Source organism: Solanum dulcamara, chromosome 11 (genome assembly GCF_947179165.1).
Source record: "Solanum dulcamara chromosome 11, daSolDulc1.2, whole genome shotgun sequence".
NCBI lineage: Eukaryota > Viridiplantae > Streptophyta > Magnoliopsida > Solanales > Solanaceae > Solanum > Solanum dulcamara.
Window position 1 is genome coordinate 48,638,969 of NC_077247.1, and position 142,514 is coordinate 48,781,482.

Sequence of the window (142,514 nt, forward strand, 5' to 3'; positions counted from 1 at the left end):
CCAAGACTCAAGTGAATGAAGAACTTTCAATAAGTTCTACCGGTGATGAGATAAATTTAGATCGATCAAAAATTACGATAGATAATATTTTTGCATATAATGTTGCACTTAACCTCATACAAGATAGTGAAAGTCTTGAGCCTAAATGCGTCGAAGAGTGTCGATGTAGATGTGATTGGCCAGAATGACAAAAGGCAATTCAATTAGAATTAGACTCACTTGCTAAACGTGAGATTTTTGAACCTGTAGTCCAAACCCCTGAAGGTGTAAAATCAGTTGGCTATAGATGGGTTTTTTTGCAAAAACGAAATGAGAGAAATGAAATTGTAAGATACAAGGCACGCCTTGTTGCACAAGAATTCTCTCAAAGACCCGGGGTCAACATGAAGAATGATATTCACCTGTCATGGATGTAGTTACAACTTACCTTTATGGTTCACTTGATAATGAAATTTACATGAAAATCCCAGAAGAATTAAAATTGCTTGAAACATGTATTAAGTCTCAGGAGATATACTCAATCAAATTGTAATTATCATTATATGGTCAGAAACAATCAGTGCATATGTGGTATAATCGCCTTAGTGAGTACTTGATAAATGAATGTTATATAAACGATGTCATTTGTTCATGTGTTTTTATTAAGAAAATAGAATCATAGTTTGTTATACTCGTTATTTATGTTAATGACATAAATCTTATTGGAACCCCTGAAGAGGTCCAAAAGGCGATTGAATATCTAAAGAAAGAATTTGAGATGAAAGATCTTGGAAAGACAAAATTTTATCTAGGTCTGCAAATTGAACATTTAGCAGACGGGGTCTTTGTCCACCAATCTGCATATACTGAAAAATCTTAAAATGATTTTATATGGACAAAGTACATCCATTAAGTACTCCAATGGTTGTCGATCACTTGAAGTGGAAAAAGATCAATTTCGACCTCCAGAAGAAAATGAAGAACTTATTGGTCCTGAATTACTATATCTCAGTGCTATTGGTGCACTTATATATCTTGCTAACGCAACCAGATCTGATATAACATTTTCTGTTAATTTGCTAGCAAGGTATAGTTCATTCCAATGCAAAGACATTGGAACAGTATCAAACATATTTTGCGATATTTAAAGGGTACCATTGATATGAGTTTGTTTTATACTAACAAAGGCTGTGCAAACCTTATTGGTTATGCAGATGCAAGTTATTTATCAAACCCACATAAAGCTTGATCTCAAACAGGCTATTTATTTACATACGGAGGAACTGCTATATCATGACGATCTACAAAATAGTCTATTGTTGCTACTTCTTCAAATCATGTTGAAATAATAGCAATTCATGAAGCAAGTAGAGAATGTGTGTGATTTAGATCGATGATACAGTTCATCAAAGAAAAATGCGGCTTGAAAAATGATGTCAAAGTACCATAGTTATATTCGAAGACAATGCCGCGTACATAGCTCAATTGAAATGTGGCTTCATAAAAGGAGACAGAACGAAACATATTTCACCAAAATTATTCTTCACACGTGATCTGCAGAAGAATAGTGATATTAATGTACAACAAGTTCACTCGAGTGACAATCTTGCAGATTTATTCACAAAGGCATTACCAACATCAACTTTTGAGAAACTAAGGTATAAGATTGGAATGTGTCGTCTCCAAAATATCAAATGATGTCAAAGTACCATAGTTATATTCGAAGACAATGCCGCGTACATAGCTCAATTGAAATGTGGCTTCATAAAAGGAGACAGAACGAAACATATTTCACCAAAATTATTCTTCACACGTGATCTGCAGAAGAATAGTGATATTAATGTACAACAAGTTCACTCGAGTGACAATCTTGCAGATTTATTCACAAAGGCATTACCAACATCAACTTTTGAGAAACTAAGGTATAAGATTGGAATGTGTCGTCTCCAAAATATCAAATGAAGTTTACATCAGGGGGAGTAAAATATGCGCTGTACTTTTTTTTCCTTAACCAAGATTTTGTCCCACTAGGTTTTTCTGGTAAGGTTTTTAATGTAGCAGCACTCAAGGCGTATTATCAGATGTGTGTACTCTTTTTTCTTCATTAGGCTTTTTTTCACTGATTTTTTTCTAATAAGGTTTTAACGAGGCACAACATCTATGGGTGTTCAGAATATTTGTTCTTTTACTAGAATTTTTCTTTTACATGGACATTCAAGTGGGAGTATTATAAAGTATTATCAGTGGATGTTCCATTAATTAAATGGACCACTTAAATGGCCAAGTTTCCCACCTTTTGTCTTTGTCAATTGGCTATAAATATAACCATATTTTCAACAATGAAGAACACACTAAGAAATCTCTCAACTACCTCTCTTTCTCTTACTGTAATTCTTTCTTGTTAATTTGCTAAGTTAATTTGTTTTATAACATAAAATATACAATTAGGTACACTAACCTAAGATTAAGAAAAAAGAATACCATATCATATATAATTCATCTCATGAATATAAAATTGTTTAAACAGAACATTATATAGTCTCTTGCCGTGAATAACTTTTTACTCCCCTTATAATCCATTAAGTAGTACTATTTAATTAACATACTTTGTTGTACTAATCTTTACTAAGTCTACAAAAGGTAAAAAATATTCTTCATTAGACTCAAAACTCAACTAATACGAAACATTAAAATAAAATAATCTTGTTGAAACATGTGAAAAGTGTGTTCAGAGAATTAAGGAACTAAGAAAAGCATTTGTTCACGAAAGCTAATCAAGTTGCTGATAAGTTAGTTAATTTGAGTCTAAACAAAGCAAACTAGATTTAACATAGATAAACAAGGCAAATTCATGAGAACAAACAATGCTGACATGTGATTAGTAAGACCAAAAGATCATTTCTTGCACACAATTCCATTTCCACCAGTGTAATCAAGAGAGCCAAAGTCCATTGGTGAAGTTCTCTCAGCAACAATATTTCCAGGAGTGAAAACAGTACAAGAGTTGCAGTCAGCTGATAGAAGTGAACTAGTCTTGTACTTGTCATCACCACCAACAACCGCCATATCGACCCCTGACTTAGCTGGATTCTTGAAATTTGGCTGGTAAGTCCTGCCAAGGATGCCTTCAACTTTTGGAGACAAATCAAAGAACCTGAATTGCACTTCTAAGTGAGCAAAACTATCATTTTTAGGTATTCCATAACTATGTATCGCGTTCTCTTCTTTTGTCACAGGAACAACATTGGCTGAGATTTCCACAATTTCTTGAACTGTAACTCTTACACTGTTTGTTGCTGAGGTCCTTTCCAGTTCAAGATAGTGGTCAGGGGAATTCCATACCGATGAGTGGCCTGTTGGAACATTAAAACTCATTCCATCATAAGTGAATCTCAAGTGATCAGCTTCTTGATCCCAATTTGCTGCCTTGGTGGCTTCAAGTGTGAAGTTATGTGAGCCAAACATGAGGCCTAAAGCTTGGATCCATGTAAAATCTCACGTTCTGCTAGCAGGATGGAGACCAATGAAACGAGCATTTATTTGAACATTAACATCTGAAATTAGGCTGAAATGCTCGTCTTTTTTGCCATGGAAGTAGAAAACAATCCCATCTCCTCCTATGAAACGAGGATAGTAACAAGCTGCACCAGGACCATCACAATTTGGTTTTCGTTCTGTACATACAGATGTAAATTAAATTTAGTAGCATATTGTATTAATAGATATTAGTGCTTCTTCAGCTAAAAAAGATCAAAAAGTATATGTGTTGAAAAAAAGTTACTTCTGCATACTGCTTCACATTTGGGAGAGTAACAGTCAAGAAAACACTCTTTAGCATATGGATCTTTCGGGTGAATTTCAGGGCACTCAGAAGGGCAAGTTATGTACTTGAGATAACATTTGCTATAACGTTTATAGCACGTGACGCGCTGAGGTTTAACATAAGCTCCTTGTGTTTCTAACACCATAGTAGTATTAACCAACAACAGAAGGATAGCTGCAAATTGAAAGCCAATTAATGGATTCATTTTTTGATAATTTTGGATGATGAAAGAAGTAGTGAGTGATGTAGGAAATTATCTCTCATCTATTGCTTCTTATATAATGTATAACATTTAGATACAGAGATGAAGCTACTTTTGGAGACTTGTTATCTTCTTCTCTAGGTGCAATTTGCACACAAATGGAGAATGAACAAACTTTGGTTATTAGAAGACTTTTTCTGCTGCCTAACACTAGTGTTAAATGGCCAAAACCAAAATGCATTGCATGGAAAATATCACTTGGTGTTTGGTATGCATCCTTTATATGACTTTTCTTGTTTGGGGGTGGAGGGGATTGTGAGGGGGAGGAGCATATTTTGACCAGATTATATATATATATATAGGCGTAAAGATGATTTATAAAAAAAAAAAAAGTGTCAAAAACACACTTTGAGTTTCATAGCTAAATTATTGAGAGTGTAAGTTTCATATCTAAAATAACATTAATTAGTTTGAGAAACACACACCTCTTTTTTATTCCACTCTCGTCATGGTGTGTGCACTATACCCTCTCTTTCATTTAAAAAAAATTATCACTTCACACTCTGCATGGACAAAATATTTCACATTAGCAAAAATTAAATAAATTATTAGAATTAGTTAAAATTAAAAATTGAAGTATTACTATTCCCGGCCAAAAAAAATATAACATATTTTTTTCTTACCCCACTCCACCACTTTCTTTCACCATATCCCCACCCTACCCCATCCCACCCCAATTTTTTAGTTTTATTTTTATTTATTAAATTTCTTTTATAAAATTTCTTACTTCATCTCCCCTCCCCCCACTCCCTCCCCTTCAAATAACAATTTAGATATTTTTATTTTTAATTTTTTTACCCTGCCCCACCTAATCCTCCGCTTTTAATTTTTTTTCTTGTTTTGTGTTAGATATATATATATATATATATATATATATATATATGATTTTAGGAAAATATATGTGCATATCTAACACAAAATCAAAAAATCAAAAATAAATATAAATTAAAAGCAGAGGGTTCGATGGAGTGGGTATAATTTTATTTTTTTTTAAAAATAAAATAATAACATTTTTTTAGAAAGGAGTGAGGGAGGGTGTGAAGTATGAATTTTTAAAAAAAATTTAAAAAATAAAAGGATGAGGATTGTTGTGTGTGTGTGTGTGGAGGGGGGAGGGGAGAGGTGGTGGAGTGCGTGAACGAAATATTTTAGATTTTTTTTTAAAAATAATTTCTTTTAAAAATAATTTCTTTTTCGGATAGAAATACTTTAGTCTTTCACTTTTAATTAATATTAATAATTTATTTAATTTTTGTCAAGGTGAAATATTTTATCCATGTGACAATTATTTTTATAAAAAACTAGAGAGAGTAGAGAGAGTGTATTTATTACACACACCTTTGAAGTGTATTTATCAAACTAATAAGTGATAGTTTATGTATGAAACTCACACTTCCAATAGTTTAGGTATAAAACTCAAAAAAGGGTATAGTTTAGGTGTGTTTTTGACACTTATTTTTGAAAAAAATTGTATATGATTTTTATAGCAAACTTATGACATTTTTGCATGAAGTTTGACTTGTCAACCTCAAACTTTTGATGACAGTGGATGAAGTTTCAGACGTATATATTCGAAATTGAAAGTAGTTTTGCTGAATTTTAAACTGCCAATCGTTTTTTTTGCAATTTTATCACGAGCTTCACATGGTAAATCAGAAATTTTATAGCTAATTTGAGATAAATATAAAAATTAACACACATGAAATTTCTACATTATTTTATGGTTAATAGCTATTATTTTTTTAATCTATTTTTATAGTGTAATTTTATTTTTTAAAGTTTCATTTGAATTGGAGTAGATAAAGGAGAAATAAGAGAGGGTAACAAGGCGAGAGAAATTCATATTTCACCAAGAAAATGAAAATTCACGTACTTATTGAGATTCCCCTTTATAATTTAATGGCTCATTTAATATGAATGATAAGTAATAACTAATTTTAAAATTAATTTGAAGATAAATTTATTTTATATTTAATTAAAATAAAATGAGGAGATATATAACTTTATCCTAAGAGTCATGTTGAGATTGTACTGTTACCTTTATCCAACCTTGAAGGTGGAACAACAATCGTACTATTAAAAACTATAGGGGTTGACGTTGCCACTAGACCAAAAATAGAGGTTTCAAGAACAAGAATCGACACAAAATACTCCACTTTACTATTCCGGAGTATTCCGATATGTATGCAAGAAAGTCGTGTAAACCTCTCCAACTCTTCACAAAACCTGAGTGAGTAAAATTGATTGTGATTAACGAACGATGAAGGCTGTGGCAATCACAAGCCCCGGTGGTCCAGAGGTGTTGAAGGTACAACAAGTGGAAGACCCACAAATCAAAGATGATGAAGTCTTGATTAAAATATCAGCTACTGCCCTTAATAGAGCTGACACCCTTCAACGCCAAGGTAAATACCCACCCCCTAAAGGCGACAGTGAATACCCAGGTCTTGAATGTTCTGGAACTGTTGAAGCAGTCGGCAAGGACGTTACTCGATGGAAAATTGGTGACCAGGTTTGTCTGATTGCACTTCCATTTCAAAAAGACGTCAACTTTATTCTTGAAATTGAGGCATAATTGTTGTTTGGTATTGTAGAATTGTTATTTTTCCTCTTAATATATGACATGGAGGAAGTTATATGTAAATGCCTAAATGATTTCGAATCTATGAGGACTTGGCTAAGAAAAGAACACAAAGGAATGAAAAGATCCATAATACCAACAAAATGTTTTCTTGAAAAATGTTCTCCACGAAAATAAGTGGATTGCTTACTTTATCTTCTTGTGTTCGGTGGTTAAGCAAAAAATATTATTTTAAAACTATTTATATATAATGTAGACAAATATTATGGAAGATGGTGGTGGGGAGGAAGAGGGGTGTGGGATGAGGTGTGTTGGAGGGTGGGGAGTCACTAGTGGAATTTTTTTTCCCTATTTTATTTTCGTCATTTTTAAGGAACTTGTTTTCATAGAGAAAATGTTCTCCAAAATATTTGACCAATCGGACATGGGAAAAATGGAAAACATTTTCTAGAAGATGTTTTTCTTCATACCGAGCACACCCTAAGCTTAGACATTGTTGGTGCTCTTATATTTGCTTAGAATAGGTAAGATTTAGAGAACATTATTGAGTATAGGAATAAAATGAGCCCCAATAAAGCAGAAGGGATATAATGACTCATATATCTTGATTCCACCTTGTTTGAGATTGTGGGGTAGTTATTGCTATTGTTGTTGTATGGGGTAAAATATTTCCATTTCATTTGTGGTGCTTGGTTTGACATAAATTTGGTAGAATATAATAGTGGTGGAAGTGGGGATAATTAAATACAACGAGAGGAAATAATGTCTATATCTTGATAAGTAAGATTAAGGGCTTTGCAGTAGGAGTAGAGTGCAAAACGACCTCCACCAGTCAGGGACAAAAAGCTTCTTGTTTCAAGATGAAAGAATTTCCTTGAACAGTAACCTGAATAATTTTGGACTAGTCCTTGTTAGTTAGGGTAGCAGTTAATCCATTAACTTCTTGAAGTGAAACTAGTACAATTTTGAGTTCCTGTTAAGCCTTAGCAGGAGACATTACAGTGATGTTTTTATGAGCTTATATTCTTTTTCTTTGTGGGTTTGGAGAGTACATTTCTATGTATTGTTTGAAAGGGAGTTTTGCTTAGTGCACTGATGATGTAAAAGCTTCACTTAACAGGTATGTGCTCTCATTGGTGGAGGAGGTTATGCGGAGAAAGTAGCTGTTCCTACTGGACAAGTTCTTCCTATTCCATCAGGTGTTTCTTTACAAGATGCAGCTAGCTTTCCTGAAGTGGCTTGCACTGTTTGGTCAACCATTTTCATGACGAGCAAGCTTACCTCGGGTGAAACGTTTCTGGTGATTAGATAGACCATAGCTATTCTTTAATATAATTTGTTGTTTAGCAGTAGTTCTTTTTTCTTTCACCAATGCAGATTATCAGACATTTAGTCAATTGGCACAATCGTTTGGGTAGTATCTTCACAATTGAATCTTTATATCCCTGATTTCCGTGGACTAAGATCAAGTATGTGAAATGACTAATAGCTACATGTGTTACTTTCAGATACATGGGGGCTCTAGTGGAATTGGTACCTTTGCCATTCAAATGGCTAAGTGCCTTGGGGTCAAAGTTTTCATCACAGCAGGTTCATGATGATATCTTATCTCATTATGGAACTGAAATCATTCAGCTAACCATGTCAAATCTCGTTAATCAGGAAGTGAGGAAAAACTTGCTGCATGCAAAGAACTCGGGGCTGATGTTTGCATCAATTACAAGACTGAAGACTTTGTTACACGCATCAAGGAAGAAACAGGAGGGAAAGGTAATCATTCTCCTAGGCATCATTTGTTATATTAGAAACTAGGTCTTCTTGATAAACAAACAACAACTACGCCTCAGTTCCAAACAAGTTGGGAACTAAGTCTTTGTGATATCAATTAAAATTCGAATATGCATTTTTCTGGAGAAAATTACGATGGTTATCATATATCTCATGGGGCCAGCAGGAACCACTCAATTTCTTCTCATGTCTTACATTAATGATATTCTAATTTCAATGTTCAACACAGGTGTTGATGTCATTCTAGATAATATAGGAGGTCCATACTTCCAACGAAACCTTGACAGCCTCAATGTTGATGGTAGGCTCTTCATTATTGGTTTTATGGGAGGAACAGTGACACAAGTAAATCTTGGCTGTTTGTTAGCAAGACGCCTGACTGTGCAGGGTAAGTGCAGATGTGCTCTGATATATTTGGAATTAGAACTTCTATGTGAAATATATTATTAAGCTTGATATGGCGAACTTGTCTGCGTAATACTCCAACAAGAATGCCCTTATTCAACTGGAAGAGAGAAATCTCAAGACACTCTACTGTAATTCCAGTTTCTTTTTATTCCCCCCTCCCTCCCGACTAGCTCAATGAGTGGGCGGAGAATGTATTCATATAGTTGCACATGCCAATAGCTGACTTTCTAAGGTTTAGTGTTCACTTGACATAGAGTGTAGATTCAGTTGGTTAATTCTGTGGGGAAGCAATAGTTCTCAATTCAGCTGCAATTCTAAGAATAGGTACAAGAAACAAAGCAATCTAATTTACCCTGATATCTTAATATTATCTAACTTCTCTTTCTGCCGCACTATTTTGGTTACGTAAATTGCTTCTACTTCAATGAAGTTTATATAAAGCATGTTGCCCTCTCTCTCTCTCTCTCAATGTGTGTGTGTGTGTGTATCCAGATCCTAGTGTCTTCCAATTTGCAAATGAACTGTCTTGAAGTCTCAGTGTTCATTGCCTTGTTGATATCCCTTATTTTGACCGAGTGGGATCAGAGATGCTTACTTTTGTGATCCCATGGAAACCATGTTTTTGTATCTTTCTGCCATTTTATAAGGTTCTATCACATATCTTACCGTGCTCCTTCATTTTCTTCCTCTCACTTCACTTCTACTGCTGTTCTTCCTGTAACTTTTGTTCCTTACAGTAATCAGCCTCACTCATCTGACATCTCATTATCAGTCCTGGCTTTCAACCACCAGCCGTGGTTTATAATATTCTGGTGACCTTCTTTGGACTCAAAGAGTCAACTGACATGCACTGACCTACTTTTATTTATTTCAGTAAGGGAAATATGAGATAGTGTAGCAGAAAGCAACACAAGCTCTTCTATTATTGGCTTTTATTAGATGGTATAGTTCTCAAATTAATGTCAAGAGAACTCAAATATTGTGATTCATTTTTCATATATTTACCTTATAAAAAAAAAGAAGGCGGTTTATCTTTCATGTGAAGTTGAGCTATATCTCTTCTTTGCAATCCTCATTTAGTAATTCTTCATCAACTTGGTCGAATTTCGACCTCTTTCTACCGGCTATCTTGTTATGGTTTGTTTGCATTCTGAAATATGAAAATTATTAGTCCAGCTCTCTCATTCTCGCATAATCCTATCCAACGTGTCCATTCCCTCCATGTACTAGCTAATCCTTCTCTTAGTTGAAGACTCCTTAATTGATATCTTTGAGGGAGTTCTCTTTTCATAGTAAAGTGCATAAACAATTGGAGAGAAACAAATTCTTTTGGAGTGTTGAAATCTAGTCTCGTAGATTTTTCTCTCTGAATGAATGACATGGACCTCTTTTTGGATTGTGTTTCAGTAAATTTTATGTCGATTTTTGACTTTTCTACAGCTGCTGGCTTGCGTAGTAGAAGCGCAAAAAACAAAGCTCAAATTGTGAGAGAAGTGGAAAAGAATGTTTGGCCTGCAATTGCAGTAGGCAAGGTGAAACCGGTGGTGTACAAGTACTTCCCCTTAGCAGAAGCTGCCGAGGCTCACCAGTTGATGGAAAGCAGCAAGCACATTGGAAAGATTCTGCTTACTGTTTAAATGTTGTAAAAGAGTGATTTTCTTGTTCTTAGTGTTAAAATAGCCTGTAAGCATGTACTCCCCCCCCCCCCCCCCCCAAACCAAACCAAACATCTGCTGCATGTATTATACTTGCAAAGTTCCAATAAAACAAACCTTTTTATGATTTCCCACTTTCCATTATTTTTTTGCGTGAAATAGATTTTCTTTTATTACTGGTCCCTGAGAAGATGAGTCTCTGCTTAATCTGGAGATCTCAAAGTAGAGTCCCTGCGACAACATTTAGTTTGATACCCTACACGTTTAGTTGTAGTTACCAATTTCTTGTCTATTTCCAAGTACAGTACAGAATACAGACTGGAGAATGAATTTGCATGTCATTCCAGTAATAGAGCAAAAGTCATGAACACAGAGCTGAAAAAAGAGCAAAGGTTTCCTTATAATGCTCTTTGAATCATCAAGACTATTGCTGTACTGATGTACTATAGATTCCAAGTTGCACATTGAAGCTGGCTGTGGTTGAAATAAAGACTATTACCTTTGATTGCTAGAAGCAGAAAATTTGACAAAGAAGGTTACCATGCTAATCCAATGACTACACCTCCTACCAGAACCATAGAATTTGATGACTAAACACTGCAAAAAGCTTCAACAGCGAGACTTTTTAATACTCCAGGACATGGGTCACCAAACTTAGCCATTGTAATAGGAATGGAACATCCTGACTTACCAACACACCCCTGCATAGTCATTCAAGATTTTCAGATCCAAACATACGAGAAAAGACTTTAGGCTTAACTCAAATCCAAAAACTAGCTCATGAAGGAAATAGGAATTGATGGGTCTGGTTGTGATACCATGCGAAGAAAATTTCAAACACAAAGTTTAACTCAATCCCCAAAACTAGCTCATAGCTCATGAGACGAAACTTTCTCCAAAGGGAAAATAAGGAGATCAAAACCCATTCCCACAACCAATGTGGGATCTATAAGTGATAATTCTTTGATAAGGTGTACACAACATAGTCTTTGTTCAAGCTCTGATGACAACATTTTTAGTAGTATATGGGGATTTTCTGAAGTCATCACCAATATATGCAGAAACGAATGAAGAAATGCTAGTAATATTACCTGATGAACTATTGATAACACATCCAAGTGACAACTCCCTGGAATGAATGCTCCACAATCTCCTGTAGGAGTTCCAAAGCTAGCAAAATTAACTGCAGTGATAGTCCAGCCTTGTTCACAATTCAATCGCAATGAAGGTTCTTGAGACGTAAGATCTTTATTTGGGTTCCACGTATCAACTGGTGGAGGATCTGACTCAGATACATGAGCACAAATTTTTTGCCCAGATCGCGTTGAAAAAGATATTTTTGAAGGGTCACCACCAAGTTCTTCATGCAGCACAAGCAGGTTCTTTCCAGGCTTTAACCAACTGCGTGGTACATGATACCTAATATGAAGGTTTAATGGTTAGTACTCAGTGAAATCAATTTGCAAGAAGGATCATGTCAATGCAAGCATCATGAGTAAAATGCATTAGCCACTTCTATCAACTCACAGCACTTGAGCAGGTTGACCACATTTCTTCAGACATTTCCATGAATCATAAGCTCCTCTGTAGTCACAATTATTGGAACAGCCTGTTGAGGGTGAACGATAAGAAGACCAGTATCTCCCTACATGCTGCCCATTTACCCATGCTTGACCTTTACCCATACTGGATAGATTTATCGATACAGGACCTCTTCCTTCTGGAGGAGAAAAGCTAGTCTGGAAATAAGATATCCAGAATCAAGACAAGAATACAACAGAAGAAACAAATTTCTTTATGCTCATCAGATGCTAATTCCAAATAAAGGGACTACATGCAAGAAGCAACTAATTAGCTCTCTTGCCTTCTCTTTTCTTCAGTTATTGTTCATCCATTGGACTATGGGAATGGAGAGAGAGAACCAGCATAGGCATTAACTATCATTCTATTCCTAGAAAGGTACCCAAATGATAAACAGTTGACATAAAACAAGTGAACCAGAAATACAAGCAATTCTACATACCTTGTACCACATCAAACTCTGATTTATTGGGGCAGAATTCCCCTGAATCCACAGCGAACTATTTGCAAGACTAACTTTATCAAGTCCAAGGTACTCACCTTCAAGTCCTACCTGAAAATAAGACAAGTCTCATATTATCCTTGTGATCTTACAATAACAAAGTCATAACCTTCTAACATTACAGAGAAGAAAATACCACCCCCAAGCGAATCTGGAAAAAGAAAAGAAAGTCTGCCGCCAAAATCTTTTCTGTCCTTAGCAAGCTTGTTTTTGTAAATATCAGAGGATCATGAAATTGGAGGACACATTTCCTCAATCAATTGACAGCATATAATCCAACTATTGCCCTTTTATATCTTTTGGTTGCATCAGAGTGCTGACCTCAACTAGTATGCTAGAAGAAAGTTAGAAGCTAAATTTATAGAGCTTCTTCCTGTAAAGTACGACTGTCTGTACTGAACTTCAAAGTGTTCTAACTTCCAAGTGGTAATCACGTTGAGTGTACTTTTGACATGAATTTGGTGAAATTTTATACCAATAGTTATTCTACTTCATTATGCCTTTACACAAAGTTCTTTAATGTTCTTTTTACAAGACACATCTGAGCCAGTGTCCCACATCTTTATTAGATTTTCACTGACTTGTTACTTCCTTTGTCCCTTTCATAGAGATCCTTTTTTGGCATTTGAATTACTTAATACTCTAATTTTATAGTTAGGAAGGTGAAATCATACTTAAACGAGAAAAATAAAATCTGCATAACATGGACATAATAAAAAGGATTTGTTTGTCACATCAAGAACCTGGTAGATCCATTCTGTAGAAGAAAAATTCTTGGAATTATTCAAATCACTGAAGATAACAGAAAATACCCCTGCTCCAGAGATGTCAAACCATGGTCCATAGTTCTGGAGAATCACATGATAAATGAGAAAGAAACAATGTAATCGAAGTAGAAGCAATAACATTCATGATTGAAAATAACTTCAACAATATGTGCTTCAACATGCAAAGCATTGGAAAAACCTATTTACTGAGATGGACTTACCTGTAAACCAACCATCATGCTCAATATGTCCACTGTATTGTTTCCTTGCTTAAGATGGATTTTTTTTCTTAGCACAAAGCCTGCATCATCGTGATTACCGTAGCCAAATCCTAAAAAAAGGTACCAAATCAGCTATGTTAGCACTTCTCTGTAATGTTGAAGGTAAAAACTAGAGCATATCAGTCTTCTTCTTGGCTCCGTTGTGTTGTGTGAACCGCCTCATTTAGAGCTTAAACTATCATATAGGGGACATTGAATTTTTGCTTTTCATGGGCCGAGCACATGATAAGTTCCTTATAAAGGGTAGTAGTGAGAATGAACTAGGACCTGTACTTGCTCTAATACCATGTTGAGTTGTATGAATTGCTTCATCAAAATACTTAAATCTATCAGAAAAGTACACTTTTACGTTGCTGTTAAGATCACTGTATTCTATCTAAGTTATTTAACACGGTTATAGGAGTAGAGATTAGGTGAGATAGTTACCTACTGATTTCTTGTTTACAAAAACAAGAGCTGCATGTCCTAAACTTCCAATAATTAACTGCAATTCTCTTGCTTTTCTCTTGTTAATGTTCTCCTCCACTTTTATACTGGCAAGAGAAAGAAAAAGCAACTTAGATATATTACATCAATGAAGTAAAGAGCTTATCATATTGAACAGATGATTAAACCAGAGAACCAAGGTGGGGTTCTTTAAAAAGCAAAATAAGATAAATCACTTTACTAAGATAACCAATTTAATTTTACAGATGAAGAATATTGGTATGCCCTTTAGTTTCTCATGGAAGCCAAATATTATCATCTTCAGATCAGCTTCTTCAGTTAAGAAATGTAACATAACAATGACAAGTGAAGGAAAAATAATTTACCTTGTTGTATACCAAAGGAAATCACTGGCATCCTTTGTTGTATTTATCTGCTCTAGTAAGCGGGGTGATGCAAAGGAATGATTATTCGCGATACCAACTTTTTCTTTGTACCAGCCCCAAAGATCTGACTCCAGCAAATTTTCAACCTTAACTGTGTTGTGAGTAAATGATGTACTTCCTGTTGTTTTCTGTGAAACAACCTTTTTTCATTATGAGTAAAGGCAAAATGAATTGTTAGATAGCAGTAGCGAAAATTGAGGCAAAATAGACTTCAGTAAAGCTTCTTAAGAATGAGTTATTCGTTCACAGTTTCATGTTATAAGCAAGGTGATCAGGATATTCTATGCATTTCTAGTGGTTGAGTAAGAAAAATTGATGTACGTATGTGACTGCAGTACCTTCGCCGTGTTGAATATGACATTCTTACAGTCTGGAAGAATGCTAACAGACCAAGCAGGAAGAAAATATGACTTCCCATTAAATGTAACATTTGCATCTGAACTGTTACCATAGTTAGCAAGGAAGGCTGCACAGTCATTGGAGGTTTTGTAATATACATGTGCCTGTTATACATTTCTGATGTGTCAAAATTAAAAGAACAATTCACATTGATCCAACATTAAAGAATATAGTTATTCATAGACTGACAAAAAAGCCAATTCAGATAACTCTGAAGATGAAAAATCAGATATCTAGCGTGCAAGAGGTGTTAGAATCCTACATCGGTCAACTGTATGAGCTGAAGTTTTCTTATATGGTATTTGGACCATCTCCAATCCAGCACCAAATTTTCCACCAAAATATTATATTTGACATAAAATTTGGTGTTTTGATGATCCAACTTGGTGTGTTTGTGTAACACTATTCATCATACCAATTTTACTTTTTGAATATTTTAATATTATTTCATTATACAATATTTTTAATTAAGTATTATATAAATTGTATGTTTTAATTAAACATTTCATTATTTTTATGTAATATGTTTATAATATTAATTTTAGATTAAAAAGTTAATTTGTTTATAAATTAATTTTTCTATACATGACTTTTTTAAAATTAAATTTATGCTAATTGTACTATAAATAATTACAATTAACCTTTACAAAAATTAAATATGCAAAGATATAAATTGGTGGACAAATAATACAATGTATTTTAGAATTATCGAAAATAATAAACATTCAACAAACTGGTAATTGACATTCATCAAAATTGAAATATAAAATATATAATAATTTTAAAGAGTACAACAAAACATAATAATTTGTGTTATCCATTATTATGTATAATATGCTAGTAATTTATATTATTTAAAAAATTATGATATAAAATTATTTCATGTTAAACAACTACAAAAGAAAATAATATAAAAATTATATATAGTGAATGTTTTAAAAAAAAATTATTTTATAAAATAAGAAAATATAAATAAAATATGAAATAATAATAATATAATAATAAAGAGAGAGAAAAAGATTTCTTTTTGGTGTAAAATTTGGTGCAGGGTTTAGTTGAAACACTCAATTTAGTGTTTGGATTGGAGATGCCATTAGACAATTTTCACCTTTTAGGTAACTTTTAGAGTTGAGTTAAACGTGTGTCGTTTACCTCAAGTTTCAGACCAAGGGACAAATGAGTTGGATCTGCATTGACCAAATACTCTTCACAATGTTTTATCGCCTTGTGTAAGTCGCGTAGGTGACCCCATTTTGGCTGACTTATGAAACCTGTATCAAGTACGTTCGATTAGATTTAGATTAGATTGAGAACCTTAAAAAAGTAGCTTTAGGAGATGCTTATATAGGTCAAATGTTTCCTCTTATATTTAAGATATTATACCATACTCATCTATGGGGGCATCATAGTCGTAACTTGTTGCTACTAGAGGACCACCTGCTGTTCGACCAAAATTGGTGCCACCAAAATACTAAATAAAAAAGATGTCAGAATTAATCCCAGAAGACAAGATCAAGAACAACATATGTGAATATTAACATACATATTTACCATGTAATAATTTTGAAATGTTCCACCAGTTTCAAAAAAGCGTGCAACAGCAAAAGCTAAGTCTTCAACAGGTCGATAAGGAGCAGGATAACCAAATGCAAGGAACCTGCAAAACAAAACAACACCTTGCAAGTGATGAAGGAAAAAACCATGTCACAAGTCAGAGTTCCGGAGGATGATTTACCATCCAACGTAGTTTTCTGTCCACATCTTTGGCTTGGATGGGGAATTTGGAGTGAAGCGATCACAATAGAATCCATTACATGTGTTTATCTGCATAATCAGCGTGTTTGCGGTTATCACTTCACATTATAATTGTCCTTTTCACTGTTGGTTTAAGAAGCAAAATTATCAATGGTAACATCAGCAGGAAGTTACAGTCAGCTCTTTTCTGCAGAACTAACATCAACAGGAAGTTTAACGAAAATGTTTATGATATACTGCAAATGGTACAGATTATCGAGGAATAGACAGTAAGGTAGTTGGTGGAATATGCCATCATGAACATCATAAACACTTACAACTGAATCAGGTGCATCTGCTTGTGCACACATCACCCAAGGGACAGTCGTATTTAGACTAACAGCAGTTTCTGCAGCCCATTTTACATATAGCTCTCCGCTCACTCCATATGCCCACTCAACATTTCCGTACTCATTTTCTACCTGTTAAGTGGATAGATCACTGATTAATACAAAAGAGGGACGAATAGAATTGGAAAAGAGGAAGGTAAACTATCAAGTAATAAGAGTGGACAATCCAGGAAGAAGATCTAAAATACCACAAAGATATCCATTATCGCATAATTGGAAAAGAGTATGATACATTGAAAGTAACAAGAAGAGGTTACATGGTGAACTATGAAAAAAAGAGAGGGCGGATTAAACAACCTGAGCAAGAATAATTGGACCTCCTTGTGTAGCAAAGAGGTTCTCATCCTTCATAAGATTGACAATCTTGGCGAGAAAGAGCTTCATTTCATACTGCATTGAGAACAATACACAGGTTTCTTGGACTATTGAACATTTAATAGGACCAAATAATTGAAAAGAAACACAGAAAATTGAAAAGAGGACAGGGTAGTCCTTAGATAACTATTCTCCAAAGCAAAACAAGATTATTGGTCAACACTTTCCTTAAAAAGTTCATTTGTTGTTCGAAACTGTATTCCAGGGATAAAATGTAGCCACATAGGGAAGCCCCTGTTCAAAGAACAGATGGAGTTATTAAAACAAAATATTGAGACCCTGTTAGGATGTACATGATAAAAATAAGAAAATGAGTTTGCTGTGATGAACTAACCCATAGTTCCATTCAGCACAGGCATATGGACCAATTCGGAGATGCATGTATAGGCCAGCTTCTTGTACTGTCTTCACAAACCGTACAAGGTCAAACCTTCCTTCAAAGTAGTACTGCAAGTGTCGGAAGTTGTAATTACTTATAGAGATAATGAAATATGAATTTGTTAGCTATGATACTATTCAACTTGTCACGAGATCACAATTGACAGATATTCTGCATTAAGAGATGAGAAAGTAAATGTATGAATTACGAAGAAACACCAGAAAATGATTCTTCTGGACCAGAATCACATTTTGTAAGAAAGCTAGCTCAAGGAGCAAAGAGTATCATACTAAACGTAAGACCATACACATCACGTCAATTTCTGCAGTAATGAGGAAAAAGCAAACGTCAAACCAACAAATTATATGAACTCAATGACAGTTTATTCCCCAGAAAAGCTTTTCTAGCTATTTAAAGAGTTCCTTTTGAGGTGAAACTTTGAAATAGTCATCTATGAATCCCAATTCGTCTATATGGCTCCATTTAAGCTCATCTCTGTCCAATATAATATGAAACTTTGAAGCAAAACTGAAGTATACTAAATACCAATTAGTCATAAGCATCGTAAGGAAAAGCAATCAAACTCGCGGTTAACACTTAAAAACACAAAATAAAAAAGACTCCATACCTCTCCTTTGACAGGTTCATGATAATTCCAGAAAACATAACTCTCTATCACGTCCAATCCTCCTTCCTTAGCCTTTCTAATGATCTCTGGCCATATCTACATTCAACCAGAAAACCCCTTTTTAATCCATGTTACATATTGTCAAACTGAAAATCAAGAAGAAAAGAAAACACCCCACATTGCCATACAAGAAGAAAACACTCACTTCAGGTGTAGTTCTTGGATAATGTATTGACCCTGATTGCAAAATTCTCCTCTTTCCATCGATAACTAATGCCTTGTGATCATAAGTTACTGTAGTTGAAGCCCCTCTTTCAAAAACTAAAACCATAGACAAAATTAGTACCACCAATTTCTTTCTTTCCATAATTCAGATGGATGGTCAGAAACAAGAATAGAGCAGTGACTTTATAATATCCAATGATATTTTTGGACCAATAATTGTTGTAAGGATGATTTTGTCCTTAGTAGGTGTTGTTACTGAAAAAAGGTGAATCTTTATTAGTTTTCTCCCCATAATTTTGGACTATAACTTTGGAGTCATTGAGGTGGTGATGATTATGTATTACCAAGATTGTATTCAAGTGATGTCTTTAGTGTTGATTAGAATTTCAACAGCTAGGCCACAAAATATGAAACAAAGAGAAATGTCAAAATTCAAGAAGCTACATATAAGGTAGATTGAATCAGACAAAATGGGGGTCCAAATATGTAAACGTTAAAGGTGTATATATTCACAATTTTACATATTGTGATTGTCATTCTAACAATGCATCAATTATGTATGTAAATATGTGTATTTAAGTTTCATTTTCTCTCTTATTTTACGGTAAATAATTAAAAGATTATCTGTGCATATCTAAAATGAATTCTAAAGTTTGTTTGCTTACAGAAATCAATTTCAATTTACAATAAAAAAATACTTCATCTTTTTTTTAAAAAAAAAAAATAATTATTTATTTGGTGTATAGATTAACCCATAATATAAATTAAAAATAAGTATCATAATATTGAAGAAATAAGAAAAACAAGTTTGATAACTAAATGTTAAAATAAATATTTAAAAAAGTCAATTAAAATAAAACATGGTGAATGCCTATTTGTTTAAGAAGTTTTTTATTTAATAAATACAATCAAAGTAAAAGGTAAAAACATCAATAGAAATACCGCGTGTTTGAGCGCGTATTTATACTCCAATCTTGAAATCAATACTATATAGTATATTTGATGGCAAGTGGTCTCACTAAGTTGAAATTAGAAAACAGATAATTAGTAGATTCACAATACTCCTTGGTCTTACGGCTTAATTTGTTGTCATTAATCTTGATTGATTCACTGTAAGTAGTGCAAAAATTTGCAGAAACACTCAAATTCTTTGATTATTATAACTAGTATCATGTTTGCTTGATTCCTTCTTTGTTTTGGTGCTTATTTAGTTTATGCGGATATTTATTTTTCTATCACTTCCTTGTTAAATTTCTGGTGCCCTAGAAGTCAAAAGGATATGGGTATGTTTTGTATTTATTCAATTTGCTATGTATTGGTTTGGGTTGTTCTTTGTTTTTCAAGAAAACATTTTATTTTTAATTTTGATTTTTGATAATATGTCCCTGGATATTTAAATTAAATTGGTGGATAGATATCACGATCAATTTTTCTCAAATTTGATATTATGCTAAAGATTTGTATGTTGATAAATTTGTTTGTGGTTCTCCTCCTAGAATGGCCTTGAACTAGCAATATTGAGAGTAGCTCTAGTTGAAAAATGCTCTAACAGTGCATGTTTCTAGCACCAGACACTATAAACATCTTTGGAATTTGATTTGCAGGAGGAGCTCTGTGTTCTTGCTTAAAATATGGATTTTGCTAGTATGGACCGTGCACAACTCACAATGGTGGGATCAGGATTTTCTGCTTTGCTTTCAATGCATTTCACGATACAGCTCTTGTCACAACACCTCTTCTTCTGGAAAAATCCAAAGGAGCAAAAGGCAATAATCATGATTATAATTATGGCTCCCCTTTATGCCATTGACTCATTTGTGGGTTTGTTAGATATTCGTGGAAGCAAAACAGTTTTCATGTTTCTAGACTCAGTTAAAGAATGCTACGAGGCTGTGGTAAGTTGCTATCATGTGATCGACATACCTCTGTTAATGATGCATATACTATCTGCTAGTATGCTTTATAGTTAATAAAAAAAGAAAAGTTTCCAGCTTGTTCTCTAGCATCTGATGTTGTTTTATTTGCAGGCAATTGCCAAATTTTTGGCTTTGATGTATAGTTATTTGAATATATCCATCAGCAAAAACATTGTGCCTGATGAAATCAAAGGAAGGGAAATTCATCATTCCTTTCCAATGACTCTATTTCAGGTGTGATTATACTTTGTTTTAGCTTTCCTCTTAATATGTGCCAGATGACAATGTATTCAATGTATTTATAAATGATATCCATTGTGCTCGTACCTGGCCACTATTGCACTTTCCTCCTTTTGTGTTTACTGTGTAATAATATCATTTTGAAGAATTTTAGGGGCAAGGGAAACTCCACCCCCTAGTATCCCTTTTTTGTTCTGAAGCATGGGGTTTCTAGTCATCTAAGATAGACGACCAAGTTATTTGAGTTATTAGCCTAATATAACCAATTAATAATTATGACTGCATATCCTCTAAGTTGCTCGGACTCTTCACTTTTGGTGCTGCACCCGTGTCGACACGACGTGGGTGTGGGATCCGTAACCGATCGGTCAACCGGTTTTGGGTACTTTGACCAAATTCGAGGGAGAAATTTTGGACTGATTCAATGAATTCAGTGGGCAAAACAAAAACTAAGGTGAAATTGAAGAAAACGGAATACCTTGTATATATAAATTCTATTGTCACTCCCTTTCCTTTTATCTCTTTCCAGGATTCTCCTCTTGATCAAGATTTCTCCTCAAGTTTTCCACATAATATCTCATAATTTTGGTTTTATAACTCTATTTTTAGTTATTTAAATTATTTTTAGCCGAATCCCCGCACCTTTATCCATACATGGATCCGTATCCCCAAATCTTAAAATTTAGATCATAGATGATCCGACCTCTAGATCTGCACCCATATCGGACACCCGCACCCGAGTCCAAGCAACTTAGCATATCCTAAAGAAATTATATTTATCAGATTCAGTTTAAGTGCTGATATGACTGTCTAAGCTATGAGTTTAAGTGCTTGTTCTTTCATATTTGGATGACTTCGAGGCTTGGCTTGCTAATGCTTATGTAAATTTTCTTATAATCTGGTTGATGTGAGAAATTAGGTTGAAGTTTGTCTTCCTAATTTTTTTAGTTGTTTAATTGAGCTTATGCCTTTCTTACTCTATTTCACTAGAATGATTGATAAATTAGTATTGGTATGGTGGATTTTCACATGCATCTAATGTTCTTTCTGCCAATTGCAGCCACGTACTGCTCGCTTAGATCACCGGACGCTGATACTTCTCAAGCATTGGACATGGCAGTTCGTCATCATCCGTCCAGCATGCTCTATCTTGATGATCACGTTACAGATTCTTGGGTTATATCCGAGTTGGCTCAGCTGGATGTTTACCATCATTCTCAATATTTCATTCTCAGTGGCCATGTACTCCTTGGTTGTTTTCTACCATGTATTTTCAAAGGAACTGCAGCCACACAAACCACTTTCAAAGTTCATCTGCATCAAAGGGATTGTTTTCTTCAGCTTTTGGCAGGTAGAGGCTCCAACTCATCTCCCCCCCCCCCCCCCACACACACACCAAACCCAGAAATAAAATTAATCCTTGCTCGTCTCTTGAAATTTTGGTCAAAGTAAGTGAGTGCAACCGTTTATTTTACATAAATGTATGTTTTGCCAACTCTCTTGATTCATTCAATTTGATCAAAAAGGATGAGAAAAAGGTGAAAGCAGAGGGAAAAAATTAAGGTCACTTGGTATTTGACTACTAAGGTTTTTCTTCTCCTATGCTTCATCAATTCTATTTTACTACTAACATTTCCTTTGCTCATACTTCATCAATTCATTGTTGTCTTCTTTTCTTCTTGAATCTGTAAAGCTTCCTCTTCTACAACTTCTTTTTCTATTTTTCTTTTTAGTTTACATTTTTTTTCTAAGTATGTGATAATGTGAGTCATTTGGTTCTGCTATGAAACGAGGGATTGTTGGCTCGTGGGTCAAATGATGCACTTTGCAAACTCCCTTGATTGATTGAATTTGAGCAGTAAAAAGGAGAAAAAGAGAAAACAGAGGGAAAAATAGGATCATTTGGTATTTATACTAAAATTATCTTTCGTCTATGCTTCATCAATTCATTTTCGTTGTCTCTTCTATTTCTATTTTTCTTCTTCTTTCTATTCCAAGTGTGTAAGTAATTTTCTTCTACTATGAAACTAGGGGTTCTTGGCTCATGGTGAAGCAATGCACTTTTGCAAACATGTGCACTTTCCAAACTCTCTTGATTTGTTGTTTTATCAAAAAGGATGAAAAAAAGAGAAAACAAAGGGGAAAATAGGATCATTTGATATTCGACTACTAAGATTATTCTCATCAATTTTTCATTATCGTTGTTGTCTTCTTTTCTTGAACTTGTAACACTTTCTCTTCTTTAACTTCGATTTCTATTCTTCTTAATTTACATTTTATTCCAAGTATGTGAGTCATTTACTTTTACTATGAAGCGATGAGTTGTTGGCTCGTGAGTGCAAAGATGCACTTTGCAGAAATGTGCGGTTTACGAACTCTCTTGATTTATTGAATTTGATTAAAAAGCATGAGAAAAAAGAGAAAATGGAGGGGTAGGGTCATTTGGTATTTGACTACTACGATTATTCTTCGCCCATGCTTCATCAATTCATTGTCGTTGTTGTCTTCTCTTCTTCTTGAGTGTGTAACACTTCCTTTTCTACAACATCTCTTTCTATTTTTATTTTTTAATTTACTTTTTTTTCTTCCCCCCCCCCCGGTCCCTAAAGTATGTGATTCATTTGCTTCTACTATGAAGTGGGGTTGTTGGTTCATGGGTGAAGCTATGCACTTTGCAGAATGTTCACTTTGGACTTGTCTTTCTGCCTTGTTACTACAGTAGCTGAAGCAATCGAAAATCGATTACTATAGATTCATTCCTTTTTTACGGTTAATCAACTAACCATTGAACATTAATTTGATTATCATAGTCATCTTTTTGTGGCATTATAGAATTTTGATGATATTTATTTTGGGTTAAGTTCTAAGGCCCTGTCAGGCTGTCAGCTATCGCTTTCTTTGCTTTTCACTTTTAAAAGCATTATTTGAAAGAAAGGATGAAAATATTTGTAATCTAAATGGGCAGCATAAGGATATAATAGCCCTACTCCCAAGGGCATGATTGACTGGTTGAGGTGTAAGAGTAACAGAGTTTGAATACCCAGTAGAGAGTGTAAAACTTATCTGCTTTCTCAGTTCGACCGGTACATGTGTTTATGCACTGTAGCAGACAGACTGCCCATTGGATTAATCAAGATGCGGGCAAGCTTATTGAGCTACACGTCATTAAAAAATATACACATGATCAGCAGCCCTCTAGGCCGCGATGATCTTCCAAGGGACATGATTAGGATATGCCTGGAAAGAGTTTTATTGATTTAATTGTCTCAAAATATGGTAGCTGTAGACAAAGATGCTTTCTCAGAGATGAGAAAAGTTCAAATAAGGAGAAGGTTATTTTCTTTGTTGTTTAATTTGTTAGGCTTGAGGAAACTTCAGTGTTTACTGCAATTCTAGATGGTATAAATGATATGGATTTGCCTACAGGAAGTTTATGCTAGATGTTTATGAACAACCAATACTTTTCAAACTTCTTTAGTTCTATTATTTTCATTGCATGTTTGTCGTGTGGGGTAGATTAGGGGACACACATTTGCTTTATTGGCTGATAACAACATTTCACAAGCCTTCTATTACTTATTCTGGTTACCTGTATTGAAATCATATGCAATAGAGCCAAACACATCAGGGACTTCTATTATCAGCTATGTATCGAAAGACTTGATTATTTTAGATTTAGCTTTACCTACGTGTAAGTTTCTGCTAATTTTGACCAACAAGCAATACTTATAGAGTTCCTCTGATGCTGTTTCCTCACTGCGTCTTTGTGGGAATGGGATGGGCAGAGGGCATAGATTTTGCTTATTAGCTGGGCTGGGAACACCTTCATTTGGTTTTGCCTCATACCAAACCTTCAACTGCTATCCTCTACATATGTGTGCAAACCTGTAATGGAACCAAAACACAGCAAGGGACACCGTATTATTTATGTACTTTTTGGTTTATCTGTAGCTTGTGAAAATGATTTCTTTATAGAGGACTCATTTTCATTATTTTGACAACAAGATATCAAAATTTTTGTTGCCCGGACTCTTCTAAAATGTCGTGTGTGTCGGATTCTCCAAAAGTAGTGTATTTTTGGAGAATCCGACATGGATGAGTCATCAACATTGAAGAGTCCACAACTTAGGTCAAAATAATTGAGACGTAGAAGCACACAGATGGGTTCTGCGCTTGGGCTGTCACATTTTATCTGTTCAAACAAGTGAAAATTAAAGGTTTTTAACATATCTGTCTCCAACCCCCTCTAAAAGGTTAAGTCATTAGGAGTAGATAACTGTTTCTCTTTTACCAGTCATCTCCTCTGAAGTTTGATTGCTGGGTGGATACCCGTTGTGTGAGTTTGAGGCATGGAATCACTGTAATGAACTGATTTTAGGATAATATAAATGAATCCTGTTAGTTGCCGCAGGGCAACATGATGTAAAGGTTAAGCTCACGTCACAAGTTCAAACCTTGCCGCAAACAAACAACTAGGTATTTAAGTGGGGAAGGGTAGAGGGCAGATCCATGATCCACTGAGTTTCAGGTTATGAGCCACTGACTCTCGAGATTTCTAGGTTATCAAAAACAAAGTGTCTTGCTAGCCAGCAAGTCATCAAACAATGGATACAAAAACACCACCATTAACAAATTGAATTCTGTTAACATTCTCTTGACTTGCATGCCATTACTATTGAATTTCTTTCAACTTCTCAAAAAGGAGGTATTGGTTTCTTCGTTGTGTTGTTTCTGTAAGGAAGCCTCTCTCCGTTCGATGCTTTGCTTGACTGAAATATGATTTTACCACCATTGATGCAATAAACTATTCATCTCTGACTTTTGCAGGGGTTGCTGGTCAAAATTCTAGTCTCGTCGGGAGTTATCAAATCTCACCATTTTTGGTTGGATGTGGAACACCTTCAGGAAGCCATTCAGAATGTTTTAATTTGTGTGGAGATGGTTTTCTTTTCAGTTATGCAGCAATATGCATACCACGTGGCTCCTTACAGCGGCGATGTCGATGCAAGATTGAAACTGAAAAAGGATGACTAAGTAGTTGCACAGAACTTTGGTGTGAATAGACACTTTTCCTCTGTGATCTTGCATTTGCCACCAGTAACAGTGGGGTAATGAAAGTTTTTGTTGTTATGTAACCTGTTGATACGGATCAGAGATGTGTTAAGATAACTAATTTTCGTGTGTCAGTTAAGGGAAGAAGATAAAAATTTCTTTCATTCTCTGACAAACATTTTTTACTCTTTTGTGGTTGGACTTCTTGTAGCTGCATCAGTAATTTTTCTTCATGAGAGGCTAGTGTCACTGCCGACACCTGCAAAAAAGCTTCTTGTTACGTTCTAAGTATGCATTTTCTAAATTTTCTTGAAAATATCATGACTATGAGAATGCTGATCTAGCAGTGATTTCTATCCTAGCCACAATGAATGAATCTCAATACTTTTGACACTTGTCAAGTTTAAATATTTGATACTTCTCTATGGTGAACAAGCTAGGGTCAAGGTCATGCCTTTTCTATCATGGCACACCGCTGTGAAGTTCCAGGAAAAGGCACGACCTTGAGCCTCACATGTTAAAGAATGAATCTCAATATTTGATACTTCTTTCCTGTCAAGTTTAAGATTTGTTCATGGGTTAAAATAAATTCAGGACCATCCATTATCAAGGTCATTGAATGTCATTTCCTGCTTTAAAATTAACCATATCTTGCTCCTTCTGTAAAATGGGTTGGCCCATTGCTAATTTAAAAATCTCGAGGGTGCTTAGCACAGAGATTATTTTTTGAACCTAGATGTCTAATGAGGAGCCCGCATGCATAGACTTAGTGGCGGATGTAGAAATGAGTTGTGGGTCATCAAACGAATAACTTTGGCTCATATGAAGTTGAGCAGTTATCATTAACCAAAGAAATGAGAAAGGAGATCCCAGTTACGAGTTCAAGAAATTGCAGTTAAAAGCTCCCAGGCGTAATTTCAATTGTAGAACAAAAAAGAAAAGAAAATGCACAGCTAAAGCACGTTGCAAAATCTGAGAGTATAAGGACCAGGTCAAAGAAAAAATAAGTGAAATATAGAACACTTGAGTGTCTGTTTACCGTTTCACCGAAAAAAGGTGAAAGAAGAACTGCAACTATATATCCTCGAAAACAATCCATATTGGAAGGCCAGGGCAGAAAAAGAGGTTAAAGTAAAGAAAACAATATACAACATAAAGGAAAATGAAAGAACTGATCTTCCAACCAACTTGTCTTATGGAAAATCATAACCTGACTGAAAGTTATATGTCCTCTGTTAGTAACTACTGGTACAACCTCACAACCTCAACCAACGAAAACCATCTGACAAGAAAACCTGTTTTACAGAGGTAAAGACTAGCATTGACCAACAAATGCATTCATAGCTTGGTCCCTCTAGCCAACATGTCCCAGACGAGTTGACCACCCACTGCATATAAGAGTCTTGATTCCTCTAGCCAACCGATATTGAAAAAGTTGCCCTCACAATAATTGCAGAGACAGAATGGCTGCTCAAAAACTAGTCCCTGCAAACACCACAGATGAGGTTAGAATGTCTGTTAAACACCAGTAATAAGAAAGGTGAATCTTCCTCAAAATATAAGCAAACATGTACAAACAAGAGGCAACACAATTAAGAGAAGCGAACGGAAAATACGGTTATCCTCCAGAACAAGAGAACGATAGATCTAATTGATATTCTGGATGAGAGATCCATCCACTGATTCCGGACTCCCTCCCCCCAAATAGACTTTTTTTTTTTAATTCAGCAAATAGACATCATTCATCCCAATAACAGATACATATTAATGACAGAAAACAGGAGGGGAGTGGAAGTGCTTTAACCCTCTCTTGTTTATAGTAAGTTGCAATGTACCATCTCTCAAGGGATTGACAAGAGGATACATTTAAGGAAACTGACAGTCTCAAAAACATTTGAGCTGCATTACCTCCCAAGGAATTGGCAAAAGGAGACACACAGAAACTGACAGACGATCTCACAAACAAACTTAAGAAGGGAGCTTTCACTTCAAATTGCTGTGGAAGTTGAAAAAAATCTGTGATAAGTAGGTGGAGATGCTTCCTTGAAATTTGGTTCTTTTTGTTTTTCAGAAGTCATGAATTTACCACTGATTCTTTGAAGGTATCACGCCTTTTTTGGCTTAAGTTGCAGTTGTGATTTGAGGTCTTGAAAATCCTAATTCTAAGTCTGTTATGTTTTAATTACAATGGCAGAGCAATCAAGCGATGAGGCAGATTGTCACTTCCTGGACGTTGTGCTACTAGTTTCTTCCCCTACCATCCCCTCCATTCCCCTTCCATCACAGCGAGCTTTGGAAAAAAAAGAAGAAAAAATCCATAAACTTCATTTTTTCCAGTCAGTGAAAAAATTCACAGAATTCATCTTTTCCTTTTTCCTTTCTATCCTCAACACATTCACATCTCTGCTCTTAATTCAAGAACAAGCTCATCAAGTCACAAAACAAAGTGCAAATGCTGTCAAAAAATGCAGAAAAGCACCAAGATTGCTCAGGGCCTCAAGAGCACATCTTTGTGAAGATAGACGTAAATGAAGAGAGCAAATAAAAAATACTACATACAACGTGAAAAAACTAATTAACAAATAAAATATATATGTAATGCAAGAAACGTAAAAAAAATGTGTAATGGGAAGAAGAATCACTTTGGAGGCAGATAATTAAGGTAAACATGGAGAGCTAAATCACTGGCACACCAAGGTTCCTTGCACTTCATCGCAACAAACACACAAGCAAGTTGTGGGAAGTCTTCAGTAAACAAACTCATTTTATGGTTGAGAATAATGAATTTATAAAATTTTGGAACGATAAATGGCTGGGAAACAGCATTTTGCAGAAAGATTTTCCAGGACTCTACCAATTAACCGAACATCCCCAAGCGTCAATCATAAACTGTTGGCAAGGAAACTCTTGGAGATTAGCATTTAGAAGGAACATCCTAGACCAGGAGGTAAATGAGCTAAGTTCCTTATTGGACAGTTAACATGGATTCTCCATTTTTTTTCTGAAGACATAATGGCATGGAGTCGCCGTAAAAATGGTATTTATTCTGTCAAAACATGCTATACTAAATCTTTGCAGCAGTAATAGTATCGCTGAAGTGTGGTCTTTTGGAAACAGTCTGGAAGGTGAAAAAATCCACCAAACATAGACTGTTTCAGCTAGTTAGCTTTTATAGAAGCCTGTCTAACCCAAGAAAACTTCACCAAAAGAGGATTGTGCTCTGCAGCAGGTGTTATGTCATACCCAAGAATCTGAAAACATCAACCACCTTCTACTTCACTATCAAATTGCCAAAGACATCTGGAGTATGTTTTTGAATCTTTTTGGGGTTAGTTGAGTAATGCCCTACACTGTTGAGGAAGCCTGTTTTAGCTGGGGATCTGGAGATATAGTTCCACCCTGCATCTTTTGGTGTATTTGGAAGGAGAGAAATTTTAGATGCTTTGAGTGAGTCACTACACTCCCATATACGTGCTAAAGGCTAGATGTCTAAAGAGTCTTTTTTGTTGTTGTTTACTTGAAAATGTAAATAGTATTTGATCATTTCATGGATTTTGTTAGCTCCTTGAATTACACCTAGTGATTGCAGGAGCTATTTTTTTGCTAAGCTGCTGCAACTTTTAGCATCTATCGCATGCAATTTAATGAAGGTTCTCTCATTTTACTTGACCATAATATTATAAAAAAAAACACAACGCAACTATAAATGCAAACTACTATATGGACAACAGAACCAAAAAGAATTGACATAAAGTTTATGAAGCACAGACCTCGATAATCAATTTTAAATATTAAATTTCTAAAAATGCAAAGATGCAGTTTCAAGATTTTAAAATCAGAATTATCTTATACTAAAATTTCTAATCTATTGTTCTTAAATCACAAACCTATCCATCCATAACATTTTCTATATGTAATAGTTTACTTTAAAGTTCTATTTATTGTTCAGTGCCATGCACTCTCTTCCACATGGATTCCATTGACATTGAGGCGCCTTGCCTAAAGACTGCCAAAAGCGATGTGAAGTGCACCTAGTTTCAAAGATTAAGCACCTTTAACAACATTGCACATCGTCATTTTAATATGGTCACTTGGCAATTTGAGATGGCTTCATTTATGAGGGTGATGAGAGTACTTTATCCATGGATCAAGGTAGGAGTGACAGAGTCAGTGACAATCCTAATCAAAAAACAAGTTTCATATCGCACTAAAGCTAATCAAATCCTAGGATTAAATCCTAAATATGGTATCAGATATGTGGATATATAAGGAGAGCATTTTTCACCATCCATGTCATAAATACTTTTACAACTAAAATTCTACGACTGGACACAATAAAAGATCAACCTACATAAACATAATTATAAAAGCAAGGATCAGAAAACTTACCAGTACTTGATCAAACCATCCCAACCACAAGTAGCAACTTTACTTTGTTCCAGAGGATGCCACTCTACACCAATACAGACCCCTTCATGACACTTGAGAGTTCTGAAGACCTTACACGACTTCCAATCCCAAAACCAGCATCTGCCTTCACCATCTCCTGACAAGACAAACCGTCCATCAGGTGAGAAATTGACCTGGCAGGCATAACCAGCGACGATGTGTCCAGCAAATCTTTTCTTTTTATTCAGCTGAAATCTCTCTCGCGTGCTATAAATAAGAATCTGGTTATCCAAACTTTGTGCTGCAATCCAATTCCCATTTGGATGGGGAGAAATAGATGGCATGGAATGCATATGGGGTTCACTTATATACTTAATAACAACTGGAATACCATATTCCCAAACACGTAATGATTTATCATCACTAGAGGTCACAAACCTCCTATTATTATCCACAAAGGTAATTGTATTAACTGCCCCCAGATGTTGATCGTATTCTTGTGTGATCTGTCCACTATTTATATCCCACTGCACAATCTTCTTATCACTCATACCAGCCAAAAGTACATTCTGCTTATCCTCATCAGGATTAAGCCTCACCACATAGGGTATCTTACCCGTTGTGAATGTCTGAATTACTTGTCCTGTTTCTGTATCCCAATACTTGATGTACTTATCATACCCAGCTGTTAAAAACTTTGACCCGTCATTGCTAAACCAAATATCCCTAACTGCCTTCGAATGCCCCATGTAAGTCCTCATACATTTACCGGAATTGTAAACATCCCAAATCTTCACCTTTGTATCCATGCCAGCTGACAAAATCAAATGACCATGCTTAGGGAAAAACCTAATAGCTGAAACCCCTTTCGTGTGTCCACTCCAAGTATGAACCAATCTCTTTGGTATATAACAATGATCATTAGCAGCCTTTGCATCCTTCGGTGGAGCAATCCAAGACCTGCCCTGATAATCCTTTTCCTCTTTACCATGAAATGTGCTCTTTTCAACCATCGGCTCTGCCTTATCTCTATCACCACCTCTTTCTTCACCCTTCTTCTTAGCATACTCTTCAGCATACTTTTTCTGCTCCTCAGATAATTCCACTTGCAACCCTTCTTTCTTGCCAGCCCATGGACTCTTCCTGTTCCTCATCAACCACATGTCTGTGGACGGATTTTCAACTTCCGTCATATCCACGTCCTGCTCATCACCGTCCTCCTCCTCCATTTTTTCCTTCTTTTTCTCTAATTTCCTCTTCTTCTGTTCATGCTGTGGTATGTTATACACAGAAATTGCATCACATTCCTTCATTTTATCCAAATCACCGATGTAGCTATTTTCAGAGGGATCAAAAGCGTACCCATACTTCTGAAAAGTATTGTACTGCTCGTCGAATACAAAGGGTTCAATGGACGCGTCCTCGACGAACCCTAGCTTGTGATTTCTGAGTCCTTGAGCTAACCCGTCCTTTGCGTACGGGTGAGCTGGGCCGTAAATTGGTGCCCATAGTTGTTCGTACGTTGGGTTGAATCCAACGAGGTGCTGGGTCGGGTCAAGGGGTTTGGATTGAGCTCTGGCAGCGCCGCCGGCAACTGTTAGGGCTAGCATGGTGTCGTCGACATTGGGGGCGGCGGATTTAGATGGAAGCATGCGGATTGGGGACGAATCCGGCGAAGGATTTTGGTCGGAAGATTGGGAATTAGGGTTTTGTGGCGGCGATTCAGCGATTTCATCGTCGGCGTAGGATTGTAAGAGATCCATATTGGGAATTTGCAAATATTGTGAAAATCAGCGATATGTTTATACTTACTTGAGTAAAAACCAAAGCTTTGTAGCTACCAGTGTTTTTTGCCCCCAAAATCTAGACGATGATGATGATGGAATTCTCCCTTATAAAATGCATAGGGCTTTTTCTTATATTGATTGTAAATTTTTAAAATTTCCAAAAAATATACTCTATTAAAATCTCCTTTATAACTAATTATTTATTTTGTAAGTGAAAATAAAGACTTAAAATGTGAATTACTTTAATTTACTTGCTATATAGAAGCAGCTAGAAACTGGCAATCGTCCATATGTCTGCTTCTAACTGAGGATATTGCAAAAGATTCAACACTCTGTATTTCAATTTTAATACCACTATATGCACCATTCCATATAATAAAGTAATTTTGGTTAGTGTTATGAACAAACTTACAATAATAAAAATAATAATTTCACCTTAATTCTAAACAAGTTAGAGATGATTGTATGAATTCTCAGCGTAACTAAATCTAGACCAACATTATGAACAAAATTACTATGCTAAAAAGAAATCCCAATTTGAGGCAAGAGCTTGATATTTTGAACATAAAAGAGAGAATATTTGCGCAAGTGTCAAATTGGGAAAAAAGATAATGTTCACCTACACACTAATAATGACATAAATTGATCATCTTTATTTGCCAGATTAACATTGTTTCTTTCCTTATTAGTAGCAGATACACATTCACAATGATTTATACAGCCAAAAACTTTGATACAATAGTTGAACATAAAAGAGATAATATTTGCGCAAGTGTCAAATTATGAAAAGGGCTGCCCTGCTTATTGACATGATTTTCAGTTCCCACTTCATGCCTGTTACAGAAGATCGAGGACATATGGTTAGAAAAAATGTACTATGAACCAATGAAACATTCGGAATGAATTATAATTGAGTCATAATACATAGGAACTTATTGAAGTATAACCATCACAAATCAAAAGTGAAGCATTTCTTCTTAGAAACCAATGGTGTCATGTTATGTCACATCATTTTAAGACCGATACTATACGGACCGCCTTGCACACACTTCGACTAATTACACAGGGTACCTGCTGCCACCCACCAACAAAGGTACCCCAGTAGCACTGTCCACCAAGGCAAAATCATCTGGAGTGACATGAGACCGATACCTAGAAAGGGAATGCAGGGGATGTAGCAGTGTCAAGTGCATGTCACAGACAAGTTATTTTTACCTCTTGGTGTAGCTTTGAACCTTCATAAGAAAAGAGCCGACAAGCATTTGCAAAGCTTATCTCAGCAAGTTCTTCTTTTGTCAGCTCAAGTAATGATGCAACATAGGAGAGTACATGGTGAAGGTTTGCAGGATGGTTATGGATTTCTGCTTGGTGTTCATTGCCTTTGTCCTCCTTGTGTAATTTCTCAGACGGATTTCCATCATTAATTCCTCCACTTGATGTTCCATCAGCTGATGAAGTTTCCTTCTCGATCAAATACAGAGAATCTGGATTGCTCAATTTCGGCAAAGCATCTGGTGCATCTGTCTCCAACAAGATCCTGTCCTTAGGAATTGACTTTAACATTTTCTTCGCCTTGCTTTCCTTCATGGACATAAGGAACCCAGAAAAGGAGAAGTACGCACCAAGCTTAGCAAATTCAGGAACCATTTCGGCAGAGCCAAGGTAAGAGTGCAGGATGAAACCAGCAGGAACTGGCCCTGCAGATTTTAATAATTCAAGAAGATCTCCGAAAGCACGAACACAGTGTATGGATGCTGGTCTTTCCAACTCTTTGGCAAGTTGAAGCTGCTGCCGACAGACATCCACCTGATCAGCGAAATCGATCTTCCTTCCGAATGAACCTTTATCTAAACCAATCTCTCCAACTGCAGCAGCAGGAGTAGACTCCAAAAATACTCTCAAGGTTTTCAGCCAATTAGGAGTCCTCTCAGTTATAAACCAGGGATGGAGCCCAAAGTTTGGAACAATACAAGGGTAGCGTTCACTCATTTCCTTGACCAAATGCCAATCTTTCTCTGACACACCATTGACAGCAAAATGGACAACTCCTGTTTCAGTTGTGGTCTTAATGACTTTTGGGAACATATTAATGATCCTTGGATCTTGGAGGTGACAATGAGAATCAAAGAGTTTTATCATGGGTCTTAAAACTACCAGTCTCTTCTCTTATCTTCTCTTGATACACTGCAAGTTGGTATTATACTGCTTATTCCTTGAACGAACCCCCAATGACAGCTCATACGCTGGAGAAAGATAATGGTAACCGGAAGATACCAGTGCAGCACTATCTTGCAACTGTATGATAGATTAAGGTGTAGCTAGCTTGTGTATGTATGACAAACAAATGACTAAAGGGAATGTGCACAAATCAAAAGCTGAAAATAAAATGAAGTGCCAGTGGGCACTCAGAAGTCCAACAATTTCATAATACAACTCAAAAATCCAAATCCGTAAACCTATAAGAACACCACATTCAAGTTGATCTTCCCTATTAAACCTGACCACATGCGAACAGCAAAATGAGAGTAAGGTTTAGAGTTGAAGAAAAGTGACTTTCAAACTGGGGATAAGTATTTCTTGGGAATTTCTAACGTCCTCCAAAGACCACTCTCTTGGCTATTAGAGTCTTGATAACAACCTAAAGTTGAACTAAAACAAATATGATTATGCCAGAAATGAGAGTTTATACACAAGGCTACATTCAACGTATATCACTACAACCATCTTTTTTATTCTTGAACCTCAAATAAAGAGTGTAGTGTCACGGACTTAGACTTCCACTAAGACTTCCGTGCGGCACTTGACAACTTACTCACGAATCTTTCACGATCTTGTAAGCTCAAGTAAGCCTTTAAGACTAGATCGCTAAGGGAATGCTAGATTGTAAGAAAGACAAGAGAGCTTTTATGAAGAAGGCTTTTGTATTACTTGGAAGAATACTTGTTTGCTTGATGGTTAGGAATGCTAGATTGTAAGAAAGACAAGAGAGCTTTTATGAAGAAGGCTTTTGTATTACTTGGAAGAATACTTGTTTGCTTGATGGTTTGCTACAAATGAATGCCCCCTCTATTTATACTACTCCTAAGGGGCTTAAGTGTAAATAAAAATTGCTATACAAGTCCCTCCATATTTACAAAGAAGTCCCTCTCTAGAATTCTCTACACACTCTAGAGAATTCTAAGTCTTTCAAGACTTCTCTACAAGCTTCTATAAGGATCTAGAGTCTTCCACTAACATCTCCAAGACTCTAGATTCTTCTACCTTCCTCAAGATCAAGTGGCGGGTCATAACAGTAGACTATAAAACCAGACACCGCAGTATGGTGAACCTACTGTCCAACAACTCAGGCGCTCAGACTGTTAGACATGGGGTATCAGCTTGAAGTAAATTATCTGAATGTTACCACTAGATGGGCCGAATCAAAATGAAAAACATGATGAGAAACTATTTCATTTTCCAATTCTGGTCGTAAATTCGTTATCGATAAGTTGGGTTTGATTCTGAAACGACTCTTCCTCTTTCTTTTAACCGAAGTAGCCATTCTTCCTATTTCTAATTCCAGATAAAGCAAAAGTATTTCTTATTGATCTAAACACCATAAATAAGAAAACAAACGAATGAAAACAAGCAGAGAGAAGTAAGTAAGTTACAAACTGGATAGATAAACAGATGATAAAAGTAGGAAAACAAAATAAAGAGGACCAACAGCCAAAACCTATATACATATAAGCAATTTTCGCTAAGAGTTTACACAAACACAATAAAAATGTCACGAAAATGCAGCTCCTAACACATTTTTGGTTTATTTTTATTTTATTTATGTTAGTAACACACACAATTGTGGCAGAAGAGTTTCATGGAGATCTAAGGATTACTAAACAGACAACAAGAGTCATACATTCACTCTATGTCGAGTGTAGAAACAACATCTCTACCCTACAAAGCTAAGGTCTACATACACCCTAACGTCTCCAGACCCCACTTGTGGTCACTGAGTATGTTATTGTACTCTTGTTCTTGAAAACTACATCAAGCAAATCAGCTACAGTATTAATTTCCCTCTTATTTAGGGTAAAAAAGAACTTAGTGGAAGGTAAAGATGTGTTTACAACTTTTCAAACACCAAAGGCATAATAAATTCAGTTTTTGCAAGAAGATACACAACAAATCTGTTACATATGTTCCGAGCGAGAAAGATTGAATTTTTAAAATCCCCTATTAACTCCAATTACAAGAAACTTGAAGCTTCTTTAAGCAATATTAGCCTCAATAAATTTTCTTGAAATGAATAATTAAATACCTCGAATATGAGCTCTGAAATTTGACAAAACAGAAGCTTCTCAATCCCCTGCTGTGCTTCAAATCAAAATTCCCAGCGACTGCTCGAACCGTCCAATTCCTATTGGTTTTTTTTTTTTTGTTAACCATGGTTAGATATTAGGGATATTTTTCTTTGCAAGCTCGTTTACCTGATAAAATTGTTTTTGAAATATCACAATCACATTCACCTTCCAAAATTTGATATTTTTTGTAATGAAATATGTTTTAAATAATTTTTCGAGTAAATTTTTAAAGCGCTCAACTAACGATTTTTATTTTAAAAAGTCACTCAATTTTGTTTTGTAACATAAAAGTCAATCAAGTAATGATAATTATCTCAAAAAATGTAACGACCCCTTCCGATCATTATGGGAGAACCAATAGAAGAATATTTTATGTAAGTTAGAAATTCTAATGTATAATTCTTAATTTATTTTTATTATTTAATTTAAAATAAGTATTTTAAAACATCTTTTTGCTTTGTTCAAATATTACAAAAATTATTTTCAAATTATTTTAACTTTAAAATATTTAAAATAAGTTAATCCAAATAGATTCCAGAAACATAGCTAGAGTTAAATCCAAGTTCAAATCTTTTCATTGGCCTTCGCATTCATCAGCCAAAACTTAAGACAAATCGAGTGTTGTGGTGACACATAATAAAATTAGCATATGAATCATAATTCATCTTGTTCGTTTTAGTTTGAGTTCATTATTAGTGTTGGAAAAAATATACAATAATGATATTGGATAAGAGTTAGAAAATAGAAAATACCGTATCTTGGTAAGTCACTGCTTTGAAGTCAATTTCAACTTGACTCCGATGCAAATCGTTAAGGTCGATCACTCCCAAAAGTTTCATAACACTTTCAAACACATACACTCATGGCTGGAAATTTGAAGTTGCACAAATATAATTATCCAGAAATTTACAATAAGAATGATGACAATTTGAGATAATAAAAGAATTGGTGAAAGAGGGAGTAAATGAAAGAGAGGCTTTTGTTTCTCTCATGTATATTTAGCTCACAAATTAAATGATACTCCTTAAATAGACATAACACTTACGTTTTCATCAATCAGAAGAATATAAGAAGTTAAAGTAAAATTAATGAAATAAAACATTACTCTTGCTTTAGTGACAAAGTTAGCATAATGCAAAGTAACTTCAATTCTTCTAAATAATTCATATCTTTTCTTACGAAGTTAAGAAACTGTCACTTGAATAAATGTGAACCATTTATGAAGAAGTAGCTCTCCTATTTCACATATACTTACGACTTTGAAATGTTACGGAGAGTTATAAGTTGTTATTTATCTTTTGCATTAAATAAAAATAAATAATATCCACAATTAACTCATCTATTTATTAGATCAGTCCGTTATAAAGTTGGACTAATATCTAGCCCAAATTGCTTCTTGAAATATCAAGAAAATTTCAATTTTTTAATTTCTTTTTGATATTTTCTATATAATTATAATTAAAAAAAATAATTTTCTTAGGTACTAACAATTATAAAAGAACCAAATAAAGCATTTAAAACTTAATAATAATTGAGTGGATTGGATTTGACCTGTTTTTTAAAAAAACTTATTTCAGTCCAAGTAATTTTCGTGCAAGTCAATGATCCGTCCATTTATTGACTCAAATTCAGTCTAACCGATCCGACACATATATAATTATGGCATAACGTGAATTTATTATTATTATTATTATTATTGTTGTTGTTGTTCTTCTTCTTCTTCTTCTTCCTCTTCCTCTTCCTCTTCCTCTTCTTCTTCTTCCTCTTCTTCTTCTTCCTCTTCTTCCTCCTCTTCTTCTTCTTCCTCTTCCTCTCCTTCCTCCTCTCCTTCCTCCTCTCCTTCCTCTTCTTCCTCCTCTTCTTCCTCTTCCTCTTCCTCTTCCTCTTCCTCTTCCTCTTCCTCTTCCTCTTCCTCTTCTTCCTCTTCCTCTTCTTCTTCTTCTTCTTCTTACTCTTCTTCTTCTTCTTACTCTTCCTCTTCCTCTTCTTCTTCTTCTTCCTCCTCCAAACGTTTCATTCTTTTAATTATTCCAATTCACTATGACTCGCAAGAACATACTCCCTCGCGTCTTGAGTTCGAGTATTGCGTATGGATAAAATTTTGTTGGGAGCGTCAATCTTAAATGGGTCCTGCAATGCGCGATTCGAATTTAGTTGAGATTTCAATGCAGACTCCGAATATCGGGTGGGAAACCAAAAAAAAAATACTCACTCTGTCCTGATTTACTTGTCAAATGTTTTCTAATTTGATTTTTATTTTTACTTGTCATTTTTTACAGTTCAAGGAAGCACATTTTTTTTTCCTATTATACCCTCATCAATTTATTAACATTAAGTTAATGTCTTTGAAAAATGTAATGAGTAGATATATTTGGGACCCTATCAATTAATAGGGGTAAAATGATAAATTCATTATATCAATCATTATTTTTTTAATAGATGTGCCAAGTCATAATTTAACAAATAAATTATAAAGAGGGAGTACAATTTAAATTACAACATAAAATATTAAAATTTGAATCGCAATACAATTTTTTTGTCGAAAGATAATAGTATATTACTTTTAAGTTTCACCTCTAAATTATGAGATTTAGAATAGTCTCTCCACTTAGATCATTCACGTTGTGAGGACAATTAACATACACATAAAATAATATGACGAACAATATTAGTTGTTCACTTCTCTTTTTATGTGCTCTTTACGTAGATTTTGCAAAGCATACTTACTTAACTTTCAAAAAGAAGAAAAATAATAACTTTTGGTCTATGTAATAATTTGCTTTCCTACTACAACTTTGGAAAGTAACTAAAACCTAATGCACTATAATTAAAAGACTAAGCTAGCCCTCAAGTATTGAAATCATTCATAATTCTCCCAACTTTCTTCATCATGTCTTCACAAAAGCTCATAACTCTCAAGATTAACGATGGGGAGGAATTCAAACTCGATGAGGCCATAGCTATGAGGTCACAAGTCATCAAGCACATAGTACAATTCCCCTGTCTCATGTCGATAGCAAAACAATGACCAAAGTGATCAAAACACTCAGAGGAAGGTGTTTCAGTAGACCAGTTAAAGAAATTTGACAAAGATTTCTTAAAGATGCACCACTCGGTTATATAATCATTACCATTTATACTACGATCAATACCATAAGTTATAGCTATTCTACAAGTATTATAATTAAATATACAATGAAGATAATGAAAATGTTGGCCTTGATAATCAAAAATGACCTTTTTAATAGTGTTTCTTGAAAAATCATTAAACGAAGGATTATACGCTAATCTAATACAATGAATAAGACCAGGATTTTCACCAAAACTAAAAGGCAATTCAGCAATAACAAACTTTTTAGCCAATTCTTCTAAATCTCTTTCTCTACTATATGAACGTTGTGTACTAGGGCCAGAAAAATTAGAAGGGTTTAATGTCGATTGAACCATGTTAGAGCTCCCTACTCCCACAGATGCATCAGGAAGGGGCGTACCATTTTTTATTGCATCCGTTATCGCGTTAGCTTTCAAAAATTCTCTTTTACAACAACCCATCAAATGATTTCGTAAATGCCCTAAAATACCGGTTCGGTCCGTCTCGGTGTGTATCGGACCGAAACTGAAATTACGGTAATTACCGATCCGTATCGGTACTGATATGGTCCGGTTCCGGACGGAACCATCATTTTCATGGCTGATTCCGATCCTGTTTCGATAGATATCAGTCTGATTGTCCCAGTTTCGATACTACTGCCATCCTTATTGTTAAGTGAAACGTTATTTATGGTCTTTTTTAAATAACAACAAAGATATATTTGATCTCAAAAATAATTAAAATATATATTTGAGCTATTTTGAACCGTTGAAAGCCTTTTACATGGAAAAAAAAAGAAGAGAACAATAGCGCTTAAACCCTAGCTTTGATACCACATCCACATCCACACCATTGCTGAAGAAAAACGAAGGAAACACAGTAACCAATGGTGAAGGCCTATCTCCGGTATGAGCCGGCGGCTTCTTTTGGGGTTATAGTATCCGGGGAATCAAACATTGCCTATGACAGCTCCGGCAAACACTTGCTAGCGGCGGCGTTAGAGAAAATCGGTATATGGCATGTAAGGCAGGGTCTTTGCACTAAAACCCTAGCCCCTTTACCTTCATCAAACTCAAAAGGCCCCTCTCTTGCCGTTACATCAATTGCTTCCTCTTCTTCATCCCACGTAAATCTTCTTTTCCTTTCTCTGCCTGTGTATTCACAGTGTTAGAGACAATTGCTAAAATTCAGTTGTATTTGTCATTGTTATAGTGCTTTGTTTAGTACAGCTAGACCTCTCTATAACAACTTGTTACTGTTTCACTTAGATTAGGTAGTGTGTTTCTGAATTTATTATGTAGTGGAATGGAATGGGTCCAAATAGGCAGAATGAACATGGAAGGTTTCATATAGCCAATCCCAACTAGTTTGGGATTCAGGTGTATTTGATTGATTGATTTGGTTTTTGGATAAGTTCTGATACAGGTATGGTAAATCGGGAAAAACTATTTCAAGTATGATTTTATCCAGATAAGTATTTTTTCCTATATGCTCCTAGGGCTTTGGTTCTACAGTAAAGGTAGTGTAGAGTGCATGACGTGTGGTATGGGCACATCACGTGTTCGCGTCAACATTGGTAAATCAAATCTGGCATTTGTGGTAAGAAGCATAGAGGGGCGATTACATTATCATTGAGTTTCAAAACTGAAATCAATGGATTTTTCAATTATTAAAAAGTATTTTTCCTAAATGATTTATTTGTAGTGATACAGGTTCTGCATTTATGCTACTCTTCCATCTAAGATGTAGTTGTATCTTAAAATGTAAGGCGTTATAGAAAATAATTTGAGCGTAGGAAAGCAGGAAAGCTAAAATGTCAAGATGTGTTCTGAGGTCTATATTTTGGTGCGCTCTGTTTGTTAGGTCAGACTCATTATAGTTGTTTATTGTAGTGGTTTGTTTCATAGGAAAAGATTGTGAAACTTACGATTTGTTTTAAAGGTTTTAGTAGTGATAAATTGGACTTAATTGCAGATAGCAAGTGGTTATGCTGAAGGAAGCATTAGAATCTGGGATTCCGAGAAAGGGATATGTGAAACCACGCTGAATGGGCATAAAGGTGCTGTGACAGCCCTTCGATATAATAAGCTTGGATCATTACTAGCATCAGGAAGCAAAGATAATGATGTTATTTTATGGGATGTGGTGGGTGAGACTGGCTTGTTCCGCCTTCGAGGACATCGTGATCAGGTTCATACTATCTTTAAACTAGGCATAGCGTACTTCCATTTCTGACTTCATATATTACCAGTGAATTTCTAATTTTGTTTCATTGTCATCTGTGTTGCAGGTTACAGATCTTGTTTTTTTAGATTCTGGCAAAAAACTGGTCACGGCTTCTAAGGACAAGTTTTTGAGGGTGTGGGATCTTGATACTCAACATTGCATGCAGATAATAAGTGGTCATCATAGTGAAATATGGTCCATAGATATTGACCCTGAGGAAAGATATCTGGTCACCGGTTCTGCTGACCCTGAACTTCGTTTTTACACGATAAAGCATGAGTTAAGTGATGGACAATTGATTGCTAACAAAAGCGAAACAGATGCAAACAAGGAATTGCCTACTGAAAACAAATGGGAAGTACTGATTTCATTTGGTGAAATTCAGCGCCAAAGCAAGGATAGAGTTGCAACAGTGAGGTTTAACAAGTCTGGAAACCTGCTGGCTTGTCAAGTTGCAGGGAAGACAGTGGAAATATTCCGTGTGCTGGATGAGTCTGAATCTAAACGCAAAGCGAAAAGAAGAATCAGTAGAAAGAAGGAGAAGAAAGCTGCCAAAGAAGGCCTTGAGGCAATGGAAAAAGGAGAGGCAGATGTTGGAGCTGAAGGAGGCAGCAATCCTGTTGTTACAGTCCTGGATATCTTCAAGCTTCATCAGACCCTATGGGCTGGAAAGAAGATCTCCTCAATTTCTTTCTCCCCAGTTACTTCAAAGAATTCACTGGCTACCTTAGCTTTGTCTTTGAATAATAATTTATTGGAATTTCATGCTATAGAAAGCAATTCAACTAGTAAATTGAGTGTTATTGAGCTTCAGGGGCATCGCGCTGATGTCAGAAGTGTTACTCTCAGCTCAGATAACACTCTTTTGATGTCAACTAGTCACAGTGCAATTAAAATATGGAACCCTACTTCTGGTTCTTGCCTCCGCACAATTGATTCAGGATATGGTCTCTGTGGACTCTTTGTTCCAGGTAACAAGTATGCGGTTGTTGGTACAAAGGGTGGGACCCTGGAATTTATTGACGTTAGAAGTGGTACTTGTGTGGAAGTAGTGGAAGCCCATGGTGGTGCTGTTCAGTCTATTGCTTTAACTCCAGATGGGACAGGTTTTCTCACTGGCAGTGCCGATCACGACATTAAATTCTGGGAATTTCAAATGGTGCAAAAGGCTGGTGAAGTGCGTAATTCGACTTTGCTATCTAAATTACTCTGCACCTCCATCTTTCTTGACAGTGTAGTGCTGTTAACTGCACTTTGCTTCCAAATGTTGGGATTTCATGTTGTTGGATGGTTTAGGAGAGGGATCCTTGGATTCCTATGAAAAAGATATTTAGTGAAAAAGATTATTTACACTTAACCACATGTACTAATATAATTGCTAACAGCTATAATGGTGCTGTTATACTTATTTAAAAAGAGGCCTATAATAGTGCTTTTAAACAAAAGAAATAGTAGCATAGAATAGCTGATTCCTGTACTTCAGTAATTCTATGGAAGTGATCAGCATACTGAGGATCTCACCTGAATAGGAATTTATCTAATATAAAATATGTCAAATCCTTGATATGAAATTGGATTGAATTCTCATTTTCAAAATAAAAAATAAAAAATCGGATTGAATTCTTACGACCTCGCTTTTGGCTTTTGACATGCACTAGTTTCTGCTGGGATAAAAGAACCTCTATTCCTGCTGGTGAATAATGATGGGCTCTCTTTATCTACATACAGGGGTCTAAGCATTTAACTGCATCTCCTGCAAGGAGCTTAAAAATGAATGATGATGTTCTAGTTGTTGCTGCGAGCCCTGATGGTAGATTTATTGCTGTTGCCTTGTTGGATAATACAGTAAAGGTAACAGTCTAACTTGTTTGAATTGTCTATGTTTTGATTTCTGAAGAACGACTTTAAAGTTAGACATTCTCATCTCTTGGGACTTGAAGTATTCATTATGAAAGTATTTGTGAAATTATCTGATCAAATCTCTTGGCTCCTTTTTTTGGAGTTTGTAATTACTCTTCACTCCTGGTGTTGATTTTTGCTATATATACAAGTTGTTACCTTTTCAAAAATGAAGAAGATGGTGGGTGGAAATATTATTTGGTACTTATGTTTTGAGAAACAAATGCTGCTTGTCGTATCAGTTTTTTAAGGCCTTGCAATTGTGCTGTTCACCATCTATCTTTCCATTCAATTTTGAGTTTAATTTTGATCATTTGCTTGCTCATTGCTTCCTATTTACCATATGTTTATTTGTGATGCTTTACGAGCTACCTCTAAGCTTATGAATAGAAAAAAAACATTTTTCATTGGTTACACTTAGTAATTGACTAATTTCCCATGTGACCTATAGGTCAGGGGTTTAAGCTATGGAAGTAGCCACTTATGCTTGCATTAGGGTAGATTGTCTACATCACATCCCTTGGGGTGCATCCCTTCCCTATACCATTCTAACGCAGAATGCGTTGTGCATCGGGTCCCCCCCCCCTTTTCCCCTCAACATTTAGTAATTTCCCAATGCTTTTTTGTTATGATCCCCTTATATGGATCTAGTTATGGGACACTGCAAGATGAAATCAGATGTTTTTTTATACAACCTATGGTGCTGGTTCGCTAAGAGAGAACCTACAATTTCTTGAGTTAAAGTACTCAAAGATGGAATAATTTTCTGCTAAGATTTCACGGAATAAACATAGTTTAGATACAATACTGATAAGATAGCAGCCCCCATAAACTAGGACATGGTTTCCTAACATTACTGGAATGAGAAACTGCAAATAACTACTACTGTAAACAGTTGGGAGACCAAGGAGTGCTAAAATTTAGCCTTTCATCTTGATGAAGGATATATTTGATCTTTTATCGTAGAGCTCATTGTTGGTGTGAGCTACGTTTGTTGGTGATGCTGAAAGCAGGAAACTGTTACACATTGAAGTAGGATCTGAAAGTAATAGAAGAAGATCAGAACTTCTCAAGCAAAATCAAACAATGATTTTTCTGGTTATAGTGTTACACTAGTAAGCTGAACAGAAAAAACTGAGGTTTAGCCCTTAGGGTCCTTAGAAAAATCAACCTACTTCCTAATACATCTTGTTCTCAAACTTAGACCCATTTGAACAGCCTGGAAAAGGTTTGAGACTGAGACAAGATCCTAAAATCAGCTACCGAATTTTCTGTCTTGCTTGAATTCTAGGTTGTTTTCATTACACTGTTGAAACTTTTAAATCAGATTGTTTTTCTGTTGCATCATTGTTTTTTGTAGTCTGCTGAATGCTTTTATGTTTTATTTCATGTCAAGACTCTTTTTTCTGTCTGTTCTTATTTAGACCTAATACTTATGATGTCCATATGTTTTCAGGTCTTCTATATGGATTCACTCAAGTTCTTTCTATCACTCTATGGGCATAATCTGCCTGTATTGTGTATGGATATTTCTTCAGATGGGGATCTGCTTGTCACTGGCTCTGCGGACAAAAATGTGAAGATTTGGGGTCTAGTTTTCGGGGATTGTCATAAGTCACTTTTTGCGCATGCTGATAGGTGCTTTGGTTACAACATTAAGTAATCTAGTATTCAACTATGTAACATTTAGCAATTAACAAATGCTGATACTCTCTTTTCATGGCAGTATTATGGGAGTTAAGTTTGTGCGCAACACCCATTACTTTTTTACTGTGGGGAAAGATCGCCTGGTGAAGTATTGGGATGCTGACAAGTCTGAGTTGCTTTTAACCCTTGAAGGTCACCACGCGGAAGTTTGGTGTCTTGCTATGAGCAACCATGGTGATTTTATTGTTACAGGATCTCATGATCGGTCAATACGCCGTTGGGATCGTACTGAAGAACCATTTTTTATTGAGGTATTCTGTATTAATGTCTTTAAATACTGCATCAATTATAGACAGTTCAATTAAGTAATTAGAAGTTTGCTATTTGGATTTGCAGGAAGAGAAAGAAAAGAGATTGGAAGAGATGTTTGAATCAGACATTGACAATGCATTTGAGAATAAGTATGGACCAAAGGAAGAACTTCCAGAGGAGGGAGCTGTGGCATTAGCAGGGAAAAAGACTCAAGAAACTCTTACTGCCACAGATTCCATCATTGAAGCACTGGACATGGCAAATGCGGAACTGAAGCGAATTGCTGAACATGAGGTTTCCTTTCTTCTTACCCCTGGAAGCATCTTCTTACTGTTCTTCCTTCATTGGAATAAGAATTAGAAGAATGAAATTAAATTGTAGTGGTTTTAGGTTTGATGTTTTCTTTTTGTATAGACTTAGCCTACTTAATACAACAATCATAAAATGATTTTGGATTATCCAAAATATTTTCAGTGTAACTTATGAACAAGATTTTGATAAAGAAAGTGACTAAATAAAGGTTGTCAAAGAGGTGGTTATCTTATCTAAATATATGTATCTTTTCCTTGCTTTGTCTTCTTCTTTGGAGCTGGGTAACTGGATGTGGTGGGTAATAAGTAGCTAGTTAATTATTATATTTATTAAAAAAGAAATTATTATAAAAAATTTTGACTTGGTAATTTCTTGAATGGCGAATACTATATTTACATGTAGGAGGACAAATCAAAGGGCAGAGTTTCAGAATTCAGGTCGAATATTCTCATGCTTGGGCTTTCTCCTTCTGATTATGTTCTTCGTGCATTGTCTAGTGTTCATACTAATGATCTGGAGCAAACGTTGATGGTAAGTGATTATTTTGAAGATTTCTTTTAATTAGGAAAGTTTTTTTTTTTTAGTAATTACTTCCTGACCTGAAAATGTTATTTAACTGTTTCAATTCAAATGTCATCATTACAATTCCATACACTCGAGTTTAAATCTTTGACCATGCATATTTTATTGTACTTAAGTTGGCAAATTGCTACCAGGGATTGTGGCCCCCAGTTAGGTTTATTTTTGATAATGGGAAGCTTATTGGTACGTCCCATTTAACTTCTGATGGTACACAATTAATGATAAACCGTCCTTTTGAGGGTGGTGAAATTAATCTGAAACTAGCCCAAATGGAAATCATAACTTCAATCTCAGAGGGTTTTAAGGATTGTTATCAGCACTTCAACTAAACGTCCGCCTTAACTGTCAAATGACTTAAAAACAGATCGGACCCTTCTTTCTGGTGGTGTAGATTAGACCATTAGATGATGGATATGCATGATAGTTGTTACTAGATATAACAACACACCTAGTGAAATTCCACTAAGTGGGGTCCTGGGAGGGTAGAGTGTACGCAGACCTTACCACTACCTCGTGGAGGTAGAGAGGCTGTTCCCGAAAAACCCTCGGCTCAGTTGTTACTAGATATAATCAAGTAATAATCGAACTTCCTGCTTTGAGTATGGACACTAGTATGTTTTTGTTCCTGGAGCCTATCTGTGGTTGAAATGGAGTCAATTGGATGCGTAAGGTTGTGTGGCATCTTTGGCACAAAACTTAACTGAGTTTACATGGTTGTGTGGTTTGCTCAAAATTCATATCGTGTCTTGAATCCATCTGCTTGGAAGGCATCCAAAAATTACCTTATGTGGCCATTCTTACATCATGTGTTACCCAGGGAAAAAAACTACCCCCAATATTTTCCTATCTTATATTATCTAGTGTCTTGTTGAATGACATCTTTGAAAAACACAACTTTACTTTATTCTTGCTCAAATGCTTGAGATGAGGGTCACTCCAATAATGTGTTACCTACTCAATTCCAGAAAATTCATAATTCAATTTACCAAGCTTTACACATTAACATTTGGTTATCTCTTTGGATTTGTCTGTTCAATTGAGTTTAAATGGTCTGTATCCTGTCAATTTTGATTTTGTCTTATATATATGATTATATTTTAAATAATCCTTGCAGGCCTTACCCTTTTCTGATGCTTTGGACCTCTTGTCGTACCTTGAGAGTTGGACCTCTGCAAAAGATAAGGTTAATATTTTTTTTCAAGGAGATGTAAAGTTTGTTGCATCTATTTATATTATAAAGCACAAATACTGTGTTTGAGCTTTTGAAAACAAAGAAATTGAATAGAATCTCTCACTTTAAGGTCAATCTCTAGAAGAGTGGAGAATCCGAAATTTCAGTAGCAATCAACAATTTTCTTTTTCTGTTTTTTTCCCCCGTAAAGTAAGGCAATCAGCAATCAGCAAATTTTTGCATGTCAACCTCAACTAGGTAGTATTATGTCTCTGGACTTGTAATCGTACAAAGTATGCTTTGCTTGAATGAAGTTCTTGTCTTGTGTTGTTTACAAGCTATGTTCAATCTTGAATTTTACAGTAGTTATCCTTCTACTGTTCTTGCAGTTGGAGCTTGTTTGTAGGGTAGCAGTAGTGCTAGTGCAACTTCATCATCACCAATTGGTTTCAACTGTCTCCGCCAGACCCCTCATTACCCGTCTAGGTGACATTCTTCCTGCAAAAGCCAAAGTAAGTTTGATGAACACATTTGCTATGACTTTTTGAGAGATTTTAGTAAAGTTGAAGATGTTCCTTGTTTTTTTCTTTTACGAAATTTGAAACTATTCAACCATGTCTCCATGACTTTCACTACCTGCACACCTCACCCCATTCTATTATCGCTGTATAAATTAAGCTTGTAAATGCAGAACCACTGACATAGGGGATTCCATTTTTTGACATGAATTCTATCACAGGAATGCAAAGATACTATCGGCTTCAACCTTGCTGGAATGGATCATTCCGAGGTAGGTCCTTTGCTATTTTGATTTTTGTCAGCCTCATTTCGAAGTTCAGAAAGATGTGAATAGACTATTTCTGTTTTCCTCAGCAATTGAAGTCTTTGCGGTCGGATGCTGTATTTCGAGATGAAAAGACTAAATTATTGGAGATACGCTCACACAATGCGAAACGTACTGAAGAAAGGGAGGATACAAAACAAGAAAAGAAGAGAAAGAAGAAACAAAAGAAGTCGGATGGAGGACATGTTTGGTCATGACTAATAACCTCAACTACACTTGTACCTTTCTATATGCCTTCACTTCTTAGTGTTCCATCTGGAGGGGAGGGGTGGGGGTAAAAATTTTGGTCATACAACTTCAGCAAGTATGGTTAAAACTTTGATATAAAATTTGTATATAATTTTGTTATTGAGTTGTAAAGACACTTGTACTTGGGTTTGACACACTAGAGTCGATGGTTTTTCGAAAACCTCTCTACCTTCACGATGTAGTGGTAAGGTCTGCGTAGGCTCTACCCTCCCAAGATCCTACATAGTGGGATTTCACTGGGTATTTTTGTAGCCCTAACTAGCATGTGCTTCATTATTACCAATCATATTGAATTGCAACATGATGAGTTTTAATTTCTTAAATGACAACAGCTTTGTACTGATAACTCTTTCTCCTTGCTGCCTGAAAATAGAGCATTCAAATGGTCAAATTTAGAAGATAAATTTGGATTTTAAGTATTAACCTGTGATTTTTGAAAGTACATTGCATGTATTTTTAGTAATTGTGGAAAACTTCTTCTCATATATTTTATGATTTCCAATTAGGTTACTTGTACCGTTGTCTTAGATATTTTACTATTACTCGAGCATATTGGTTCGCTACCAAGTTTTAGAATGTATAAATAGGGCTAAGTACACCTCGTAAAGTATCACCAACGAATGTAGTATTAGAAGCATCGTCTAAAGTGACATTCATTATTTTATTAGATATTTCAAAAAAAAATTGTAACTCCTATAATAGTTTGAGCAATATAAGCATCGATTTTTGAAACTTCACAACTTTTGTAACCCAAAATACGTTTTTGTAAATTTAAATTTTCATCAATTCAATGACCGATAATTGTAAAATAATCATTACCAATGTTGGCTTGATAATCAAAAACGACCTTTTTAATAGTGTTTCTTGAAAAATCATTAAACGAAGGATTATATACTAATCTAATACAATGAACAAGATCAGGATTTTCACCAAAACTAAAAGGTAATTCAGTAATAGCAATCATTTTAGCCAATTCTTCTAAATCTCTTTCTTTACTATATGAACGTTGTGTACTAGGGCCAGAAAAATTAGAAGGGTTTAATGTCGATTGAACCATGTTAGAGCTCCCTACTCCCACAGATGCATCAGGAAGGGGCGTACCATTATTTATTGCATCCGCTATCGCGTTAGCTTTCAAAAATTCTCTTTTACAACAACCCATCAAATGATTTCGTAAATGCCCTAAAATACCGGTCCGGTCCGTCCCGGTGTGTATCGGACCAAAACTGAAATTACGGTAATTATCGATCCATACCGGTACTGATATGGTCCGGTTCCGGACGGAACCATCATTTTCATGGCTGATTCCGATCCTGTTTCAATAGATATCAGTCCGATTGTCCCAGTTTCGATACTACTCCCATCCTTATCGTTAAGTGAAACGTTATTTATGGTCTTTTTTAAATAACAACAAAGATATATTTGATCTCAAAAATAATTAAAAGATATATTTGAGCTATTTTGAACCGTTGAAAGCCTTTTACATGGAAAAAAAAAGAAGAGAACAGTAGCGCTTAAACCCTAGCTTTGATACCACATCCACATCCACACCATTGCTGAAGAAAAACGAAGGAAACACAGTAACCAATGGTGAAGGCCTATCTCCGGTATGAGCCGGCGGCTTCTTTTGGGGTTATAGTATCCGGGGAATCAAACATTGCCTATGACAGCTCCGGCAAACACTTGCTAGCGGCGGCGTTAGAGAAAATCGGTATATGGCATGTGAGGCAGGGTCTTTGCACTAAAACCCTAGCCCCTTTACCTTCATCAAACTCAAAAGGCCCCTCTCTTGCCGTTACATCAATTGCTTCCTCTTCTTCATCCCACGTAAATCTTCTTTTTCTTTCTCTGCCTGTGTATTCACAGTGTTAGAGACAATTGCTAAAATTCAGTTGTATTTGTCATTGTTATAGTGCTTTGTTTAGTACAGCTAGACCTCTCTATAACAGCGGCATCCTTTGTTCTGAAATTGATATTTTTTGGCTGCTAGAATATATTAGAGACTATGAGCCCGTTTGGATGGACTTAGAAAAAGTAACTTTTGTGTATAAAGTGCTTTTAGAACTTTGAAGTGCTGAAAGTTATTTTTATAAATAAGCAGTTGAGTGTTTGGATAAAAGTGCTTATGATGTGAATTTTAGGGTTAAAAGAATAAAAAAAGGTAGTTTGAGAATTTAGTTAAAATATAAAGGATATAAAAGTAATTTCCATGGTCAAAGAAAATGACTTTAAGCACTTTGGAAAAAAAAGTTAGGAATCCTAACTTTTCATTTCTGACTGACTTTAAGAAATTTATGGCTTAAAGTCAGCATTAGGCAAACACGTCCAAAAGCTAAAAAGGGGCTTTAAGTTGGTTTTATCCAAACGGGCTCTATATAATATCAAATAACATGAAAAATTGTTTCCAAAACAATTTGGCCTTTATTGTGTAATGTTATTACAGGTTGTACTTGTTTTTTTTTCGTCTTTGGTGTTGTTGCAGTGGAAATGGGTGCTGATAATAGGTGCTAAAAAAAGGTCGTAAATTTATTGCAAAGATCATAACAAAATTAAAACAAACGCTCCACCATCAACCTACTAGAAGTGGGGAAGAAAACATAGCATGTCTTATAGAAAAAGCTTGGTTGAAGGGGTTTACGTGGAAGACGATATCAATTTAGATATCATAAACTCCGATCAATATTTTAATTCTTTAGATATATTATTCACTCTAAATATTTCACATTTACAGCAATGTTAAATATTATAATTTCAATATTTCCAAGAAAATCAATAAGCTCAAGATTACCCAAGTGGAGAAGATCTGTGTAGACATAGACATGATTAGTTAATGGTCAAATGTTCATTGGTTTGATTACTTAATGACCAAATGGAGATTCTCGATAATTAACTAATAATTGGGCTATTTTCGATTTGAACATTTGACCAAACGGTTCATTCTTTTAATTATTCCAATTCACTATGACTCGCAAGAACATACTCCCTCGCATCTTGGGTTCGAGTATTGCGTATGAATAAAATTTTGTTGGAAGCGTCATTCTTAAATGGGTCCTGCAATGCGCGATTCGAATTTAGTTGGAATTTCAATGCAGACTCCAAATATCGGATGGGAAACCAAAAAAAAAACATACTCCCTCTGTCCCGATTTACTTGTCAAATATTGTCTAATTTGATTTCTATTTTTACTTGTCATTTTTGACAGTTCAAGAAAGGACAATTTTTCCTCCTATTTTACCCTCATCAATTTATTAACATTAAGTTAAGGCCAAACCCATCGGTGGCCCCTTAAAGTTGGCACCAACTTTCACTTATACACCTAAACCAGGAGATGTTCATTTTAGACACCTAATGTAAGGGTCTGATGTGTCATTTTGACACTTTTTTGACAATCACCAAAATATATTAAGTGTGTGTACTACACTCGCCTGACGTGTCAAAAACAATAAATTAAATAAAGACACGTGGCATAAAAAATAATTATCAAATAATATCTTTTGAATAGAAAAAAATGACCAATAATTTAATGACACGTGGTATTTTTTTTATCCAAAAAATAAAAATTAACAATTATTAACCCCCCCACCCACCCCGCTGTCATCTTCCCAACCCCACCCACCCCACCCCCACCCCTCCCCCACCCAACGCGATACATACATCCAAGTTAATAAAAAAAACAAGCAGCTACATAGAGAAAAAGAAAGGGAAAAAAAAGAAAAAAGAAAAAAAAAGAATGGTTTTTTTAGGTGCACTTGCTAGTCTTCTTCTACTGCTAATAATGGAGGTGAAAGGGGAGTGTTAAAATGAAGAAGAAGAAGAACAAAAAAAAAAAAAAATTTTAAAAAGAAAAACAGCTTCTACGCGCCTCAAAGAGGTGGAAAACACACGAGTTGCCAAATGTCAAAAAAGTGTCTAGATGACACATTCGACCCTTACTTGAGGTGTCTAAAATGAACATCTCCTGGTTTAGGTGTCTAAGTGAAAGTTGGTGCCAACTTTAGGGGGCCACCGATGGGTTTGGCCTTAAGTTAATGTCTTTGAAAAATGTAATGAGTAGATATATTTGGGACCCTATCAATTAATAGGGGTAAAATGATAAATTCATTATATCAATCATTATTTTCTTATTAGATGTGTCAAGTCATAATTTAACAAATAAATCGTGACAGAGGGAGTATAATTTAAATTACAACACAAAATATTAAAATTTGAGTCGCAATACAATTTTTTTGTTGAAAGATAATAGTCTATTACTTTTAAGTTTCACCTCTAAATTATAAGATCTAGAATAGTCTCTCCACTTAGATTATTCACGTTGGGAGGACAATTAACATACACATAAAATAATATGACGAACAATATTAGTTGTTCACTTCTCTTTCTATGTGCTCTTTACGTAGATTTTGCAAAGCAGACTTACTAAACTTTCAAAAAGAAGAAAAATAATAACTTTTGGTCTATGTAATATTTTGCTTTCCTACTACAACTTTGGAAAGTAACTAAAACCTAATGCACTATAATTAAAAGACTAAGCTAGCCCTCAAGTATTGAAATCATTCATAATTCTCCCAACTTTCTTCATCATGTCTTCACAAAAGCTCATAACTCTCAAGACTAACGATGGGGAGGAATTCAAACTCGATGAAGCCATAGCTATGAGGTCACAAGTCATCAAGCACATAGTACAATTCCCCTGTCTCATGTCGATAAATGACCAAAGTGATCGAAACACTCCGAGGAAGGTGTTTCAGTAGACCAGTTAAAGAAATTTGACAAAGATTTCTTGAAGGTGCACCACTCGGTTATATATGATGTTCTCTTAGCTGCTAATTATCTTGATGATAAGGAGTTGGTAGATGTAATGATCCAAGAAGTTGCTGATAGGATCAAAGGGAGAACCCCAGAGGAAATACGTGAAGAATTTGATATCAAGAATGATTTTACTCCAGAGGAAAGAGGAGAAGATTCGTGAAGATCAGATTCTTGGCTGCACCCTTAATTGATTTTGTCACCTATGTTTACTATCTATTTAGTTTTGGAAATAAAGTTGTCTAGCTATCAATCTCCTATGTTTGTGTTCTTTAAATTGAATTGTTCTTGGTGATTTTGTCACAATGTTTCCCGTTTTTGTTTCTAATTGGAGTTTATATATAACTTTTGAGTTTTCTGATTGATGATCATTAAGTTATTCCAATTTATTATAAAGGTGGTTTGCACATTTAATTTTTATCTACAAAGAATCCAAACCTCTAGCAGGCACTCAATTTGGACTGAATGAACTTTTCTTCATTTATAAATTAAAATTTGTAAACATGTCTATTTTGACAAGTGTAGTACGTACAGATTTTACACATTTGATGTTCCCTGAGAATAACCTTTTTTGTACAGGTTAAGACTGTTTTGATCAATCTCTTTTTGTGAGTTTAAACATACTGCAAAATGTAAAAATTAGCAATTAAAATCGAATAATTGAATGAACATAAGTTGGCAAGCTTAGGTTGAAATTAGAGCTATATTTATTAATAATAGCAGTGACATTTTCTTGTTTATCAAACATAGCAAGATTCCTTTTGCAAAACCTACACAAACACGATACAAAACCTAATCTTATACGGTCATCACATACGGTTTATGTAGAGATTTCAGATTAACTTGTAAGTTTTCATTGTATGATACAATTTGTATAAAAAATAAAACACTTAACTCCTAGCTGCTAATTTTCTTAACGATAAGGAGATGTTGCAGGAAGTAATGTGTCAAGAAGTTGTTGATAGGATTAAAGGAAAAACACTAGAAAAAATATATGAAAAATTTGATATAAAGAATAATTTTATTCCAGAGGAAAAGGAGCAGGTCCGCAAAGAATGATTGAGCTTTTGTATGATTTTATAACACTACTGTTATTTCAAATTTTTGTTCTTTTTTTTTTTAATTTTAGAATTAAAACTGTCTAGTTAGCTATATCCTATTTTATTTATTTATTTTGTTTTTTTAGTTCTATCTTGTGTTGTTCCTATTTGTAGAATTGTTGGTTCGTTTTGATTGATTTATAAATTATGTTGGAAAGAAATTAAAGTTAGTTATATTTTTTTTTTAAATGATGGTGAAAAGATAAATTTGGTATCTAAAAAAAAAGTATCTAAATTTATTTTTTAAATATATATCAGTTAAATTGACCTTCGAACCTTAATTAATCTTTTAATTAATGATTGATTCTTGATTTCTACAATTATTATTATGACATTCGTGACGATGAAATCGTCTATGGCTATGAGATTAATACATGACTTGGCTAATCAAATTAGCCAACAAATTTCGATGGATCTTCACCTAGTAGTTCTTTTCTTTGGGTGACTATACAGGGTATATAGATCGATTTGATTTGTTTTTTATATTAAAGAATAACTAAATTAATTATATTGATTTATTGAATTTAAAAATCAAGTCAAACCAATCTATAGTCTTTTTTTCAATTTTAATTTTAGTTGGTTCTTTCAATTATTAAACAATTGGTTTAGTTTTTCGATTACTTTTGTTGGTTATGTAATGACTTCTTGAACTTTCCTTTGAATTGACTTGCCATAATATTCCTTTATCTTAATAATCTGAGATGGTTTATGTAGATTTTGTAAGGCAGATTTATTAGACATTCAATAAGAAGAAAAATAATAACTTTTGGTCTATGTAGTATTTTGCTTTCCATGTTCCTACTACAAATTTGGAAAGTAATTAAAACCTAATACACTATAAAAGACCAAGCTAGGCCTCATGTATTGAAATCATTCATTCATAGCTCTCTCCATTTTTCACAAAAGCTCATAACTAGCAAGACTAACGATGGAGAAGAATTCAAATTCGATGAGGCCTTAGCTATGAGGTCACAAGTCATCAAGCACATCGTACAAGATGCGGGCTTGTGCTTCTAACGCCATTCCCCTGAATAATGTTGATGGAAAAACAATGGCCAAAGTGATCGAATACCGGAAGAAACACTCGGAGGAAAGGTGTTTCGGCAGATCAGTCGAAGAATTTTGATAAGGATTTCGTGAAGGTGCACCAGTCGCCAGTCGGTTATATATGATCTTCTCTTAGCTGCTACTTATCTTGACGATAAGGACCTGACGGATGTAATGATCCAAGCATTTAATTGATATCGAAAATAATTTTACTCCAGAGGAAGAGGAGAAGATTCGTAAAGAGAATATTTATTTATTTTAGAAATAAAGCTGTCTAGCTATCGATCACCTATCTTTGTGTTCTGTGAATTGAGTTGTTCTTCATGATTTTATAAAAAATGTTTCCTGATTTTGTTTTTAATTAGAGTTTATAAGTTTGTGTTTTTCAATTGATGATCGTTAAGTTATTCCATTATATAAGCTGGTTTTCACATTTTTGATGGCTTATAAAATCTTAATCCAACATCTCTCAACTCTATCTCTAGAAAATCTGATTGATTACAAGAGAAAAAGTCTTTGGGTAAACGCAAAATCTTTATACATATATTTTTGGGTCATCGCACTTTTCCTCCTATTTTGTGTTGGTTTTTTAATTTTTATCTCCGAGATAAATAACTTTTTTGTGGAATATAAATTTATATTTCTGTATCATAATATCCACAACTTATGCCTTGCTTGGTGTAAGTCCAATTTCTAAGGGAAAAAATGAAAGACCGGTGTATTTGAAAAGAAAAATTAAAGATCAATCCATTAAAAAGACAAAAATTAAGAATCAGCCCATTTAAAGGAGAAATAGTGCAATTAAGTGTATATTTCTAGCTTAGTCATACCACAAATGGGCCGGCCCAAATGCTTTACAAGTTTTAACTCAAGCCCAAAGCTACACCAAGCCCATTATAACGGTCCAATTGCATCATAGCCCACAAGCATCATTTAATTACTTCACCTAGTAGTAGAGATCAATGACATGACTAATATTAATCAGCTTAGTCTACAGTTTGAAGATAATGACATATGAATAAAAGTGAAATTAATTAATTAATATTCACACCTGGAGAGAACTAGAAGCTTTCACGTAAGTTCTCTTTCATTTATGAAATTTCTTCAAATCCCATAAAATCACCCTAAACTTAGAGCTACCTGGACTGAATTGTTATTCTCAGCAATTAATGTGAAACTGACGGGTTTGGAGTTTTTGATGTACGTTACATGCATGGAGAAGAAACTAGAAACTGATAATATTTTAGTACGCGGGATAGGATAAACAAGAATATTTCAGGTGTTGGAATATTCTAAGATCATTTTATCCTGAGATAAAATAATTTCGACATTAATTAATAGCTCCAATCAAACATGAGATAAAATTGATCTCAAATTTTAATCGCAGAATAATTATCCTTATTTCATGTACCAATTGACTCCTAATTAAATTAGTCGTACTCGATTGGATCTGGCATAAATTTAGCTTTTTTCTACTTAATTCAATATTATTATTTTTTTGAATTGTGAAATTGAAGTGGGAACAGGGAGAAATAGTAAAATTTCATAAAGACGGTGGTCGTTATGTTAGTTGGCAGTATAACTAACTATCCATATTTTCTATCATAACATTATCTCCCTTTTTGTTTTTTTATTATGTAAACGCAAATAAAGTCCACAAGTGTGCCCCCCAACTGTAAAACAAGTCCACAAATCTTAACTCTTTCTAGACCCCTCTATTAAAAAAAATATTACATAAAATAATCTCATAAATATAAAACTAACTATTATCAATAGACATATAAAAAAAACAAATATAAAATATCTTGTATTTATATAGAGTATTCGATAAAGGATCCTTAGTCAAGAATATAATGCAGACAATCTAAATATTTGAACAAACGTCAATAATTAATTTCATAGATAGAATCAAGGACGAAGGTCTAAGTAAAAAATTATATTTTGAAAATAGAATTAACATAATTTAATATATATATTATATTTACATAACTTACAGATTAGACGTTACAAGTTGGAATAGTCAATATGAGATACGTGCACCACTATTTATTTTACCTTTTTTTTTTGGCTAGTTATGTGTGGACTATATATTGACTCTAACGGAAAAGATCCAATAGCTGTGTGAATTGAGATTTTTGGTTCACTCCACCGTCCACAAACTCACTCGAATTATCAAAAAGATTTAATTGCATCATAAAGAGTGAATTTTCATTATTATTTTTTGGTAACTGATTAACTAGATTCTTGTCTTAGTTTAGTACGTAAAATATACTACTTAATCCATGTTAAGAAAAAGAATTAAGAATATAAGAGATTCAAAGTCAAAATCATATATGGATTTGTTAGACGTTAACTTCCTGCATTATCGGGTCAATTGTAAAATAATGTATTTACAAATTACAACTTACTATTCTAATAAGTAATATAAATCTGACCCTATCTATTTAATTTGTTATTTCAGAAAAGGAACAAAAGCACTTGTACGCGTATAGCTTTTTTAGTTATTTTTTAGTTAACTATAAATCAATAAAGCATATGTCACCTTTTAATTAAACAACTCCTAACGGTCATTAATCGAGCCAAATACTTATTCTTCATAACTTTAAATTCAAGAAAGTACGTATATAAACTTTTTATTTATAAGATCTTCAAAATCCTTTTCTTAATATCTTAATAAAATGACCATTAAATCAGTGACACAAATAATTAATAGTCACAAATCATGTTCAATTGTGGGAAGTTCTCTTTTCCGTTTTAATTCTTATACAAGTATACCTATAACCTATATGTCATGGCACAGATTAATTAATTTGTGCAATTAATAAGGCATAAATCACGGCAATATAGTTTCACCATCAGCTCAGTCTGTAGTATAGAGATAAGTTATTGTTGGAACTTTATGACATGAAATTAAATAAATAGTCACAGCTGGAGAAAAGATACGTATATCTTCGAGCTTGAAGTGAACGAACGGAATACTTAAAGTGAGTCTAACTAGTATAACGAATCATGATAAAGAAGGTTCGGTGGTTGTATAATTTCCAAGTGAAAAGTCGTATACTTTAAAAGTAGATGGAGTGATCTAGCTTTCCTGTATGTGCATGGTACATTTTTCATTTATGATGGTTCTTCTTTTAGCAGGAGGACTTATGATATTTAATCAATCCAACCTTAGTAATTTTGGATTAAACTTATATATATATATATATATATATATATATATATATATATTAAGAAAATCAATTAAAGTAGTAGTGGTAAAAGAATTTGAACTAGATAAATCAAATAGTCCAATGTGAACAAGATTATAGAATAATATTAAATGTTTATATATATATATATATATATATATATTCTTTTTTTATGTTTCTCTTGGGACAATGACTTTATTATATAATTATGCCTTCTCTATTTAGATTAATTAAGATTGGACTCTACCATCCCAATTTAATAATCTAACTAATACTAAGTTAAGCTAATATCTAAATACTAGTCCTAAATGAATTAGGCTTTACTACACGTTTTGTCTATCAACGGTGAAAAATCTTAGTCTAATCTTAGTTAATAGATACAGTTACTGATTGACAAATGGGCAAATGCAAAAGGTGGTGGTCGACTGGTCGTTATGTTAGTTGTGACTTGGGAGTAATAAGTATATGTATAGTATATTCATTATCCATTTAACACGTAAAAGTTTCCAATAAATTTGATGCTTCTCCACTGTAAAACAAAATGTACAATTAGACTCCTACTTTATCTCCTTCCTTTACTTCCATCATCAACACTTTGCTCTCTCCCTCCTTTTGTTTTGAAAATAAATAATTAAACAATTTGTAGCCGAAATAGTTATAGAGATTTTGAGTTCAAATCTAACCGTCATTCTTAATAATAATAATAAAGAAAATATTTTTTTACGTGCTTGGCCAAGGGCAGAGGTAAGGTAGTATCAAAATGTCTAGTTGAACACCCTTCATCTAGAATTACACTATATATATATATATATATATCAAATCTTATTTTATATTGATATATATAATATTTTGAACACCCTCGAAACCAATGAGTCCCATAACGCAGTGACAAGGGAATGCACGAAACTTACAGTGCCCCAGGTTTGATTCCTTGAGTCCGCATTTTATTTTATTGTGGCCTACTTTAAATCTGTCATATGTTAGAAAACACATAACTTTGACGTGAAGTGGGTAGTAGCTCAGTGGCAATTAGGTGCAGAAGTATGTTGAGCATGCAAAATTGAATTCCTAGAGAGTTATTTTTATTTTTGAATTTACTATTAAAATTTATACATCCTACATGAATTTTCTGACTACGAGCCTACGTCATTATGCTTGGTTAGTAAAAACAAGTAAGGGCTTACATGTTGAATAGAAAAAAGAAATACATGTTGAATAGAAATGAATAAAGTATATCATTTCTAAGAAATTTAAATAATCAAACCGACAAGTAGTTTAAAGCGAATTCAATTTTTAAGAAAGTTTTAAAATCACGTAAGCATACTAATTTAATTATTTGACGATGGATGTCCCATACTTCTCATATTGTTAGAGGAATTCAATAAATAAGCTCTTGCAAAATAAGTATAAGAAGATATTATACATAATGTCAACATATGTCCCACCTAAATTTAAGATGCTTTGTATTTATTAGAACTTGGCACAATCTTCGGGACCCAACATTAATTAAATTTATGTATCAAAAATATTAAAATAATTATTAAAATTAATAGAAAAGACAATCCAGAGCACTTTTCTTGCATCACTTGCAGGAAAAAATGACGGAAAAAAGGGAAAAGAAAAAGTAGGATAAAAGATTTTATTTAATTATTTATAACCACTTTTTGTAGTTTTCTGTAATTAATAAATATCACTCTTCTAATAAGTTACGAATATATATTTCCTTCCTCTCGAAGAATTGCGAAATATTCACTTAATTTCACCAAAAATAAATAAATTGTTGTCTTCGTTGGCCGGCAGGTCATAATTTTATCGTTAGTTTATCAAAATTCTTTTTATCTGCATTCTACAAAAAAATGTTGAACAAAATTGTACATTAGTTACAGGGGAAATTATTTGAATTATTATGTTAATCAACTTCAACTATAGGTTCATGCATTTATTAATTTCTCCATTACTATAATTGCATTCGAAACTTGTGGGACATTAGTGAAATTCTAATTGAGTCTATCATGAAATATACTTCTATCTCCTGAAGTCATATATAATTACTAACATAGCTCCCTTTTTTCGGTAGAATTACAAAATTATAGTATTGAACAACTATAGGAACACCAGAATTATATCTTCTTATTTCCTTTTTTCGGCACATATATTTAAGTGACGAGGTGTGAAGAATCTCAGTAATACAATTTATTGACTATCTAAATTTTTATCTTATCAGTGACTATTTCCACAAATATTTTGAACGAATCAGGAAGGAAAAAAAGTAGTAGATTTTCACACAGAAAAACTAGGAAGTTTCCTAATATTTCAGCGTAAATTTATTTCCCACAATACATTTTCCTATGGGAAAATCAGGTTTAATAACACAAACTTCTATTTCTAGCGGTGAATTCGATTCTCATCTTATATTTTCCTCCCCATTTTTTCTTCCTTTTACCTCCAATTTATTATATTTTTTGAAAAATAAATAATTTAAGTGACGAGGTGGCAGTTCCTGATTAAATGGACGGTGCTAATTAATAAGGTGTGCTTGCTTCCTCAGCCAAATATTAAAATGAAACTTCCTACTTCACTTCTTTCATATTTCCTCTATCGTGAATTCGTCAACAACCGTGTACTCGTAACTTGACCAAAACTAAAAGGGAGCGGGATGAGTGAAACATTTGACGAGGTCGGTAAAGAACGCAAACAAAGCTGAAATTTAAAATTATTAATATAATAAATGTTTTCCTAGTATATATTTACCTTTTCAAAAAATACTTACACTTAATATTTATGCCAAATAAAGCAATACATAACAATTGCAAATTAAAGTAAAACTACATAGTATTAGGAAAGTATCATAAACGATTATAGTTTGCGTCTTGTATATTACTGTAATATTGTTGAGTGCTAGAAGTTTTAAAAGACATGCATTAAGTATATATTTATTTGCTTCTTGCAAATATTGGACGCTCAGGAATTTTTTTTCTAATATTTCATGTGTTGAATTCAAAAGAACCTGACTCATTCATGATCTATAATAAAAGAAGGCAACATATTAACTTAAACTATAGTTAAATGTACATCATATAATTGTGTCGTTAATGAATGGGCAATTTTAAGTTTGAAAATAATGTTAGAGACAAATTTAATTCAATAGCTAAAATGAGGACAATTTTGAGTTATTTTTATCACGTTATAAACACTTTTGATTTAATAGGTGAAAGAACAGACAAATTTAACCCAATAAATAAAAAAAATAATTACTTTTAGTGTATTACGGACATTTTTAGGTTTAACAATTAATTAGGTGAAGTGGATCTGGCCTCTTCTCTATTTTAACCTTTATCATGGAGTCATAGACAAAGAGTTCGTAATCAGTACCAGCAAAGGGGTAATCATCAAAAGGAAAATAATTAATGCATAAGACTAATTAATGCAACATGCGTACATGGAATAAGCATATATTTGGTAAACTATATCTTGATCAGAGACTCTAGAACTACTAATAATTTATAAAATCAAACACATATAATAATTAATAAGATTCCTTGAGGTATTCATTATATTATTGACTGGTTGATAGTCTAAATCAACACCTAATTCCCATTAAGTTATAACATCTGTGCACTTGAATTTTCTATCTTGTCGCTATATATTTTTTATGTGATGTGAGATAATCATAAAATAGCATCATAGGAGAGAGTTTCTTATTTATAAAAACAAAAATTATGAGAATATAAAATGATTGTCTTACTAATATCAAGTGATTCGAATCACTTTTTTTTCACACTTTCAAAAATCCAAGAACTCAATTATATGAATATGTAACACAAACTTTTAAAAATAGCAAAGACTTGAAACATAATAAGGCTCATTAGCTACAGTTTTTGCCTAATTACGTTTCATAGTTATAGTTCCAGTTGCAATGTCAATTTTAGTATGTATATCTCCTGCATTATACAAATTGAGTTTTGTCGTTTGTATATTTCACTGCATTATATAAATAGTGCTTTCAAAAAAATTGTATATACAAATACAAATTTGCTTTAGTGAATTGTATATGAGCCCCGAGATATACAAATACAAAAGAAAATACAAATTTGCTTTAGAGATTTGTATATATAAACTCCTAAATTCGCTTTCAAATTTGTATATAAGCTCCATATTTGTATAATAGTAAATTTCATTAAACTGTAATCGCAATTTATAAAATTATGTGAAATTTTAATTATATTAAATAATATACTAATAATGCTTGCCAATTCGAATAATTTTTCCATTTCAAGATTAGCCGGGAAAGGAAGGGAAAGAGATACTCCATTCAAAGTGATCTTTATTTAAACAAAAACATGAAATCCCTAATTAAACAAAAGGAAAAAAAAATTGGGGGGGAGGGGGCGGAGGGAAAGAAAGAGAATATATAGAACTATCTTCATCCTGTAATCAGGAGTAATTGTTACTTCTTTCATGTGATTTTGTTTGTGAAATTTTGGACTTGACACGAAATTTAACAAATATATGTTTGTAATTTTTAATTTTAAATATATATAATATATATTTGTGACTATAAAATTTTGAAAACTTGTAATTATAAATATCTTTTAACATAATATTGTGTGGCTATAAAAATATATTTCTCATTAAGAAAAGATAAAAATTATTATTTTCTTTGAAATGGACTAATAATAAATAAAAAAAACAGTGTTAAATTAAGAAACAAAATACTTGTTAATCAATTCTCAACTGGACCCGAAGAAAATTCTTGCCACCTTAAAAACAGTATAAAGAACAAAGTAAGCACTATCTTTGTAGGACCAAAAAAGGTCACTTTCACTCTTTAGAGGGCTAAGTTGTATATTTTATGTTATTTCCCTTCCCTTTTGACAATCGTACACTTGGTGTAACTTGTAAGGCACATGAACTATCATTCAAAAATTAATTAAGGGATAATTTAGCAATTCAATTTTAATTTAACTATAGGTAAATTAATTAAAGGCTCACAAGCCACCTCATGAAATTTATGACCCACGAACCACAATTAATTACATTCCGCAGGTAACCTAAATTAACAATTAACCTGCTTTTATAGGGTAAAAACTCATCTTATTATACTATTTTATCATAATTAAATGATATATTAAAATAAGAACGTGTATTAATTAACTATAATTTAGTAATAATTATATCTTTAAAGATATATGTTATGTATTTATTCAATTTATATGGCCCATATTTATCATTTTATAGTCACAAAAATGTTATGACGCATTTTTATGACTACAAATTTTCAATTTTTTTTTGGTTCTCCCTTAAATTTTGTGTCGAATCAAACTCGTAAAATTAAATCAAGAGAGTATATCTATGTGTGTGTGTATATTCAAGCAGAGAGATTCTAAGCTTTTACCTATTCCCATAAAAATACATGCTTTGAGGCATCGCGCCAATTTGAACACACTCTTGCCGGAGAACATAAATTTGTGTGTATAATTTGGTATGATTATAATAAATAGAAGGCTTCAATCAATTTTAAAAATACAATAAGTTTAACGCAAAAAAATTTAGCTAATAGTTGAATTTATAATAAAGTTTAATCTAGAATCCACCTTTCTGTAAAAAAATAATATATTGAGATAATTAATGATACTGCCTATTCACTTAAAATTCAAAATATGAATCTGCTTCCGACTAAACCCTCCATTGAAGTTTAGGATAAGGCAATCGTCACTCTATTCCAAGCCCAAATTGAGAAGATTTGGTGATCAAAGAAAAGTAGCAATCAAAGAAAAAGGCAAATTGGTCGGCTAAGAGGGCGTACCCCATTTGTCGGGTCCACAATCTAGTTGTGTTTGTGGATAGAGGAGCGACCGAGCTAGAAGTTCAGATACGAATTCTGACTTAATTCAATAATTTTTGTTCAAATAATATATATTAGAATTTATTTATTAGCACTTGAAGTAATTATTTTTAAAGTTACAAAGTTAAAATTATGATTTCGTGTATTTGTCTATTGGTGCTCAATAAAGGGTTCCAAACCTCTGAAAGTTGAGACAGATTTAATGCTACGCCCTTTTCTTAGTGCCTCTGTCTAGGCGGGGCTCACAACCAAAAGATGCACGGGCGGAGCTAGCAAGGGCCTGAGGGGTTCGAAGAGGGAAAAATTACACTATTTATATATTGTTAACATTATATTTTGTATATAAATAGTAGATGTTGAATCTCTTTTTGCCTCCTTGTATGTTTATTTTTATATTTCAAACCCGCTTAGAGAAATTCTGGCTCCGCCAATGGTGTGCCATATTAGTTCAATTGAAGCTTATTGTTTTGATTCAAACTTTGTATTTATCTTAAAATATCAATTAAATATGTATAGATTATGAATATAAAACCTAATAATTTAGTTAAATTAAAACTTCGAACCAATTAATCTCAAATCCTGACTTCATCTCTGACAAAATATAATTGCCACCACGAGGATTGGAATGGTGGGTAGATAGTGGATACATTGAGAGAATGGAGCCAACAGCGCAACCATAGGGCCGGGCTTAGAAATTACACTACAAAAGTTCCGCTACTAACGGTCCTTAAATAGACCGTTATAAAGTTTGTGTGGCTGTCACTATTTTTTCCTAATTATTCAAAAGTTGTTGACATGTCAAAGAATAATACCCTCAAGTAAATTTACCTGACTTTTGCAGCAACTTTATATTTCTAGAAAGATTTTCTGTCAGATCTGAGTTACACTTGCATTCAATTCACTGCTACACCACACGACATTCAATTTATTTGTAAATTAAGGAATAGACTTTCCTTTTTATTTTCTCAACTATCAAACTAATTTAAAGTCGCATTGTTTAACAAAATTGGAAAAACTCTGATAGAAATTGTTCCAAGTTCAACAAATCAAAACTCAAATAGCTGGAGTCCATGTATAATAGCTTAGTGACGATTGGTGAATTAAACTTTTCTATTCTTTGTTATTAATTTAATTATATTTTTTGAGGAAAAAAAATCTAATACATGCGACTTGTAGCCTTATGAACTTTATTTGAACTTGACGAAAGGAAATCATCTAGGAGAAACATAATTGAAAAGAAAGATGAATAAAATTAGTCCATCATTTGGGGTGCAATTTGCTTCCTTTAAAAATCCATTTGTCTTGGAGTGTTTTGGAAATATAGCTAGCTTATTTATTGTTTTCACATGAAACAATTCTAAAGTTGGATTTTGACTTTGACAAGACTCAACTACAATTTATTCTATTTTTCTTTAATTTCTCAATAAAAATAATACTTAATTCGATAATAAAAGGGAAAGTATGGTGCATAAAATATCTCACGTTCATATACAGTTCAAGAAAAGATATACTCAAGAGATGTGATATAGACAATCTATTCTAATACAAACATCAGTAGCTGATTCATAAATCAAATTTATGACCTAAATTAGACGAAAATAAATTTACGTTTCTCCAAATCACTCATTCTTTTAATTAATTAGTACACCTAGTATTTGGGAAGGGAAAGTGATAATGCAATTTTCAAACATCATTATCACTTTGAGCTCAACCCAAAGATATCTAAAAGCTCATTATCTGACTGCTTTGTTTACTAAAAAGATTTTAAAAATAATTTTCTGGAACATAAATATCATTAAGTTAGAGAACAATTAATAAATACCTTAAATCAGTAAACACGTGGGCCAGCCCACATCCTTCACAAGTGGCAGCTCTTGTTCCAGCTCAGCTCAGAATCAACGGCCCAGATTGCATCATAGCCTATAAACCGCGTCCCTTACCCTCCAACATTATTTATACTCCTCAATCCCCAAAGCACTTTACCATAACCAATCCACTTCATCTGCTCTTCCTTTACAGAATCACTCACCCAAAAAAAATAAAAAAATAAAAACTCATCGGAAAAGCAAAGGTTATCGGAGAAAATGGCGAACAGTTTAATTCTATCGCTTAAGGTTGTGCTAATATCAATCGGTGCAATTTCCTTAGCGATGGTAGCAAAAGCGTCGATTCCATTATTTTTTCATGAGCTCCCAACAATTTGGAGTGCAGTTATAGTTTGGCTTAAGCCTCCGTATCTCTACTTCGTTATCAATGTCATAATCCTCATCATCGTCGTCACTTCTCGCTCGTCGAATCATAAGGAGTCCAGCTCCGGCGATCAATTCCAGCCGTTGATTACTGCTAGAACACCTCCGCAGTCAGATTTGACAGAGATTACACTATCGGAGCTTCATTCAGTCCCAAGTGAAGTGAAGGTGTTTGAGGCCGCGTCTGTACCGGTAGACGAACCGCAGGTGTTTGAGGTTAAACCAGTGCTGGTGAACGGCTCTGTCGTTGTTGTGAATCACGAAGATGAAGATGTGATCGATGAGCCTGATGAAAACGAAGAGATGGTGATATCAAAATCGGTTGAGTCTCCGTTGCTGGAAATTGAAACTAAAAATGAACTACTACTACTGGCGATGGAGAAACCTCTGGTTTCTTCCAGGTTCAGTAACCGAAAACCTGCTGTGAAAATGAGTCCTGAAGGTATGTGAAAAGACCACACATTGTTATTACTTTTTTCGTTTCAATTTATATGACAGTTAAAATTTAGTAAATTGGCTTTCTATCCACGTCACGCATTTCAAACCCGTAAGAAAAATAACACTTTTCAATAGATATAGATATACATCAAATCTACTTGCAACAACGTCATTAAAAAGCAAACGCCGCAAATGGCGTTATCTGCACATCGCGTTGACGTCAGTAGCACCATTAGCTCTTATTTCAATCAAATTTAAATATCCACTTTTACAAACAAAAAAAAAAATTAAGTACATAAATGGATAATTTCAGGGGTGAAGTCACTGAGGGTATCGAGGTCGGAAAAGCCGGAGACATTAGAGAACACATGGAAGATGATAACAGAGGGCGGTCATGTGCCACGCACGAGGCAGATGAAGAAATCAGAAACCTTTCACATCCACGGGCGTCACGTGACGGCCGTGACCGACGACGCTTCGGAGGAAAACGAGAATTCCACCACCTTTCCGCCGCAGCAGCAGCACCACCACCAGAGGCACGTGCTTAAGTTGGAGACGTTCAAGGACCGGACAAACTACGACTCGCCGACGCAGTCGGCGGTGAAGATCAGGAAGGATCCGTCGCTGAGCTCCGATGAGTTGAATCGGAAAGTGGAGGCGTTTATCAAAAAGTTCAATGAAGATATGAGATTACAGAGGCAACAGTCTATGCAGCAGTACATGGAAATGATTAACCGTGGAGTCTAAATTAGTTAGTTTTACTAATTTTACTTTTTAACTTTTTTTTCCTTAAAAAAAAAGAAAAGATTTTTTCCTTTTATAAGAAAAGGTTGATAAAAAAAAAAGAGTAAAGGAATTTGCAATTTGTATTTAGCTTCTAGGCTTTTGAGTGACTTGTTTTTTGTTTGATTTTATACTAAATAGGAAGTATAGGAAAGCTTTATTGTATGGGAAGTATAGGAAAAGTTTAAATACTAGTGAATTGTTCTTTTATTTGTTATAGTTTATTAAATGAAAAAAAAGAAAAGAATATAGCAGTTACGGTTGTTGTGTATGGTGTATTTATTACTATAGATATTCTTAAACTTCAATATAACTATTGAATACATTGATAACTTCTTAAATTTAGCAGTAAATTTATTTCTACACATCGAATTATGTTGTTTCGTTTATAATTTCTCCTTCGTTTCTTTTGCTAATTTAATTGAAATGTAAAAAGGACCTTTTACAATGGACCCACAAGGATACATACTCCAATCTTGTGTTGCCAATAATGGTCAACAAAATAAAAATAAAAAACACCTCAATTTTTTAATACAATGAATACATGAAAATGAAAGCAGAAGAAGTAGTGCATCCTCTTTTCTTTTTTTTTCCTTGTTTGTGTTTTTGGAGGAAATGGGGTCACATATATTTCAGTGACAAGAAAAGGGGACCCAAAACGTATAACAACTTACAACCAACATACTTGTTTGGGAGTTCACAAAATGGAATTGTCGGTGGATTAGGATTAACCTTAGATTTTCCAACTTGCTATGTGTCTCCAAATCTTTTGAGTCAAATTTTCCCGCACAGCTAAAAGGAATATGGATATAAAGCCGATCTCACGTTACATCACACATATATGGAAGAATAGAATTTCAATTTTTTACTTTTTCTGTTCTTTTTTCTATAATAGAAAGAAAAAATTTCATGTGTTTATTATCCTCACTTGTCATAATTATACTTTGAGGTAAAATCACATGATTTGACACACAAGTTGTAGCTCGATTGTTTTACCTACTAATTTTGTGCTTTGTAGTGTATTCTTAGGATCCAACATGCAACTATGCCGTCATTATTTTTTTTTCTTTTCAAAATGATGACAACTGACTGAATATTTTATTTTTAATAATATTTTGAAATTCTATATTGAAGAAAGAGAATTTTGACTCCTTATACACCTTCTTCCTTCATCAATCCTGTTTGGTCTTTTCCGATCAATGTGCTTCTAATCAAGTTCTGCAAACTTTGATAATGCTCATGTAACTTCCTACCAACAATAAATACTGGCAAGTTCAAGTTTTGAGTTTGTGATTCCAAAATGAGTATTATTATAATCATTTCTCATAATATAGTTTGGCCTTTAGAGGGAGATGGTATTGCAAGGAAAGCACCCTTGATCTTCCTCTCTTTGCCCATTAAGAGTCGATAACTCGTTTCATTATCTTTGTTTCTATTGCATTCTATCACATCGTATCTCGATTCAGAGCATAAGCTAGTGATACTTTCAGCTACTAAACTTTTGCCATCTAGGGCGCAACATTCAATCTGCTTTGCAATTCGCACACCTTTCTAATAACAAGATAAATTTCAAATTTGGCAATAAATGATTTAAGGATCTCCCAATCTTCGAATTTGGTTGCCCAAAACAAAAGAGGAGACCTAACAAGCTTACAACCATAGACACAATACTCTTCTTTTTGTGCAAGGGCAACCAAAAGAACTTGTGGCATAGTTGGCACTAGGCAACTTCTTCAAGCACAATTCCAAGAATCAAATCCCCTCTCTCCAGAACTTGTGACAGTCTCAGAGGCACCAAAACATAAAAAGAAACATAAAAAAGAAACAAGCATTTTTCACACGAAGACTGAATTCCAAAACCTTTCCAGCCATTTATAATAAATATGTAAAGCACCTCACAGCCATTGCAAAATGTGACCTGTGCATTGCGGAAAGATTACATCAGTTGCTACGTCTATCTATGTACAATGCATGACGCCAGCAAAGCCAAAATATACAAGTTCCCTTACACTGCAAAGTACCTCTGATTTTTTATATAGCACAGCTAATTTAGGTGCCTCATGTAGGAGCATCCTACTGGTCATTAGGTGCCAAAGATGCAGCAGTGCTTATGGGTAAAGGCCTATTATGATCTACATCAGTTTGATGACTACCACTAACAATAACACAATTACTCGGATTTGTCTCCGCAGCACCATCTCCATTTCTTTGGTTACCCACGGAACTTCCATTCCCACAGTGCCTGACATATTGCTCTGCAGCATCTTTGATTATGCGTATCATGCTACCAGAATCAGAGCCTGGTGAAAGCTCGTCATCCCTCTCTGGCTTTGCATTCAGGTCAATTTCACCTTTAAATGGTGAAGCAGAAGATTTCTTCTCATTAAGGTTGTTGGGATCCTCAACAGAGGATTTCTTCTCATTAAGGTAGATGGGATCATCAACAGAGGATTTCTTCTCATTAAGGCAGTTAGGATCATCACCAGAAGATTTCTTCTCATTAAGGCAGTTGGGATCATCAACAGAAGATTTCTTCTCATCAAGGCAGTTGGGATCATCAACAGAAGATTTCTTCTCATTCAGGAAGTTGGGATCATCAACAGAAGATTTCTTCTCATTCAGGTAGTTGGGATCATCAACAGAAGATTTCTTCTCATTCAGGTAGTTGGGATCATCAACAGAAGATTTCTTCTCATTAAAGTAACTGGGATCATCAACAGAAGATTTCTTCTCATTAAGGTAACTGGGATCATCAACAGAAGATTTCTTCTCATTAAGGTAATTGGGATCATCAACAGAACCTTCATTGTTCAGCTCTCCATTCTGAGGGCTAAAATGTGCTGCATCATCAATAGATTCTTGAATTTCATCAGCATCAAGCAATTGTCCAGCTAATTGCAGCTGCAGCTTTTGACAAGTAGCTTCTGCTTCTTTCTCCGATAACTTCTTTTCACGTTTCAACATCAATGTTTTGAAACGGCGTTTTACTGATTTACAGACATTACAATCACATGATTGCTTGTGCTTAGGACCCTTTCCACTAGGGGGCTGGATGCAGACAATGCATGTACACCCAGGTCTATGACGTGGATGCTTTGTTGTGGCCTGTGGTGATGCTGGAAGAGTCTCTCCCTCTTCTAGGATAGCGAGGTGAGCAAGTGCATCAAGCCCATCCAGAACCTCCAAGTCCATTTCCTGTTTAGAAGCTTTCCTTTTCTTGGAAGCTGCAAAAGAATCATGTAACTTCAGTAAACCTGAAGGACTTGCAATTCATTGTAAAGATGAGGTAAACACAAAATGCACTGATTCACTAGTGTAGAAATTTATGACCTACAGGAGCAAACACTTGTACCTTTATTAATATGAGGTAGTAGGTCCCTCAGATGATCTGCTGTTAATTCTTGAACTGCCGAGCACACAGACCTAAAAAGCAGAAAGATCATAACCCAAATATTCAACTGCAATTGAATACTTATGACTTTTAGGAATTGACAAAACTATTTTGGAAATGAACTTACATTTTTTTTTTATCAGGATGGAAATGAACTGATGTTAGTTGATATTTACGTTAAAGCAAAAAACAGCCAGATGTAACTTGCAGAAAACGAGAATCATAGAAAATGGATACCAAGGAAGCCATTTTTTTTTCTAATGATAAAAACTTATGTAAAGAAGAACATTTAAGTTGTGAAATTCTGGCACAGGTGCCAAGAGCCCATGATGAAGGTGGTTCGAAGTCAACTTTCTGAAAGAACAGAAAATTGGAGAGAGAAGAAGAATGCTACAGAGTTGATTAAAGGGACAAACTGCTGAAAGAAGAGAGGAGAAACCAACCATAGAAAAACCTCACACATTGCCAATTCCACATAGCAAGGTTCAGTCGGCCTTCGGAAAGAAAAAGGATAAATTTGTGTCCGGAGGACAATTTTTAAAATAATTTTCAATATCTAATATCCGAAGCGCTATTCAACAACCACCACCACATACCTAGTATAATCCCACAAGTGGGGTCTGGGCAGAGTAGGATATACACAGACCTTACCTCTACTTTTGAAGCACATTTCATGAGGAGTAATTCACCAGTACATAACCTTTTCTTCTTCTGACAAGCTGATTATTGGAGTTAGAGGTTTTTGGATAGGAGTACTTCAGCGTTTACACCAACAAAAGCATGTCGTGTGTTTCCTTCATGTATAATATTGACATTTTAAGTGCATATTGTAGGTAGGTTAAAGAATTTCCATCATACCTCTCGGGGTCGCATGAGTTGTCTGAACAAGTCCATCTCGATGGAAGATCAGCACTGTCAGGAACTTTTCGCCACTTGAAACAGTCCTCACATTGTACCCACTGTATTTTTTCACTGAATTCAATGAATAAAGCATCAGCAATTCATATTCAATGCAATTTGACACATATCATATAGAGCTAGCTGCTAATAGTCAAGAGTGTAACAGTTTACCCCAAATGATCCATATGAGGGATTGTGGGCCTTCCAATAATTGGTCCATCATCCTGCTAAAGTGGAATAAGCCGAGGATAAATAGGACGGAGTAATATCAGTAAAAACTATTACTCATTTGGGAGCTCCCCTGAGCAAGCATGCAGGAGCTTCAAACCTGAGACCCCTCATTTGGGAGCTCCGCTGCTCAACTAACTCAGAAACCCTTGCGGGTCAATAAGTGCCCTCTTAAATGCCCCTTCCACCATTCTGAATGTGATATACTTACGTTTCTAGTATGTACACTATTTAGTTCTTTTTGGAGGGAAGGGTAGGAGGATGGTGCAATTTCAGAACTACGGAACCTTGGAAGAAACTGTGATTTACATTTCCAGCGGAAAGTGACAGTTACACATCTTCTGAATTGACAAATCAAGAGTGCGCTAATGTACACCATAAATTATGCATAACAAAGAAAACTGATCATCTATTCTAGTTATAAGCAATAACACATAGCAACTGTAAGAATAAATCTATAAATCAGCAAGAATTGGTAGACAATAAACTGCTAAAAAGCATGGTACCTCGTATTCTTCAAATTCACAGTCTTCTATCACAATTACTGTTGAAGCACCACTCGAAGGTGGACGCATCAACCCTTGGGCTTGCACCACTGTTACCTTCAGCTCTACCAAGTTGTCATTATCTATCCGCAGGCGTTTCCTTTTTGAACCTATTGTGCTACCCTTCCTCTTACAACAAATAGAACGATTGTTTCCTAATGATTCATTAACCAAATCATCAGCCATTTTAGTTTCAGCCCTGGCACTTGTTGCAGCAACATGAGTGGTTGATGAAAAGCCCTTTTTAGTAGAATTTGCCAGAACTTCTTCAGAGAACTTAGTACGTTTAGTATTGACATTCCCATTCGTAGCAACACCGTTACCATTACTGCAAGCTTCATTTCCCTGTTAATAGAAGGCCAAGTAAGAAAAAACGGAAGTCTGAATTCAACAGCATTTCACAAAAGACGTGAGAAGCTTATACCTAATGAGCATCATGACTAATTGAGACGCAAAAAAGTGTTGAAATCAGAAAGAAACAACAGAAACAATCCCTATGGTTTTGTTATCCCAATTTTTACATGCTTTCCTTGTCAGCCAAGATATATTATTTTCAGCGTAGAGGTCTTAACTTCTATTTCCAGATTATCCCAAGCTTGTAAATTAAGCAGAACCACAAGTGGGAGCAAAGAAGCTACTACTTGGAAATTGGCAAACCTGATCTGCAGTAAGAATAGTTGAAGCCTTTCTGCAACCCATGACCAACTTTCCTTCTGGTTCTATCCTACTGAATGTTACTGAAGAAAAAAAAACAGCGCATCTAGTCAGCAAGATACCTCTTTAACACATTATAGAAAATTTAGGAAAAATAAATAAATTCAAGGAGCTCCAGACAATCTCTTACTGATATTACAAGACATAAAAAGTAGTTCAATAATTAGTTACCCAAACAATCGAAATATCAAATAAGCCACTATGCTCTAATGACAAGATATCTCTCTAACGGTAATCTTTTCCATCACCTTCCACACCAGATCCATCAAGGAAGATAAGCTGGAAAAAGACCTAGCTAGGGAACAGATGAAATTACCTATGTCACCTGCTTGCAATTGCATAGACTGTATGCAAGGAGTCACCCCTTCCAACACATACATACGACTGTTATTATTAGGCCAAAACCTGAACTGGAACATCCATTCCTTCCCTTTCAGATCTTGCATCTTGAGAGGCAACCCTTCTGGATTAGAAATTGGTGGAAAATAGGCCTTCATCACAGTAAAATTTCATCAGAATATAAAAAAAAACATGTGAAATACCTTTCAATTGAAAGGAAAGCAAATAAGCATAGATTATCCAATTATGTGATAATCCTCCAACGAATTTAATCAGTGAATTGTTTTCTTGACCAGTTTATGAATGGAGAAACAAGAACTCCAACAAAGAATTGGTATTAAGAGAGAATATCAAAAGCTAGGTACCCTCACCAACAAAAATGAACTTCATTAGATTTATAAATCACAAACACATCTTATACCACCGCTAGCCCAAAGTGGATATAAGCATTTCCTATTTCAAAGGCATGTGCCCAGGAGCCCTTCCTAGGTTTTAATTTATTTTATCAAGAAATAAGATTTTATAATCAAGGGTAAGGAAAAACACCTGCATACAAGTACATCGAAAAGTAGAAAACCTTACAAAAAGATATTGATTCTCTACAAACGATACCCTAGCTTCTATGCCTACTGGGACCTCATGGGTGCACCAATAGAAATAAAGGATATGATGTTATCCCTCAAGTGTATAAAATCCTTCTCTATAGATAAAATGCTTTGATTTCTCTCCATACTATCCATAAGTGCTAGGTGGAGTAACATCCCATGGTCTGCGTCTTCACTTCATTCTTCTGAAGGCCCGCCACATGATACTTTTTTTGACTGTGCCTTGTTAAAAATCTTTACATCCAAGCACATTGAGATCGTGAAAGTCCCAATTTATCGAGTGAGATTTTTTCTTCCCAGCCTGCTTATATTAGAGCAATTTTTTTGCTAACCTTCTCTACTTTTTCCGCTTAAAGCATTCCATAGAAAATCCCATTGAAAGTTCCTCCTTCAGCTCTTCCTCCCTTCATGCACTACCCCATTTACCTCTACCTAATCAATGTGATACCTTTTTCTATTTGTCACGACCACCCTGTTTAAAAAGCTGTACTCGGGTCCTCCTTTTCCAACCATAACACCCTCAATTTTCATCTCCAACTAGTCCCTTGAGCTAATGCCAAAGAAGGTGGCTCGCTTTTCAACTCTTCGTTCCTCTCTTTCCCCCCTTCCTCCAACTCCCTTTTCTAGGTTATAGAGACACACAAGTTAACTAGATGTAATCACTATCACACCTTTCTTATGAAAGGAAAGCAACATTAAGGCATTTGGACATATATATTATTTGAAATAATATTTGTAAATTAATGTTTGTTTTACAGTTTTGTTGATTATTTTGACTTAAGCTTGAAATAAAGAATTTGAAGTTGAAAAACTGGTCCATGTCTTTCAAATGAAATAATTGTTTGTTGCTACGAAAACTTACTTTTTTCCTAATGAAATACATGTCCAAAAACACAATTTAAACTCCCAAATACCTTTTTCAGTTTCAACTTCAAATACTCAATTCTTCAAATTCAGCAATAATTATCCAAATGGGTCCTACGTCATCTGATAAAACACTTGTAATTTTTAACCCCTATTGAATACAAAAATTCTTAAATGTCCAAACCTGCTGAAGTAAATAATGTTCTACCATTTCAACAACCAAATTTTTTCTTGAATCTGTTCTATCCTAAAGGGATTAGAGCTCTGAAAGAAAAATGTATATTAGCAAAGGAGCTCACCTCAGCACATTTCTTCGGCAATACTAGCCGTCCTATCCTGCCAGCATCACTAGCACTTAGCATCTTTTCAAACAAAGGAGTTATCACAGAATTTGAACTTGAACACTGTCAAGGTTGTAAACAATTAGCTGACTTGCACCCAGCCACTTTGCAAATAAAACATGTCCTTGTAATTTTAGCAAAGAAGCACACCAGATGCATTAGCAATCAGCAGGTCAAACAAATCTTATTTCGTATAGCCAAGCATAATATAACCACAGGAATTATTTCATTGAGACATATCCATTATTTCAATAGGTCCTTATAAAACAAAGGATACTCTTCAGATAAACGTTGTAGCTCTTGATCCGTTATGCGAGGCCAGTAACGAGGAAGCAAATGATGTTTCCCTCTCCCATCTCCACGGGTCTTCGAATTCCTCACTTGCGTCTCTCCAGCGGAATCCACAGTAGCATGACCACCAAGCTGCTTCCCCAAAGGCAAAGGAATCGAAAGTGTAGTTTGTTGTGGCACACTAACAGAGACCTTACTCTGATCAGTTGGTTCATTTTTGCAAGCAGAACCTACTGTCAAACAAAAGCTGGGAGCAGAAAGATCACTGTTTGCATAAGATGATTGCCATGGAGCACTTATACAAGATTTATGTGTCTCCTCGCGATTAAAACCTGTAAGACAATGGTTACTTCATATTAAGAACAGCCTAAACCTGTAATTATCAACCGTAGTAGGACATCTAAGATATGAGTAAATCAAGAATATTTCCAGTAGAAAAGTTCTTTATATGTGGTAAGTGAATATCAGTACAAGCATATCCATTTTCATGTGTTCCTGGTACACCAATCTTCAGCTTTCCATTCATCAACTTTTCACAGGAGTCCTTCCTGTTGTTGTCAGACAACAAGGCAAATGGCCTCTCACTAAGACTAAGCGTGTCGATGCTAACTGTGGCTTCAGGAAAGGGCGCCTTGTGCTGCAACTCATTTTGATTGCTGGAACCATTAAATAAACTTGGTGCTTGACGCCATGGAACAGGACCAGAACCAGCAATCGGATTCCAATTGTTGACGTCTTTAACTCTTTCAGGCTGCAGAGGAAGGAAAAGTGAAGGTGGCGGCCAGGCAGGATTTGGTGTCTGATCAAAATATGAATATGAAGTCAAAATTCAGAAAACAATTTTATTCATTGATAAGATGTGATGCAGTTTAAAAACTCTTAAGCAGACACAGAAATTAAACCAACAATACTATCAAATTGTGAAAAAGTTTTATCTGCTAAATATTTTTTGAGGTTTTCTCAGATAAATATAAAAAAGTAAAAACTGAAAATTTTCACGATTTCGACAGTGTCATAAGCTTACTATAGGTCTGCATAGGAGATTTTTAAATTGCATCACTTTCTTCAAAAGGTTATCAAACATGTATACACAATCTTCTTTTTCCTTCCTATTCTTTTTTCTTTTGCTATTCTTTTGTTTGTGCAGGAGGAGGGAAGCATTTGTTGCTTTGATGTAGTTCATCTGGTCTGAGTAAACAATCTCAATGGGGCAAAACATGAAAGTGGAAAAGAATCCCCTCGATCACAGGAAATGAGCTCCTAGATAGGGCCTCCACACGTAGCCCTTTTTATCTTGACCATAGTTGGCATATTAGCGGCTCAGCTGTATATAACTTTCAGGTGGCCTAGGATGGATAAATACTAATTCAGTGCTCATGCTAGGTACCCAAACAATTTCAACAAAGAGAACAAAGTGTGACCTCTCGAGGAGAAGGTTTAGCTCCAACCAATGCAATGACCAGGGTAAACTTGGGAGCAGGAAAGAAATTCTCACCTTAATTCAGAATACTTATATAATTCTTCGACCCCTTCCTCACACTTCATCGTTGCCAAAAGGCTGAGAAAGGAATTCATTGACCCCTTTATCAAACTCCCAAAACAATAAAAAAATGTTACCGGAAGCATTTGGGTATGTGTGCGCAGTAATTGACCTAGCGTTCTAGAGAGAGAAGCTCCTTCTTTTCCCTAGATTTTAAATTTTGAATATACATTAACATTACAAGTTATTGTTCAAGAAGTCGGCAACCACCTTTCCTGACAAGCCCCCTGAATCCGTTGAACCATGAGATGGGTTGTTTTTCAGATTGAATTGTTTCTCTGAGACAGCGAACCACGTACCCGGCATGCCGTTCAGACAAGATCCTTACTGTATCTCAATGGTAACTGTTGGTAGTCGAAGCTTGGAAATGAAGAAATTTTACAGTCTCAATAAGGTGGAATCAATATAGAATGAAGTCCCTCAAAACTTGTTTGGCTGGAAGATTTAATCTCTGTACTGGAAACAGATCCAACTGTTGATTGGGCTGTAAAGCTATGCAATTTAGTGGGTGTTTGGATTGGCTTATTTTTAGTGGCTTTTTGGCTTTTAAGCTCTTTTTTAGTTTAGGAAGTATTTGGGTAAAGCACTTTTTTTTAGGCTGAAAAAGTACCCAAAAAAGCCAAAAGCCAAAAGTTGGGTGTTCCCAACTTATGACTTTTAGTTTTTAACTTATAAGCCACTTTAAAAAAGCCAATCCAAACACCCCCTTTAATCTAAAAACAGAAGAATGCATATGGAAGATAGTCATCGCATGGGAGAAGCAATTTCTTAATGCTGGATCAATGGTCTTTTAGCACAGCCTCTACTGGGCTGAACAAGAAGAATGTTTTGGTGATTACAGTGGATGGGGTTCATTATACAAACTGATGATTTATGCAAATTTACCATTCACATAGCTGTCAACAGTTAAATCAGGAACAGAGGCGAATCAAGTTTTGTGCTAGTCGAAGATGGATTGTTGTGCTATAAGATAGGGATTTCAAATGGACTTCCCTAAGAAATGAAAAATCCTAGCCTTGGTTTAAGTTAAGGTTTGAGATATAAACGCTACTTCACGATAGTGGTTTAAATTCTATTGTAGGTTGGTAGAAATCCTAACTTCGGTTTTTAAGTTAAGATTTGATACATGAAAATTTCTTTTTTATCAAGAGTTTTGAGATAAGACCAGATGAAGGAGAGCAGGGTCATAGTTTTTCCTTTTTCTAACTTGTGCTTGCTAGATATATAGTAATTCCGTTTGATTGATTTGGCTAAGTTTTAAATCCATGCACACGCAGCGAAGAGGGTCCAAGATTGCTTCGCCGAATGGGACGAACTAGGGGATTGTTGTACCGTACGTCCAAAAGTTGCCACATCTTGGTAAAATAATATAATTATTATTCAAAAAAAAAAAAAACTAACATCACATCCACTAGATCAAAGTAAGAAAGGATCTTTTCTTACCAAAATAAAGCTTTTCCTTGCACAGGCTATGCACTCAATACCTCCAGCATCCAACAGAACGAATGTATGGAAAGAGACAATGCATCCACAATGGATTTGCTGCATGAAGTAAGCAAATCCTATCAAAACTCGGAGAAATTCTTGTAACGGGAAAAGCATGAACTACAAAAGTGTAGCATGACCATGTCTAATATAAAGGTTAAAAAAGTCCCAACAACAATGGAACTTCACACCAGCAACAAGGAAAAAGAAAATGTGTTCCTCACCTTTCCGCAAGACTCACAAGATCTCCATCCAGAAGAGTTGAGGTGAAAAGCCTCACAAAATTTGCCATCGTCATAAGCAGAACTGCATGAAACATTTATATACATCAGCTCCAATCAAAGCTATCAAATATCGAGATGTCCAATGAACTATCGCTTGCATAAGGTAATGTACAATAGATTTCGTTGATCAAAAGATCTAATTACACAATAAATTAATCAATTCGGATACTAAGCCTGGTCCTCAACAGTTAAGTTTTCTTCAACACCTAACAGCTAGGTCGAGTACTACTAAATATATAATAATATGATTACCTAGAGAACTTATTTAAGTATTCTCCAACTACTCATAAGTTAAATGAATCCAGAAATATTATAAAATATTCCTTTTGTGCATGAATTGTTTGGTGATTACATCTAAGTCTTCTTGATTTTTATGATCTTTTATTCCTTTGGCCGTAACTTATATTGCTCAAACCTTTCAAAATCCTTGTCCCATTCATGTTGATCCAACACAATTTGGGTGTGGGTGGGATCCACAATGGATTTGGTCAGCCAAACTTGGGTGCTTTGACTACACCCATGACCAAAAGTATAGATTGATTGGGTATTTGTGGTTTGACTATGGATTTTTAAGTACTAGAACAAATTAGTTGAATGAAATATCACGTTTCATAAATAATTTAATTATACTAGATTTAGCTTAATAACTTCAATTAATTGTCAAAAATACTTATATTTGTCATAATATACATTTATTGCCTGTATCTTAACACTTGTATCCATACCCGAACCCCGAGTAACATAGGCCAAAACTATCCAAGAAACTTGCTATTGCTCTAGTAACTGCCAAATTTTGGGTCAATTGAAATAGGCTCAAAAGAGCTAAATATTTTGTAAAAGGTAAAGAAGAAATTGAAAATATTATCTAGGTACATGTGCTCTATCCCTTAAATTTAAAATTTTCAATGTTTCTGTATCTCTAGTTCGCTACTTGCTCCAATATATCCTTATGCATCTTCAAAAATTCTTGTTCACTCTTTTGCCATAAAAAAAACATAAAATAAATAATAAAAATGTCAATGATCATCAAACATCCTTTTTGTCTATCAGTACATAAATAGGCACATAGCTTGTGCTAAATCATTGGACTTCCAAATAGCTAGATTAATGCTAGATGCCTAGATCTAATACCATGTCAAAGACACCTCCTTGGGAAAAAAAAAGTATAAGAGGAACCTCAAGAGTTACTAAAATCAATTTTGCATTCATCCCAAATTAGTTGGGATCGTCTTGAGATCCCTGTAATCATCCGGCTCCATACCTACTTGAGAGTAACAAGAACTAAAACTTTATGGTTCTGTATTTTCAAGTGTTCTAACTTGTTATACCAATAGCAACTAAAAGGAATAAGACTCAATGCCTAGTTTTTGTAAGTGACAATAGTGTGTGGGTCAGCTAACGCGCGGATACTTGCTACCTCACACTAACACACGTACATACTAGGTAACTCTCCACCAAAGTTTAGAGATATGGTACGAAAGCACCTAAAATTTATTAATTTGCTGGAATTTGAACCAAAATCATGGAATTATATTTTTCTATAAATAATTTAACATGATCCATGTAAAGAGGAACGAACTCATGGAATAATTACTACTCCTCAAAAATACATGTTCACTAAATGTATTTATTTTCTGATTTTTTTACTGACAAAAATTTGCTCAACCTCCTGGAGAACATTATAACTTTCTCCCTAGTGGATTTTAAACAAATTTATTTTGTGGACAAGCATTTATTAAGTACTAGACATATTTCAAAGCAAAAAGGAATTTTATTTTGGAGTATCTCCATGTAGTTTCACATTCCGTAACTATTTATAAAATACAGACCAATTACTAGAACTCCCATTTCGCTCTACCGAAAAGTTGATCTAAAGTTTTGTCCGAAATTAACTTATAAAATTTTGGCCAAAAATAACTTACCAAAAGATTTGGTCAAAATAGACTGTCAAAGTTCGAAATGCAGCAATCAAATTGGTATAAAGAAGGTAACAACATCAAAATAACAACTTTTCCACAGATAGTTTTCCATTTAAACTGCTTCTGTGCAATAAAAGGAAAAAAACCTTGAAATTTTTAGACATATCCTCGGTCTATTAAACCAAACAGAAGTAGAATGTTATATTCCTACATCAGCATCCTCATAATTGTATTACGTGAAACATAATTAAGACACCATAGACCTAAGGCAGTGCAGTCCAAGTAACCTAAGCTAAACTAAACGTTACGACAAAATATTTAAAGCATAACGTACAGACTCACTCTACATTCTTGATAACCATGAAAAAAATGGTAAAAGGTTCCAAATAGATTCCCCAATAAAGATTAAATCTTTGTAATTAATAAAACCGAAGTTATAATTTTTCACCCTCCACATTTACTATAAGAAATGGTCAAATACTACTCAGACTCAATTCCAAACTAGTCGGGGTATGACCATTCATCTCCATTTAAGCATGTTCATTCAATTACTCAATAATGCATCAATCAACTTTTAAAAGGGGTATCTACATAAAAATAACACCTTTTCTGTGGATAGTTTCCATCTAAACTGTTTATATGCAATAAAAAGAAAAAGTTTTGAAATTGCTACACATATCATAGGTCAATTAATCCAAACAGAAGTAGAATGTTATATTCCTTCGTCAACATCCGTAAACCTAAAGCAGTGCAGTACAAGTAACATTAGCTAAACTGAGTATTACGATAAAATACTTCACTCTACATTCTCGATAAACAGGAGAAAAAATTGATTACAGGTGCCAAAAAGAAACCCCAAGAAAAATTAAATCTTTCTAATTAATACTTAAAAACCAAAGATATAAACTTTTTATCCTTCACATTCACAAACAACTAATCAGGTCTCAATTCCAGTTAGTTATGTGAAGTATCTATAACCATTTAATCCCGTTCATTCAATTGTCCATTAATGATTTGCCTTTTTGAAAATAGTCAAAAAATAATAAATTCAAAATTCCAAACTTGAAAAGTGCAAAAAAAAAAAAAAATTACCCGCAACGATCACATAGGTCAGCGAACTCGCCGGTGCGACGACGCCAACCTTTCCTTGTCCTTTCAACAAATTCTTTGCAGTTGGAGTTGAAGCAAACATTCCCTGAAGGCGCGACGGACGATGACATATCGGAGTTCACCAAACTCAACCAAAAAAAAAAAAAGTTTTTTTGGTTCAACAGAGAAAATTCCCGTTAGAGATAGCACAAGAAGGGAAAGTGAAAGTTGAAACCCTAGATAGATAAGGAGAATTCTAGAGAGATAAAATGAAGTGACGAGGTGATAGATAGCTAGTAGCCATTAGAGAGAGCGAAAGAGGGTTTAATTTGCAGAGACTGAAGATTTTAGTGAGAGAGAGAAACAATGTCGTGTGTATTGTCTTATATATACACACAAATCACTCTCTGTGTGGGTATTTGGCGATCGTGTTTTTACACTTTGTAGTTTGTACTTATTGGAGGAAAATTCCACGTTATCTGAAAGAGGTGTGAATTTACTATACTATACTATCCTATTATAAGTTTGAAAATTTGTATTTTTGGACAAAACAAAATTTTAAAGTTTGATTTAAAATATTTGATCAAATAAATGTTTAATGATAAATTTATAAAATCTCATTTAAAATCTACGACAAAACGGAACATAAGTGGAGGGGCATTTTGGGAAATTTAAGTTGGGGCTAGCCTAATATGTACTAATATATTTTTCAATATTATTAACTACTCCTAATTCTTTTACTAACTGTCAAAATCATGTTACTTAGGCAACTATGTCTTATTTCTACTTTTTTTTTTCAAAATTTAAAATTGAATGTTGAACAATTTGTAAAATTTATGTATGTAGTTGTGTCATGTGTGAATATGAAAGAATCCATTTTTATATGTGGGAGGAATTGAATGTTATCTTAATTTAACCTGATAACTTAAAATAAGTATAGAGTTATTTTATGATATAGTTATGGAGCTGTGGCTTTTTTATAGGTTAATTATTAAAATAAATTAAAGCAACTCTAAGGAAACTAAAAAGTCGTTATATACGATATAACAAATACTTAATTACCTAATAAAGCCTAATTTCTTCAATGATCTTCTAAAAATGAAATTTGTGTGTGTTTTACTATTCAATAATATGCCAAAATAGTATATGAACCATATATAACATATTGCAATTTTTATTTTCTTATTTATTTATTTATTTTGGATATATTCTTAGTATTGCATCTTTCCAAACAAGTATTTAGTAAAACATTATTTTTCTAAAATAGATCATATTCCTATAACTTATCAATTGGTATGTTTTTTCAAATTTGATTTGGAATAAAGTTTAAACTTCTTTAACATTTTATTTATATGTTTACCCCTCCAGTATAACATATAAATAAATATATATTAGGTTTTCTTTTTAATGTTAGTGCTGCTGCTACCATGGCTTGTTCCAATATAGTTGTTTCTTCTCCCTCGTTTTATTAATGATTATCAGCTTTATTTATGATTATTATATATATATATATATATATATATATATATATATATCATTGAAAATTATATTTATGTTGAATAAAATTATGAAAATGTAATAAAAGAATTATAATCCATGATAACATCTCTAATTTAATTGTTTTTTTTTTGTTATTATTCACTTATCGTAGTAAATTAATATAACAGTATGTATATTATTTGAAGAAATAGGCAGTAATGAAGTAATGTAATTACATATATCGTAGAAAAAGTATATAATGACTAACCTAGAAAATGAAAATATGTGTAAAATTTATTGCAATGTCACTCACAATCCACATACTTCAAATTTTATTATCTTTTTGCTCTTTTTTATGCATCGATACGTGTATTAATTATGCGAATATGAAATAATTTATTTTATATGCATGTGTGGGGAATTGAATGTTATCTTAATTAGTTTAAGTTATTAGGAATTTAAGATAGGTACAAACTCATTTTATGTATGATCATGTAGTCGCTGCTTTATTTAAAGGTTAATCATAAAAAAAAGTTGTATTAATTCTAAGAATATTACAAACTCATTCGGTATAAGAAAATAATTAATTTCCCCCTAAGATAACCAAGATTATTATAATATAATTAATACTTAATTACCTAATAAAGCCTAATAACTTTGATGATCTTTTAAAATAATTTTTAGTTTGTGCTTTATTACTCAATAATGTATCAAAATAATTGCTCGAGTCAGATAATAAAAAATAAATTTTAAGAGATTATCGATGCATTAAAAGGGGCAACAACAATCACAATTCTATTATTCTTACACTCATTATTTGAGAAAACAATAACAATAAATTTACAAGATTTAGTATAAAATTACGAGATTTAGGGTATAATATGCATGGAAAAAGATATTTTATGGTGAAACAACAGAAGTATTTACACGAATTAAAATAATAGATTTGGATAAAAATATATTGTAAAATGCGTAATTGATTCGAACAATATTATTTTAGAAAAATACAGATAAATAGAAACAATTATTAGAATAGGGCTTCAAATTACATGCTCGAACGATTTAGTTGTGAATTTGAAGGGGAAAAAAGGCTCAAATTCAATATTTCATGATATTTTAGTAAGTTTATATATATACATTTATATTACACGTCAAAAATTATGAATTTAGATGAATCCATAGCAAAAGTCTTTCATGCCCTAGTCATTATAAGTAATGTTTTATACGGTCACTCTTAAGGGGAGAGTGGTAGAGTGGCTGAAAGAAATGGAGTAACAAATTTAGAGGGCTTTTTTAAAGCTAAACTAATAAGTATATTTTGGTTTATCTAAGTGTTTAACAAATACTCAAAGTGATTATAAACTAAAGAATTAAGGGTCTGTTTGGAAAGTCACCTGGTAATTGAAATTGGTGTGATTAATAGGGTAGTAATTACTAGTCTAGTAATTACAATGACATGTTTGTTTGTCACAGTATAATTACAATTGTTCTGTTTGGTTGCACAAGTGTAATTACAAGGTTACATTAAAGTTTAAAAATAAAAGTTATTTTTTCTAAATTTAAAATTTATATTAGACAAATAAGGATCTTTATAAATGATATTAAATTAAATATTAATTAATAAACATATGTTCTTAACTAATATTATAAAAAATAATTTATTTATATTTTTTTAATTAGTATATTTTAAATAATTCAATCAAATAAACTAAAAATATAAGATTTTTATGAACATCACGAAATGTATGTTTGACAAAAATATTAATATTATAAATATAATATCATAAAATTATTAAAACATTTGACAAAAAAATAATCTATCAAGTTTAACTAAAAATAAATATTTTGCAATGTGAAATATCAAGTCAATAGTACTAAAACAAATGAAATTGAAAATATGGCATAAATCCTAAATTCAAAACAAAAAATTTAACATAATGCTCTTATATCAAATTTTAACACAACGTACATAAATATGATTTTAAAAATTATAATACTAACAAAATTATTTTTAAAAAGAAATAGAATAATAAACAAATAAACAATATGAAAAATTGCATGGAATGAAAAAGTAAAGGTTGAGAATGAGAATGAAATGGAATATAAATTTAAAAATTAAAAATATATATTTAGAAAATATTAGAATAATAAAAATATTTCTTTAAAAATAGTAGAAATTAAAAAAAAAAAATTAAAAAATATAAATATAAATAAAAGAAGAATTTTAAAAAGATTCATGTAGTTACATGATGTAATTACACCAATTTCTTACCCTTTCTTGGGAATTGAAGAGTGTAACTACTCCCCTTCAATTACACCAATTCCTTTATTACCAAGTAATTACTTGGTCTACCAAACATGACAAAGAGTGTAATTACATCAAATTCCAATTACATTGTGGTTTTCCTCTAAGTGTCAAAAGACATCTAAATCATTCTTTTTTTTTAGTTTCATGCCTAAACATTAATAAGCATATGAAATTTATATTTTTCTCTTCCTCCTACTGAAAGAGAAACCAAGTTATCTTTCGACATTATCCGTTCTCGTCAGTGACGAAACAAAAATTTTTATTAAAGAGGTTTAAAATATGAAGAAGTAAGCATACAAAGAAGCCAAAAAGATTCAACATTATCTATACATACATAAAAATAAGTGAAAGGGGTCAAAAATGCCCTTAAACTATTTGAAAAAAGCAAAAATGTCTTTCATTTATGGTTTGATTCAAAAATACCCTTGCCGTCAATATTTTGATCCAGAAATGTCATTATTGTTATTTCTGGATCAAAATATTGACGGCAAGGGTATTTTTGAACCAAACCATAAATGAAAGACATTTTTGCTTTTTTCAAATAGTTTAAGGGCATTTTTGACCCTAGGCTCCGCCCGGTTCTCACGTGAGCTTCAAGAATCTCGTTCTTTTCTCTATCCCATCCACCTTTTTTCTAAAACCTGTAAAGTTAAAACCTTTTGTCTTCTTTTTCCCCCTCCTTTTTGTCCCTAGTCTTTGCAATTTTTGTTTCTACATGTTTATTTAACCTCTGTTTATTTTAGGTAGATTTCCGTTTCTTGTTTTAAACTAGGGTGCCCGCTACGTACTATGGAGTATATTTTATGGCAGAAGACACAAACTTAGTGAGAATAAAAAATTTAAACGTGTTCAACCATGTGTGTATGTATATATAGATAAGTTCGTGCTACTTGGACATTCTTTTGTCCCTAAAATTGATAAGAAAATGTACCTTGATTCTAATTCAATAATCAAAAAAGTAAGCTCAAAATGTAAGAATGGCTCAAGAGCACGTGACAATTTTTATCACTAACAAGAATAGTTCCCCCATGTCTAAGACGATCTTCATGCACAAAATTATAATTAGTTGGTAAAAGGATTTGTTCGATGATATACGAACGTTGTTTTAACCAAAATCAAAATTCCTATGTTTTCCCAAACATAGAGGTTCGCTTTGCATGCTTCAAAAGAAATATATAGTTATAAGTAATTGAACTTTATTTACTATAATGTATACTTGACCAACATGGGTGATTCAAGGTAAAGCTAGTAAAGCATCTACTTTAGGCCCCCAAATTTTGAGGCCCCAAAAATTTTTAATAGTGAATTTTATGATTTTAATTTCACTTGTAACAATATGAATATTATAAAAAAATAAATTTAAAAAAGAACTATCTACTTTTTACTAGGAATGTTTTAGAACTTTGAATTAAACAAATCAAATCTTCATATTAATAAATAAAAATTTTACATTAACATCCAACGTGATGTATTGCAAACAAATGTCTAACCTCTTATTAACTAGCACTAATCCTTACTTTTATAAATAATAATATTATTATGTGAAGTTAAATGATTAATATCTTTTAAGAATATACATTAAAAAAAGTAGTATGTAAAAACAAACAAAAAAGACAATTCTAATTAATAATATTTTTGTGTATGTGTGTATATATTTAGGCCTCGTATTATAATTTTACTTTAGGCCATTAATTTTATTGACACACCCTTATTGACCAGTTACTTTAAAGTTTTAATTGAGGATTTGTTGATGTTAATTATAGTACTTATGTTACCTTGGTATTTCATGAAAGAATAATTGCTACACGAGAATGGAATTAGAAAATTGTAGGAAGAAATAATGTCAGTGGCCCCATTGTCGTGAAATAAAGAGTACTTGTTCGTTGCTACTTAATCATAATTCGTGATCATTCTTTAGTTAAAGTGCAAGAAGTGTCATATTTATAGATGGTCCATATGCAAGCATAACAAGGAACATGTTTGGAATTTTAATGTGTTTTTTCTACCATTTGTTTTCTTTCCACTAACTTATAATTTTAAGGATAGTTCTTTTCTTTTTCTTCCTATAAAGTGATTGTAGAACTACAAACATCTATTCATGACTGTAACGTTACATTATACCATAATGAATAATTTTATCCCTAATATAAATTGTAACCATAATGAATAATTTTATCCCTAATATAAATTTATAATTAGTAATCCAATTTGAATTGTGACCGTGTGATTTATCTCCTAAATTACATGAATAAAAATCTTGATGGGCAGAATATTGTTGTGTAAAAGAGGGAAGGAACCAGTAAGGTGTGAATTCAATTCTTACTGTCCCGTTTTCCTCTTCTTGTTCCCTAATTCCCCAATGTAACAGGAAAAAAAATTAGTGCAGTAACAAAAAAAATTGTCTATCAAATTCACTGCCCGGAGCATCAAAATGTCATTCCAACCAAAACAAGACATTCATGACCAGAGATGTGTTGCAACTAGATTAATCAAAGGTAAGAACCAATATGTCCCAAACCGGAAAACCTTATATTTGCACCAAACTCCACGGTTCTTGTAGAGGGAGAGGGGAGATAGAATGGAAGAACGACAACTACTACATTGCCTCAACCCCAAGCTAGTTGGAGATGAAGGGCAAAGTAAGAGGAAATGTTGTCCAGCTGAGACCACCAAAAGCCTTCAGAACAAAGTTCAGAAGCAATGCAACCATGAAAAATACTGGTATATATTCTTATCCTTCGTTTTACTGACATCATTCTATACAGAATCCACCAGTCAGAATTAGTTTCTCTTTCCTTAAATACATTGAATCACATAAAAGTTAACTGATAGGAGAAAATACAGTAGCCAACCCTTGATCTACTTTGATATGGAGCTTGTCGTAGGCCATCAATGTTTTCTGATCACACTTGTAAGTTCCTCTACCTCTGGCAAGGACCTCACCATCTACATCAATAATCCCTTCCTTGTTTGGGTCATCTGCTCGTGGACCAGGCTCTAAAGCGAAAGCTTTTACCTGTGGTTGTTTTAGATCAATGAGAAGCCTTAGTTAAATCCTAATTAATTCATGCAACTAGTCTCTAATTTCAAAAGGTGACTTATTTTCTGATTTTAGCACATCGAATGTGAATATACATGGGGTTAAGGTTAAGGAATTGGGGTATTATATTGCTGATTGTTCAGGCAAAGGGGTGCCAATGGGTAATTTAGCTACTACAGAACCAAAACCTATTTGGTCGAGCAACTACACTAGAGTCTGATTGTACAACTAGACAAGCAGGGAGACAAACAAACATTGAATTTAGAAACTTTCAAAACAATGAACAGGAAACTTAGGTCTTATTATAATAAGCAACAGAACAGGAAACTTAGGTCTTATATAATAAGCAACAGCAAAATGCATTTCAAGAGTCGTTTCAAAATAATTTTTTTTAAAAAAATGAGACAAGAACTTGCATAATGGAGCTGACCTAGAAAGCTAAGACAATAAATCTACCTTCAAGTACAAGACATGTGGTGATCTAACATGACCTCCTTTGTTTAACTCGCCCATCAGCGTTGCCAAGGATAGCTTTGGGCAATCCTTCATCACAACCAAGTCCAAGTAACCATCTGAAAACTGCATATGAGACAGAGAAGACAAAACAAGAATTCAAAATATGCCAAACCCAGGACAATTGCAGTTGAAGTATCCACAACTTAAAGCTTCCAAAGAGAGAACAAAGGAAAAGTAATAGCTTAGTACATGGATCTGCAAGTGTTGGCCTTTTACGGTAAGGGATTAGACTTCAAGTTAAAAAAAAAAAAAAATAGTAAGGGATTAGACGTGTTCCTTCAGCAATGACACTATAATGAAATTACTTATTGCAGAAGATCCTACATATAAATGCGCTTATGTTCAGGAGAGAGTAAAAGAAGAAAACTGCTTATATCAAGTTACTACCTGCAAGAGTCCTAGTCTAAGCAGAGGATCTTCACCTCTAGAACATAAAATCATTTAATCAGAAAAGTCTACCCCATATTGTGGCTCATGTCATAGGAAATAAGGAGCCTACTTTTAGCATACAGAAAGAAACTTGCCTTCGGCAATCAAGTCATAACATTTGTCCTTGTAAATATATTCATAACGTAGCAAGCTAATTGATTGATAAACTCTTTTGCTTACTTATCCTAAAAAAGAAACTAATAGAGTGAAGATGCCCCAAGAATTCAGAGGGAGCAGGAAACCTTTAGCATGCATCATATGCACTTTCCAAAGCTTCAGCATCAGTTTATACATTTTTAAGGCTCCAAAATTAGTGACTTTTATGCACAGGTAGTTCACCAAGATCCAGAAAGGATAGTTACAGTTTTTCTACTTCCCTCGTGATAAATTCATGATTCTTTATCCATATTCTAGAGTAAAATGTCTGTGCCAGATTTTGCACATGATTTCCTTACTTATTTCTCTAGAAAATGTAAATCTGCTAGGCTAGACTCCAAGTTTGTATGCTTTTATAAAAGTAAAGACAGCATATGGAAGATTTGAAAAGTATGATCAGCTTGAAAACCAGATACCTAAAAAGTAAAAACTGTAATTTTCTGAGAAGAGAAATATGTCTTTTTGGCTATAGCTTACCCAGGTAAAGAAATAAGGAAATCAAAACATAAGATCCTAAGAAGAAAATTCATACAACAAATCGTTTCCACAGCTATTAAAGATCAACTCTCTTTCTTTAGTGAGAAAAAGCATCCTAAGCATTTTCTACTCTTATTTACCTTCCATTTTCTGTTTATAAATTCAAGATCTAGACAAAGTAAAGTAGACCTTCACAATTATTGTTCAATCTATTCCTGACCAAGGATATTATTACTTCCTCCCTGAAAAAAAATAGAAATGAAAAGCTATGTTGTGTTGTTCAGTGATTATTTTTCGTAAGTATCACAAATCTAATCAAGCAGAAAATAGTAAAAGTAACTTATGGATCAGAAGTTCAGAAAGAGGAAACCATTGGAAAAGATTTGGCATGGAAGAAGCAGACATACAGGGTCAAAAATCAGCCATTTTAAAGGTAACTCCTGACTTTAAGTACTTAGAAATAAGCCCTAAACGTTGTATATGTTCACAACAAAAAGAAAGATCTGCTCCAAATTCAAACTACAGATTATAGAAGTTGTTCTATCTGGTATACTTTTAAAGTAGCACCAAGAGAAGTTAGATCAAATTTATTGAGGCAACCTTCACATTATGTCCAAAGAAACTCAAACTAACCTCGGCATTAGGTGCTGCCAGAACATCTTCACCTCCCCAAGGTACATTGTGAAGCCAGATTGAGACAAAAGGCCCCTCAATCTTGCGGTTGAAACCCTTCATGTCAAAAGTGGGACCACAATAGCCATCTTGCACAACCCAATTCGAGTTAAGCTCATCGATTTCACCTCCAAGTTCATTTGGTTCTCCAAAATTCTCAAACCCTGGTGCAGCCACAAATTTAATACAGCCATGATACCTTCTAAGACAAAATATCCGCTGTATTGCCTGGATCAACAACATGAGACTAGCAATTAAAAAGCAAACCATGATGCTTTAATAGCTATAAATTAGCTTCATTCTATATCTTAGAACCATGAATCATGCAATCAACTGAAGAGGCATTCAACTTTATCTTTTCTTTCTTTCTTTTTATCTCCTGGGAAAAGATAGGATGGAAGGGGGGTGGAACTAGTGTCCATGAAGAACGGTTCAGGCACACAAAATACTGACCAGAATATCTGGTCAGTGAATCTTGAATATTGTAATGAGACCAAACCTTCCAAAGAACAAGAAGGAGCAAGGTGCAAAAAGAGAGGAGAGAGAGAGAGAGACCAAGGAATGAAGTTCTACAGCAAGCAGAAAATTTGTAAATAAATCCAGTGAGAAAATCTGGAGGTAAAACATTTTTTTTTAATAGAACATATTCGCATATTAATAACAAACTACACAAAGGGTGTAACTTCTGATACTGAAATTCAAGAAAAATGCATATTAGATGAAATAGATTTAGAACATACATAAAAATCCATTCGAGCACTACCCATCCACCTATACTTCTCAGACTCTATATCTATATCAGCTATAAGACCTGAAAAACAACGAGTCCTGTCAGATAGTTTAGTATCATATACCAATTTGTAAACACCTAAGCGCATAGCATTGCATTATATGAAAAATCACCAGAGTCAATGCGAGATATACATACCCCAGGCAAGCATCAGCACACTGAAATATTTTTTCTGTCCCTGTGAAACTGTAGCAACATCTAGTGATCTCTTGCGCCCTGCCATAGATCAAACATGCATAGATATAACAATCTTCTTTGGTTCAACAAAAAATAGTAATGCAATTGAAACTTCAGTTCAGGAATACACATATTTGTTTAAAAGGATATTTACCTCTAATTATAGCAAGAGTTGCATTAAATGCAGTACAAGATTCACCAACAGAATCTAGAAGAGACTTTGCCATCCCATTTGAAGTTCCTGCATTAGCATACACAAAAATGCAATTATAAAACAGTAGAAGAAAGTAAATAACAGCTTCCATGTGCAAAAATGTTTGTAAGGAGCTACAAACCAAACTATGTACATTATACTGTTTAACTTTAATCAACAACCGATGAGCTGAAGCAGTAAGTTCCATAAACCAACATGTTTGAGCATCAAGTGGTTCTCATGTTTTTACCCGTTAAAAGCCAAATTTATTTCAAAAGAATTGTAAATGAATCTATCAAGATTAGATATATTTTTAGCAGAAGTGATCAACATTTGTCACTGAAGAAAGTTCTGGTGAAGGGAATTCATACGGATGTCCATATCTCTCTCTTGAAAGTAAGTGCAATTTTCAGCTCTCCAACATAGTAAGATGTGGAGCTTCAAGCTGTGCCCGTGAAGATAACTTTCGGTAGCAAGGCAGAACAACTTAAACAATGTAGTCGCAGTAGTGATGCCATTGACAATGAGATGTGAGCATTTTCAATAAACAAAGTATGGCAATAGGCTTAAGTTACTGAGTGATTCTTATGAAGATTACAAAGTAATAGGTGGAGATGGGATACACGAAGAGGATAACTGAATAAACATATCTGAATGGGACAAGGATGAAATGGAAATTGGATTGAGAAAAACTAAAGGACAGGAAGAAGATCTGAAGGCTGAATAGCTGTGAAAGAGAGATGAATGGATTCTAGAAGCAAGTTAGAGTTTCTGGCTTAAGATTCTGGGGATAATATGGTTTGATTCTTTCCTATTATTTTCACAAAATCCACAGAACCCCACTTGACATAAACATATGCTTTTTCCCAGTTTGCAAACAGACCTACCTTCCTTCATTTCCATCTTGAGAGCACAAATTATTCGCTATCAGGAAGGCATCTACAATTTATCTTCCTTCGGCAGAAACATTTCAGGATATGGACACCATAACAAATTTAACCTTCTTAAGTCTAAAAGAAGTCCAGGGCTGTGTTTTACGGACAATGTGGAGAGGAAGAAATTGTAGATGTTTTGAGAGTAAAGTTGTGTCAATTCATATGCTGAAATACAAATGCTTATGTAATTTATCCTCACTGTGTAATTTAGAAGATATATATGGTGAGGGGGAATTGCTAGAGTTTATTAGCGAATTGTGACGATATTTCTCCGGCATTGTCTTAATTCTGGATGTTTTTAGTTTTAAGAAAGTGTTTACCTTATCCCAGACCCTACATTTCACTGGGTTGTTGTTGTTTACCTTATCCCAGAAAAGTCTAAATAAAGCACATTTATGAAAATCTTATGGATGTCTCCTACTACCTATGATCTGCCTCTCTACCTGCACAAGGTAGGGTAAGGTCTACGTACACATTACCCTCCCCAAACCCCATTTTTGGGACTACACTGAGTATGTTGTTGTTGTTGTTTTCCTACTAGATTCGTATATCTAAAATTCTTGATATTCAATGCTCCATCTTCCGTTGGTAGCAGAGCAATATGGGACTATCCAATTCTGGAGCTTTATACCCCTACCTGTTACCTTTGTCAAAAAAAAAAACAAGAAGAAGTTTTTCATTGCCTCTCATACCTACTCCTCTGAAAGCTACCTATCTAACCACGCCCTCATCCACCTCCCCAAATGTTGCTAAGGCTCGCTCCCTCTAATTTAGCTTCCACTCTGGATCTTCTTTGTTTAAATGTTTCTAAATCCCTCTTCAAAGAAGAGTAGAGGGGAGAACCAATTATCCACTGAATATTGAATTGTGCGCCACTGGCCCTCGGGGATTTCTTGGTTTTTAAAAAATCCCCCTATAGCCTCTCTCACCTCCTCTTCCCCTCAAACTCTACTCATCAACATTTATAGCAATATAGCATTCAAAAAGTTCCTCCGCATCTTAGCATAAGTCGTCCCGTGGAGAGATTATGTGTTACAATGACCTCCTATAATTGTCTGGATGTTATGCAATACTATAACGTAATGCACTTTTTGGTGCCTTTCTTTTTTGATTCCCTAACTTGATTATAGAAACAACTTTTTTTGTCTCGCTTACCAGTTAGCTTTTTGTTTTTAACTTAGCACACATTTGGTGCGATTAATATATGTATGCAAATTTTGTATACAAATTGAATATAGCACACTTTTATTTTACTATGCATCCCTTTGAATGACATCATTAAAGTTCCTTCAAATTTATACTTACTGCACTATCTCTCTACATGTAACTTCCAAGGCACTGGCAGCTAGAACTATGGTCCTAGAAACCATAAATTATTATGGTCCTAGAACTAATGTAAAGGGCAGCCCGGTGCACTTAAGCTCCCGCTATGCGCAGGGTCTGGGGAAGGGCCCGACCACAAGGGTCTATTGTGTCCTAGAACTAATGTAAAACAAAAAAACAATCTTTATCCTAGAACTAACGTAAAACAGCAAAAAAAAATCTTTAGGCATGCCATAGACTTTATTATTCCTTTGAACCCAGTTTGATCCCCAGTCATGGAGGAAAGCGGTATTGTTTAGAATATTAGGGACAAGAAGCTTCTTACCTGATCCAGCTGACCTATCAAATACAGTTTTGTTGAAGCAACAAGCTAGGTATTAATCAGTTTAAGCTGAAAACTGCTCCAATGTTAGCATCTATTTGCAGATATTACTGTTCTATTGACAGTTGAAGCATTTTCCTAGCTGGAATAACTTTTTCGGTGATGTAAATACTAAATGTCCTATGCTTTCTTGAAGTGCAATCCATTTTTTTCTGTTAATTTTTTTGTTACGGCTCCGTTCACTTCCCCAAGTAGGCTTCTCTTACTCAGAGTCAATCGATTGGTCTTCCAAAAATGCATCTCATAGACATACCCTAGCAGAAGAAGATCAAAAAGGACAAGATAGAGTTTGTCTTTGCTGACGTGTGTTGGTGCACGGTCATAGAAATGTGTATCAGCACCTCGTGTCCTTGACCACCTTTCAGAAATTAGACTGAAGTGTTGATCTGGTAGTTTAGCATACTATAGGTATAACAATGTGAAAAAAGCTTAATGTTACAAAACCAAAATAATGTATATCAAGCTCCCAATAAAAGCTAAGCAAAATACACAAACCCACTAAGTGTTTACTAAAGGCAAGCACCAGCAAAGAGAAGAAAATATACCTGCGGGTATTACTCCTAGAGGCATCTTTATTGCAGAACTCCAATCCTCCCTTTCAAGCAGTCCATTCAGTACCTACTAAAAATTGTAAAACATGAAAGTAAGAGGATCACTGGGTGGTTATCATTCATTTACTCTTTTTGATCAGGAAAACGTTATTATAAATGTCCAAGAGAAATCGACCTCTTTGGTTACCATCCATTTACGGCAATAAATAATAAGCCAAAAATCTTAAAGATAGAGCCCTCAGGGCACAGTCCTTCTAGAACGCGGGATTAGTGAAGAACAGAGATGTTAGCACCCTTGTTGTGGCTAATTAGTGAAGAACAGAGATGTTAGCACCCTTGTTGTGGCTACCATCAATATCAGTAGAGCAACTTTGAAGTTGTTCCAGGACTCACCTCTCAGACATGTCAAGTTTTCAACTACATCGGTGCAATATACTTTTTCTCTCTTTTTTTCTTTTGTGGGTGGGGGGAATAAACCTCTGGTCTTCTCTTTTTGTATGCAGTTCAGACGTTGAAGCACCAGAACAAGATAGCTACATATAAGCCCTCTAAAGCTTAGGAATAAATACTGACAATTTATCTTTTGATTGCTTTTTCATTTGACCATGATATTTATGAATTTATTTCTTCACATTCAGCAACTCCTTTCAGCAGTTTCATGTTCAAAGTGAAGTTGGGTAAAAATCAGGAAGAACCGCTGGTAAAGGAGTAAGTTTTATATAGCAGTTATCCCACTGTAGGTTCATCTTTGATATCTTCAAATCAGAATAATATATAGACTGAAATATCTTGAGTTTTACATCAGGAAAGCACAACTTTTTTTTTTTTGAAATTGTACATCAGGAAAACATACCGTTCCATTCAACAAACAAGTTAGGTATTCCATAATCAAATGTAAGACAAAAGTAGTCGTACTGCATAATTGTTCGAGTTTGGACTGTAGGAAAGGTAAACAACAATTGATCAGACATAAGAGAACAAAAACAAAAATAGACATCCAACCTACCTCAACCAAAATTCCATCACCACTGACACAAAGAACTCCATCATATCCCAAAAGATCCAATGAATGAGCAACTTCCTTTGCATGTAACCGATATTTAGTTTCTGAGAGTGAAAGATCAAAAGGCAAGATCAACGACACAAAAAGAATCATTGAACAACCACCTGCTACACATGGATAAGAATATATACTATTGCAAACCTTGCAATGTGTAGTGAATATTTGCATCTTCGAGCAGGGGCATTACATTGTCAAGAAATACTTTGGTTGCAGATCGGTTTCCTCCATATGGATTCAGAAGTACAAAAAGTCTCTTAGGACGACCTAAAATTCCATGATGTGAAGTATCCCATGTGGTTAAAAGCACAACATCATTTTAAGCAAGAAGCGAAGCAAAGCATACCAGAAATCAAAAGTGCTTCTTACTTTCAAGTCAAAGCAACTTATCTAAAGAAAACTTAGGTTTGTGAATAAGAAGCAAGAAGCAAGCACTCATTTGCTTTAACTTTTCTTCTCTGTTACACAACATATGCTAGTAGGACATGTCATATCCATGTTCTATCACACATCAGATCAAGACTTAAGACAAAATGAAAATAAAATTCTTTAATTTGGAAGGGGAGCCTTGGAGCAACTGGTAAAGTTGCTACCATGTGACCAGGAAGGTCACGGGTTCAAGCCTTGGAAACAGCCTCTGGCAGAAATGCAAGGTAAGGCCGCGTATAATAAACCCTTGTGGTCGGGTCCTTCCCCGGACCCTGCGCATAGCGGGAGCTTAAGTGCACCGGGCTGCCCCTTTTTTTTAAATTTGTAAATGATTAACTTATAGAATTTCTGATCCTAAATTATTGTACTTACATATTACCAGAAAAATCGTACTTTTTTCCTCACATAAAGCCACTGGTATCTTTTTATCAGTGGTGTACTTTTCTCTCAAGATAAATGTATCACAGAACGAGAAACAATGTGGAGGTTATTGCAACAGAAATGACGACAACAAGATCCTAAGAAGAACAAACCAAAAAAAAAATCTTGCTTTTTAAAACAGCCTGATATTATTAGGAAGTCTAACAAAATATCACCTCAAACAAAATCACACCACCTAATAGACACACAGAGTGGTGTGATCTATAAAAAGAAAAAGAAAAATTATTTAAACAAAGAACAAATATAACAAGAACAAGAAGCAAGTATCTGGTCATACATTCCAACATAAATAAAGTATATGTTTTTCATTCCATTTTTGTCTGTCCCCAAAAACACAGGGAGAGCCCAAGGCTATAAATTGACCACATCAACACTTTGTAGTACCATTGTGGGACTCTGATACATACAGCACTTTGTAGAACCAATGTGGGACTTGCAATGGACCATAACATTTTAATTCACTTGGACAGAATTCCACTAAAACTTAATGTTACGCTGAATCAATTTTCACGCATTATAAAAGAATTGGAGTAAATAAAACACGAATTAATATCATCACGGTTCCTATAGTTTTTATTAAAAGGAACCATATTCAAAAGTTAAAAATCATTGTGTAGTAGTACAGCATTCCTCAAGAACACACTCAAATATTAGTCCGCCAATATGATTATTCATGTCCATAATTACCGAGTGAATCGAGGACTGATTGGAGTCGTTGATTCCAACGCCGAAGAGAATCCTCAGATAATGGCTCAAAAGTGAAAGTCTTCCTCATCGGAGCTCCTCCGTTACCGGCGCAGCAAATTCCGGGTCCACTCTCAATGACGGCATTGATTTTGATCTGAGAACCTTCAACAGTGAAGCCGAGGACATCTTTCTCAATCGACAAACACCGTTCAGGCAATCGGAGTATCCCTCCGGTAGTCAGAGTTATCGGAACTTCAATGCCATTAATCTGAACCCGGCCCGATAGAAGAGGAGCTCCGGCGTCCGTCGGTTCCATTGTTAATATCTCAGCTTCCGTCCACTTCGGCGCCAGGGATTTATTAAGGTGAAAAACCCGGTTCAGTAGCGTAGGGGATGTTTGGCTCCGGTTTGTAAATAGAGTTAGTTGAGTGTAAGGAATGCCGTAATCTTTGTACGTGAACGGCAAATATTGGAGTAATTGCTGCAACTTCACCTCACAAATTGAGACTACTCTTCCTCTGATTTTGGTGCTTCTTTTTTGGCACTATTTTAGTTGCTTCTTAATTGTAACGCATCTTATTTGTATTTCCTGTTGAATAATCAATCAACTAGCCTAACAATATTATTAGTGGTTGTGCTTAATCAAAGTTCTTGAGAATGAGTTTTAGATATATAAAAATTTATCTTGCTATTTTAAAAATACCGCACCCAAACGAGTTATACGAAATTTGAATTTAGTCGGAACTCCAATACAAACTCCAATACAAACTTCGTACACCGAAAAAATTAAAAAAAACTAACCTCAATCTTGGACTAGTTAGTGTTGGTTAAATAAATCTTTTGTATCCATTTCTCTTGAAATTTTTTTCATTTCAATACTAAATATCGCATCTTTACAAACAAATTAAATGTTTTCTGGAACTAAGAATTTTAGAGATATCAAATTATTCTTAACCTGACTTACAAGTCTGAGTTCAAAAAGTGACCTGCTGGACTGTGATGGGTCAATTAATTAATATAAAGTAGTACTTTTTTGGCTAAATTAATGGAAGAAATAAGAAGAAACATTGATGGCATTGGTTATGTTTTTTTAGCAAAATATGACGAAACCCATCGGTGACCTGCTAAAGTTGGCACTAACTTTCACTTAGACACTTAAATTAGGAGATGTTCATTTTAGACACATCAAGTAAGGGTCGAATGTGTAATCTTGACATTTTGACAATCACTAAAATATAGTAGGTGTGTAATACACTCGTCTGACGTGTCAAAACTCAAAAACAGCGAATTAAATAAAGACATGTGGCATATATATATATATATATCAAATAATGACCAATAATTTGATAACACGTGACATTTTTTTATCCAAAAAAAAAATTAACAACTATTAACCCACCCACCCCTCCATCATCTTCTCCAACCCCACCCACCCCAACCCCTCCCCCACCCCACCATCATCTTCTCCAACCCCATCCACCCCTCCTCCACCCCACCAGATCTTCTTCTCCTCCAACACCCACCCAACACTATCCATATCATCTAAAGAGGAAAATATAGAGCTATAATGACAAACAAAAATATAAATTAAATTGGATCAAAAAATCCGACGAATCTTCATTTTTTCTGGCAAGATTAATACAAATCTAAAATTATTCACTAATTAACCCCCACTCCCACACCCTATCAGTGATCTTCCAACACCACCCACTCCGCCGTCGTCTTCTCCAAAATCGATATGCTTAGTTGTTCGAGTTTTTTTTTCAGAAGATGGTTAAGTTGCCAGAAAATCTTGACAGAAATCCGGACATAAAAAATAAACTTAAGAATTTAAAAGTAATAAGAACTAGTGAGCACAGTCGTTTCCCGTTTGATGCAAAACTGATGGATACATGTAACAATATTAAAAAATGACGAAGAAGAAGAACAAGAACAAACAAAAAAAAACAGCTTCTACCCGCCTCAGATAGGTGAAAAACATGCGAGGTGCTAGTTGTGTAAAAAGTGTCAAGATGACACATTCGACCCTTATTTTAAGTGTCTAAAATAAACATCTCCTGATTTAAGTATCTAAGTGAAAGTTAGTGCAAACTTTAGGGGCCACCGATGGATTTCGCCGCAAAATATGCATCAAGGGTGTTAGACAAATTAAACGGGACGACAGGGACGGACAGATCTGGGTAAAGCCCACCCCGCCCCACCCCACAAATTATTATTTTTTATTTTCTATCCGTTCCCCACCCGGTTGCTATCCCTAACAAGAATATTTATGGCAAGCTTAATGATGAAGTAAAAGTGTCTTTCTGAAAAAACTGATAAATTAGAGGAGATCAAATGTTCAACAAGTACTCATATATAGGTAAGGGACAAAGGAAACCTAACATTAGCTTAGGTTTGAATGGTTTAGTATTTGTTGAAAGAACGTAGTTGATTTTGCTTTTTTAAGACTGAAGTGGATGAAAAGGATTATTGAGAAGTAATGTGAGTCTTGTAATATTTTGAGTATTTTATGTACTAATACATATTTTATTAGTATAATTTTTTGATATAAATCTAAATTTAATCAAATTTATAGATGGAACACATAATGAAAAATGATTGCGCGTGGGGAGAGTGAGATTGGTAACTTCTGCCAGGCTGCCTAGTTTACTGGAGTAGTATAACTGACCAATTTATGCATATATATAATATATATTCCATGTCACATTTTTTTAATTTATTTGACACCAATTGGAATAATATATAGAGTATGAGGAGAAAAGGAATCTTTAAGACAGAAAATAGAATGCAATAAATAAAAAGCAAAATCACGTGGGTGGGATCCTATAATTATGACTAATTGTCGCTTAGTCATTAAACCGACGACCACGATCAACTTTTACCGCCGTCCATTCCTTAATTAATTGTACCCGCCAACACATAATACATTACCACTGCTAACCATGTGCATACTTTCTCCTTTGTCTTACTCATTTGCCCTTTTTTCTTTTCCCATGCAAAAATTAGCAAAAAATAAATAAAATGTTACTAATCTAAAATTACTGCTTTAAACGACTTTTGTTAATGTAATTTTAATAAAAATATGTTTTTACTTTTTAACCGTCTAAAATTTGGAGTAAAAGAATAAATACATTTAAAATATCACCAAATGTCGGCACTTCCTAACCTACCTCTCAAGTACTGGCTTTTAATTTAATACTATTATTATCATTATAATACAACTATACTGCACACTAACTCTAATTAATTGACTACTAGGTCAACTACATTTTGTTTGAGGTAGAAGATTGAATATAATAATATCATTGATTGTCCATTATTATTTCTAGTCTCATCAATTTTTGATGGTGGACCAATGGACTACTCCTTATGCATAAATTGGTCTAATTATTATAAACATAGTACTTTGAAAGTGAATTGTGAAATTAAAATTTATGAATTTTTGTGATTCCTAATCTGCTACTAAAATCACATGAAACCGGCTTCAAAGTCTTAAAGTATGTAGGGAGAACAATTTCTTAAATTGTCAATAAAGTTTATTTACACAATCAAATTTTAAAATGTTCATATTTGACACTTTTGAGATTTATATTTTGAAAAAGTTTTAATTTGTGTATTTAAAATCGCTCAAAACATAGATAAGTTAAATCATATAAAATATATCTCCATTAAATATATACATCAATATCAAATGAAACATGATTGAAGACTGAGGTTGCATAATATATTGAGCTCAATATCATATAATTGAAGAACATGACATATTTTAAGTGATTAACTGAACTATATAATAATGCTTAAGAATATTCATAAAATCTTTTTTAAAATTTAGAGTCAGAATTATCTAATAAAAATACTTTATCATATGTTTATTATGTGCTCAATCAAAATATGTTATAATTCTAGTGTCTAATAAAATTTACTAATTTGTTAAGATTATTCATATATAGTCATGCAATGGTCACTTGAAGAAACACACCACGAGTTATTGGATAATGTGTCTAATGAGGAAATGCCCAAGCATTTAATGTTAAATTCTTTATTTTCTTCTAGATCAATACTCATAATGTTATTGAAATAAATTGAACAAACATTCAATAAATAGTCTAGTGGTCTTTTATTCACGTTGAATATAATTTATTTATTTTTGTTTTTTTCAGTGGGAACATAAATAAATAGCCAGATTAACAAATGTTTTTTTTTAAAATGCGTCTAGATTTACAAAAACTCTCATAATCTCATAATTGAGAACATTTTTGGCTTTAATAAATCGTCGCCCAATCTTATGATTTTTCCGCTTAAACAATTTTTTTGTTATTTTATATCTAATATATTTTTTTATAATTCGAAAACATTTATTTATAAACAATTTTTTTGATAACTCTCTCTATTCCATTTCAACTAAGTAAACATATTTTTAATTTGTAGTATATTGTAAATAGGTTTATGATCATTTCAATAATTTCAACAAAGTGCGTGTAGGCAATTTCTTTTATCAGACAATAAGACATATCATTTGCTTATTGTCAATTGTAGTACTTTCAACTTTTATACAAATACGTAAAAATTCACTTATAAAGAAGTAGTCATATAACGAAGTCAAACTTAACCACACTCACATTATGTAAAACGAAACATGACTATTGGCCTGATCTGACTCCCCACCTAAATTATTTATCTTAGCTCATGTTTTCTAATCAACTGCATTGTAAGGATAATTTAAATTGAAAAGTCCAAAAATAAAGCGCGTGAAATAAAGAAGCACACGTGGATATATATATAGTAATACTCCATAGGTAGATCCAGTGTACAAAGCCAAAAAGGAAAAAAGAGGCAGCCATCAAAATAGAAACATTCATAGGAAACTCCCTTGAACTTTCCCAGAAACCTCTCTTCATCTTCTTTCAATTTTTTCCCGCTTTCTACTTTTTCGCTCCTTTTTCTCTCTTTCTTTTGCCGTTGGAATCTTCTTATCCACTGGAAAAAAAAAGAAGAAGAAGTTCTGAGTCTAAGTATACAAACAGTTGAAAAATTAAATTAAAAAAAGGAAAAAACTTTAGATCAGATCTGATACATAGATTATACTTGAAGAAGAGGAGTGTTTGTTAGTCAAAGAAAATGCAGACAAGGTACATGGAGAAACGCGCTTTGGATCCAAGTAGTAATGAGGAAGGTCAACCTGATAGGAAACGACCTGCTCTTGCAAGGTAATTTACAAAAAAAAAAAAAATAATAAAATTCTGAAGTTGTTTGTTTCTTGTTTATGTATTGTAGCAAATTTTAGTACTGAACAGTGCAGTTGGGTCATAGGGGTAATTGGTTATCATGTAAAGTTTTGCTGGGAATTTGAATTGGTTTGAAGAAATTGTAGAGTCTTTAGTGAGGATATTGCAAGAATTGTTGTGAAGAGGGGGAGAATGATGGTTCTGTTTTGTGGGGTAGTGGTGAATTAAAATTTTTAGTTAGAAAAATGTGATCTTGATGAATTATGTGTGAGGAATGAGGTATTATTATCAAGATCCTTGGAGAGAAGAGAGTGGGAGCTTTCGTTTTCTGGTTGTTTGCTGTTGACTGAAAGTGAGTGAAGTTTTTTGATTGAATCTGGCTGGAGAACTAGCTTGTTCTTTGTTTTGGTTATGAGAGAAAATTGAGTCTCGTGCTTTGTCATAACTACAAGCAATCTTCTATTTGATCAGCTATGGCACAAAATGAGAAGAGGTTCATAGTGCTTAATTCATGATTCCTTTTTAAGAATTTGTGTCATTTGAGGATATGAATTGAAGGAATTTAATCATGTTTCAAATAGCTTGCGATGAATATCACATGACTGCCGCTGTCACAGCCCCACAGGACAGGAAGTGGTCCACTATATCAACTTTCAAATGGGGTCTTCACTGTTAGTTCATAGTTGCCAATAAGATTATCCACATTTCATATTCTCAATCATCCTTCAGAGGGAATGTTGTCTCTGTATCTTGCAGCTGCTGACATACTTGAGCTTCCCAAGGAAAGTCATCACCAGGTGTTTGTAATCCTGCAAACACTTGTAGCTTCCTCTGACTCTGACTGTCTGAGTGGTAGATGCCTCTCTAACTGTAGCCTGTTTGTTATGGTCCACTCAACCATATTCTTTTTCTCAAGTGACAAGGAAAAGCTTTTCATTTAGAGGTCTTTATTTCTGTTGATTGTTTGTTGTGGTGTCATCTGACGTGAAGTCATGTGACCTGAATGTCATATATTTACTCAGAGAAGCTGAAATTCAGTGCCTGTTATAGCTTACTCATCTTTCTGTGCACTATTCATGTTAACTGTAGCACCGTTATTGAAAAGTAAATGGTTACTGCAGTGTCATTGTTGAAGCACTAAAGGTGGACAGTCTGCAGAAACTCTGCTCATCACTGGAGCCAATTCTTCGAAGAGTTGTAAGATTATTAGGCCCCCCTTTAGAACTCTCATCCTATTTATTGGGCATTACTTATGTGAAGTTTCATTTAACCAACCAACCACTTCATGGTAACTTGTGAAAGTTCGGTTTTCAATTATATAACTACTGTGGCATGATATATATTTCCAGCAGAATCAGCATGACAGATATTTACTTCTGAAGGAATACAATAAAATAATCATAACTGCAAGCTTTGTGACTATACAGGCCAAGTAAAGCCACTGCCAGATATTTGAAATGGATGTGCTGCTTTGAATTGATGTGTCATTGTTTAGTGTAAAACCATTTATTTCATATGCTGAAATATGTTCTAAAACTATTTGTGCTTTGATCATTGTAGAAATTTCACTGAGAAACCCCTCCTCCCTCCCTCCCTGTCACCAGCTAGAGCTGTTTCCATATCCTGCTTATGTGCATAGTTTCTGGAGAAAAATATCTTCAAATTTTCGTTTCAAATGCTTATTGAGTGCAGAAACTTACTTCTGTCTTTATTTTTGATGTGAACAACATATTTTAAGCATGTCTGCGCTCCAGTTGATCTTTTAGCAGTTCTTCTCCTGGACTCAAATGTATTTGAGTTGGTAGTAAAAGACTTTTGCATGTTATCTTGGTTTTAATTCAACCTTGTGCCTTTTAGCTGTAAGAGCTAAGATATTAATGTCTTATGTACATGTGCTTGAAACATTTGGATTTGATGGGCTTGTCACCAGCCCATGGGTCTCTACATTGTTTTGATAAAGTGCAGGGCGCAGAATGGTGCTAATATTTTATGTGTTTGGGATGACCAGACTATGCAAACACGTCCATTCTTGTTCTACTTGCACAAGGTTTCTTCTATAGTGGCTTTTGTTTACTTATTTATGAATGTTCATTTTTGTTTACCAGGTTAGTGAAGAAGTGGAGCGTGCTTTGGCTAAACTTGGACCTGCTAAACTTAATGCAAGGTGTGGCTTCACATATCATCACTCAATCTTCCAGAGCACAAATCTGATTTTCCATAGTTTGTTAGGATTTTTTTATGTATGGAAAATATCCCGTCACTCATCATAGTCATTTGGTATATCCAATTGTGAACTGAATTAGAATGGGATATGAATTGTAGATGTTGGAAACACTTGAGGGGAGGTTTCGCTAGTCTTGTACAATTATATATTAAGATTTAGGTAAGGCCAATTTTTGTTATAGAAGTCAGTCCCTAGGATTAATAGGAGTATGGGAGGGTTTGACCACTTTCCCATGTAAGAAATAGAATTTCACTAGTGATAGGTGCATTCTGTATAATTCTGGTATCCAATAAATCCAAGTTGTTCATCTTCTATTTATGTTTGTGAAGCAATGATTGTTGCAGCCAGAGTCAAGGATAGATTGGTGAAAGTAGTTACAGATGCAGTAAGTCAATTTAAGAAAGAATTAAATCTTAATAATGTTCTCAGAGTTTGAAGTGGTTTAAAAAAGAGCTTTGTTAACATAAATGACAGACTAGTAAAGCCTTTTACATGGACATGGTTCTATGTGTCTATCAGATTGTAATTGACTATTTATTTCATTTAATACGCTTATTGTTATATAAGTTCCATGGTATTGAACCTTCTCACAGGGATTATCTTTCTGCTTCAGTGGTTTATATGGATCATTCTGATTTCTAATTCATTTCAGTGCTAGAGAAGATTGATTTTCCTAATACTACGTGTGAATGTGTAAAGACTTTTTGCAAGTCTCCATTCCATTGGATACCGACCAAAAAATTGACCTAATATCCCAAACACTAGCATGACTAGGAAGTGCAGTGTGAGGATGTGCCCCCTATTCCATTTTGCATCAAAGATCAATTTATGCGCTTGCTTGCTTGAGCCACTCATGTACTCCTATAATTGAATGTCCACTCTGTTCCGGGATTGAATTTTATGATAACCATTCAGGGTTTCACCAAAAAGAATTGAAGGGCCTGATGGGAGAAATTTGCAGCTTCAGTTTCGGTCCAAACTGTCACTACCTCTCTTCACAGGAGGAAAAGTAGAAGGAGAGCAGGGTTCCGCAATACATATTGTCTTGATTGATGGAAATACGAACCATGTTGTAACATTAGGTCCCGAGTCCTCAGTTAAACTAGATGTTGTTGTGCTTGAGGGAGATTTTAACAACGAGGATGATGATGGCTGGACTCAAGAAGAATTTGAGTCTCATATAGTGAAGGAGCGTGAAGGCAAGAGGCCTCTTCTTACTGGAGAATTGCAAGTGATATTGAAGGAAGGTGTTGGCACCCTTGGCGAGTTGACATTTACTGACAACTCCAGCTGGATCAGAAGCAGAAAGTTCAGGCTAGGCTTAAAGGTAGCATCAGGTTTCTGTGAGGGAATCCGCATTCGTGAGGCAAAAACAGATGCCTTCACTGTCAAGGATCATAGAGGAGAATGTAAGCCCATATAACGTGTCTTTTGTATGGAAATTACAATTATGTTTGTTGAGGTTTGTAGTAACTCAAATCCTGTTTCCTTGCAGTGTACAAGAAACATTATCCACCTGCATTAGATGATGAAGTTTGGAGATTGGAAAAGATAGGGAAAGATGGATCCTTCCACAAGAGGCTAAATAAAGCTGGTATACATAAAGTGGAAGACTTTCTGCGACTTGTTGTGAGAGACTCGCAGAGGCTCCGAAATGTATAAATTTCAAACTTGACATGTTGGAGATTAGAACTATAATTGTTTGTTGTATATTAATGATTCTGTATTTGTTTCTCATCTTGTTATCTCAGATCCTGGGAAGTGGAATGTCAAATAAGATGTGGGATGCTCTTGTGGACCATGCAAAAACATGTGTTCTAAGTGGGAAGCTTTATGTCTACTATCCTGATGATATGAGAAATGTCGGTGTTGTTTTTAATAATATCTACGAGTTATGTGGTTTAATCTCTGGTGGACAGTATCATTCAATGGATTCTCTTTCAGACAATCAGAAGGTTTGTTATCTGTAATTTTTTTTCTCTCTTCTGTATAATTTGGTTTCATGGATTCATCTAGACATGCTTAATAAAGGGAAAAAAGGAAGAAGGAAGGCATGCACTCTAATTGGGGCTTTGTGGTTTCACTTGGTTACCCAACCTTCTTTTACAAGGGAGTACCAAGAGCTTCTTTTCCTACCAATCTGTGGCCGTTTTGTGAAGTCACTTCTCTTCAAGAAGCAAAACCTATTCGTTTTCATGTTTGTCTCCTCTCAGATCACATTTAGAAGAGATTTTATTAACAAAAGTCCCTCAGAACACACACTCCTGCTTGCTACAGTTCGAAAAGGCTCTTTCTTACTATATTTGCTGTTGTAATTTAGAGATGAATCTGCCAAGTTCTTATGGGATGTTCTCCAGAAATTAGTTGCTGAAGCAACATGATACCTTGATTTAACTTCTCTGTTCTTTTTCTAGAAGGATACGAACTGCTGAGTATGCAAAAATTGATTACAATGAAATTTCCAAAGGCAATTTTGTGCCCTTCAAGTTGCTTTCTATAAAAAAGAATATTTAACAGTCCTTTTGACCAGGTCCAAATAATATTTACAAGTAATTTTATTTGATACTGCTATGAATTGCTACACTAGTTATATGCAGTTTGCACTTTCTCCTTTGTCCCTGTGACATTTTGATACTTCACATAATAGTGGTCAATGGAGTTACATGTGTTGCTATCATTTGCATAAATCAACCTCTTTTGGATGCTAGTTCTTTTTTCCAAGTATATGATAAAGTTCTTAAGCAAACATCAAACAATATTTGCAGATATATGTGGATACTTTAGTTAAGAAGGCGTATGACAACTGGATGCATGTTGTTGAGTATGATGGAAAATCTCTTCTAAGCCTGGGCCAGAATAAAGCCGCAGTTTCGTCTCAAAATGATCTTACAAATGGCTCTCAGAACCATTCAATTTCTTTTGATCAACAAACTAATCTACCAAGTCTTCCAGCTTCAATTTCATCAGAGCAGTCTGCTATGAATTCAGGACTGAACATGGGAGGTATAAATATGCCTTGGTGCCTAAGATATGTTCCTGTTAAAGTGTGAATTCTTCCCTCTCTGCTTTTACTGCTGTTTGGGATTCTCTGTGCCGTTCCTGGGTGATTGAAACAATAATTCTTCACGGCCTAAGATACATTCTTCATGAACTGTGTTGGATTTTGCCCACTCTTCTCTTTTTGCTGTTTTGGCTTCTTGGTGTAATTTCTTGTTGATTGGAACAATAATTCCTCACTAAAATAGTGTCTTAAGTCTTAACAATGAAGAAAAGTTTCCAAAGTGAAAAAAGCATAAGCATGCACAGTGGATGTCAGCATCATGCATTGGATATACTATGACTTGTTCCTTTTTCCCTTGAATTTGATACCAGCAAGATTGTTTTTTTTTCCGAATCTTTTCAATTTTTCTGTAAATAAAATAATGTATATCTCGGCAAATTGTTTCGCATAGAAGTAGGCCTGTCAACCTGCGTTGTTTACTGCTTTGCATGGCGGGGAGGATACCTAGTTTAAGGCTTTACCCTGCAATTACCTGTTTAGCGAGCTAGTTGACCAGATATACAATGACCTCATTTGACTGTGGATTGCTACAAGCTCTTCCTATTTGTAACTTCACAACATGAATATTTTTCTGTTACCAGGGTATAATGATAGCCTTAGTAGCAGATACACTATGCAGCCTCAGAACATGAATCTAAATGGCAACATGCAGTTAAATGGTGCTTCATTTCCTCCTCAGAACCATTTGTTAGGCACTTCACAACAAGCTCAGCCACATGGTAGTCATAGCATGCTGGCCCTTCGCCCACCACAGCCATCAATGTCTAGCTATTTTGCTGCTAGCACGCCTAATCCTTATAAGGGAGCTGAGGACTTCTTAACAGAGGAAGAGATACGTATGAGAAGTCATGAGATGCTCGAAAATGAAGACATGCAACATCTGCTCCGTATTTTCAGCATGGGACAGGGTCATGCTTCTTCTAGTGTTGCAGAAGAGAATTACCAGTATGGATCAGCATACATGCCCAACATGTCTTCTACCTTTGGTTTTGATGAGGAACGTACACGTTCTTCTTCTTCAGGCAAGGCTGTTGTAGGGTGGCTCAAACTCAAAGCTGCCTTGAGATGGGGTATTTTCATCAGGAAGAAAGCTGCCGAAAGAAGGGCACAAATTGTTGAACTGGATGACTCCTAGATTTGATTTTCCCCATAGCAACCACTTGGATATTATGTTTAAGGGCTTCCATTAAGAAGCATATACTGCTCTTGGAATTTGGTATGACAATCCATATGCATCTGGTGCTGGTTTGGGCTCAATCTGAACCTGGAAGCCTCTTATAGTGTACAGTTATGCCTGTCCATGGAGATTGCTCTCTCCATTAACAGAATAACATAAGCTTATGATCGTATTTCTCAGCATATTATATGCAGTTCAAAGACTCGAGCAGTTTTCATGGCTCTAGCTGAAGAGAAATTCCCATGGTTTAGACCTGATTTCTACTACTAGGGATGGATGGAAGTGACTTCATTTGCCTTGTGCTAACTCAAGATTATAGCATGTTTTTATGTTTATGTTGACTGATGCTGTAATTTCTAGTGTTTTGTTGTAATGAGTTTATCAAAGAAAACATAATATTTGTCTCATAGAAACATTTGTTGTGAACATATCATCAAAATGTGATGTGGAGGACCTTCAAAATTTGTTGTATTGAATGAATAATCGTGTTTCGTTTTAACTTTAAATATTTGAGGATATGTTAAATCGTACAATTTCCTATCCAATTAGCTTGTTACAGAGTTGCAGTACAAAATGCTTATGATTAGTTGAGAAACATGTAGTGGCATATTGACTTTCTTTGTGGTGGAAGGGTATGATAAAAAGTAGATTATATTGACAAACAAAAATATGAGACCAGTGAAACTTGTGAAGGTTTAAATTTTCTCAGACAAAAAGCAAAGGAATTATTGTTTCATCAATCCATTGAACATGCCTTTCCCTTCTTTCAACTATCAATCCGGAGATACTTAAAACTGGATTTATCATTATTCCTAAGACTAGTGAAAACTGGTGAAAGTTTTTAATGAGACCCTTGATTAAATCCTATAGAAAAAAAATCACTAGTCTGAAAATAAAGATTCTAAATTAAAATAAAATCAGAGAAGCTTCATGGTCTGAAACCTTCATTCAGACATGGTAATTTGGTAAAAGTCACCGTCAAAGTGGTTTAGGAAAATGATAAAAGGATTGTAATACAAAGGAATAATGGAGTTATCGCTGAAGCGTCAGTTGATTACTGGGTGATTAAATGGATTAAGGAGGGATTTAAATTCAAATGAAATATATTTGTCATTTTTTAAAATCAAGTAGAATTGTTAATCCTTCAGCTTTTACATCATCCAACTAATAAATATTAACTAGAAGTGTACAGAGAGTCTACAATTTAGTTTTTTTTTTTTTTTAAAAAAACAAACTGCCTTATCTGACCAAAATGAATAGATGGTACAAAAGACCCAGTAAGCAGCAAGGAACTGTCACTCTCTGTCAGAAACTTCATCTTCATCTTCGTCCAAGATGTAAACCAAAGCACGCTTTCTTGCAGCAAAAACACAAGCTACACCTCTTGATGCTGATAAGAAAATCATATTGGAAATGTCAAATCACTTGCCAGGATATCCAAACTAAACGAATAAGTGTGTAGCAATTGTCATCCTTATTACATGAGAATTGTTAACGATAATATCATGTGTATCTGGATTAAATTCCAACTGTCATTACAGAAATCTAGTTTTAAGTGCATTCACAATTCACAGGGGCTCTATACTTCTATTTATTAGTGTTATTACATAGTACTTGGAAAATAATGTCCTAAACTTAGCAGTCGAGGGGGTCATATATAAAGATTCTCTAAATACCACTAGCTTAGCTTGAAACTGAACTTCCAATTGACTAAGAAATAGGTGCTTCGGAATTTAAAATGAGTAGGACCAGTGGTGTTCAGCTGTATTCATTTTTGGTATGAAGCGATTAAAACATTTTAAGCCCAGAATTTTCTTACTTAGTTCTCATGAATGTGTTAGCCCTCTATTCCTATAGATACTAACAACAGTTGGAACCCAAAATAGTACAAGTATAACCACTCACCACTGACTGCCAAGGGAGAAACCACAGAATGAGGAATGCTTCGAACCTTTTCACTCTCCAGTTGCAGGTATATAGCAGAATCCTAGATTATCATGCAGAATAAAAGTCAATTAGTTTCTGATGTTCAGAATAACAGACCATGTAGCATGTATATATACACCTTTACCTATTTCAAATTCAGTGATGCAATGGTGTAAACTGAGCAAAAACAATTCATCCAACATCACAAACTAGAATGCATGCCATTGGATACATAATTTTTCTTATTTTCCAAGAGAGATTATGCAAATTATTTACTGGTAGAATAATGACGTCATATACCTGAAGTTCATGAAGCTTCCAAGAATTGGGTGTGGTAGATCTTGAAGGAGATACAAATGGGAGGTCACCAGCTTGTAGAATCATCATGTAAGCATTTCCAGAGCTCTCAGAAGTGGTTGCATTTTCATTTAATAGTAAAACAATTTGACCCTCCTGCTTTGAATGATGAAATGTTAATGGCAATTGAAGGGTTAGAAAACTTGTAGGTTATAGAAAATTAATACCAGGTGAGCATTTTCCACTTACTTTATAAAGTGAGAGATCAATACAGTGATATCCATCAGGAATACATAAGAAGGCTGCTTCTATGGGATCATGTATGCTGTCCACTTTGCTCAAATCATGTGTAAGGCCCCTGACAATAGCTATGCAGTTTGTGACTGGAAAAGAATCATCTGGTAATTTGAAGGATATGTAGCCAGTGAGCGTCTGTGGATGTATCTCTCTCTCTGAAGCATCATGCAAAATGTCCTGAACAAATGGAAAGGGATCATAACGTTTTATCTCAATTCTCATACACGATAGATTACCAACTCTCAACACCTCCAAGAATTATCAGGTATAACTAATGCAATTTTAAGTTTAAGCTACAGTGAAATTAAGCTTTCAGAATTTCTACCAAGAATCAGAAAACGGTCACCATAATTTTGTGAACATAGTTTTTTTAGCCTTTGTGGACCACACTACTGTTTGCAACAAATTTTAAAGTGATAGAAAATAAATTACAATCACAAATAAAATATGAAGAAACATAATTTTATTGATAAACATTGTGGGTACAAATCTGTTTATCCCTTGATTCTTCTCTCCTAAGATTTCTCTGTGATTCGAGGGCCGTCAGTGGCGTATTTTTCGAACTAGGATGATTTGGACTTGATCTCCACGAAAGGATTTGTGAATCTTCTTGAAGTATTTGATTATCAAGAAGAGTCTAGCATATTTTGATCTCTTTATGAATATCCTAAGAGCTTACAAGATATTCGAGATGCCTCTTCAAGAAAATATATTACCCTTTATATAGGCATGAACTAGGGTTAAGGGTAGAGTAGCCTCCAAGAATTCTAATTGAAATTGAACTCGTATTGTAGAGTACTCCCATAATTTTTTGATGTCTACAACTACATATGGTCATTTTGAAGCTCCGCCAAAATTTTCAAGATTCATTATTATACAACAGCACGAGAACAAATCATATGTTCATAACTATTCCCTTCAATTTGGGATTTTTTTCTTGAAAAATTGGGTTTTTAATACCAAAAAACCTAATTACATCAAATAGAGAAAAGGAAAAAAAAGAATCTTAGGAAGATCAAATTGAAGTGGCCTACTCGACAAGGTTATTCATAGATTATGATTGAGCAAGTACCTCATAGTAGGACACTGATGCAGGAATCTTGTAAGGCTTTAGTTTTGAAGAGGATGCAATAGGAAAAAGTGGCAGCAGATCCTCACAAAGCAGTTTTTCCGAAATAGTAGAAAATGGCATCTCAAAAGCATCTTTGAAACTGCAATTATCAGATTAACCAATTGAACCACAGATAAAGGAAACAACACAAGATTTGAGTGATTCATTTAGTCAATGAAAAAAGGAAATGCCTTCAAGAGGTTATGTCAAGCTTTCAAAGTTTAGTAATAAGATGTTGACTAACGTCATAATACAATTACAACCAATGATACTTTTTCACACATCGCAATGGAAACTAAGGTATTCAACAAAAATTGTATCTCCTTTCTTCAAGAGATGCAGTTTTACTTTAACATCCCCATGGCTTTGGATCTTACACTTCCTTATGCTGAGATGTGAGCTGCTTAATCTCCCGTGGTTCTAAGAATCTGAAATGATCTTGCAAAATCAGCTCAAGGTGTAACGTGTTCAGCATTTCTGCCTGAAACTATGGTTCCTGGAAAGAAGGGGGAGGGTGCACGAGACAAAACTATATGATTGCTTCCTCTAGTTGAACTACTATGATTCATTTCAGGTTGCTTGGTCCAGTAGGAAGGAAGTAAAATTAACACACTTCCTCATTACTATCTAGTTTTGGATAGATTGAGAAAGCTTACATGGACCAAAACGTGACCCCTCTACTTCATTTCATCTCCTCTATACTTCTTTACCAAACAAGTTAAATGACCATGCTATTCATTTTTTCTGAAAAAAGTTACATGGCCCATATTCTTTGCGTTACTTCCATCCCTCCACCTCTTCCTCTTTTCATCCAAGACCAAACATAGCATAAACGACAGCAGCTTTCACTGACAACTGACATTTCCTCTATCAGGAGAACTCAAATAAAAATAGGATAGCCAGTTCAAGGAGGACATTTTGTACATTCTTCAAGCCAATAATTTCAAAAGAAACAAAAAAAGTAGGTAAGATCATGATACCAACCCTGATTGTAGCAAAAATTGGAAAGAAAAAATGGATAAAACATTGTGTTCTAAATGCAAAATCCCTTACTTCCTCCCGATCAAAGATAAAGACAACAAAGTGGGACCAAGATCCAAATCAGTTAATTGGTCCAAAATCAAGATCCTTTCCAAGTTACCACCACCCATCCACAAAGACACAGAGTTAAAAAAGAAAATGTAAACATAGAAACAACCAATGTAAACAACAAAGCCAAAAGTAGTAAAGATTGCAAGCTCAATTTATTTTGATAACTCCATATGCTGAGCAGATTAACAATCATCAATAGTGAACACAATTTGCTCTAATCATAATCTGATCAAGACAAAGAAGATGAAGTAATTGCACAAATAACAGAGATACAAATCTTTACTGTTGATGGCCTAACAGAAAATACCATTTCTAGAGCCTCAATGAAATCTCCAATTTAAAAAAGATACTGAAGTAATAGGAAGTTGACTTTTTATTCTGCATTACATGGATATGAATTTTGTATCTTTCTTCTGGTATTGTTGCATTCAACCATTTACATTACTGAATCACCAATACGCAGTAATTAAGGTAGACAGAAATTGACCTCCCCAGATCAACAGTTGGCCATATGATGTCCAAACACACAGAAATAAAGCCCCATGCTGGGCAGTGGGCACTCCGCATTAATAAATAGTAATTAAGGTAGACAGAAACAACAGTTAGGCACATGATATCTAAACACAGAGATACCAGACAGCAAGCGACTACTAAGAATTCAGCAACAAATAAAACATGAATGGTCTGGGATGTATACACACAAGAGCATTCACTAATTCTTGGTCTGTTGGCACTATAGGAGTATCAAAACATTCAGCTAAACAATATGCACTGCATGCCCAGACAGTCAACATTTGATCAGGAAAAAGTAACAAATAATTTTTTATAAAAAAATATGGGCTAAGCCTCACGTGCAGTCGGGATCTTTAACAGTCATCACTACCACATGAAATATTCTAACAAAGATTAAGCACAAATCTAAGGGGAAAAAAAGAGAAGATGTACCAAGCCTCCATTTGTTGAAATTCTTGTGAAAGCGTCCTTTTCAAATATTCTAGATCTGAAAACCCTCCAAAATGTGCTAGTTGTTTAATTCTTTGCATTGTTTCCCTAATTCAGAAAGAACATAACTTTTAGAACTACGACATGTATACAAGAGAAGAATAGGCTCTGCACAATAAAAATGTGAAACACGAGTAGGTGAAACTAGTTTATTCTGATTCTGGAGTGAGTTCAAAAGAATATAATAGCCTCCTATTATTTTTAGAACCATAATAGCTTTCAAATCATCCACACACACAAAAAAAAGTTAACATTGCTAAGCAAGCAATGATCTGCAAACGAATCCCAAAAGTTTAAAACTTCAGCTACAAGAGTTTGGAGTATTGGAATAATTTGACATGAATAATAATTAACATTTCTAAGAGTGATAAAACAGGATCCTGGTTATTCCAACAAGCTCTACTGACTTCTTCATCATATTAAGTTAGCAGAAATTTTACAGTTGCATCAAACTTATCATGGAACTTTCAATTTCTCAACATAGTAGTAGAGAAACCAAATATGTATCATTTTGGATTGATTAGGTTGCAAAATAAAACAAAACAAAAAGAAAAAAGAAAACCTTTTCATACATAAAATATTTGGAAAGTTTTCTTTATATTTACTCCAGTTCAAGAATTTTCAGCAGTCAATGTTACTTCAGAAGGGTCTTGGTCCAATCTGTGGCATTTAGACCATGCTGAAACTTCTTCAGCCCCCTGACTTCTCTTTCCAGGCTCTCCTACTTCTCACAGAAAAACCATAACTGCCAGTCCTTTTGCAAGTGCCTTAATTCAACCCAATTTTTTACTCAATAATCATGCAAAGGAGACAACCACCTATATTTATAGTAATGAGTTTCAGCAACTCCCCCTTCGGAAAAATGAAAAATTTGCAGCGAGGCTTTAGTTTTTTTTCTCAGCCCCCATAGGCAAGGAAAAGAAAAATGGGAAGAGGTAATGAACATAGGAAAGTGTTTCTTCTGCTATTACTACCTTAAATAAAGGTCAAACCTTAAAATAAAACATAAACATAGTGGAGAATAAAACATAATAACTTGTCTTGTACACAAACTTATTTTGGCTGGAGTACAACTTACAGATCTACTTCAACACTGCTGTCTACCTCAGAAAGCTCCAGTAACTGCCTTACAGGATCTTGATCATACAGGAACTTCAAGAATATAATAACAAGTTCACTGTCAAAACAAAGAAGCACAGAGAAAGACCATTTAACATTAATACCAAGTGATACCATTAATAAGTTGATAATCAATTGATAAATGGTGGAAACAAGTAAGAAGGTATGAAAGTTAAACCTATTAAAAGGTAGCTGATCACTTGGTTCAGCCATTAGAATCTTCACAGATTTCAGAAGCCAGCTGAAGAAATTTGAAAACTGAAAACAAGACTAATTAGAACCACCATGATGATCAGAGGAGGGAAAAAATGACACAAATTCAGAAAAGCTAAAGCTTGAAGAAGAGAGCAAACATCAGTAGAGCATTCAGAAGTCCTCAATTTTGTTATTTATGTATAATAGTGTTCTAACTCCACCAGAAACTAATTAAGTTGATATCTGATGCTTCACAGAGAAAAAGTGGAAATTACCAAATACTATGAATAAAAACACTCACTCCCATATAAGACCAACAATGTTATGTGGGAGTAAATGTTGGGCCGTTACAATCCAACACACCCACAAGATGAGTGTCGCAGTCGAGGATGCTAAGATGGATATATGGTCATACAAGATTAAAAATGATCACATTCGCCAGAAAGTGCAAGTAGCACACATTAGGCTATTTGTTCATCGCCGCTTTGGATTGAGGGGCTTACTTCCTATCCCCAATGAGAGTAGTGACTAGTGCTATAGATCGTTGGTCAGCTGAAAGGTTGCCACGAGTAAGTAAGTTTGTAGTACCAAAGGTAGTTTCACAATCGGTGTCTTTTTAGGACCAAAGTATGGATGAGTCCTTGAGAGTGGACGTGAGGACAAAGGACTCAACAAAACATCCTTGATACTTTTGGTCTTATGTCCTCCACACATGCCTAAAATGTTTCTTCTTATAAATATATGGAGATCTTATATGTTATTATCGTGGTTTGAGTTGAAAAATTGAACACAATAGTCTCTCCATCTTCAAAGAGAAAAATAGGAAATTTACCAAATAACTTCTAAAAAAATGAAAAAAATACTCCCTCCATTTCAAGTCACATGGTATACAAGAGTTTAAGAAAGAAAAGAAGACTTCTGAAACACGTGACCTTAAATATGCCATAACATTTGTGTGGCTATAAGAGTTTTGAAACTTGTGGCCTTTTTCTTGATCAGGTAAACTTGTTTTTTATTTTATTTTGAGACTAGGTAAACTTGGTTTCAATAATCACAAGGCCAAAATCAACCGTATACAAGAAGTAAAGAACTTGCTAACATATATGGTTCTCTACCAAAGACACCCAATCCTCAACATGGAACTACATGGGTGCACCAAACATAAATAAGGGATCGAAGACTACTCCTCAACTGCCCAAAACTCATATCTACCCCTTCGAAAGTCCTCTTTTTTCTCTCTCCAAATGATCCACATCAATGGAATGGGAACAACATTCCATGCCCTGTTCTTTCTCCTACATCTTCCGGCCTTCCAGCAAAATAACAGGTCCTTCACAGATTTAGACATCTCCCAAGACATACCAAACCAGTTAAACATATCCCACCACAGTCTCATGACCAGGTTGCTATGTGGAAGAAGATGATCTGCATCTTCATCCGCCTCCTTGAATAAGTAACACCTAGTGATGCAAACAACCTTCCTGTTTCTAAGATTTTCCGCCATCAAGATCACCCCTCTAGCGGCTAACCATGTGAAAAAACACACCTTCGTTGGTATCGTAGAAACTCAAATCGCCTTTACAGGAAAAGCATCCTCCACCCTCACCAAAAGTTTCTCATAAAAGGACTTAACAGAGGATACACAATTGTTCCCCCGCTTCCATCTCAACATATCGAGTCTATCGACCAGCGCACAATGCTGATGGAGAAGTGTCAACATCCTTTGAAACTCATTCACCTCCCAATACTGGAAATCCGTTATGAACCTCAAATCCCAAAATATTTCTTCCCCGTGTGTCCCCTGAATCGGTTGGATTAGCGCCTCCCTTTGACATGATGCCCTAAACATGATCGGAAACTCGTCTTTTTAGTAAGATGTCTCTACACCATATATTTTCCCAAAAACTGACTCTTCTCCCATCCCCTACCCTGAAATAGATGTTCTCATAAAAATCTACCCATCCCTTTATGATATTCCTCCACACTCCACACCCAAATGCCAACGTGATATCATTAGTTTTCCAACCCCCTTCCATCACCCCATAACTTATAGTCTTTAACATGTCATAACATTTATATGGCTATAAAAGCTTGTCTGGAAAGTTCAGGTTAAACAACAACAACAACAACCTAGTGAAATCCCACAACGTGGGTCTGGGGAGGGTAAAGTGTATGCAGACCTTACTCCTACCAAGGTAGGACAGCTGTTTCCGAGAGACCCTCAGAAGTTCAGGTTAAAATGTTTCCAAATTAAAAAAAGTGTCATTCTTTTTGGAACAAACTAATTAGGAAATAATATCATTTTTTAGGGAATGGAGGGAGTATTATCCAGACAACAAATCTCCATGGTGATTACCCTTTCTTCTTCACGTTACCATTCACCGTCGATGTGCCACTGCCACCATTGCAACTCCCTTCCCAAAGCAATGTTGACTGTTGAGCACTCTCTTTCCAAGGCCCCTCCCAAATACGTAACCCACCATTAGCCCTCATCCACAGCCCCCTTCAACTTCTCTCCAACCCATGTCCCACAGCTTTGCCTCTACAAGCTTACAACATTGGAAAGTACACCTTGGAGTTGGTGCACAGAAGCATTTGGCAAGATGATAGCTAGTTTCAAAGCTTTCTAAAAATATATATTTTAGTTTTGTTACTTTTTGGGGTTATCACTACTATTTCCATACTATTAACCTTCGACGACATCGGAAAGTCAGTTCTAATTAAAATAAGAACATTTTGCAAGCACATACATAAGATTGACCCATTAAAAGAAAACTATGATTGAAAATAATAATGCTACTTAAGGATAACTTCTCCAAATGAAAAGAGCAGTTTACTCATGCCCATCCTTATGTTGTTTAAAACAATAGAAGTGCCTCTTATTGTGTCACTAACACAGAAAGAGCTATATAGCTACATAAAGAGGGCTGTTTTGGCAATCAAGATCTACTTTATAATATACAAAATCACTTATGAAGTAGGTCAAGAGAAACGCTAGCTCTGTCAATATATTATCGTGCAAATTTTAAGTAGAACGGGATCATTGGGATAGAAATCTAGAATAGGAAAATATAGAATGACTCTAGCATTTAAATATTTATACATTTTTTATATTTCTTTTCAAATAAATTAACAAACATTCCAAGCTAAAAAGAAAAAAATTTCTCCTAAATATCTTTAAAAGCAAACTCAGAAATATTGAGAAATATTACAATGCCCTAATTGCAGAATAAATCAGAGCTGATTTTTAGCACAAGAGATACAAGAGAAAATTGTACAACGAGTAGTACACAAATAAAAACTTACCTGCTGTACAACAGAAGCTAAAACCCTCATAAAACGTTCAACCTGTATGAGTAACATGCCAGCCCTTTCTGTAGCATGATCCATCAACTTCTCATCCAGGCCGATACCTTTATAGCGTGCACGCCATTTTGAAAGCCCTCTCAATTCTCCAATTCTGAATCCAATAATTTCTGCAGCAGGCTGGAAACAGAGGCTAAGTTCTCAAAGCATCAAAGAAATTGACAAAAGTAAATATTACTAAGAAAGGAGAATTACTTAAGAGATATTTCAATATTATCACCAACCACCATCAATGACTAAGTTGAGTAAATGGAGATAGATTTCCATTTACTTCACAGCAGTTATAGAAACTCCTCTACAAGTAGAATCAATGCTTTGAAAAAGAAAAAGAGCAAACGAGCCTCCTCATCTTACACAACTAGTTACCATTTTATACTATAGCCATGAAAATCAACTAATTATCTCAATCTTTTTTAGACATATCAAGAGACAAGCACAACATTTTTTTTTGATAAAAAGTGACAAGCACATCATATAACTACACCACGGTTAACCTTTAACTTAAAAAAACAGACAACCAGATTTCTTTTTTCAAAAAAAGTCAACTATAGTAAAAACAGTACTGCATTCAGATTTTGAGCTGTTTCTCGAGGAGAAAAAGGCAATCAAACATCTACTATGCCAATAAGAGTTAGTTAACCTCGTAAACTGGTTAAACTGTGATACTCTAAGTGACTCTGAGCCACTTTTAGAATGGGTATCAGCTGAAAATTATTCTATGAAATATTATAGAATCTGAGACAGACCACTTTTAGAATGGGTATCAACTGAAAATTATTCTATGAAATATTATAGAATCTGAGACAGACTTGTGTTACGATACATGCAAATTTGGTGCAGTTCTGGCACCATGAAAAAAATTGTCTTCGTTTTACAAATTCAAAACAGAGAAAAAGTCAAGGGCACCTGTAGATGATCAAGAACAATTAACTGAAGCTCTTTCCCTGCACCATTAACTGCCTTTGCGACCCGCTTGAGACCCTGGCAATAGTAGTTATATAAATGGAAAAAACTGGACCAGTAATTCCTCTGCTTATTTAAACGCTCTTGTGGAAGAGGTCATACCGCCTCACCAAGAGAATTTTCTAAAAACTGATGAAGAGGAGGACTGGCTCTGGCACCACCTAAAAGGCTTAGAAACTCATCTTGAGGAGTAGAGTCAAGTCCTAGGAGAAAATGGAAAACAAAAGTTTAACATCAACAGTGAAGAGAAAGAAACCATTAAGGTTGAGTTTTGGATTTTGAGCATTACCATGGTCAACAATCAATGTGGATACAGCATTGAACTTCTCGTGAAATGTGTGCATAGCATCAGACCATATTTTAGACATGACTGATAGTGATGTCCGGATAACTTCACTCAGATCATCAATGTTGGAAGCCTGTTGGGCAACCTGGTGAAGTTCAGTTTTCCTGGAGTTGGTTGGTTACAGCAATTAAGATACATGCCAAATAAAAACCAAATCAACAAAACACAATTAATGCAGTTTGTTTTAAGGATAAATCATATACCATGTCAGAATCCAAGTATGATTGTCAGAATCTTTGGTTAGCATGAATACATATATTGCAATTATGATTGTAAATGGTCAAATGCAAATCACAGCAATAAGGAGTTATGCAGGTGCTAAGTCTGAACCTGCCAGATAACTTTGCACATCTTCATGGCACACACTATAGTTCCACACCAAGTGCTTTGTCCAACCCCTCCAACATCCTCTGCTAAAGAAGGACATGATTCGGCTTCTTCATACTTATTTATGCAACTGACTCCACCAAAAGGACACTTGTCTTCTTAATGTACAAAGGAGTGGCTCAACAGAAAGTCCTCCACCAAAAGACCTGACCCACCTGAAGGCTAAGTCCTCTGATCCAACAAGGACCAGCACTTGGTGAGAAACAATAAGATATAAGGCACTCAATGCCAAATTGCAAGAAATCCAGGAAATTTTTGGAGCACTACTGTGATTTGGAGAAGTCCATTATTTAAAATGAAGGAATCAAACTAAATCCTAGGATACATTCTCCAGTCTTTGTATTACCATACTTATGTAAACTACTCTGCTGGGAGCCAGGAGTCCTAGAACAGAGGCATGTCCTTTCAGGCCCTACACCACCCTATCTGAACCTACTTAACACTTAACAGAGAGAGTGTAGGTAAGTTAGACCACTAAAAGAATTTAAATCCTATGCCATGTCAAAGTAGCCCATGAAATCCACAGCATCGCTTCCTCTTGACAGAGACCCATAAGCCTCGAGCATGTCTGAATATTGTAACTCCAGGTTGGAAAGGTTTTTTCTATGAGTTAAATGTAGCCAAGTCCCATGGAAAGTAACAATGATTTGATGACTATAAACATTATCCCAACAAGCGTTATCACACCCCAAATGGATGAGACGGGCATCCAATGCCTTCAATTTCCATCAAGCGAACCAACGACATACTATTCCCAACCAATACCCAGTAAATACAAATTACAATAACTATATATTACTCTTATACAAATTCTCTTGTTTCTTTTTCTCTCTAAGGACAGGGAATTCTAAATTAATTACTTATATTATTTCTTCGTCAATTAGAAATTCTTTAAGTATTTCTGTTATTAAATCATATCAATGATCAAAACAAAAGTACTTGGCTATCTTTGCCCTTATACATAAATACAAGTCTCATTCACAAATGCCATATGAGTACCCATCTAATATCAAAAAGACCCATCCAACTAACATCTATGGAGCCTCTATGAAAGACTGAAAGAGAAACAAATTCTAACTGCTGTAGCCAAGCCCATTCCTTCTGGAGAATGTCACTTTCCCTCCAATCAACCAACTTCTACATATATACCTCTCAGATACACCCTTAACTTCATGGGTCATAGCTATCAAGACTTCTTAGCTCAAGGCGCTCTCTCACTCTCTCTCTAAATTGTTTTTACTTTTCTGCTTAATCTCTCTTCTTTTTTTCTTTTTTTTCAGTCAGACTACTTTTTCTGCCTAATCTCACTGAACTGGCTGCCTATGATCCTTGTTCAAATTAATGACACCTAATCTCCATTCAGCAGTGACAAACTGAGCCAATGGTGGAAAATCTAAGCACCAAGGAACCTCAAAAACACAACTTGTCACAGATATGCTACATTCTACCCTGTCAAATTTCCTTTTTTGTTCTTTTTCTTTCAATTCTTAGAACAAATTTTTCCAGCATTTTTACATCCAATATTCAAGTTCCTTTTTTTCTTAATTTTCCCATAAAGCCAATGCAAGTAGAAGTCAAATTATCTCAACTATCTCTATGATGATTGTCTCAGAAACAACAATTGCTAGTTGCTGCAAATAGAGTATTTTCACATCTTAAAACAGGAGATGAAGATTCATAAAGTTTTGTTTACAATTACCTTTTGGAAAATATTGAAGTATTGAGGACTAAGCAGTGAAAGCCAAGTAACCCATGATGTCCTTCACCTTGATCAACCCCATCAGTGATCAGCCCCCCATTGCACAAAACTACTAAATGGCAAAGATCTTTAGACAAGGCCACCTTCAATGACATCATACATAGTGAGAATGATGAATAGGGTTTTGGCATGAATTTGGAACAATCTATGCAAAGAATTACCCTCACAACTAGTCACATCAAAAGTGCCAATTCCTAATTGCTAAAGGCATCATCATTTTTTGGAATGTGTTACACTGTCAGGTTTTGAGCAACCAAAGCTGGTTCTGCATAAGCATCTTTTATCACTGTCACTATTTTTCTTTTTAAATTACCATCACTACTTTTATCACTATTGTTTTGTGGTGTTTGAGACTGGTCTGTTACCTTCCCGGTATCAATTCCAGTAAAATTATTTGAATGGAAACTAAAATAAAATATTGATGTGAATAAGGAGGACATAGCAAAAAGTATCATTGAACAAGACATAACTGCTTCAACCTTTGGATTACTAAGATATCATAACAACAAAGTAAACATACCTTACAAATGGAAGCATTCAGAAGTCGGCTAGCAACATTGCTGCTTGAGAGTGAACTGGAGACAACAAGGTTGTGTATATTCTAGCGATTAAGTCCAAGTAATCCACATAGAAGAAATAAAATATCAGACATTAGTCAAAGAGACAAGTGAAATGAAAACAGATATCGCTCTGAAAAACCCACCAAAACATCTTTAATGATGACAAACAACTTACAACTGTCCCTATTGGAAATATGCCAAAGATATTGAAGCAGATACTTCCATCCTTGTCCCCGCTACATAAAATGTTATATCTTTGATGTGAAGAATTCGATAGCTCCTGGAAAGAATCCTCTCCATCATCCATGAAGCCACTATCCCCAGGTACAAGTCCAGGCATCTTAGGAACTCTAGGGGGAGGAGGAAAGAACCGTGAAGTTCGATCTTCATAACTGGAGGTATTACTGTTTTTGTCCTAAATTCCAAGAGATAGAGTTATAAGGTCAGGAAAAGTGAAACAAAGGTATCAACGTTTAAGATGGCACAGAAAGAGAATAACTAAAACATATCCGGAACCCCTCTGAACTAATAAGTACCATAGCATAAAGTTTCAGGTTCTATAAAAGGGCAGTAACTCTCTGCAAGTCATCTGAACATCAAATCTGCATAGCAGCTGCAGTATTTTTATTTTATTTTGGGCCATCGGCCATTGGCCATCATAGACGCCGTAAAATTTGCTATGACACCTTAACAGAGATAACAAAGATCAAAATATGCAGTTCCCCAACAGCAAAATACTGCACACTTCTGAGACAATTCGTTTGATCTTGGAACTAGAGATAAAACTTACAGAAATTCAATTCAGCAAGACAGCTTAACAACTCTTTAAGCTTCTTCGAGTTAATAAGAGATGAAAAGAAATCAATAATGGCTTCACCATGGAGCATAAACTGAATCTGCAGGTGGATGCTAAATGACTTTTCTATAGGTAAAAAGATGGATGTTAAATGGTTGCTGGGGTAGAAAGGGATTTTGTTAACACGAGAAAGAGAGGGCAGTTTGGCTTTAATTTTCAATATATTTTCAGAACTATTTTCCTTTACTATGTGATTGAAATACTGCAGCTTAGTTCACAAATGAAAGCCCAAATACAGTCAGACCTCAACTGGCCGACGTTTAATCCTTGCATGATAAATAACTTGCATCAAGCTTGAATAGACTTACACTACCATTAACCAAGGAAAAGTAGTCTGTCAAAAGTTTGAACAAAAAGTAAAACCTTTTTCCCATCCTCCTCCCAATGGAGACACACAACATCAGCCGAGTGGGATTTTATGTTTCGCAACAGCTTCCCATTCTGCATGGAAACAGACTAATGAGAAAACAGTATGTACAGAAAACACACAAGAGAATGAACCAACAATATTCTGATTGATAGGGACAAATCTCAACTTAAAGGTTCAAGCCAACAAAATGAAATTCTTTCACTCAACCTAATCCTAATGAAATCCACCAAGCTCTGATAAAAATGTTTCTTGGCAAATTACTCAGCGTCAACAAAGTGGATTTTTCTCTCTAATTTGCAGCTATATAAACAAAGTAGATCAAGGCTCTTCATCAAATATAATGCGCAAAATATAACTAGTATTGTATTCATTTTTTCAAATGCCAAACAAGTAATGCACATTGAAGTTACATAAATAAGATCCTCAAAGAAGTTTTATCGCATCCTTGCAAGATGGGAATATCTTATAAGATATGTTTAATGGACGCTTATAGTGGTATACCTTCAGTCCTTCACTGAAAGTTTTTATGGGAAAGAACAATCTACAAGCTCGAAAAGGAGAAAAAGTATCATCTGAGTTACAAATTACAAAGTAGGGTAGTACAACTTCTTTCAGGGAAGACAGCAGGAGTAGGTATCTAGAAAATAGTGACAAGGATGCAAACTCACTTCTACATCATGCAAGGAGATGGTACCATCTTCAAGCCCAACTGCAATTGCTTTCCCATCAGGACGCCAACATATGGAAGTTATGTTCTTTCCTAAAAGATAGGAATTCCATTAGTGAATAATTTAGATTAGGAGATTGATGTTGTAACTTAACATCTTTGACACTGAAAAAGGACCAAACATGCTGGATTGAACCTGAAATAGGATCGATTTTAAGATTATGATAGCAATTTTATTTTTATGGTCAGTTTGCAGAAACTTCAAATAATACTACATCAGCCAACCTACTACAACCCTAAGTAAAGGTGTCGGCAAATAAGTAGAGACTGAGGACCTCCATAAGTTTCAACTATTCAAAGCTGAAAATTTTAATTAACGAAAAAGAAAACAAGGATGAAAAAAGGGGGTACCGGGAGAAACAGTCCAAAGCCTTTGCCAATTGAAACGATGAAGTAGAAGCTTGGAGTCTTCAGTAACCATAGCAAGTAAATCTTTTTCTGGGTTCCATTCAGCAATTTTAATCTGCAAGAAGAAAATTGAAAATAATCACCATGTAAGCAGGTTTACAGTAAGCGTAGATGTAAAAAAAAAAAAAAAAAGGAAAAGAAATTTTATACCTGAGAAGCAATGGGTTTGTCGAACTGAAGCTGAAATGGAAGAACCCGTTCGTTTTCATCTGTGTCCATGCCTCCTGGCTAGTGCTAGAAGTGAGCGAGAAAGAGGGCGGGGTTTTGGATTTTTCTTTCTTCCTAATTTCAATTTCAATTGGGTCAAATAAATTTTAAAAAGGGTCTGTAAGAGTATTTTTTTTTTCAGCTTATTTATACCTTTTTGTCTTCCAAACGCTTCTGTAATTTAATCATTAGAGTAAAAGTAAAAATCTTTTTAAAGAAAAACCACCTGATATGGTAGGTGTTTTTCTAAGCTGGCACTAGTGATTTCTCCTTCATTTTCTTGCATACTAATAGCGAGAATGTCAATATATAAAGTCGGACAAAAATTCACACTAGTTACACCTAAAACCTCTTTTATTGAAGTGATTAAAAAAAATAAAAAATCATGATCACTCCGGGAAAGCCAAACAACTATCACAACTTCAATTCATACTGCTACTTAGTACATCTTATTTGTTATTTGTAGTTATAACGGCTTGCATCAAGTAAATGAGCTCATAAGCTCGAAGAACCTCCAAATAGAGTTAATTTTCTCAATGAAACAAGTGCTAAAATTTTGACACATTAGCTAATCAGGTAAAATTCTCAAGAAACAAGACCACAGCATAGAGGATAAGTACTGAGATGGATAAGAATTGACCGAGGTTCATGCCCTCACGCGGAGGCTGAATTTGGCAATCCAAGTTACAAAAGTAAAATTTCATATGGTAGTTCAAACAAAAGTTGTATCCACTCAAGTCTGTGAATTTGATTTCCGCGACAATATATAAACACATTGGCAAATGGTCAGCATAAAAAACAAAGCATGAAAAGAAAGGATCAAATAGTTTTAAATAAGACTGTTACAAGAAATCTATAGGTTCAAAATCTAAGATCCGAATCATACAAGAGAATGCAGATCAACCGACAAATAATTTACCAACGAATCTCCAACCAGTAACTGACCACAAAATGAAAACAAAACAAAGGATACTTTTTTATTTGACCCAAAAGAAAAAAGAAAAAGATATGACACACTCAATAAGACTCCAGAATTGGGAGGTAACAGGCCACAGGATCTTCGTCATAGTTGTCACTTGTAGATTCAAAAGATCGCCAGACTGATGTAGCTAGAAAGGTGAAAAAATTGGCATAACATGCATGTGTTTGCTAAGTTTCCCTCTTCACATGAAATCATAATCATCATAACCATCATATGCATTTACCACTGCCTCATCATCTGCCTTATCAACATGTAGCTGCTTCTTCTTTGCACCTGTAAGGAAAAAGTTATAAACCCTACCAAGAGATGACACAATTATCATAGAAAGAAAGTATGCACTGCAGTACCTGTCTTCTTTTTACTCGCAGTGGCTTCCTTTTCTGCTTTAATCTTCTCATTTGCAAATGCAGTAATAGAAGAGCCAATATCTTTAGCATCTTGCCCTTTCAACGAGGTCAATGACAATCTCATAACAGCCTTGAGCAACGCAATATAATGGTAGCTTTTCTGAAAAAACGGCAGACAAGCATTTAATGCCCAGTCAAAGTTAAGCCCCGACAATTAAGAAATTAAAAAAGACTGAAAAGATTAAATTTGCTAAACCTCGTATGGTCGCAGCTTATGAGAGATCAACTCCGCATATTCCAAGAAATCACTCTCACTTTTGGGAATAAAATTATCAAGGGTCTTGTCATCACCACCTTTCTTGGCAAACAATTCAGCTGTGGACTTATAATCAGCTTCTTCTACAAGCCTGTAAAGAGATGAGATAAGAATTCTGAACATCTCGTGATGTCAATAGCCACATTGTACTATCTTGTTCACCAGGAAAACCAACAAATTACACAGGGAAAACATCACATAATTCCCAACCACATTCATAATTCAACTTAACTATAACCGATGACTTGGCCTGACACCAGCTTCTTAGGCAGCTAAACTATTGATCCTCTATTTCTCAATTAAAACTACTCTATATGAGGCATGTAAGATCTCTAACCTTTGCTGGCGAAGTTTTTCTGCTACTGGATCTAGAGGCTCTTCACTGGTATGAACTCCGACTTCCTTGCCTTTCTTTTCACCAGCCTTTGCAGCAGATTTCTTGGGGGCCTTCTCAGCAGGAGGTTCTGGTTTAGGAACCTGATTAATCCACCACGCCTTAAGTTAATTAGACCAAGAAGTAGGATGCAGAGAAGGTACTTGACATAGGGGACATATCACCAGAAAATGAAAATCGTAGAGCAGGCGGCATGGCGCAAGAGCACATTGAAAAGAAAAATATAGGTGTGAAACGAACATAATCTTATTAAATATCTTACAAAATAATATTCCACGGAAGAGAATTACTCTACTGTTGGGCATTGATTCTATAAATAGCTGATGCTATAACTTTCCAATCATGCTGGGAAAACCTTTAATTTAACATTGCTAAAAGTAAATTTAAAATGGACAAAGAATATGAGCAGTCTTTTAATTCCATCACAGAAATGGCTTTTAAGAAATCTAAGAAGTCTTATGATTACAAAGCTGAAAGAGCCTTTTTAGAACTGTTATATGAATCTATATTGATCAAATTTATCCATTTAAGCTCAACTCATGTCATCATCATGCCAAATAAAAATAAAAGTGACGAATAAATTAAAAATATGATTATACAAATAAATAGCAGCAACAGCAGTAATAATAAACTAATTATAATAAAAGTTTCCCAAGTTTTTACAGCAATATAAATCTATCACAAGTTTAAAATACTCCTGAAAAAGCAATTGGTCAAAAACAACTTACTAACAAGACTAAGAGCCCGTTTGGATTGGCTTATAAGTTGATGAAAACAACTTACAAGCTGTTTTCAGCTTTTTTGAGTGTTTGGCTGACCAACTTAAAGTCATTTTGTGCTTAAAATAAGCCCAAAAAAATAATTGGACCTGTTTGGCTTAGCTTATCTAAAGCAGCTTATAAGTCCAATTTATTTTTTTTGGCTTATAAGCTGCTTATAGCTTATAAGCTGCTTTAGATAAGCAAAGCCAAACATGCTCTAAAACCTATTCTCAGCTAGTAGATATCTCCTGCATTAATATTTCCCTCCGTTGTGCCCTATCTTTAGCTGAACCTACATTGATTCGAGGAACTGTGGGTCTTCCAAGACAACTACCTTTCATGTGATCCCACCCACCACCCAAAACCCCCTTTTAAAACCTTTAGCTCACCATAGTTTGACCTACAATACATTTGTGTATTATAGCTCGACAAAAAACATGACCAAACCATCTAAAGCAGCATTCGCTCCTTATATCCTTATTACATGCTACTTGCACCTTCTGGTGAATATGGTCAATTCTAATCTTATATTACCTATGTACTTTCCTTGTCAACATACATAAATGTTACCTTCTCAAAAATATTACCGTACATCTCTATGAGTAATATATTCATCCATCATTCCATTCTCTTGAAAAGATGAACCTAGATATCTAAATTGTTTGCACTTGGCACCACAATCCTGACTAGTCGTACCTCAACTACACTTGCTTCCTATTGACAAACTAGCAGAGCACATATTCAGATTATATAACTTGACAAAAAAAAAACTAAAATAGCTTTTTACCAAGAGTCGCTCTTTTCTACTACATTAAATGTTGATAACTTCATAATATCTTGATCGGGCTTATATCATTGTTCTCAGTATTAGACACAAAGTGAGGATTCCTAGTCTATGAAATCATATGCAAACACCAACACAAGCCACTTCCCATTTTCTGCGCACACAGCAAATAATGACAAGAAACGGAGGCATATAAACCTGTGTTTTGTGCTAAGATGATTGGATATACGAGTGTTTTACTTGACTCCACAAAATGGTATAATGACATGACAAGATCCATGGTTATTGTGTATCATCCCACTCTACATAGCTTTATTCATCTACTAGTCGAATGATATCTAAATAATTGTGTGTAACAACCTACTCAAACAAGTGGAATTCACCTAGAATGAAAAGCAACTGATGTATAACAGAAAATGAAATGGTATCCAAAGAGATCAAAATATTATATTACACTTCCAGGTTAGCATGCAAAACATGACAAAATGTCGTCTTCATTTTTTGGTGATAAAGAACAAGCCAAAATATCTAATCAGGTTTAAACACTCACCAGCCGATTAAAATATCTGTTAAACCTACTAATGCATATGTGATTAGACATATCAATTCTATCAAGCAAAAACACAGAAATATAATCCATTGATGCAACAACAACAACATGAAAATCCCCTATATAATTCTTTGATAAGTCACTCCAAGTAAATATTCTAAATGCAAAAGAATAATTTCCACTTTTCAAGATACTGATAAACACACAACACCTAACTGCATTATCAAAACAAGATAGTTTAACTAATATGATTTTTTTTGTGGGCGGGCAGAATTGATGAATGGTAAAAGAGTGTTCACGAAACAGACAGAGGAAACCAATAAGTTGTCTACTATACCGGAGCAGGCTCCTCTTCATCTTCCCAAGATTCTTTTACATCGTTATCATCTGCATCTTCATCATCCCATTTACTCGTTGGCTGATCCTTCTTAAGAAGATCTGGAACTGGTACATCCTCTGAAATAAAACATGCATGTTATAGACTATCTTGCATATATTGATGTGGCTTAAAACTAAAAGATTTGTAAAGTTAAGTCAAACTCAGAACTCGCTATCAAATAACAAAAACTTGGGCAATTATGTCAGTATCAAAGACTTCAACTGAAGAGGTATTAGGTTGAGGGTAGTTACATCCCTTTTTCTGCATGCACAATAAACCATGTGAATGGACAGGGAGTCCGAGTCTTTTCAGAAAGACAAATGAATCAAACCCTCAAACCCAAAATAAACTGGTTTGAACAGCAAAATCTCCAGAAATAGGGACCCAACATTTATGGTTTTATTTTCAATTACTGTAAATATTTGACCACTTACAATGATATTTCCTTCTTGTAAATGCTATGCTAAGTAATGGACCGGTGAGTTCAAGTGAGTAGACTCAGCACTTAGACAATCCAGAAGCAAGTAACAGCATTAGCAGCTTGCCATTGATTAGTGAGATGAACTCTTAGATTATTGTTTATTCCTTTTCCTTTCTGCCACACACAAACCCTTGGTGTGGTTTGAGGGATGGCAATGCATAAATGAGGCTAACACAAAATTGCTGCTGACTAAAGGAATGTGTTCTACTATATTATTGAACTCAATAAGGTCATACCACAGAGAATCACAGAAGCCTATGAATGATGGAGCTTATGAAGAGTTATAAAGTCGTAGAAAATCCGGATTATGATCCCTACGAGTATTTTTTGGTGTATCTGGACAGTTAGAATCTGTATATGTTTTGATGGAATCTCAACTCCGTCCACTCTTCAAACGCTAGATGCCTGGTTAATTAGTTGGAGCACCTAATCCCTGTAAATAGCACTGATCTGTTTTGGACTTCGTTAGCTCCCTAAATCTAGTATAGTTTCTTTGGATGCAGTCTCTTTTTTGTACCTTTTGCATCTTCTTGATACCTATTAATGAAACATCATACTTAATCCAAAAATAAATAAACTATGTGTGCCAAAATACAAAATATGGAATAAGGAAAGTTTTGTGTTAATGTTGTCCTGCATTCATACACATGTCCCCAAAGAAGAAAAACATTGTTTATATTGCACACCTAATTAGACTGAGATTTAACGTAGCAATGGGGAATTGCAGGGAACAATTGCACATCTAAAAAACCCGGCATCCTACAGGATCATGATTGCTATGCTACATCGCAAAACATTTTTTGAATAGAAAAGGATCACAAAAGAACCCGGTGATGATATCTTTCATGAATTTGGCAAAAGAGAAGCTACAACACTAAATATATTTTGCATCTTCAAATTAGATTATGCCATTCATCCACTAGTTGGAGATATATAATGGCACAGAACTTTGTATATCAGACCACAGCCTTTAGGACAGTAGTTCAACAATATCAATGTTGAGGAACGTACATCACCAGAAAAAATCATACCATCTCGCACTAAGCACTCGGCAAGGGGCATTTTACTCCTAATATAAAAGTAATACAGAAAGTTTAAAAATTATACTCTATTAAGAAGCAATCATGTTTTAATGCTTTCCAATCAAGTAGGAAAAATAAATCACCTCCTTCCTACTTATCAATAAAGTAGGAAGAGCAATAAAATTGGTTCCTAAATAAAGCAACAAGATGCATTAGCATCAGAAGAAATTGAATTAGGTTTTCTTAGGAAGGTAGTTAAAAAAACTGTGAGAAATATCAACATTACCCCAATCCTCCATCTCTAGTTGATTCTCTTCCGTCCACAAAAACTTGTTAAGTTCGAGTATCTGCATAAGCAGTAGAAAAAACTCAGTTATTTTCCAGAGAACCCAAATTATCAGCAACAGAAACCTCTTTAATAAGGACAATTAGTAACTTGACAAAATTCAACTCCAAGAAAAACCAAGCACATCACCTCGCTTACAAGAATCTATTAATTTCTTGTCAAAAAAAGCATAAAATAATGGAATAAAAAGTGTCAATTGACATCAGTGTTCGGAGTCGGTCGGACATTGTATAACAGGGCGGCTGAAACCCTAAAACCGCCACTAAAGCAGTGGCTTTAGGCCCAAGAAATTTAAAGGCCTCAAAATTACAAATCCGAAAGCCCCAAATTCAGTTCAAACACACAAGGATATATCCTATGGATGCATGAGACTCAAATACGAACACACATATAAATACATCCGAAGACGCCAAATCGCACAGAAATAAAATAAATTCGAGCAAAAGGATGAAGAAACATAACTCGAGGGAAAAGCAGAGGAAGCCCAAAAGATGAAGGAGAATACATACATGGGAAGAGATAACCAGAGGTTAACAAATCTGATGAAGGCGATGTAAAATATTGAGTAAATGTAGTAGTACTACCGTATTTGTATTAAGCAATAGCAGAAGTTGTAGCAGCGCTTGCTTGGAAGGACCAAAATACCCTGGCTTAACAAGTCCGAGATGGAGAAGAAAAACAAAGCCCAAGATGCTTTTCTTTTATACAAAAGAAAATAGCAATTCCAGTCCTTGTATTATTGCATATTAGTCCCTATATTATTTGATTATATATATTTGACCTTCAATTAGTTGAACTGTGTTGTTTTGATCCTTGAAGTTAACTATTTGATAAAATAATTATTTTAAAAATATAATTTGATCCTATTTGCTCCTCTGTTTGCTCTGTTCTTGGTTCATTTCTGTAGTTACTAAGGTTAAATACAATTTCATTTGAAAAGATTTAGTAGATGGACAAATTTCTTAGGTCTATTAATATGATCCTAACAACTTTTAGCCTTTAAAAATTTTAACCTTTATATTTTTTAAAGTTCAAATATTTTAAATAATAATTTCGTTAAATATTTAACTTCCATTAGCTTACAAGGATCAAAATCACACATTTTGAATAACTAAAAATTAAATGTGCAAATAACATAAGGGCTACAATTGTTATTTCTCCTTTATACTAGGTATAAATTAAAATCATACAATAATACAGGGAAATTGTTATTTCCCATTTATATTAAGTAGAATATAAACAACTATCATATATTTATTGTTAGTATTAATTGAAAATTTTGTAATAATTTGTTTGTTGGCATCTCTTACTAGTTGTTATGCACATAATTTTAAAATTATACTATTTTCTAAAAATAAAATTGATAATTATAATTAAAAGTCGTAGACAGTTAACTTTACAGTTACTCCTTCTATTTCTTAAATTTTCTAATTTACTTTAATTTGAATCAGTCATGTTTTAATAGCAGTTTTGTAAGATTGTTTTCAATTCTTTGAGATGTCTTTTCAGATATTTCAAGCTTAAACTAATTAGATTATTAAATAATTAAATTTAAAAAGGTGGCGTTTTAATTTTGAATGTCTTCTAAAGGTAACAGTCAATAGAATATTGGTGATTTAGACCTATTTTATAATTAAAAAATAATATGAATGATACTCTAATTTGCATATTCGATCAAGCGAAGTCTTAATTTTATTTTAAACACTTATAGAATAATTGTTTATATATATATATATATATATATATATATATATATATATATATATATATATATATATATATATATATATATACCACTATCGCATCACCCGTCCTCTCCATTTATTACATCAACATAAAAGAATCGTAATCACTAAATACCATCCACAACTTTCATCCTAGCGAATAATTATTGTAGAAAATATTATACTCAAAATCACCAAGAAGCCTAGTCGACGATGAAAAATAATTAATCAACAGTAGTTCGAAAGAGAGCTAGTAGCTAGAAGACATGATTTAATAAGTCAGTACATTTTGCACATTTTCTTGCAAATGGTATGGACTATGGGCAACTTCAAATATATATATACCCCAACTTCAATTATATATGTCCGAAGTTTGGGACAAATTTATACCTTGGTCTCATGTCGAAATATTTTGAAGTTTGATTTTGTTAATGTTAAGGTCATAACTTCAGTAAAAAAATGTTTGAAGTTGGGTCATATCAAGGCCACACTTTTATTAAAAAAATATTTGAAGTTGGCTTTGGCAAATCATTATATATTTGAAGTCTTGCCAATGTCATAATTTTAGTAAAGAATGTCTGAAATTTAACCTTGTTAAGTTCACAATTTTTGTATAAAATATTTGAAGCTTGGCAAGCCATATCAAAATTCAGGCAAAAATATATGATGTTTCCCCTTCATTAAGCCAAACTTCAAATAAAAATATATGAAATCAAACACAATTTTTCAACTTAAACCATGTACGTTTGAAATTGTGTCTAAAGAGGAAAACCTGCAAAAACTAAATAAATTAACATATGACATAACTTAAATGTCGACTCCAAGAATAAATACGTGTACGCTTTTTCTGGAAGAGTGCGCATTAATGGGTTGAATCTAATTACATGTAAATTAATACCAAACATTCTATTTGAAAGTCAATATATTGCACTTTTAACTTCTTTTAATAGGAGAATTTTTAGGGTTAAATTTAACATTGTGATTCAATAGGTGGAATTATGAGAACAATTTTAAGTTATTTTCAATACGTTGAAAAGCATTTAATTCATTTTCATATTATTTACGGTAAAATCTTACTAAAATAATATAAGTGGAAACATGAAATATTATTATTTTGTAGAGGTATTATTTAATTATTAAATTAATATTTATTAATTTAAAAAGTGTTTGAGATTTAAAGAAGGTTAATTTTGATATACAAGTCATGAAGACCAAGTTGAAATCCATAAGAAAAAAACTGTTATACCACAAAAATTATCAAAATACTCCTAGAGGATAGTGCGCTAGCATGACGTACCATCTCTAACTTTTTTGGTCAATCCGAGGTCGGAATAAGAATCATGTGGGAAAGTGGTATCGATTAAATTTTAGGCCAATCGGGTCAAAAAAAAAAATCGGGGCAAAATTGCATTTTGAGAAAGGTGCGCGACCAATTGGCGTCGCGGACTTGCTCCCCCACAGTGCAATTTTTCCCGAAATCTGACCAAAAACCAAATTGGCCATAAATCGCACTTCACGAACGCAATTTACCCTTTACTTAATAAAACCCATTTGTGGAATGTGATTTATGTGTATTTTTTTGTACGTTTTTCAGTTTCAGTAAGGGGCATTCCGGTCTTTTTTTCATCTCTCCTATACTTAACATATGGTTGATATAGGCCGTTTTCGATCTTATAAAAGTTTCGAAATCCATTCCTTAGACTTTTACGCATTCAAGTAAAAGAAATTAGGGCTAAAGAGAGGAGAAAGGGCTAGGGTTCAAGAATTTGAAGTTAGAATCTTGCCAGTTTGATTGTCTGTCTTCATTCTAGGTATATAAAGCTATTCATGGTGTTGGATTGAGTTCATTCACGTGTCCTACATCTAATTCTATCGAATGTTGAGAATGAGTTGAGTCTAACCTAGTTTCTTGAATTTCGAATGAGTTAATTCTTCTCCTACTAAGTTTCGTATGATTATTTTTTTTAAAAAAAAAGGATTTTTGTATTTCATAAAAAGGGGGTCCACCCATTATGATTATGTATTGATGTTATTGTTGTTTTCTATCTCTCAATTGATTGGAATTATTGTTCATGGCTATTTTTCCGTGAACCCTAATTGATTTGATAATCATGACTTTTACATACATATTTTTGAGTAAAGATGATGGTTTTTATGCATTGATGAAAAGAGTGATTTGAACTGATATATATATATATATATATATTACAAAGTCTAAATGAGTGTGAAGGTCGAACATGATTGATTGAAATCAAGAAAAAGTTTTGATGAGATGTGAATGATTTTGAAAGCATATTTTACTGAAAGAACTTGATGATTTGAGCATGAGCATTGATTTTACATAATTTGAGTTTTCATATGAGCTGAGTCTGAGAAGTCTCTAAAATTATTACTATTTTAAACATGAGTATTTTGAGTATAAATGATTGTTTGAGATAGAGTTTTGAGGAGATCTGATTGAGTTTGAAAGCATATTTTTTTTTAAAATGAAAAAACATGATAATTTGAGATGAGATTGAGTTTTGAAAAGGGTTTAATGAGACCAAATGAAGTGATTTGAATATCTTACCAGATAGATATGAGCACCATATATTTTAAGAGTAGTATTGAGCATCGATTTGAATAAGAGTATACATAACTCAAACCCCATAAACTACGTAGCCAACGTAGGAGAGGAGAGAATTGAACCGTTAAAGTCGGATGTTTCCTCTGCATTCCTGAAAAGAGATGACTTTGATTGATTGTGGAACTAGATTGGGTTAATCGTCCTTTATCTTGGCAAAGTATTGGACAGCTGAGGCAACGACAGTGCAAAGTGTTGTATCATCACTCGCTCATATTGTGATGGTTGTCAATTAGAGATACTATCTAAAAATAATACAAAATGAATGATTTGATTTGATTGAGATTGCATACGATTGAGCCGATTTGAAAAACTATGATTGAGTCGATTGAAAGACATTGCATATTTTTAAACTTGCATCTTTATTGAGTTGAGTTATTTTCAGAGTTAAGTCCTTTGAGTTGAGTTGAGTATCTTTGAGTAAGTTTCCTTTCAGCTATATTAGATACTCGTACATTTCATGTACTAACGTCATTTGGCCTGCATCATTTTATGTGCAGATACAGGTGCTAGAGATCATCAATAAGCGCTTTCGGAGGGATCATATTCATTGTATTCACTGCTTATGAATAGTTCTTTTGAGGTAGATGTGGGCTTGTCTTGGCGCCTTCTTGATGGTTGATAGAGGCTTTATAGACATAGGCCGAGTAGATTGGAGTTGATGTCCCTTTTGAGTCCGTTTTGCTCAAATCTTTATTTATGAGATTGGGTTGATTTTTACAGTTGGTCTAATTAAAACTATTATTTTATTTGAGTTGTTGAATTGTCTAGCCCATTAAAACGTCTCTTGTTATTGCATTGAGTCTTTTGCCGATTGATTGAATGAGTGATCGGACCAAGTGGTTCGCTTAGGGACCAGCAATGGTCTTTGAGTGTCGGACACGTCTAGGGTACCCTCTCGGGGCGTGACAAAAACGTCATTTTTCTAATGAACCTATTTGTGAAAACATCATTCATGAACTTGAGGTTATGATTAATGATCTCGATTACCGCAATAAAATGGACGTCAATAACTTGTTGGATTACTCGGGTGGAAATGATACATGTCCAGAATTAAGAGCTTAGAAGAAATTGTGGATATCGTCGGAAAAAATAATGTTGATGATGAAGTTGATGATACAATACCTTTGGAACTAGTTATGTGTAGGGAAGCACTTATCACATCTGTAACTCTTTGCAATTTTATGATCTAGTTCGAACAAACAACATCGAAACTTATGGATGCAATAAGAAAAGCTAAAGATGAGCTTCAACTAGATTTAAATTTTAACAAAATACAATAGAATTATATTTCACTAAATTATCTTAAATATATTTGTAGTTTTATAGAATTATTAATTTATAATATTAATGAGATCATATATTTATAAAGGGGTCTTTTGAAAATACATTATCTTATTATCTTATCGAAATGAGTGATTTTTTCCATTAACTCAAGTCGAGATCGGAGAAAAATATTTTTTTAGAAAGCTTATTAATTACTTAGTATTAATTTAATGAGATTTTACTGTATATCAAGATCTTTTAGAAAATAAAATTTCGAAACTTAAAATGGTGGTTTAATTTCTAAACTGCTCTCTTCTTCACTTTATATTTTTATTGTTTAATCTCAAAATTCCTAATATTCAATACTTGGGGAACAGATCATCATTTCTAGACCTCTGCCAAATACACAAATCACTATAAATTTTGTGTTAGAATTTAACTATTTGATTTTGAGTAAAATAATCATTGACATGCCAACACTCATCCAATGAATTTAATTTGGATAATATTTTTTTTCAACTTTATTGGGTGGCCAAGGTCCAACTTAACTGATTGCATGTGAAATTAGATTGGTATATGAATGATTCATTTTGTTTCACTTTTTATTGTTTTGATTGGACCACAAATACAATATTAATATAGTAGAAGTTCGATGTTTTTCTTGTTATTTTGTGTTTCAGTTCTTCATTTCAATACCAATTTTTTCCTTTCATGGGGGTTTATTTCATTTTTTAGATTAGATAATATGAGAGAAGCGTGTGGAGTGACGTGACTAAGGTTAATTACTTGGTTTTATAAAATTTCAAACAATATATCAGAGTAAAAAAGATTTAGAAAAAGCATAACCTTGTGTTCTTTCTAATTGATTATTTGTTTATATATTTCAATCTCATACATTATATGATATATCTTAATTATACTTATAAGAGAACGTGAGTTTATTTGAATTATAATATACTCAAAGTTTCAGTTTCTCTTTTCTTTACAAACACTTTCATAATATCATAGTAAAATTAAGGCTAAAATCACATTCAAGCAACTAATATCACAATGTATTGTTAAATTTATTGGGTATTACATTGTCGTTGTTTAAAGGAAATGGTTTAAACATAAAATATTTACTAAGAAATCTACAAAGCAGAGCAATTAGTCCACAAATAAATTAAATAATTATATCGCGGATCAAAGGATAATGTAACTTATCTTTTCCCTTTATTTTCACACTAGTTGCAAATAGCAAGGGTCCCCAATATTAGGAAGTTATTTGGAGATAGTGTCCATATAGTTGATTGGAGGATTAATATTTAAGCTATTAAAAATATTCATGTTTTAAATTATAAACTTCAAATAAAGCAGTCAAAGTTTTGAATATTTACAATTGTGCATGTTAATTTTAGATATTTTTATCACAATATCAACTATTCTTGTTTGAAGTAGAGTCTGATAGTTTCAAACTTCAAACTTGTATATACAAAATTTGAACTACATGATTTCAACTATGATTTTTGTTTTTTTCCCTCTAGTTATGCATAAATTTATCAATTTTGTGTAAAAGTTATTGTAATTTTCTCTTTACTGAGGTACGACGTTCATTTCGCCTTCCTTTTTTTCACTACTTTCAAAATCACTTAACCGATTGTCTCATCCAATCAAATAAATACACCATTAATTACTATTAAAAAATAAAAAAGTAAAATTTTCACAAATTTTGAAAGCTCACAAATGATCCATGATTAATCACGGTCATAAATAATTTATGAATAAGAAAAATCAACATCAGAGATATAATCAAAGATTGGGGTCCCGAGTTTAAAATAAACACTGCCTTCGTTCATATTAAGTAGTTGTGTACTTTTTCATCATATGCCCCTAAAGAAGTCACAGAAGCATAGCTTATCTAATTTATTCTTGAAGAGTCTTTTTTTGGACAATTTATTCTTCAGTAGTTTCCATTTTGATTTTGTAAATTGATAAGTAATTTGAGACATTTATTTTAATAATATAGATAATTAATATAAAATGGAAGAAATAGATCAAACTGCATATTAACTTTTTGGAGGAAATAGATGTTATAACCCGAAAATTACCAAAATACCTCTAAAGGATAGCGTGTTCGCATAACGTATCACCCCTAATTTTTTTGGCCAATCCGAGGATCGACCAAGGGGAAAATCATGTAGGAAAATGGTTTCAGTTGAATTTTAGCCCAATTGGATCAAAAGATAATTTTTTAGGGGAAGAATTGCATTTTCAAAGAAGTGCGCGACCAGTCCGCCTCGCAGACTTGCTCCCCCATAGTACATTTTTTCTGAAATTGGGCCCAGAAATCTTTTTCACAAAAATAAGCCATAAAACGCATGCCTCGAATGCAATTTATGTGTAAAAGTATACTGATTCGTTTTTTTAGTAAGGGGCATTCTGATCCTTTCCTCAACCCTCTTATACTTAACCCACGACGTATTGAGGTAGTTTTCGACCCCATAACTAGTCCTAAGTGTATTTATTTTATCATTTACGCTAAACTAACAAAAGAAACTAGGACTAAGGAGAGAAAAAAGGGCTAGAGTTCAACGATTTCAAACCAGAAACCTGCCAATTTGATTGTTTGTCTTCATCCCAGGCATGTAAGGCTAAACTAAAGCATTGACCTTGTTCTTCCATGTGTCTCATGATTGTGATAGATTGATTTGTGAATGAATTGAGTCCCCACGATTGTGTTTTTGGAGAATTTCCTTAAATTTAATATATTTTACATAATATTGCGTAATTGATGTTTTCTACGAACTTATTTCTTGAAAAAATGATTTAAATTAATTATTTCATAAACTATAATAGTATTTTGACTAATATTGGATGTATATGATTAAGGATTGAGTCTAGAGCCTTGAACTTATGAATGCATGATTATGATTGAGACATGAACATGATGATAGTCTTGATGAAACTTGATAGTCCTTTATATCTTCATAATTGAATCCAATTGAATGATTTCAACTAAATGTTTTCATCAATGATTGTACCAATTACTCTTAAATAAATGATTGAAATAATTGGATGATTGATTGGTTGAAAGAATTGACTGGATATAATTGATGAATTGATAAGAGTCCATATGA

General features: G+C 34.3%; 13 protein-coding genes and 2 pseudogenes across 20 annotated transcripts; 7 read left to right on the forward strand and 8 right to left on the reverse strand.

Moving 5' to 3' along the window:
* Positions 1-2,743: 2,743 nt before the first annotated feature.
* On the reverse strand, positions 2,744-4,190 carry LOC129874395 (uncharacterized; annotated as a pseudogene).
* A 1,975-nt stretch (positions 4,191-6,165) lies between these two features.
* LOC129874620 (uncharacterized) lies at positions 6,166-10,657 on the forward strand. The gene is made up of 6 exons (XM_055949933.1): positions 6,166-6,576; positions 7,766-7,945; positions 8,154-8,235; positions 8,308-8,415; positions 8,663-8,821; positions 10,282-10,657. The coding sequence occupies exons 1-6, from the start codon at positions 6,325-6,327 to the stop codon at positions 10,476-10,478; spliced, it is 978 nt and encodes a 325-aa protein (XP_055805908.1). The 5' UTR covers positions 6,166-6,324; the 3' UTR covers positions 10,479-10,657.
* A 158-nt stretch (positions 10,658-10,815) lies between these two features.
* LOC129874618 (beta-galactosidase 6-like) lies at positions 10,816-19,065 on the reverse strand. The gene is made up of 19 exons (XM_055949930.1): positions 18,630-19,065; positions 18,425-18,520; positions 17,752-17,864; positions 17,585-17,651; positions 17,340-17,432; positions 16,971-17,114; positions 16,634-16,722; positions 16,450-16,555; positions 16,282-16,369; positions 16,051-16,169; positions 14,838-15,002; positions 14,440-14,639; positions 14,054-14,160; positions 13,568-13,677; positions 13,323-13,427; positions 12,520-12,630; positions 12,024-12,235; positions 11,588-11,915; positions 10,816-11,197 (listed from the first exon to the last, which is right to left on the reverse strand). The coding sequence occupies exons 1-19, from the start codon at positions 18,789-18,791 to the stop codon at positions 11,087-11,089; spliced, it is 2,526 nt and encodes an 841-aa protein (XP_055805905.1). The 5' UTR covers positions 18,792-19,065; the 3' UTR covers positions 10,816-11,086.
* A 551-nt stretch (positions 19,066-19,616) lies between these two features.
* On the forward strand, positions 19,617-26,161 carry LOC129874621 (uncharacterized). Its single transcript, XM_055949934.1, has 5 exons — positions 19,617-19,761; positions 20,254-20,544; positions 20,677-20,799; positions 21,866-22,156; positions 25,633-26,161. The coding sequence occupies exons 2-5, from the start codon at positions 20,281-20,283 to the stop codon at positions 25,837-25,839; spliced, it is 885 nt and encodes a 294-aa protein (XP_055805909.1). The 5' UTR covers positions 19,617-19,761; positions 20,254-20,280; the 3' UTR covers positions 25,840-26,161.
* Positions 26,162-26,843: 682 nt separating this feature from the next.
* Positions 26,844-32,186, reverse strand: LOC129874619 (uncharacterized). 2 transcript variants are annotated; one of them, XM_055949931.1, is made up of 2 exons: positions 30,247-32,185; positions 26,844-27,342 (listed from the first exon to the last, which is right to left on the reverse strand). In XM_055949931.1, exons 1-2 carry the CDS (start codon positions 32,007-32,009, stop codon positions 27,336-27,338), a joined length of 1,770 nt encoding a protein of 589 aa, XP_055805906.1. In that variant the 5' UTR covers positions 32,010-32,185; the 3' UTR covers positions 26,844-27,335. The 2 variants fall into 2 exon arrangements, with proteins under 2 accessions (XP_055805906.1, XP_055805907.1); XM_055949932.1 differs by lacking the exon at positions 26,844-27,342 and having other exon boundaries at positions 30,243-32,186.
* A 480-nt stretch (positions 32,187-32,666) lies between these two features.
* On the reverse strand, positions 32,667-36,484 carry LOC129873794 (uncharacterized). Of its 5 annotated transcripts, none has more exons than XM_055948979.1 (3): positions 36,334-36,484; positions 33,249-34,217; positions 32,667-32,867 (listed from the first exon to the last, which is right to left on the reverse strand). In XM_055948979.1, exons 2-3 carry the CDS (start codon positions 34,170-34,172, stop codon positions 32,862-32,864), a joined length of 930 nt encoding a protein of 309 aa, XP_055804954.1. In that variant the 5' UTR covers positions 34,173-34,217; positions 36,334-36,484; the 3' UTR covers positions 32,667-32,861. The 5 variants fall into 5 exon arrangements, with proteins under 5 accessions (XP_055804954.1, XP_055804951.1, XP_055804953.1 ...); XM_055948976.1 differs by having other exon boundaries at positions 33,249-34,328; XM_055948978.1 differs by having other exon boundaries at positions 33,249-34,408.
* Positions 36,485-40,250: 3,766 nt separating this feature from the next.
* On the forward strand, positions 40,251-49,055 carry LOC129872851 (uncharacterized). Its single transcript, XM_055947788.1, has 12 exons — positions 40,251-40,593; positions 41,442-41,657; positions 41,758-42,870; positions 43,422-43,544; positions 45,049-45,230; positions 45,319-45,550; positions 45,636-45,845; positions 46,266-46,394; positions 47,560-47,628; positions 48,006-48,128; positions 48,356-48,406; positions 48,490-49,055. The coding sequence occupies exons 1-12, from the start codon at positions 40,354-40,356 to the stop codon at positions 48,655-48,657; spliced, it is 2,856 nt and encodes a 951-aa protein (XP_055803763.1). The 5' UTR covers positions 40,251-40,353; the 3' UTR covers positions 48,658-49,055.
* A 1,241-nt stretch (positions 49,056-50,296) lies between these two features.
* On the forward strand, positions 50,297-53,678 carry LOC129872674 (SKP1-like protein 1B). The gene is made up of 2 exons (XM_055947603.1): positions 50,297-50,536; positions 53,496-53,678. Exons 1-2 carry the CDS (start codon positions 50,297-50,299, stop codon positions 53,676-53,678), a joined length of 423 nt encoding a protein of 140 aa, XP_055803578.1.
* Positions 53,679-55,455: 1,777 nt separating this feature from the next.
* On the forward strand, positions 55,456-56,026 carry LOC129875057 (SKP1-like protein 1; annotated as a pseudogene).
* A 10,645-nt stretch (positions 56,027-66,671) lies between these two features.
* LOC129875153 (uncharacterized) lies at positions 66,672-68,437 on the forward strand. The gene is made up of 2 exons (XM_055950591.1): positions 66,672-67,389; positions 67,699-68,437. The coding sequence occupies exons 1-2, from the start codon at positions 66,783-66,785 to the stop codon at positions 68,130-68,132; spliced, it is 1,041 nt and encodes a 346-aa protein (XP_055806566.1). The 5' UTR covers positions 66,672-66,782; the 3' UTR covers positions 68,133-68,437.
* A 1,578-nt stretch (positions 68,438-70,015) lies between these two features.
* On the reverse strand, positions 70,016-83,118 carry LOC129872110 (B3 domain-containing transcription repressor VAL2). 2 transcript variants are annotated; one of them, XM_055946984.1, is made up of 13 exons: positions 82,707-83,118; positions 79,636-79,717; positions 79,370-79,468; positions 76,858-77,185; positions 76,373-76,718; positions 76,054-76,150; positions 74,263-74,437; positions 73,890-73,969; positions 73,194-73,577; positions 72,631-72,683; positions 72,418-72,531; positions 71,521-71,591; positions 70,016-71,392 (listed from the first exon to the last, which is right to left on the reverse strand). In XM_055946984.1, exons 1-13 carry the CDS (start codon positions 82,832-82,834, stop codon positions 70,242-70,244), a joined length of 3,108 nt encoding a protein of 1,035 aa, XP_055802959.1. In that variant the 5' UTR covers positions 82,835-83,118; the 3' UTR covers positions 70,016-70,241. The 2 variants fall into 2 exon arrangements, with proteins under 2 accessions (XP_055802959.1, XP_055802958.1); XM_055946983.1 differs by having other exon boundaries at positions 72,631-72,686.
* Positions 83,119-89,180: 6,062 nt separating this feature from the next.
* LOC129873128 (sphingosine kinase 1) lies at positions 89,181-99,367 on the reverse strand. Its single transcript, XM_055948151.1, has 10 exons — positions 98,749-99,367; positions 97,336-97,458; positions 97,138-97,238; positions 96,126-96,198; positions 92,902-92,988; positions 92,709-92,786; positions 92,521-92,591; positions 91,742-92,008; positions 89,987-90,109; positions 89,181-89,506 (listed from the first exon to the last, which is right to left on the reverse strand). The coding sequence occupies exons 1-10, from the start codon at positions 99,062-99,064 to the stop codon at positions 89,312-89,314; spliced, it is 1,434 nt and encodes a 477-aa protein (XP_055804126.1). The 5' UTR covers positions 99,065-99,367; the 3' UTR covers positions 89,181-89,311.
* A 4,195-nt stretch (positions 99,368-103,562) lies between these two features.
* Positions 103,563-110,941, forward strand: LOC129875295 (calmodulin-binding protein 60 B-like). Its single transcript, XM_055950750.1, has 8 exons — positions 103,563-103,955; positions 105,095-105,170; positions 106,079-106,137; positions 107,113-107,606; positions 107,693-107,853; positions 107,949-108,152; positions 108,963-109,200; positions 109,840-110,941. The coding sequence occupies exons 1-8, from the start codon at positions 103,867-103,869 to the stop codon at positions 110,391-110,393; spliced, it is 1,875 nt and encodes a 624-aa protein (XP_055806725.1). The 5' UTR covers positions 103,563-103,866; the 3' UTR covers positions 110,394-110,941.
* Positions 110,942-111,500: 559 nt separating this feature from the next.
* Positions 111,501-127,549, reverse strand: LOC129872985 (anaphase-promoting complex subunit 4). Its single transcript, XM_055947959.1, has 19 exons — positions 127,367-127,549; positions 127,160-127,271; positions 126,750-126,841; positions 126,075-126,152; positions 125,031-125,270; positions 124,816-124,896; positions 124,236-124,378; positions 122,093-122,253; positions 121,906-122,006; positions 121,747-121,821; positions 120,781-120,960; positions 117,458-117,537; positions 117,239-117,337; positions 116,104-116,208; positions 114,028-114,166; positions 112,908-113,132; positions 112,662-112,814; positions 112,341-112,422; positions 111,501-111,825 (listed from the first exon to the last, which is right to left on the reverse strand). Exons 1-19 carry the CDS (start codon positions 127,433-127,435, stop codon positions 111,731-111,733), a joined length of 2,310 nt encoding a protein of 769 aa, XP_055803934.1. The 5' UTR covers positions 127,436-127,549; the 3' UTR covers positions 111,501-111,730.
* A 680-nt stretch (positions 127,550-128,229) lies between these two features.
* Positions 128,230-134,451, reverse strand: LOC129873564 (uncharacterized). Of its 2 annotated transcripts, none has more exons than XM_055948681.1 (7): positions 134,370-134,451; positions 133,726-133,786; positions 131,895-132,013; positions 129,406-129,545; positions 129,009-129,159; positions 128,753-128,912; positions 128,230-128,678 (listed from the first exon to the last, which is right to left on the reverse strand). In XM_055948681.1, exons 2-7 carry the CDS (start codon positions 133,736-133,738, stop codon positions 128,587-128,589), a joined length of 675 nt encoding a protein of 224 aa, XP_055804656.1. In that variant the 5' UTR covers positions 133,739-133,786; positions 134,370-134,451; the 3' UTR covers positions 128,230-128,586. The 2 variants fall into 2 exon arrangements, with proteins under 2 accessions (XP_055804656.1, XP_055804655.1); XM_055948680.1 differs by having other exon boundaries at positions 134,295-134,442.
* Positions 134,452-142,514: the final 8,063 nt, after the last annotated feature.

What these genes read in the sequence shown, in the direction of transcription:
- LOC129874620 (XM_055949933.1), top strand. Translation starts at nt 6,325, where the DNA reads ATGAAGGCTGTGGCAATCACAAGCCCCGGTGGTCCAGAGGTGTTGAAG. An exon ending in GATGGAAAATTGGTGACCAG is followed by an intron (nt 6,577 to 7,765) that starts GTTTGTCTGATT and finishes TTCACTTAACAG; the next exon opens with GTATGTGCTCTCATTGGTGG. An exon ending in GGAAGAAACAGGAGGGAAAG is followed by an intron (nt 8,416 to 8,662) that starts GTAATCATTCTC and finishes TGTTCAACACAG; the next exon opens with GTGTTGATGTCATTCTAGAT.
- LOC129874618 (XM_055949930.1), bottom strand. Translation starts at nt 18,791, where the DNA reads ATGGAAAGAAAGAAATTGGTGGTACTAATTTTGTCTATGGTTTTAGTT. An exon ending in TGCCCCCATAGATGAGTATG is followed by an intron (nt 16,170 to 16,281) that starts GTATAATATCTT and finishes TACTTGATACAG; the next exon opens with GTTTCATAAGTCAGCCAAAA. An exon ending in AGAGTTTGATGTGGTACAAG is followed by an intron (nt 12,236 to 12,519) that starts GTATGTAGAATT and finishes TCTTATTTCCAG; the next exon opens with ACTAGCTTTTCTCCTCCAGA.
- LOC129874621 (XM_055949934.1), top strand. Translation starts at nt 20,281, where the DNA reads ATGGATTTTGCTAGTATGGACCGTGCACAACTCACAATGGTGGGATCA. An exon ending in TTCCAATGACTCTATTTCAG is followed by an intron (nt 20,800 to 21,865) that starts GTGTGATTATAC and finishes TGCCAATTGCAG; the next exon opens with CCACGTACTGCTCGCTTAGA. An exon ending in TTTTCTTCAGCTTTTGGCAG is followed by an intron (nt 22,157 to 25,632) that starts GTAGAGGCTCCA and finishes TGACTTTTGCAG; the next exon opens with GGGTTGCTGGTCAAAATTCT.
- LOC129874619 (XM_055949931.1), bottom strand. Translation starts at nt 32,009, where the DNA reads ATGGATCTCTTACAATCCTACGCCGACGATGAAATCGCTGAATCGCCG.
- LOC129873794 (XM_055948979.1), bottom strand. Translation starts at nt 34,172, where the DNA reads ATGATAAAACTCTTTGATTCTCATTGTCACCTCCAAGATCCAAGGATC.
- LOC129872851 (XM_055947788.1), top strand. Translation starts at nt 40,354, where the DNA reads ATGGTGAAGGCCTATCTCCGGTATGAGCCGGCGGCTTCTTTTGGGGTT. An exon ending in TGTTGGATAATACAGTAAAG is followed by an intron (nt 43,545 to 45,048) that starts GTAACAGTCTAA and finishes ATATGTTTTCAG; the next exon opens with GTCTTCTATATGGATTCACT. An exon ending in CTGGAATGGATCATTCCGAG is followed by an intron (nt 48,407 to 48,489) that starts GTAGGTCCTTTG and finishes TGTTTTCCTCAG; the next exon opens with CAATTGAAGTCTTTGCGGTC.
- LOC129872674 (XM_055947603.1), top strand. Translation starts at nt 50,297, where the DNA reads ATGGTGAAGGCCTATCTCCGGTATGAGCCGGCGGCTTCTTTTGGGGTT. An exon ending in CTTCCTCTTCTTCATCCCAC is followed by an intron (nt 50,537 to 53,495) that starts GTAAATCTTCTT and finishes GATTTCTTGAAG; the next exon opens with GTGCACCACTCGGTTATATA.
- LOC129875153 (XM_055950591.1), top strand. Translation starts at nt 66,783, where the DNA reads ATGGCGAACAGTTTAATTCTATCGCTTAAGGTTGTGCTAATATCAATC. An exon ending in TGTGAAAATGAGTCCTGAAG is followed by an intron (nt 67,390 to 67,698) that starts GTATGTGAAAAG and finishes GGATAATTTCAG; the next exon opens with GGGTGAAGTCACTGAGGGTA.
- LOC129872110 (XM_055946983.1), bottom strand. Translation starts at nt 82,834, where the DNA reads ATGTCATCGTCCGTCGCGCCTTCAGGGAATGTTTGCTTCAACTCCAAC. An exon ending in ATTGCAAGCAGGTGACATAG is followed by an intron (nt 73,970 to 74,262) that starts GTAATTTCATCT and finishes TTTTTTCTTCAG; the next exon opens with TAACATTCAGTAGGATAGAA. An exon ending in AACTCATGCGACCCCGAGAG is followed by an intron (nt 71,592 to 72,417) that starts GTATGATGGAAA and finishes TCTGCTTTTTAG; the next exon opens with GTCTGTGTGCTCGGCAGTTC.
- LOC129873128 (XM_055948151.1), bottom strand. Translation starts at nt 99,064, where the DNA reads ATGGAACCGACGGACGCCGGAGCTCCTCTTCTATCGGGCCGGGTTCAG. An exon ending in ATCAGTCCTCGATTCACTCG is followed by an intron (nt 97,459 to 98,748) that starts GTAATTATGGAC and finishes ATGGAATTTTAG; the next exon opens with GTCGTCCTAAGAGACTTTTT. An exon ending in CACATGTCTTGTACTTGAAG is followed by an intron (nt 89,507 to 89,986) that starts GTAGATTTATTG and finishes AAACAACCACAG; the next exon opens with GTAAAAGCTTTCGCTTTAGA.
- LOC129875295 (XM_055950750.1), top strand. Translation starts at nt 103,867, where the DNA reads ATGCAGACAAGGTACATGGAGAAACGCGCTTTGGATCCAAGTAGTAAT. An exon ending in AGCCAATTCTTCGAAGAGTT is followed by an intron (nt 105,171 to 106,078) that starts GTAAGATTATTA and finishes TTTGTTTACCAG; the next exon opens with GTTAGTGAAGAAGTGGAGCG. An exon ending in TTCAGGACTGAACATGGGAG is followed by an intron (nt 109,201 to 109,839) that starts GTATAAATATGC and finishes TTCTGTTACCAG; the next exon opens with GGTATAATGATAGCCTTAGT.
- LOC129872985 (XM_055947959.1), bottom strand. Translation starts at nt 127,435, where the DNA reads ATGGACACAGATGAAAACGAACGGGTTCTTCCATTTCAGCTTCAGTTC. An exon ending in TAGCTTCTGTTGTACAGCAG is followed by an intron (nt 117,538 to 120,780) that starts GTAAGTTTTTAT and finishes TCTTGTTTTCAG; the next exon opens with TTTTCAAATTTCTTCAGCTG. An exon ending in TTTCAACAAATGGAGGCTTG is followed by an intron (nt 114,167 to 116,103) that starts GTACATCTTCTC and finishes TGATAATTGCAG; the next exon opens with TTTCAAAGATGCTTTTGAGA.
- LOC129873564 (XM_055948681.1), bottom strand. An exon ending in GAAAAACTTCGCCAGCAAAG is followed by an intron (nt 129,160 to 129,405) that starts GTTAGAGATCTT and finishes ATCTCTTTACAG; the next exon opens with GCTTGTAGAAGAAGCTGATT. An exon ending in TGCGAGTAAAAAGAAGACAG is followed by an intron (nt 128,679 to 128,752) that starts GTACTGCAGTGC and finishes TTTTCCTTACAG; the next exon opens with GTGCAAAGAAGAAGCAGCTA.